Here is a 144,179-nt window from a genome sequence, read left to right on the forward strand (position 1 = left end):
CTTACCTCACCAGTGCTAGAAAGAATAAATGTCGCAAGCAGGGTTCTCCCCAGGAATTTCTGAGAGGTGGACATTACCGGGGGGGGGGGGGGGGGGGGGGGGGTTTGAAAGTAACACCCCTTTTTAGGGTGTTAGACATTAATCACACCCCTTTTTAGGGTGTTAGAGATCGCACCCATGACTAAGGGTGTTAGAAAAATCACACCTTTATTCTAGGGTGTGAGAGTATCACACCCCTTTTTTAGGGTGTCCGATGATCACACCCCTTTCTTAAGGTGCTAAGACTTACACCCATTTCCTAGGGTGTTCTGTTACACGAATAAGGGTGCTCCCCATAGGACAAGTCATTTACACCAATAAGGGTGTTAAAATTTTAAGTGTGCAGTATGAATGGCGGTACAGCATTCAAGAAGCGCCCGTGCCGAGCGCGCGCTTGGTCAAACCCCTGCCTGTCTGTCCGTGCCACTTCTTCTTCCTCACAATATATATATATATAGAAGACGAAAAAAAAACCCTTGGTGAAAACAGCAACAACGGACGATTTAATCTTCGATCGTCCGTTGTTGCTGTTTTCACCAAGGTTTTTTTTTTCGTCTTCTGTACCCACGCCTTTGGCCCCTCCGCCACCATATATATATATATATATATATATATATATATATATATGTATATAAACGAAATTGTGCAGATGAATGGACCGTACTTAATCCAATGAATTAAAGAATCGAAGTTTCCAGGAACCCGCCGAAAGCCAAAAAACGGCGGAGCCAGGATTTGAACTTTGGGCCTCCCAATGTCCGGTCGGGTGTGCTAACCAATACACCACTCCACTTTTTTTTTTTTTTTTATTTCACTACACCACTCCACCTTGGCTTCCTGGCGTTTCCTACCTGTCTTATTAATGCACAAGAAACGAAATGTATCCAATCGGAGGTGTTCTGGAACCACACGCCGCCGCGTGGAACGCGGTACGACGCTTAGTGTCACGTGGTACGTGCTCGTTTGTGCTCCAGAAATCCTCCCACTGTTTGTCTCGCCCCGTGTACATGTAGCATTCTTTGTTTATGAGCTTTAGAGACACGGTATCATCATCATCTGCGAGAATCAAGAGCCACGTTATTGAATATAGAACACGGGAACTTCACACCATCGTACGTGGTCTCCGAGGAGGATATAAACGAAATTGTGCAGATGAATGAACCGTACTTAATCCAATGAATTAAAGAATCCAAGTTTCCAGGAACCCGCCGAAAGCCAAAAAACGGCGGAGCCAGGATTTGAACTCTGGGCCTCCCAATGTCCGGTCGGGTGTGCTAACCTCTACACCACTCCACCTTGGCTTCCTGGCGTTTCCTACCTGTCTTATTAATGCACAAGAAACGAAATGTATCCAATCGGAGCTGTTCTGGAAACACACGACGCCGCGTGGAACGCGGTACGACGCTTAGTGTCACGTGGTACGTGCTCGTTTGTGCTCCAGAAATCCTCCCACTGTTTGTCTCGCCCCGTGTACATGTAGTAGTATTCTTTGTTTAATGAGCTTTTAGAGACACGGTATCATCATCATCTGCGAGAATCACACACCCGACCGGACATTGGGAGGCCCAGAGTTCAAATCCTGGCTCCGCCGTTTTTTGGCTTTCGGCGGGTTCCTGGAAACTTGGATTCTTTAATTCATTGGATTAAGTACGGTTCATTCATCTGCACAATTTCGTTTATATCCTCCTCGGAGACCACGTACGATGGTGTGAAGTGCCCGTGTTGTATATATATATATATATATATATATATATATATATATATAACGGGCATGGGCGGCGGGAGGCCGAAGGCGTGGGTATATAACTGAGAAGAAACAACCCTTGGTGAAAACAGCAACAACGGACGATTTAATCTCCGACGTTTCGGCCGGAGTCCTGCCTTCGTCAGGAAGGCCGGACTCCGGCCGAAACGTCGAAGATTAAATCGTCCGTTTTATCTTCTCAGGTATATATATATATATATAGATGTACAGGGTGTTTCAGAGAACGCAGGACAAATCACTTTTGCAAAAACTACTTCTCACAACGAAAAAAGGCTTGTGGCGTTTTGGTCCTGGGCCAGGGGCCCATTTAAGAAAATTATTAAAGTCCCAGATAATTAACTTGTTAATTTGTTTTTTTCGTAATTAAGTTTTTAATATTGTGTTTAAGAACATGGTTTAAATTAGAAAATTGCTCAGCATCATGGAAAACCACTAAATCAACAAATTGCAGAACGATAGAAGGCACGCGAAGCATTTTACAGCTTTCTGGAAACCGCACAAATTCGACGGGTGTTTAAGTTTCGGTTTGTTATCGGAGCGCATCTCGGCCCCGGCAGCACCGCGCGCCGTGGAGAGATAGTGCAACCAACCTCTGCTGCGCTTTCATCGCGCGACGCAGCTGGGTGTGGTCGCACTATCTCTCCACGGCGCGCGGTGCCGTCGGGGCCGAGATGCGCTCCGATAACAAACCGAAACTTAAACACCCGTCGAATTTGTGCGGTTTTTCAGAAAGCCGTAAAATGCTTCGCGTGCATTCTATCCTTCCGTAATTTATTGGTTTAGTAGTTTTCGATTGTACTGAGCAATTTTCTAATTTAAAACATTCCTTCAAACACAATATTAAAAAGCTAATGAGGCAAAAATAATTAACAAGCTAATTATTCCGGACTTTAAAAATTTTCTTAAATGGTCCCCTGGCCCAGGACCAAAACGACACAAGCCTTTTTTCGTTGCGATGAGTAGTTTTCGCATGAGCGATTTGGCCTCCGTTCTCTGAAACACCCTGTGGGTGTCCTGACACCCGAGCCCCCCGGCTACGCGCCGGTAGTATGAGGTACATTTCCAGCGCATGAATTTCGAATTCGATCTTCTCTCCTGCACGTTTTAGTGTAGGACCCATCTTCCCTAAAGATTACAACCTGAGACCAATAAAAAAGATAAGGTATCGCGTCGCTTCGTGACCCCCATTAACATTTAGGAAAAGGGTGGAAAGGGGGAGAGGGGTCCCCGTCACGACCACCCCCTCCTTTCCCTTCTACCCTCCCCCCACCCCCCCTTCTCAAAGTTTATAAAGTCCAGTTTTATTTTTATTTTTTTTTACGCGATGCCTTTTTTGTGCTAGATTTCCATTAGGCAAAGACCCAAAACGTTTATTGTTACAGGATATTACGCAATTTCTTGTCCAGATATTCTGGGGCGCAGATTGACTAAATCTAGCGGACTTTAGTGTCGCTTCTAGAGCTCAGAAAACTCATAAGTAAACACGCAGCCAATAGCGTACTTCTCAATATTTTCATCCGAAATTATTTCATGGGACTAAGTTTTAACCTGTAACGTTCTTTGGCTAGGTGTTTGGCATTCTGTGAAGCCTGAAGTCTCGTTCACACACTTGCAACTGATTAGGCCCGGCTGAGACAAGAGCGGTTTTTAAGCCTCTTGCGACGGCTTACGACCTGCTCCGCAGCAGTGCATCTGGTCCTACGTGGTCCTGCGCCGTTGCAAGAGGCTTCAAAATGGGTCTTATGCCATTTGGTTGTATACTCGGTTGCAAATGTGTGGACAAGCCTTAAAAGAGAAAAAAGAAGAAAAGCGTTGCGACTAAACTTGAAGCTGATTGGTTGATGGGTCGGCGAAAAGGAGTGACGTGATCGACGCTGATTGGCTAACGCGGAGATAGTGTGGCTAGGATTGGAGTGAGGAGGAGAGGTAGGCGAGGATGGAAGATGGGAGATGAGGTTTATGCTTGTAGGTACTTGAAGATCATTAGTTTTGTCATTTCAAGTGTGCACATGACACGCGTTAAATTATCCGATGAAGAGCGCCATGAACGAAGGCCTCTGGCTAAACAGGTGAGACGTGCTGCTAAACGGTTATATAAACGTTTGTGGTGCTAGAACGGTTCACGTATGCAACAGAACTGCCTAGCAATTTGCCATACTTGTTTTTCTAGTGTGGTTGTGTTTATACATATCCGGTAGCTGAACGCGGTACTGCCTCCTCTTTCAGATGGCTGCGGTCGAAACGAAGTGTTCAAGCGTTGCTACAGCAGCACCTGCAAAGAAGACACCTGCAAGTCGCTGGCTATTGAGGCCGCCGGAGGGTACATCGCATGCAGCAAGGACTGCAATGCCGGCTGCGTCTGCCGCAAAGGCCACGTCAGAGTAGGAACGGCATGCGAACCTGCAGAAAGTGTCTGCAGGTTCGGAACACCAAGAAAGACACCATGATTTCGGCGCGGCCAAAAAATAAAGTTCGAGGCCGTCGTTTTCGTGGTCACGTGGACCAGTACTTGAATGTTGTTGCCACGACGCCGCGCTTCCCAGCTGCGTATCAGGCAAGCCGGAATTCCCCTCTAATCCGTTCACCCTTAAAGGTTCCCTGAGGTGGTTTCTGAGATCCTTTCAATACGCCGATAACTCACTTTGCGGGCTCTAAGCATCCTAGTAATCCATGAATCATAACGATGCGCCGCCGATTCTTTTTTTTTCTTTCAAACACTCGAAGATCGAAATTATCTCCGGCAACCGGAGGAACATTGTTCCGGCAGCAAGGACGGCATGTGACCAATGGAAACGCGACAATTTGTTGAGACGGAAACGTTGTTATTACGAACTATGTATTTGAAGATGTTGGAAGCTAATAGAGAAGTGAAAAAATGTCGATTTTTGTTCCAGAGAGGGAACATGATACTACAGTAATCGTATCAGAAATACCCAGATATATAATTCATCTTTTTCTGCGGGAGTGATGTGACCGGTCGTCAGCTCTCACGCGCTCGAGCGCGCGCTCGCTGAGTTAAATCGTAGTCCGGGTTATCGGGGCAACGAGCAGAGCGCATTAGTGATATCACTAGGCGGTTCCACCTATTGGAGGCGCGAGGGTCTTTCGCTTGCTATTGACTGACAGTGGTCCTGGTTTCGTAACATGATCCTCCCATCTCCGAAGATGGCCTCGATGCGTTGCGATCTTTTATTGCTTCTAAGACGAAAGCCTTATATGCCCCATCGGGGCAAAAGGCGGCGTCGGGGTTGTGCCCGAAATATGGCCATACAGATACGTCACCAAGCACGCGCAGCTCAAGTTATAAACGAACGCGCCTCAGAACTAACCCACAAAGAAAAGAACAGCAGCGCAGATTCTTCGTCACGGAAGCCATGAAGCCGGCAAGGCCGCCGCGCCTGGTCGGTGGGAAAGCGTGACGCCGCTTTAATCTAACCTAGAAGAGCAACTACATCTATGTCAAGCTACCCACGACATGCAACTTCGGTCAACCTCATCGCTGTGGAGCATGAGGTTCCGAACGTTGGCGGTCTGGTGGCGAACTAATGTGCAAACACACACACCGAATACAGTAATCTCTCATAACTGAAAGACTCGTCGCCCGTTGAGGCAGACCAAGTTCTAGGTTGTATAAACATGCAAACAACCCATTTTTTTAGCGGCAGAAACAACTTTAATACGTGTAGAAGCGTTACTCGAGAATATTTCAGCCGCGTACCGCGGCTGAAATATTTTTGAGTAACGCTTTCGCGTTCCTACATACAAGCGGTGTTTTCTTTTTAATTGGGAAATCGGCCATGTGTGAGCAGAGTGATTTATCGCCCAATTTAAGCTATCTCAAGAACCTCCTCAGGGCACCTTTAAGCTGAGACTAGAACCTTCGACTTCTGCGTGACCTCGCTGGCTTCAGCAGTGCTTTGGCTGCGCGTGCCTGCGCGTCCGCACTTGTTTTAGCAAGGGCAGAAAGCTCGCGCCGACGGCGGAGCTTCCAATCTCAGCCTAAAAGTGAACGGACTATTCGCCTCGGGATCCAAATAAAGGTGACGCTACTGTCGCGCTATCATCATCAGCAATGTGTGGATAAGAAGATGGCTGCCCCAACGGCTGTTTGCGGTCACGGCCAAGAACCTGCAGAATATTGTGTTTATCGCCTGGTACATTATCACTGTGAAAGTAATTTTAACGTAAAATGGTCCGATACTGTTCACTGCTTCAGTGGAATACCTATTGCACCAGGTATGGGGTCAGTTTTCACCGGTATCCAGCTGTCGGCGCGATGAAGAAAGAGTGGCTCTCGATGTTCAGATCTTGTTCACGCGATGGTTTGCTCTAAACATTTCTCCGCCGAAGACATCAAACCAAGTATGCATGACAACCGAGGTAAGTGGAAAAAATAAAACTGTTTAGTTAAGTGTCACGAGTGGCCCAAGATAGAGTATGCGTGAAGCGTTCGCGTTGGTACTCGCTCGCTGCTGTGGAGTGTGATCGTCCTTAGTTAGGGCCCTCCCGCTGCGGTGTTTTTGGAGAGGATGCGAATGCAACGAACTTATTACTGCGAGAGAATCGGACTTTTGAAACGTTGTAGAATTCAACTCCTACGAGCCCTCCTACACTATAACACTAAAAGAGGCATCGACTGCAGCGGAAATGACTCGCTTTGTGCCTGCGTGTACGTCGGACGCACCTCATCAATTTTCTTGAAGTTCGACCGGAAGTACGCGGTAAATAGTTATGATGGCAACTGGTTGACCTGCTAAAGGAGCAACAGGGACATTCGAGCCTAGTCAAGTGCTTGTTTACACTGCTTACTTCGCTTGAAAAAGGATTTTCAACGGCAAATCACGCTACATGAAAACGGCATGCTTACATCTAAGGTTAACAACTCACTAAAGGCCACACTCTAAAAAAAAGGGTAGACATTTGTGACTACCTTTGGGGTGGTAAAAAGTTGTCCCAAATATAACGACCTCTAGGGTAAAAATGACGACTCGACATGTAGTCCAAAAGCTCGCAGTCAAATTTGACTACCCCGAAAAGCAACATGCCGGACGGTTAGCGAGGCTCGGATTCCCCGGTAAGGCCTAGCGAACAGCACCGCTTTTCGGCCGAGTTAGAGAATAGGGCGCATACGCCTATTCCACGTCTTCCAAGCGCCATCAGACACCCAAAACATCCGTCCTTAGACACCGGTGCCGTACCAATTAGCCGGGAGGACGGCAGCGTGTTTGCCGGAATCGCCGCGATTGCACGCGACGGCATCTCGCTAGATTGACTGTATTTTTACCGCCGGCGGAGAACGCTCAAAAAGAAATCGTAACGCGAGTAATGGGCACGCTGACTTTATTGAAGACAACGTATGCTTGGTGTTTGCGGCGATGAATCGCTGGGGACCTTGGTCGACACCGACGGGAGGCGTTTAACTCGCACCAGCGCCCCCCTATCTTTTTTCTTTCTTTGTTTTTTTCTTATCTAAAACTAGCCACCTATAGAAGGTGCTGTTGCCTCCAGGGGAAGGTAAAAGCAGCCCCTTGAAACATGTCGTCTTACCTCCGAGGCGGGTTGAAGTTTTTCCGTAAAGACGTAAAATCGGACCTTTAAAGAATGCACTTTTAACCCCAAAAGCGACTAAGGTTCCCTCCAACAGGAGGCCATATAGCACCCTAACCTACGGTGTAAGTTTGCACTCTCATTGCAGGGGGTATTGTAACCTCCAAAAGGGGTTGCTGTGCCTGTAAGTCCATTATTCTTCTTCCCTCAAAGGAGGGTAGAACAGTACCCTTTTTTCTTAAAGCGCAACTGGAGCTCGAATATCTGGTTGATGACAGGAACATTTTAAGTCTCCTTGTCAGGCTGTCTTGCCAGTCAGGCAAGTTAATATAGCTGTAACAGATAGGACATATCGACTTGCACAAAGTAGATATTAAACTTGTTTGATTATGTTTCAACTAACGGACGTGATCACGTGTACATCCCTGATGAAGTAGTCAACATGGTATACCAAGACTGAATGGACCTTCACACAGATCGTACTAGCAAAACTAATATGCTGTAATTAGTTTCCATACAAGGAGACTCCAATGTTAGTGGAGAATGTAGGAATCAGTAACCCTTTGACGGTCGTCGCCGTAGAGGCACAGCGGCGATTACATATTTAAAAGCGCCCACCTAAACTCAAAATTGCAGACACAGCAGGAAGTCTCGCAATTTGTCATGTCTTTGGTGAACTATAAACATTTATTCGCACGTTGTTCTGCATTGCTGGGCTATTTACAGTTTTCATATTAGACGCACTGCGCACGGGATGCTCACTTCGCCTAACGGCTGCTGAGGTTGCTATTGGTATTGGTATTGGTATTTAATGTGTGCCCAAACACCGTGAAGGCTTTGATATTGGTGCACATAAAAGTCACAATCAGTTGAACATGCGAATGTTCAACCCATGGGAGGAAACACAGGGGCTTCCGAGTGAGACTTCCCAAACTTTTCAGAATTATATTGAAAGGGTGGGACCTTATCATCCGACGGGGAAGTTGTGCAAAGTACCTCGAGCTATAAATTTGAAGCAGCAGGAATGTTGCTGAAGTGGACACGCTAAAATTGGAAGGAATGGAAGAAAGACTAAATGTAATAATCCCTGAAGAGGGGAACAAAGGACAAACACAAGTTTTTAAACAACCTAGATGGCTGGTGCACGACTGGAAAGTTCCGCCTGGTTCTGCTAATGAACCAAAGACCTCTCCATTTTCAGTAAAGCGCTGATCCGACTGAGCTAACCAGGAGTTTAATATGAGAACCAGGCCGATTTTTTTCACCCATGCACAAGTCACACAGCTGTGTTTGGAGATGTGTGTTTGTCCCTTTGTCCCCCTTTTCCTCTATCCAGGGATTATTATTTTTATTCTCGTCCAGCTCGATTTCACCTTATCATTACTTATATTATCGTCGAAGAAAGGTGAAACATTTTTGCCTTAAATAGTTTCATTCGGTGCTTCTCGAACGAAACAACCTGCAAGAGATGTAGCTAAACCGCCTGTGCATTGACCCCTTCTTTTTACTATTCTTTAGCCAACAAAATTGGTCCGTTGGGAATCGTCTTTCGCGGGAAAGGAACTCGACCATCAAATGTTTATTAGGTACTTTGCAAGAAAACAATGCTTTCGTGAACAGTTTCTGGGAGGCGCAATGCCCATATTTTGTGAATAAGGAGCATGCTTTGCGAAGCGGTGAACAGGGCTGTAGGACCGTTCATCAAACAACCATTCTTCATACGTCAACTGGTAGCAGGACTATTCTTCTCATAATAGAACGCGTTAAACAATTGACCGTTTTCCCCGTTTTTTTTTAATGTTTTTGAACATAATTCAAGTTCAAATTTTATTCGCCTCAAAGACGTTCGTTCGAACGTATTGCAGGAGGAGGGGGGGGGGTAGAAAAATACAAACAAAGCAATGATACAATGGCAATCAAAGAACTAACTAAGGTTAAAAATTAACATCAAACAAAAACTAAACACGAACTATGCAGACTTTAGAACAACGTTTACACAAACCGGGCACCACAGAATTGGGGACACAGTGCGCAATTTATACCAAACACAAGCAGACATGGCGCTGAGAACATATCATAGTACCAAAGCCGAAGATTTTTTGCGGAATGTTATTTCGTTCTGTTCAGTGACTATGTCGTTTGGAAGAGAATTCCAATTTTTAATGGACAGAACAAGAGGAGAGTGTTTGTATCTATTAGTGCGCCCGAATAAAGGTGCAATATTTAAGGGATGATTATGACGCAAAGAAATGTATGAGGCAGGCTTACAGTGAGTGAGCATGAATAATGGCATGTCGTAATAAAACTTATGAAAACGAGTAAGGCGAGCGACAGTCCGACGTGATTGAAGAGAAGTTATATTAGAAAGAACCTTTAGTTGGGAGACACTGGTTTTCGTACTGTATTTTCGGTGAATGAAGCGGACGGCCTTATTCTGGACTGATTCTAGCCTATTAATTAGGTAAAGTTGATGAGGAGACCATATGGTGCTAGCAAATTCAAGTTTTGATCTAACGAGGGTTTTATATGCAGTAAGTTTCACATCCTGTTGAGCAAGCAAGGTATAGATGCCTTCTCAGAAATCCCAGAGTTCTTAATGATGTGTTAACAATGTTTTCGATATGGGCATTCCAGGTTAGATCTTCGGTGAAAGTGATATCTAGGTACTAGTATGACTGCGTGGATAAAATAGGATCGAAAAAAATTGAGTACGAGGGAGTGTGGTGTTTTGAGGAATTAAAAGAAATGAGCTTGGTTTTAGTAACATTGATGTTCATTTGCCATGTTAAGCACCATTCAGCCAAGATGTCGATGTCGCGTTGAAGGAGCTCCGAATCGCTAGGATGAGAAATTTGGCGGTACAGTACACAGTCAGCACAGCAGCAAAAGGCCTCACTGATGACGAGATTAGTGAAGGTAAGTCGTTTATGTAGATGAGAAACAAAAGTGGACCTAAGACGCTGCCGTTTGGAACTCCGGATTTAACTGTAATGTCGGGCGAGAACGTTTATCTATACATACATACCGCTTACGATTAGTAAGAAATGATGAGATCCAACTGATGATTTGATCATTTATGTTTAATTGAGAAAATTTTAGATGTAAGCGTTGATGAGGGACAGTATCAAAGGCTTTAGCGAAATCAATGAAAATTGCGTCCGTAGTACAAAAGTCGTTAAAGTTATCGTGGGGATCTGTTACAAATTCAAATAACTGAGTATCACAAGAATGATGCTTGCGAAAGCCGTGTTGGTGAGGGTGAAGATAGCTTAAGTTGTTGAGATGGTCTATGACTTGAGAGTAGATGACATGTTCAAATATTTTACAGGGATTGCTTGTCAGAGAGATGGGTCTGTAATTTGAAGGGTCACTGCGATTTCCAGGCTTATGTACCGGGATCACTTTTGGAACTGTCCAGTCGAAAGGTAATTCTGACAAATCAAGTGAATCATGAACAAGGCGGCACCAAATAATTGAAATTTTGTCTTCGGTTATTTTGAGAAAATTGTAGGTGATGTTATCGTCCCCGCTAGCCTAATTTGCACGCAAACGTTCGGTTACGTTTACTACTCCGTATGGTGTACAGGTTATGTCATCCATGCTCGTGCTGGCACGGCACAGCGTCTGCGGTAATGGAAATGACTCCTCCGTGAACACTAAACTAAAGAACGAGTTAAATATGGTTGATCAGTCATGAGGTGACAAAATGGTTCCACTACTGTCGTGGAGAATGGGTGAGGGGTTATTCTTACTAGGCGAGACCGCTTGCCAGAACTTGCATGCATTAGTAAGTAACATGTTAGCCCGGTCGCGATTCCAAAAATTTGAATCTACTCTTCTTTATCTCTAACTTGTAAGTTTTTGCGGTTTCGTTATATTTAGACCACAAGTCAGGAGTGTCTCTTAACTTGGCCAAAGAAAAAAAAAGTTTCTTCCTATTTAAAAGTTTTTATGACACTTATGAAACCAAGGACTCTTTAAGTCCTTAATAATGAAAACCACCGGAACACACTCCTTAACAATTTCGGTTATTTTATCCTTCAGTAGCGTTAATTTCTCAGATACATAAAGGGTGTCGAAGAATTGTAGGTACTCGCTTGAGAAAGAGTCAAAAGTGCATTGCAGTTTATTGGCGTCCACCTGGGAAAAGTTTAGGAATGTATTTTCTAATGATATTTCGCTTAGCCGGAGAGAAGGTAGAGTTGAGAAGAACAGCGTTATGGTCGCTAATGGTTTCTAATTAATGGCAAGCAGAAATACATTCAGGGTGTGATAAAAAGAGCAAATCAAGAACAGAATCACATCGTGTAGGATTCAAAACAATTTGAGTAAGGTTGTACGACTGAGTGAGTGCCAAAAACTCTCGGCACTCAGGTGAATCACGGCAGGCTGCGCGAAGCGAACAGTCACTCCAGTTGATCCCTGGATAGTTAGTCTCCGGCCAACACTACTGGACATCTGGGATAACTATACTGACTACACAGTTTATGCACTCGTTAAGTTCATCACTGAACTGCCCAAAGAATGACGGTGGTCGATAACATACTCCAATGATAATGTAGGAGCATACTAGTTTCACACGAACCTAAATTATCTCAAGTTCAGATGCGATCTTAAGGATATCAGATGAGAGGACATTTTTTACTGCGATCATGACCCCGCCGCCTCTCGAATGAATTCTGTCTTCACGGAAGATATTGTATTCGCCAGAAAAAGAGAGCTCCTCATCACCTATGTCCTCTGCTAACCAAGTTTCGGTTCCGAGGATTATGTGTGGACTACACGTGTCAATGACTAAACAAACCTCATCTTGTTTAGACAAGATACAACGAAAATTGCACAGCAAAAACGAAAAGTTAGAGGAAGAATTAAGAGATATCGTTTTATTTCGATGACAGTCAGAAGGCCGAGATGGATGAGATGCAGGTTTGGTCTGTCATCGCGTACAGTCAAATTGCAGTGTTGCTGACATCATCATAAATATAGCACTTGTTCCCAACAAACATCTTATCGAAGCGCAGCATAGATTTTTTGTATACTCAATCAGCCGCTTACGAGCGTGGACTACTTTTTGGGAGTAGTTTTCGCTGATAGAAACTGTTTGTCCTTTTAGTTAAGGAGCACTTGAAGTAATCACCTCTTTTACTTTGAACTGGTTAAAGTATACTATAATCGGCCTTTGCTTCCGATTTTGGAATTTACCTAAATGGTGCGCCCTGTCGATCATGCACGGCTCTAATGGTACTTGCAGTGACTCAGAAACGAGCTTCAATACCGCAAGTTCAGACTCACGCGACGTTTCTGTTGGCTTATCAGCCAAGCCAAAAAACAGCATATTATTTCTTCGTAGTCTATTCTCAAGGTCATCTTGAGGTCTGCAAATTTGGGTCGTAAGTGCCAAATTTTCACTAGCAGCAACTTTGAGTTGCTCCACGTCAGTCTTTGGCTCATGCACCGTCACTAGTTCCTGTTGTCTTTAAGCCATCCTTGTGTCAATCGCGGCTAGCGCGTCATCAGCTTTCTTTTGTTTTAACTGAATGTCGTGAGTGACCTCCAGAAGCTTCTTTTGCCCGGCTTCTAGTCTAGTCAAAAAAGCAATGACTTCACTCTCTGCTCCGGGTACCCTACTCGAGGTAGCAACAGATGACGTTTCAACCCCGTCGGGGCCGGGATTGGCTTCAATATCTCCCGCACTCATTAAAAGTGATTGAATAACAGCAAAACACTCGAGTACAGTATGCAAGACCATGGGGCATGGCACCTCAAACAATGAAACTTGGCTAAATGGGCATTCTGAACATTGGTAACTAACCTGCAGAAAACATAAGGGTGAGCTGAACATCCTTACAGTGCCAAGCCCCGAGTGATGCGAGGGCGGTTGTTGGTCTTGTAGCCATCCTGGTGCGTCAGTCGTCCCTTGTTGCCAGATGCCGAGCTGCTGAAAGCGTAGTCGATGGAAGTCCGGGAAATTGCTTTCCCGGTCCACGGTCGAAGCTGGTGAAGACATCGGCATGGCTTCCAATGGTGAAGGCGAAAAGCACGCTTCCACGGTGAAAAGGCATATCTGCAGAAAACATAAAGGTAAGCTGAACATCCTTCCAGTACCAAGCCCCCCAAATTCTTCCAAGTGAGTAGATTTACCAGCAACACCCTTCGATGAATGAATTATTTTTTTTCAACACAAGGAATAATGCTTTCACAAATCTCCAATAAGTACTGGCTAACGTAGCAGCCACCCTTTCCCCATTAAGTGCCCATTTCCAAATTTGCGAAATTTTAGAAAATACGCAGAGCACATTTATATGTAAAATTGATGACCGCCCCTCTCCCATTTTTTGCGTTTATCTCTTAATTTTGAGTGGGCGTTTCTCGCTATTCTAGGGTACTTATGACTTGTCCGCCACAGTCTTGGTACCTTCCTCAGTCACTAATGAAAAATTGATGGCACATTGTTAGACAATTGTGGAATGTTACGTGAAACGTTTTGGTTGTGCATGCGCAGTTTGTGTCTCTCCCGCATGCGCAGTCTTTGTCTGTGTCACGCAGGTGGATGAGTTACGAGTTACATTCTTTTCTCATTGTGCAGATGTCATACATGTATCTGGCATGCTTAGTCTGTCTCATGCACGCTGACGAGCTACATTCTCTTAGTGTCGCTGCGGTTGTTTCATTCTCTCCGTGTTGCCTTGGCTTCGTGCGGATTGCGGCGTATAAAAATCCATCACAAAGTAGCATCTCTCTATTTCTGCCTGGATGACTTTCATTGCAACTTCAATGATAGATGCGCTGAACCAAACCTTTTGCTGCAATCTGATGATTTAGAAGTCGCGTTTCAAGGTACACAATACCTAAGCCGACGGTGCTGAAAAACGGAAAGGTGCAGGACTTAAAGGTGAACAAGTAGAGTACGCTTTCTAAACAAGAGCCGAATAGAAAAAGGAACCGAACGCTAAAAGAGGCAGTATGAAGGTAACAAGATCTTCAAACACTATCTCCAGTTTTTTCACAAGTTGTCCCAGTGACGAATCTCCCTTTGATAAATAGCCCTATCTGACAAATTGCCCCGCTACGAGTTGCCCTATTACGAATTGTCTTTCGATGAATGGCCTGTATCCCGGCAAACACATACTTGGAGCGTGGAAGTTGCATGCTCTTTTATAGAACTGTAAAACCGCACTGCTCGTACCTCATCCAAAAGAGAGTGTTGGTTGCAGACATAATTGTACAATTGCATGCCTCAAGCACGGTAAAAGCCATTCACATGTATGCATCGAACATGCCTGCAAACCGTTGTTGTATGTGACATCATACAATGAGGTCCTCAAACAGTGTATGCAGACTGTCTTTTGTTTGATGTATTCTCGGTGTGTCCACCACTTAAACGTTCTTATAAAGTAAGCGGTAAAGCGTGCCGACGCACTTACATCTAGGTTGCCTTCATAACTCTCTCAGGCGCTAATGCACCTCGAAGAGCAAGAGTATCGTGGTCATAACGTTTGCTCGCCTTTGAAGGATAACTTACGTGAATGAGATAATAAGGTAGGCCACCCTTCCGTGCTAGCAATTCCACAGGTTGTGCATTAGTCATACTTGCGTTTTCTGCGTTAACTGAAAGCCAGCAGACTGTCCCAAAAAGTGCCGTGTGATCGCAGGCTTGTATATACATATATTGTTTTTGTAGTTCCATTTTTTTTTTTTTTTTTTTTTAGGTAGAGACGTAGTTAGCCTCCGGTCACATTGTGTGGAGAGCGATGGCCTTCCCTTTAAGCGCTTCGCCACTTTCTTTTGGCAAAGTCGGTGCACCGGAAGCTGGAAATGCGACCAGATTGTTGCCGAGTTTCTTATTTAGATCATTGAGGCGGCTTTGACATGTGTAGTGGTGTCGCAACAACAATACGTTTCGTCCACGACTCTGCAGACGTGCTTTTGACCGCTTTCTCTCGTGCATCCGCCAAGTTCCGAATACCTAATGCGGAGGCTCGCAGCTTCAGAGCGTCCTTCGCAATAAGTTTAGCACTACATTTAACTTTTTATTTATATAGCACTCTATGTTGGCCTGCAATAATTATCGCAGAAAAAAGATCCTTTATTGTTAGAAGTTTAGCTTTAAATAGATGCGACGCGACTGTCGAGCTCGCACAATATTGGCTGCCATTGCTCCACTAAAAAGAGTAAAAACTCCTCCGGTTGCCGGAAAACGGGCTCTAGCGAAGGGAGTACGTCCCACGTAGGTTCGGTTAGGAAAGTATAGGTGCGGCAGGGGGAGAGCGTAACTCCTTTCATCTTCGCAGGTTCGCTCTTCACGCCTCTCAAAAAAGTGACAGACGCCAATCTCACCATGTCGTCACGGCGTCAAAAAGAGCGGTTCAGCAATGCGCGCCGTTGCTTAGCTACGCTTCTCCTGTCATTACGCCACTTCTGTTTTTAGTTTTTTGAAAGTCGAACATATTTATTCCGGATTCTATCTTACTCCTTGAGTTCAGTGACGACACTTGGGTCACGCCTCCAACCGGACTGTCGTGGGGAATTCGAAACGTGACAAACTTTGAAAAAGGCCAATTAGACGGCAAAAATTCTAGAAGTGAGGCAAATGACCGTACAGACGCACGAACACTTTACGCGTGACACTACGCCGTCCGCCATAACGCTTCATCGCCATCGCGATGCAGCTCGCACGTTCCGATGATCTAAATTTTGTCACTTAAGTAACAATACATGATTCATGCCTTTTAAACTTGACACCAGTAATTGCATTTAAATAGTATCGAATTCTAGATTTTGAAAGGCTAAAATGATTGCTCTTTCAAGACCGAGCATTGTGGCGTTGCGCATTTTCCTGTAGAGACATCTTCGAGTAAAATATTGACGAAGTTTAAACTTAATCGGCACTCTTCGGCGACGTCACGGTGAAGTTTCTTCATCGCTTTTTTTAGCATAGACAGACTGATCTGTCCACATTCAGTGAAATTTAGAGCTTTCTATGTGCAGGCGCCGATATTTCCAGCTCGTTTTACAGCGTCAGATCCGCTTGTGCCACCTACGTTAAGCCCCGCCCTGCGTTTGTTAAGCTGTCAGTGACCGTAGTCTATTCAATACCTGTCGATTTAAGAAATTACCAATCATTTTCATTCCCGAGTCAACCTCGATCATCCCTCTGGCAACAGAAATAACGGGAAGAGAAAAAAAACACCATTTTCATAAAATGTATTGAAATAAAAAAAAAAATGAAGGAATGTGTGGAATAAGGAACCCAAAGTGATTAACTACAGTGCTGAGCTATACTTACGATTAAAGTAATTCGTATGCGCGCAGAACAAGAAACGTCATTATAATCACGAATTATATTAAAGTACTCGGAAAATTTAAGATATCAGAGCAACTAAGATGACTCTAAAAGTTCGGAACGCGATGCTATACGGAGCGCAAGTTCGTCTGCTTCTTGCTCAGGGGTTGCGGTGACGTCAGAACACCGAGCTCCAATTGGAAGAATAGGGGGTAGACCTTTATGATCTACCGGCCATTCTTACAATCACAGCCAATCAAAGTTCAGAGTTCTGACATCAATGCAACCCCTGCCCAATAGGTAAACGCCCTTGCGCTTCGCATAGACTGAGTAATCCCGACGGCAGAGACGCAGCAATGAAAATCACGCCAAAGTGCGATAGCGAAAAGGGGAAAATAAAGTGCTCGTATTCGCACGCATTACCACATATTTGACTTTCTGGCATTTTAAATTCTGTATTCTAGAATTTCATAGAACTTCTACAGGTTAGAATGACAATAATTCAGAGCCATCTCCGTTGCTACCAATTTCCAATCGGACGCTGTCGCGATAGCCGTGATTTCACAGGCACCATTTGGCTTCACATTTGACGCCAACTGGTGTTACATAGGAAGGAGACAGTATTGAAAAGAGCAACTTAGTGCCATTCACGTTGAAAATCGAGTACTGTTGCCTTTGAATACTACCGGAGGCGGGGTCAAGTTTTAACCGAGTTTTCCTTTTTAAAACTGTAAGCAGCAGTGAATTAGCCTAATCATTATCGTAGCGTTAAATGACATGAGGGAGTTTTAGGAAACCGTGTTTGCCTATTCCGTACTGTACGATCGGATCGGATGAGCAAACACGGTTCCCTAAAACTTTCTATTAAAAGATTGCGCAGGGCTGTATGGTACGATCCAAAGTTAATGTCATTCGTAATCGGAATAACGTACGCTGGAAATAGCACTCCCCCTTCCCCCAATGACGTCTAGTGGATCCAGGCAGCGGCGCCTACCAATTGTCAGCATCGTCGACAGCTCGTCTTACACCGTTTGATAGCCAGACTACAGGGGCTATAAGGAATAGTGTAACGAACGAAACCGGAGAAGCTGCACGGCGTTGGAAGACGGCCGCGGGTGGCGCTGGCGCTTGCAGCATCGTCGTTCCGGCTATGGCTCCGGCTTGGCCGCTTCGTCAGCTTGGCTCCGGCCAGCTCCGGCCAATTCGCAGCTGTCAACTACACTGTCGTCTGCTAGTTTCACATTTTATTCATCTACGAACACAGACCATGTCTTTGAAAGTTCACTGGAAACAAATAATTGATTTTTAGGTATTTATATTAGCTATGAAGCGTGTTAGGGTGCCTCTATCTGCCGGCCGATGGAGGCACCCTAACAGAGCTGCGGATCGAACCGCCATTTACACCGTCCTCCAAGGAGCGGCCGTTTCCGATGCATGGTGAAGGTTACGCGGTGACTACACTACCCCCTTTAAGCCACTGTAGCCAGGCGTCATAAGCGTCTGTAGCTTGGCAGCGTACTTCCGTCTAGCTTCAGTGTGTTTGCCGCTTGGGGCCGCTCTATGATCCCCTATCGATGACGCAATCCGCCGGCCTTTTGTCCTTGTGCGTTTTGTATAGGACGACCGTCGACTTTAAAGGCGCCCTGAATTTCGTGCCGCAAACTAGTGTATCAGAATATTTTTTTTTTCGCGTGGATGGGAATTGTTGTTAAAAAACCGAAACCCACTTTAAGACTGCTTACGGTTTTACGAGTCTCATTCACACTATTTAAAGTATTAAGAAGTTTTCAGGACTTCTTTTTCGATACGAATTAGACTGAACCTTCCGAATCGAGCGCAATCTTCTCTCGACATGAGTAAACGCGCTGCCATTTCTGATTAAACGTCTTAGAAACGAATAACGCGTGTCTGGGAAGATTTTTTTTTTAAAAAAAGGTCGAAAAAAATTTTCAAAGGGCGAATGTGCATGCTGCGAGTGTAGTTACACGCCCTGCAGCAATTATTTTGGAAAAAAAAAGTACTTTGTGGTGTGCGCTTTTCAAACTTGTACTTTCGTTACTTAGCTCAAATCTTCTTATAGCGATAAAAGAGCTCTCTCGCAGCGTGTGTACCTGCGATCGCGATGTTCTTCTTGGCGCTTAAATAATTAGAAGACAAACGAGCAATGTCTTCAAGCGACATAAACGGAACACACCTGGCGTCTCTACGCGCTCAACCAAGTCCGGACTGAGTACAAGCGGTACCTTTAAACGTTCCACCTAACCAGACCGGGGAAGTAATCCGTTGCAAGCAACGAATATTTCTAACTCGTTACTTATTCAAGTAAATTTGTCATTACCACGTCGCTTGTTTTCCGGCAGTAATTTGTAAAATACTTTTGTTACAAAATCATAGTAACAGATTATTTTATTTGCTCGTTACTTTTTAAAAATATGAACATAATACAAATACTTGAGCAATATGAGCAAGCAATTCACCAGCATAAGAATAACGATCTCAATAAAATAAAAAGCACATCGTGAAGACGAGAAGAACCAAAAAGAAAATACGATATTTTTTTATGACCGGTCACTAGAACCATCAGAAAAACATGCAAGGCATACACAGATATGCGAAAAACAAAAATGAAGAAGACACTGCCGAGAAGCATTGTCTTCATAATCTCCTGGCAGAGGTCGACGTTTTTACTGAGCCCGCGCACCGCTAGCTTTGTTTTCAGAACTCCAGGAATAATTTTCGGTCGCCGTAAACTCGGGGGACGGAAGGTGAGATTGTAGCTTTCGCTGCCTTGTCAGCTTATAGGTGAACGGCGTGCACCGACATTCTTTCTCTTAAGTACAATATTTTATTTTTACAAAGAGTAGCATAATACTAGCATTTGAGAAATGAAAAGCAGTCTTGCAGAACATTTTTTTTTAACATTCAAATTGCACTATTGCTTTATCGTTAAGTATAAGGATGTAAGTGATTTGTGACGTTACGAGTAAAGTGATTGCTTACTTTTCACCCAAATAAATTTTTAACGGTAATTCATTACATTCCAGGCTCGCTATTGTAATTTTAATTCATTACATTGTTCAAGTAACGGCCACAACTTTGCACCTAACTCACAGGATATAAGCAGCCCACTGAAGAAAACTATCCGTAACGCTTTTGAGAGAGTCCAAGAAAGATTGGACTACCACCTGTTAACGGCCCAGAAGCGGTCGCGCGCCTTTATGCGGCTCGCTCAATGGGCCTTTCGCCGAATCACCCAAGCATCAAAAGCAATGCTAAGAATCTAGGCACACGCGCTGCGCGTACTCAACTCCGTTGACTACGCATCTCTTTAGTGTGTACTCGTCCATTGTTCCACTACGTAGTTACGCTACCCTGTCCCATACGTTGCACTTCTTCTTTCGTCTTTCATTTCACATATTTGTAAACCCATCCTATCCATTCATCTTCTCCGAGGCTGCGCCGGGTGGAATGGTAAAGGATGAAATTTGGGAGCTTCAACTGCCGCCTCTTTTCTTCCTTCCATAAAATCTTTGTGGTTCATAGCTTTCCCAGCTACAAAAACATAACTTTTCTTTCTTTTAAAGGGATACTGAAGTGAAACTTGAAATACACCTATTATGGTCAGAAACAGAGGCCAGATTCACGAAACGATCTTACGCCAAAAATGTGCGTAAGACAAAACTTAAGAACAAATCCGTATTCACGAAACGAAATTTTTTTAAGTTTTGCGCAGGTTACGACGAAATCCTACGACAGCTCCGAAGCTGTCTTACGCACTTCTTACGATCAAATCAGAATGGCCGACAGCGTCGCTAAGTTGGTCGCGACAACCAACGGATGTTTATTTTTCTACGTGCGCTTCTCACGCGTCCCGACTTCAAGCAGCAAGAAACAAGTAAAAAGTACGAACGAACAAGAACGCTGGATCCACAGACACCCGGGAAAAACTCCAAGGGCCACGAGTACGGACTCCGACCGATCGGCAGATAGGCCTAGCAGGCACTCCGACTCGGCGCAGCGATGATCTGACGGTCCTTGGCGAAGACCGTCTGCCCACAACCGGCTGGCGTGCTGAATGGAATATGCCCGCGCGACCCTTGTGAACCCTTCCCGTATTATAGTTTGATCGCTGACCTCAATTCTAGATTAAGAGGTCAATCTCTTCCTTTTGTCATCTCCTTGTTTTCCGAGGCAACGGTGATGAATGCTGTCGTCGAAAAGGGGCTCTCATCTATTCTATCTCTGTTTTGTGTTATATCAAGCTCAAATAAACGCCGTACGGATTACCTTCGCAACATGGTATGTATACTTTGTTATTAGTATTCCATTTTATTCTGACACGACTGCACCTCAATGTCGATCGCTGTAACAGTTCGTGGGTCGCAATGCCGGTCCAACCTTTCTTCGCCGGGTGTCACGTCAGCATCGAGTTGCAATTGTAAAGGATCGCTCCCGAAGCGCTTATCGATTCGCGGTCCAACAGCGCAAATCCAGCACTTTGATCAAACGCGCGCGCGTCCGCTCCGTAGTGTAAACAAGCATTTACGTGGCTCTTGCTTGCACTGTCGTAGTTCAAACGTATCTTTTTTAACGTCGGCTCGCTCCTGCATCTCCGAGGCCGCAAAAAACGCCGCGGCAATTTGTTCCCATCTACGTCGCCTTGCAAACGACTGCGGGCCGTCTTTTACCAACAATGACAGTTGTGTTGACTTGGTAGCGATCGAGTCCGTAGCAGTCAATGGGGGTGGTTACGCATCCCGGCCTCGGCATTCGGGCGAGTTTAAATCGTGTTAGCGTCGACATATCACTGCACGGATACAAACCCCAGACAAGCGGTGGCAGAAAGGCCGCCTGTGTTATGAAAAATCCACGTGCTCCGAACGGCTCCGAACGGCTCCGAACAAATGCCGAGCTCTCCGATTGGTTGTTCGTGCTGCCGAAGACGCCGTCGCCATAGCAACAGCACCGGTAAGTTTTAGTTTCTCCGTGCGACAACTTCGCTTTCCTCCTCTCACTTAAAGGGATACTGAACCAAGGAATTTCGTGTCCATAATAAGTGGCGCACGTTCTTTCCACGAGCCAGCAGCCGCCGGTGTGCGCGAGCACACGCAACAAAAATGACGTCACAGACCTCCATTCGTGGTTGGGATGACAGTGAAATGTATGGGCTTCGGACCAAAGGAGAGTAAAGACAAGTTTTTCATCTACACAGTGGTGCCTGGTGTAAAAAGTAAGCGATGAATTGGTCTAACAAGCACAGAGCTTTCACTTGTAGAGATGAAAAGCCTTTCTTCATTCTCCTTTAGTCCGGAGCCCATGCATTTCACTGTCATCTCAACCGCGAATGGAGGTCTGTGACGTCATTTTTGTTGCGTGTGCTTGCGCACACCGGCGGCTGCTGGCTCGGGGGAAGAACGTGCGCCACTTATTATGGGCACTAAATTCTTTGGTTCAGTATCCCTTTAAGAACGCGTTCGTGAATACCGATTTCTCCTCTTCTTACGATGTTCTTAACTTACGAACTTCTTAGCTAAGTTGTCGTAAACTAAGAAGCTCTTCGTGAATCTGGCCTCAGGTTTATATGATCAATGATATCCGTAAATAATAATCGCGCGTTTGAATTTTGAACGGGTGGCTATATTTTTCACCCTGAGGGGCCCGATTGGGCGCGCGCTCAAAAATCAGCCATCGGAGAGCGCGATGCGTCTTGGGATATTGGGCGCATTCGTGACGACACTTGTGCCAGACGGGAAAAGCTACACCGTGGATGTTGTGGTTACGAGCGTTGTCACTTGGTGGCGCGTCGACGATTTACGACCTGTGACAACGTGGGCGCTTGAGATGTGCAAGGGCTGTACGCAAGCTGCACCACGGCCATTCGGCAACCACGGCACCACTGACAAAACCAGCTCTGAGACCGGATTCTCAAAGCGAACTTACGACGAAAAAAGTGCGTACGACAAATCTGAGAGAAAACCCGTATTCTCGAAACGAAATTGTCGTAACTTTTGCGCAGGTTACGACAGAATTCTACGACAGCTCTTCAGCTGTCTTACGCAATTTTTACGATCAAATCAACATGGCCGACAGCGTCGCTCAGTTTTTTGGTAGCGAAGGGGACATTTATTTTTCTACGAGCTCTTCTCGTGCGTCCCGAGTTCAACCAGCAAGAAAAAAAGGAAGGAGTACTTGAAACAGACCACGACGATCAAGAACGGGGGATCCACAAACACGCGAGAAGAGCTTCAACCAAGCGAGCTCCGCAGAATATAGTAGGCCTAGCAGCAACACCGACTCGGCGCACCGTTGCTCCGGCGGTCCTTGGCCAAGACAGTCTGCCCATACCCGCGTGACCCTTGTAGACCCTTCCCGGATGAATAGTTTGATCCCTGAACTAAATTTCAGAGGTCAATTTTTTCCCCTTGTCATCTCGATCTCCTAGTTTTCCGAGACAGCGGTGACGAACGCTGTCGTCGAAAAGGGACTCTCATTGAATCTATCTCCTTGTTTTGTGTGATATAGAGCTCAAATAAACGCCATACGGATTACCTTCGCAACACGGTATGTACACTTTGTTGTATGCCATTTTTATTCTGACACGACGCTACGTCACTGTCGAGCTATAGCAGTTCGTGGGAGCTACGCGATGTCGGTCCAACCTTTCGTTGTCGAGTGTCATGTCAGTATCGAGTTGCAATCGTAAAAGATCGGTCCAGAAGCGCTTACCGAAACGCGGTCTAACAGAGCGAATCCAGCACTTCGATCAAACGCGCGTGTCCGCTCCGAGTGTGAACAGCTATTTGCGTGGCTCTTGTTGACACTCTCGTAGCTCAAACATATCTTTTTTAACGTCGGCTCGCAGTTCGCGACTCGCAGCAACTAATACCAGCCGTGCCACAAGCATGCTCGGGTCGTGTCGTGCAAAGAGCCGCAACGAGAACGAGCTCACTGTGGTCAACTACGCTTTGGCTTTCTCCGCCAAGGCTTTGCAAACGCGTTCAGGCCTAGGCTAATTCTGCCGGCATGCAGTATTGCCGCAGAACGGCGCTGCTCCTATGCCACAAGTGATGTCACGAGAACTTTCCCACCATTCACCAGATGTGAATTTGAAATCATTTAATTAGCTTTAAAATTGGTTTACAGCGCGATATTGATATTTCCGAGTGGTGCCTGTCCCTAGCCCATATTTATGCAGAAACATCGGCGCTAAAATTTCGTTTCCGTACCCCTTTAAGAAGCACAAATAGCACGGTCCAAACTGGAAACCGCAATAGTGACTTTTGTTGTCTCGAAACAAACTCGAAAGTGCAGCGTTCTAGTGTCCTGAACGCACCTTGACGAGATGAGCTGTATGATCCCTTTTGTTAATGGTCCGAGGTTTGGAAGAAAATTGGGCTGGAATCTTCTCAGGATCATTGACTTTGTGCACTGGCCGAACTGAATTGTGAAATACCGTATTTGTTTGTTTTTTCTGGAATTGGTACTTTCACATTTGGATATTCTCGAACAAATCCGAATAAACAAAAAATCTACCGGCGTTTTTTTTTAGATTTTTTTTTTCTAAAAACACGAAACCTTAGTTATGATCTGCCTTGTGAAGTTGTAAAATCACGTGGGGACCTACGCTTTGTCATTTGGGAGGACACCGCGCGCGCTAATTGTTGCCTCGTCACGCAGCTGGTTCCCGTGAGTTATACTTGATCCCCCTTTTTGGCGGATTCTTTCACCAACATCGGGGTACGGATCACGTGGTTCGGGGTTCGATTCCCACCAAGCCGCTTGGTAAATCTCGCTAGCTACAGCTAAACATCGCAAATATGAACACCTATGATCAATTGTGACTAAAAATTTCTTCTTTTGACTTGGTTATGCAATGCCTAATATGGGCTGTGCATAATTTATGTTTATGGTATTACGTGGGACAATGTTTGTTACACTCAAGCGTGACATGTTTCTAGATAATTTAGCCATAAACATAATCTGGGCTTAGAAAAAAACGCTCATAAACTGAGACAAGCAACACGGCATATTCGAGTTATAAAGAAACGAAAGGGAATTCAATTATATTCTTGGGGTTTTCAAATGCACTGCTTTTAACCGGGAATTTGACGTTCGTCGTTTTCTTTTGTTTCAATTCAACAGCATCTTGCAATAAAATAGGCACCATTAGATTAATTACAAACATTTTATACTACATAATGAACTGAACAAAACAGCCATCTTCGGAATTTGATTTATTTCATGTTTGTCACAGAACCTTCCGCGATATGCTAATATTCGCATATTCATATTTTTGAAGTAATTTGCGCTGCCGAGCATGTAGTATCATGAGCTGCCAATTTTAAAATAAATCATGTCGTACGCTGTGAATGCTTGCGCAACGTGATATTGATCTCTCTTTGAAAATAATAATAATCATTATTGTTGTTAATATTATTATATTTATTATTATTACCATTATTAAATGGGAGTTCGATAAATCAATAACGAGAACGAGTGTGAAGAGATCGATTGATGCCTCCTGTCAGAAAGCTTTTGGTAACAATACGACTAAAATAGTGAAGGTTTTTAATGAGACCTTCGTTTCAATTTCCGGAGTAGATCGGGACGATATTGCATTCACAGTAGAGTTTCTAGATTCAAATGCTTTTTTCCGCACTCTTTCGCCAAATGTCAAAGCGAAAGACAAGATTCTGCAATCAAAAGCACTCATAAAAGGGGAAGGTTTATCAGTAAATGAATATTTTTCACCTGCGATGCGACTTGCGAGATCAGAGCTGATGAATCTTGAAAAGATACTGGGATATGTGCATTTCGTGCGTTATAATGTATTACACGTTAACAACAAGGATTATGGTTACGATCCGAGGGAAGACTTGGTTCACGAGGTTATTACTTCTGGTGCTCCACGAATTATTCATGATCAGCATGCGCACGAAGAGTCTAGACATCAAGCTAGGAAGAAGTGGGGATTCGGTCATAGCGTTGCTTCGCATCACGTAATATCTCAGTTATTTTTGGTAATGTTTGTAGCGTCATGCGCTGTCGAGAGGATTTGAGTTCTGCAATTGATTTCAGCGATCGCAAAATAGTGGCTCTTACGGAAGCGTGGTCATCAAGTAAAATTGAAAAGAATGAAATATTTAACTGCCATAAACCATTCAATGTATACCGATGAAAGGCGTGGTAGATTTCGCGGTGGAGTACTAATTTCCGTTTTGAATAGCGTATGCATCTTCAGTAATCGTGTAATATAGCCAAATTCAGACTGTCTGGATAGACCTGTGTGTAAACCACAAGCTACTGATATTAGAGGCGTGTTACGGCCCTCCAAGTGCGAACAACTTTTTTTGTGAAGATTTACATGACTTACTCAAGAATACAATCACTCGCTTCCCTACTTCGTCCATTATTTTTATGGGTGATTTTAAATTTCCTTTAATTGGATTGATATGACTGCATAGAGCTATTAGTGAATATTATTAATAAACATAATTTTATTTTTTTGTTTAGAAATGGGAATGAGTTTTGCCACCTGGCGGGCAAGAGTGCAAAACGCGAAGTGTAAGTCGGCCTCTACGGCTCCGGCGTGACTTACGGCGGGAGTGCACAGGTTTACCACGTGACCAGCGGCGGCTCCCGCGGGCGCAAACTACAAATTGGTTTCGCTCCGCAAATATAGCTCAAACAACCTTTTTCTCTTGTAATTTTATTTTATTCACCCTTTTCCCAACCAAGCTTCTTAAAAAAAATGTTCTGAGGGGAACTCCACTTATCTTTTTACAGTCTTCGATTTCACTTGGAATGATCAGACCGCAGCAATAACGTTTTCTTAACTGATAGCCAAAATATTTTATACAACTAATATGTTTCCGGGAAGATGTTAATTTTCAAGTTGCACCGGCCGCGAAGGTTTCAGGAAGCGAGCCTCTCCTCTCAACAATGAAAAATCTATTTTTTCCCTGCCCGTGTATGTCACCGGCGGGCAGGCGGACGAGCGACTCGGGCAGCCGCGAAGCGACTTTCCGGAAGACCAGCGGTTGAGATTGATCTTTCCCAGCTTCAAGGTTGAAAGCCCCGTTGCAATGGGTAGAAATCTGCGCTCCACGGTAGTTTGTAGGAACTGTGCCGTTTAGGCTTCTTTTTAATCCTTTCTTTTGGGGGCGGGGGGAGCAAGAAATGCACTCCCCGGTAGCAGAGGAGGCCAGAAAGCTCGTGGTGCTTTCAAGCGAGATGTGTGCCCAGAGAACTAGTCTAACATGAAACGTTCTCACGTATGCTCGGAATAACTTACACCCGAGTTCTAAGGGTTGCGTATCTTCCCCTAGTTGGAGCAGCTTCGGAAGCAGCAAGCGCAAACTTAAGCCGGCTGTGACCACAACGACAACCGTCGAAAGAGGAGCGCTACTAATATTGAGAAATATGGTGTAGATGCTAGGCACTATAGTCCACATTTGTCCAATTACATTGGTTCTTCACAACTTCAGTGATTTTAGAGCGCAGTTCTTAAAGGGGCACTGACGCCCCAAAGGTCCTATTATTTTTTATTGTCTGAAACGATGCAAGTTATAGTCATAGACACGCAAAAAAAACAAAAAAACATCGCGTTTTCGCGTTTATATTTCCCGCGCTCGCCTTCTTGCTTCCTTTGATGGGTGATGTCAAAAATCAAGAAATTTAGAAGTTTTGTAGGCGACATTTCTATAACATTTAATAACGGCAATCGTAAATCATATCCTCCCTCGGAAAACTTGGCGGCGCTCGAGTAGTGTCTTATCGGCGAGTCGGGGAAGAAACCGTCTTTTCTCCCGTGCCGGCGCCCTTCTATCCCACCTCATCACCTCCTTTTCGCTTCGGGTCGCGGTGGTAACGGAGGTCCCAAAGAAAGTCGAGTCACAGGAGACCGCAAAAGTTGACTCACTGCACTGGCGCGGATCACGCGGGAACTTCAAATTCGGCAATTGGAAATTGCTTCCTTTTTTTTTTTTAATTCAGAAATAATAAATTCCCAAGTTTCGAATTTTGAGGGTAATGTCCCGGCATCGTTTTAAATCGTTTCGGATAATAATAAAAAACCTATGATTTTGATGTGTCAGTGCCCCTTTAAGCGCTCGTTCCCGTGTTTTCCGGCGCCACCTTCGCCGTAAGCATAACCGGAGTACGAGGGTAAGGTACGGAGGAGGGACCTCACATACAGTCCTTAATATTTCTCATAAAAAAATACTCTTGCAATATTGGTCAGAGTACATGAACCCCAGACTAGAGGGCTCTATGTTAAGTAAGAGTAAAACAAAAGAGTTGTTTATTAACAATTTAACATTCATAGGCAAACAAGAATGGTCGGGATTTAGTATTCCTATCACTCGGGATACTTATGGAATAAGATACTTTTAATGGCAACCGCTTGACATGCTCTAATTAAAAAAATACGCCCAGAGTTTTGAAGGAACTGGCTATTTAGATGGGACAGGAAATTAAACTCAGTGGTTCATTGTACACCCAGCTTGATTTTTTGACGAAAAATAACAGATTTTTTTATGCTAATGTTTATTTTTAGAGAGTTACAATCGCACTAGTATTTTATCTGGAATAGAGACAGATAAGGCAACCTAATAAATCGTCACTTGTTGCGGAAGAAAAAATATGCTTGTATCATCTGCGTAGCTAACAAATTTCGCTTTCTTATAAACGTTAACGATTTCGTTCACGTATAAGTTTCAAAGAAGTGGTAATAAATACTTCCTTGCGGGAACGCCTGAGGAGGTAGGTTTTATTTTCAAAGATTAATTGTTCATGCATACATATTTTTCGCGATATGGTAAGTAGGACTTTAAAATTAGTATTACCCGTCCCCGCATAACGTAAATCGCACTTTTTTTTTAATGTAAGACATGAAGACTAAGGCAGTCAAATGCTTTCGTGAATTTTAAATACAACCCTAGTACACGTTTTTGGGTTGGAAAATGTTTCCAGAATTATTTTTTTATTAGGTAATGCTGTTTCAGTAGCACAATCCTTTCTGAAACCAAATTGAGAAGAGGTAATAAGATCCATATTATCTTAGAAGTTTACTATACGAGGATAAAAATAATTTCTCTAAGGCTGTAGAAAAATGGCAATTTAGAAATGGGCCTATAATTTCTTAGCTGACTTTTATCGCCTTTTACGCACGAAACAATCGTTTGCTATTTTCATTCGTCTAGGAAATACACCCGCTTCAAAAGTGATATTAAATATCTCGGTTAAAGGTGGAGCGATCATATAGATGACATATTTAATTGGACGAACATGTATTTTATCAGCATCACAGCATGCGCTATTCTTTAGTTGCATTACTACATTACTGACTCCTGAGCTGATACTTTGCTGTAAAAGAATGAAATTGCAGTTTCTCTTGGAAAATATTTACAAGAGTCGTAACCGTCAACACTCCCAACTAGATTTACAACATGGTCATTAAACACATTTACCAAGTGTTTACCGGTTAAGTGAACACGTTTATGCAGCAACGTTTCAATGTCGAGATGAGTAACTATTTTGCACGCTTTAGTTCTTTATTTACTTTGTTTCGCTGTAACTTAATGTTCCAAAGAGCGTCCGGATCCCGGTTTTTAAGAAACAGTATATGTAACGCATCCTTCACGTGAATGTTTTTGAACATGGCACAGGTTATCAATGTCTTTCGAATATTTTTATGTTGTTATATAGATTTATACTAAAAGTAATATCTATATTACTTAAGGACTTCTTCTAGAAATGTGTTATAAGCATCGTCAATAGTACGTTGCAACAGCACAGTGTCCCAATGTTTAGCTGCAATGTCCCGTCTAAAGGCATTGAGGTTTTTAATTTCTATATTTTGGAAAATTATGAATCAGGGTTTTATGATCTTTCAACATAAATTATATTGCACACGCAAAAAAAAAAAATATGGTCACTGAACTCCAAACAAATTACTCCACGTTTCACTCGTTCTTCGAAAAATTCGTTTTAAATAAACCTAAAACAAGAGTGGAGTGCTCAGTTGTTTTAGTGAGATTGGTCACGTTATTTATACATCCGTTCAACCCAACGAGGATCTTCACTTCATTTTAGTGGGGCTCTCAGAATACATATTTATATTAAAGTCACCACCGGAAACAGTGACCTTCGTCTAAGAAGGATAAACACGATTAGAAAATTCGAAAAATGCTGAAATGTTACCATTTTGGTGGGCAGTAAACAGCAACAAAAACTTTCTGTGCATTTTTTTTTTTAAACAAAATACTTTATCATCTTTCGTGATAAAAGAATAGTCACTCAGAAAATCACAGTTTATGCCTCCTTTTATTAAGAGAGCCAATCCTCCTCCGCGCTATAAAGTACGATTTAAAAAGTAAGTGCCCTAGGATGATAACGAAGGACATCAGAAATATCAGTGTCCCATGCATGTCTCAGTAAACATATTAATATCAAAAAGAGCACCAAACTAATCCGAAAGAAGTTCAAGGTTGTGGTTTTTTATTTCCCGCAGACTTGGGGTACATTTAAATTAAAACAAGTCAAATAGGCACCTTTCTTTTCTCAAGATTGCCTATTAGTTCGTTAGGCAGCAGTGGGACGTTGTTCGCCGTAAAGGAGAGAAACGCTTTTTGAAACAAAGTATAAAGTACGACCGGTTTACCTACTACGATTGGACAAAGCATTCTCGCTCCTTTTTACAATCGCTCGGTTATCATCTTGCCTTCGTACTAAGATACTCACATTTCGATGCACTACGTACAGAAAACCAGCCCCTCTAACCCATTCTTTTTCCAGCCAGAAGAATGCCCTGTTTTTCGTAGTCATGTTTTCAATGGGAACCGGCCAACTCGTCACCGGAAAACTCGTCACAGGAAAATTGGTCACACTGGCCCTCTCGTTCGAGGTCCTTTTGTCACGGGAACACTCGTCAAGGGGGGCAATCCGTCACCGGAACACTGGTGGCAAGGTTGACCCCGTATCAGACACAATATATGTTTGAGAGTGTTTTACAGAAAAGGACTAGGGTCCAGTGTCCCCGTGTAACAAACGTTTCTTTTTCTTTTCCCCCTTTTTCTTGTTTACGCGAAAAGAAAAGTATGTCTCTTGTTTACACAAAGGAAAAGTATGTCCCTTGTATACACAAAGAGAAAGGGTCCATTACCTGTGTGTAACAGACGAAGGCCGATCTGCGCTTCTTTAAAACTGGTATAGCCATGCTTAGACCAGTGTTGCCATATTGGGCTATATATAGCCAAATTGGCTAAGTTTTTTTTCTAGTTGGCGTCGAAATTTCGTGTTTGGCTATGTGGCTATTTGGGCTATTTCTAACAATGCGGCGCACTTTAGTCGAACCTCAGGCTCAACGCCAAACTTGAAGGTTCGGCTAGTTAATTTTCAAACTTTTAATCAGTTTCGAAAAAAAAATGTTTCTCTTTTGGTTAGTCGAGAGTAAAGTCCCTATATTACGCTAAGGACGTTAGTCGAGAGAAGAGAGAGGAAGGAGAAAGGCTTCAAACTTCTACAAACTTCGGGGTTTTCACAATGCGCACTGAAGCAATGCTTGCGGAGTCCAAGCGGTCTCCCTACAGCGCAGTGGAGCGAACCAAACATATTGCACTATTACCACAGGCCCGGTAGCGCATCTTGAGCCCGGACGCATATGGCTCTGCCCGGACGTAGACTTAACTCTCCAAATGCTGCTTTGGGGCCCATTGTGAGAATCTTTAGGCACTCAGGTTTGTAAAAATGAGAAGTCCGCAGTTTCACCGCTAAACAATTGACTACATCTTCCAGTCGTTGCCCACCCCAAGAAAGGACAACGCAATCAGAAAAAGCGTGAACCGGGAATGGGGGACACTTATATTCTTTACAAGGAAAAAAGAGACGGGTGGGATATTGGTAAGGACCTTGGATATCGGGGGTTCTGGTTTGAAAAAGACACTGTTCTGACTGTTCTGCTTCTGTATTTTGTTCTTTTACTGTATGATCATATCTCCCGGGCTTCACAATAAAGCTGTTTTTGTGTGTTTTGTACTTCTGAAAACCTACGAACGAAGGGTCAGTGTTTTACAAGTTTTCATCCTTCCGAAGCTTTCTTTCTTTTTTTTTTTTTTTAATTCGCAAGTAACATAATGCACACAAAATGTGGTGCATCAGAGGAATGAAACAGAGATTGTAACGTGTATGGTATGAGTGTGAGAAATTGTCAATATAAGGCTTAAAAACTGTTGTTTCTAGTCTTGGCTATTTTGGGTTATATATTTTCTACCGCTTTGGTTATATTTGGGCTATACCTCCCAGTCGTTTGGCGGTTTTTTGATGGGACCATCTGGCAACACCGGCTTAGACTCATCATGATTTCTCTAACAAAAAACTCTGATCCCCGATATTAACCAGTTCCGCCCGGAGGAGAACTAGCCCGTACACGCGGGTTATAAAAAGGCTGCACCCTCTAAAAAGTCCACGCCTTTGCTAGAGGCACGAAGAGTACGGAAGTAACGAAAACTCAGCGTGGGGCTCCGTTGCAACTCTGCGAGGGGTTTTCCTATACAGGTAGAAGAATATTTGGCGCTGGTATTTACTGGGTATATCAAGAGCGTACTATCTGCAAGGCAAAGATAACTACTGATGAGACCATTAGTGTTGTAGTGGCCGTAACTGGGACTCACACTCATGCTGGGTATCTAACTAAGACCAGCAAACTAAGATTCCGTCACAGCGTGAAGAGAAAAGCAGGTAAAGTATTTGTCCTTTTGTATTTTGTGAAGTACAAGTGCAGTTTCTAAACTGTTTCCTTGTGCGCTATTTTATTGCAGAGGATGGAAGCGACCCACCAGATCGGATCCCACTTGATGCCTCCGCTACAGTCAGTGAGCAGGTGGCTTCCCAGATGCCTTCGCCAAGAACGCTGTAACGTAGCATTCGAAAGCAAAGACAAGCACGCCAAAGTCCATAATTCCCCAAAACTTTGAGAAGACATAATTTTACCACACGAGTACAACGTAACTCAAGTCTTTGTACCATGAATTCCCATTAAACTACCCAGTTCATCAATTTAAAGCAATGCGCATTATTTCTTTTTCAGGTGTCGGGGCTACACGTCGAGCCCTTTCTTGCTCATGACAGCGGTTTTGACGACAAACACCATCTTCTGGTTTTCGGCACACCGACAAATTTTGAGTGCCTTTCTACTACGAGGGCATTCTTCATGGACGGGACTGTCAAGTTGACGTCGTCGCTATTCTACGAGGTGTACACGGTGCATGGGCTGTACCATGGTACTGTGATCCCGCTGCTGTATGCTTTACTTCCTAACAAGGAGGAGGAAACCTACCGGCGGTAAGCTTCATTGCGCATATTGCATGGTTCGAGTTTTCGTATGTCGCAAACTATAGCATCGCTTTAATTTCGTTTTCAGATTTCTTTCGGTGCTTTCCGGCTTGATGCCAAGTGTGGAAGTCGAGGTAACCTATTGCGACTTTGAGATAGCCGTGATCGCAGCGTGTCGCAGGCATTCCTCTCAAGCGAGGGTTCGAGGATGTTTCCTTCATCTGTGCCAATCAGTATACCGGAAACTGTGCAAGTTGGACACGCAAACGTTCTACTGCCTGGACGAAGATTTCGCTGTTCAGGTAATTTCGTCCTATTCTCTAAGCTTGAAAGTAAACCATAATCATACTGATACTCTAATACTTTATTTGACTTGCCATGTCATGAAACCTCCCAGAAAAATGTGTTCCTCTGTAGGAATGTCATATGCTGTCGCGTATTTTCACAAATTCATAGTTTTATCGAACCCGATCACTAGAAAAATCTTTAAACGCCGAATTTTTTATTCTTTTATTAGCTCTTCTACGCGTTTTCCTTACTTATTTCTTTTAATCAGTACTGTTCGTTCATCTGCATATTTGAATTGTTATTTTGTAGCATACATGTGGCGCACAAAGAACCAGTTGTTTCGCTGCGTCTTTTCTTCACGTGCAAAAAAAAAAAAAAAGAGGTTTAATGATACGTATTATCACAGAATAAGAAAGGTGCATTTCTAGCCAATACAATATTTAATTAACGTATATGCCAGTAAGTATTGTCTCTTCTAGATGATTCCCAACCTCTGGGCCTTCCTGAGGTGTCTGAAGGATGAAGAAGCACTACAAGAACAAGATGGCCCAGCTAGACGCGGTATAACCGCCGCGGCGGCTCGCACAAAATTATGAAAATCTGAATGAGTACATATCTAGAGTTCTAGAGAAGCACTTCAGCGGATCTCCCCTCCGCGTGCTTCGAAATGTTGCTAGGAAATTCGGTTTTCAGTTCCTTGCGGTAAAGGCTTGTGTAAGCCCAATAAAATCGATTTGTTGTTTGTTCTTTCTAAACCGTGTCTTGGCATCTAGTTATATTTAGTTCAATTTTAGTGCAATGTTTTGACCACAACTGCCGACATGGTGCGTTAAATAATTCACACGAATAAACAGAAGTAAATTTGTAGCTCTACCGTCAAACTCCACGCCGTGACTCGAGTGTAACTTGTGACGATTATTTCGGCGTGACGACAATTCCTCGTACGAGATGCTCTGTGACGCGTTGCCCTCCAGCTCCTTGACGAGTTCACCTACGACCAGTTGGCCTTTGACGACCGGGCTTGTGACGAGTTCTTCTAGACCCGTTTTCAACAGTAAACGCATCTAAATTGGTACAGCGCAGTTTTCTTTTGGCAGCCACTGATGTTTTGTTTTGTTTTTGTCTCTTTTGGTGGCTTGTCTGGTGAAGCGGATGATGTGCGGCACTTTATCGGGTTTTGCGGGTAATCTATGTATAGCAACCACATTGTTCACTGTTAGGGGTGGAATTACAATCTGGACGCCACCTCGTTGACCTTAACAAGTTCTCTTATTTCAGTTTTTATAATGCCGTGAACCTCGAAGTTAAGTTTCTTCGATTGCCACTCAATATCGCTGATTTCATTATGTGGTCGCTCGATTTCTATATTATTTATTTTCTCACCTTCATCTTTATTTGCCGATTTTACAATAACTATTTTTAATTTCCCGACATAAAAACTAGCATACCAGAAAGGGTAAAGGTTGGTGAATCCCCAAAATATAGTTAGTTGGGGTAGGTAAAAAAATTCGGCAGCAGTACCCCTTTCAAAACTCACAGTGCGGTGGGGGCTACGCGCTCGCAGGATCAATCAACAGCCCGCCATTGACCCCTTGATGCCGCTCTCCCTCTCTGCGCGTGGGTACGGACTTGTACACTATTTGCTTCAAGAAGTAATAAAGTCACTTTTAATTGGTTACTTTTTGCAGTAATTTTGTAATCATTTGATTACATTTATTAGTAAGTAATCAAAACGTTCATCTGATTGCTTTTGGAAGTACTGGAATTACCTGTAACTGGTACTATTTTTCCCTTCTCTTCCTGATAGCGCCCTTTCTTTGAACGAGTTCCCTACCAAGGAGTCGTCGAGCCAAGTTTCCGACCGGAGGGTGGATTACCGAAATGGGAGGATTAAGAAGACAAGTAGTATACCATGCCGTGATTTTAATCCAAGAATATACGGTGCGCAAAACCTGTTATCAAACCGAGAGAGAAACCTGTCGTTTTGAAACATCTGAAATTGTCAGAAATGTAACCGCTACTTTTTTCAGATAATGACCAATTACTTTTCTCCTTAAGTAATCAAGTAACGTAACTGAAAGTTTCGTAACCAAGAGTAACCGTAATCGCGATCAATTAGTGCTGTCTTTTTTTTTTTTTTTTTAGTAAACCGTATACAAGACTGCTTCCACCGCACTGTGAGCTTAGGGCTGAAAGGAGTACGCGAGAGGCGGCGATCTTAGAAAGGCTGAGAGGAGAGGGAGTGAAAGGGAAGACTCTTAGACCAGAGACGAAAACGCGGAAGCGTGTCGTTGAAATGTGATTCGGCTCCAAACGTTTTGTCACGAGACTTTGCCGACCTTAACGCGGTAGCCATGGCTACCGAAGTCGCTAGCCCGGAACTAACTTCCAAACGCTGCGGACTCGAACCCGGGGCATTCTCAAGCCCGTCATTCTGTGCGCGTATTCGAGAAAGTGAGATCGAGAAGAAAACAAATTTCGCGGACACTGCTTAGTCCACGCTCTAAGCCAAGGAAAGGAGTCTTCATGGATCCGCATGCCTCTGCTATTCTGCATACACGCGTTGTTGTTTGTTTGTTTATAATTTTTTTTTCTCTTCTTTTTTTAAATATGATTAAAAAAGGGATATTTAGTTTCATGGCCTGCTTTCTGGGACATTCCGTGAAATAAAAAGTTTTCAACGAAATATTAAAATTCTAATTGATTCGCGTTCTGTGGCAACCAGGCAATTACAGTCCTAGGGAACATTGGGCTCATTTGTAGAGAAAATGCAGTGACTTATTCTATTGTAAATGTACCTCGTATGATTCGAAGAAAAAAAATTATAGAGCAGTGAAATAAAGACTCTACTCTTCCAAAAGATTAATTACTGCTTATTGATATTTTATCACTCTCATCTAAAATATTCCCGGTTAACATTGTGCGATGCTTGTTGTTCTTCAGTCAAAATGATAAATTTATTTCATTCGCCGTGGCGTTGATGTCCACTAGAGTTGGCGATGAGCTCGACAGTGCTGCGGCGCCGTAGAAAAGCAACAAATAGGCCTGCTGCGCTACTTCTAATGATGATGGGACGACACTGCACAGATGAGAAATAGAAAAATTGTGATGGTGGTGGTCCAAGTGGGGCTTGTGGAAAAAGATGAGGAATTAATTTCGCATTTCTTAGAAACTGATCGTGAAGGTAATCTGATGATTTTGGCAAGCAGTTAAATGACTCGTAACCTTTGCCATGTTTCCCTCCCTTCTCCAATGGTGCTCTTTGTTCGGATGAGTTTCCCATATTATGGAATCCTCGAACCAATTAAGCCTCCGCCTGGAGGACACGGCCTACCAAAATTGGTGGATTAAGATGACAGGTAGCTTATATGACTCGGTTATTCCAGTCCGACGAGAGACAGTACTAAAAACCCGTTTTTAAACCGGCATAAACAAGTTTCTCCATTTACAAACTTGAACTAATGGGAATAGTAACGGTTACTTTTCAACTGAAAGGTCAGTTACCTTTACTGTTAATTAATCTAATTGAATACTTTTTAACCGAGAGTAATGGCAATTATAATCGATTACATTGTTTAGTGAAGTGTAAAAGATATAATTAAAACATCTGATTTCAATCAAGCTATAGAATATTATTTACTTAAAGGACCTAATTTTTCTACAGTATTCGTCTTGTCTATATGTTTATATAGAAATTCTATTTTAATTTGAACAGATTTATTAGAAAACATTCGTAAACAATGCACTAATAAGGTTTGTGCAGGTGAGTAATACGACCAGGGGGACATCTTATATGCGGCTAACCTTTACGATAATGCAGATGATGAACTAAACTTCCTTAATTAATATTTTAATTAATAAAAATATTCATATGGTTTCAATTAAAAACGTGCTGAGCATAATCGAAAACCACTATATCAACTCTTTTATATAACGTCTTGAAGATGGTGGGAAAATCTGGGGCGCCCCAAAGTTACCACTAGTGCAGCAGGCGCAAAGCTAGCAGTGACGGAACGCGATGATAACCTAATCCTCCGCGTTCTGCCACTCGTAGCTTTGCGTTCGCTGCACGAGTGGTAACTGTGGTGCGCCCCCGAGTTTCCCACGAGCTTCAAGTAGTTTTAAAATTGATTGATGTAGTGGTTTCTGATTATACTCACCAGGTTTCTAATTGGAGCAATAAGACTATTTTTACTAATTGAAACTTAATTAAAGAAGTTAAGTTAATTATTCGATTTATCGCAAAGGTTAGCCAACCAAATAATGTCCCCCTGGCCGTATAACTCACCAAAAGAAACCGTATTACTGCATCGTTTACGAATGTTTTGTAATAAATCTGTTCGAATTAAAATAGAAAACCCGGTAGATATTGCCGCCTGCAGGGCCGAGAAACCAACGCTCGGTCACCGCCTTCTAGAAGATTCGCGTTTATTCTCGCCCCAGGCGTAACTTTCCCCCTGTTTTTTTTTTTGTTTTTTTTCTCGAAAGTGCCAGTTCATTCTCGCCCCGAACGCGCGACGCTCGAACCTTCCTTGCCGAACTTTCAAGATAGTGACGCAATGTAGATAAACAGCTGCCGGTGACCTTGTCGAGTCAGTCTCGCTCTCACTCTTTGTTACGCCGCCGAATCGCCGCCCACTTCTCTGCTGCCTCGACGCTCCTTTTTTGTTTTTTTTTATTTCGCACAAGTTCGCCTATTAAACCTTTATTTTTCAGTTCGCGCTTCATCTTCTCGTCCCCTTCATTCGTGACATTTCGAGTAGATGTGCGGGGTAACGATCCCCGTACCTCTGGTTATGCACATATCTATCTTTTTACAATATTCGTTGACCAAGGAGGTTTTTTGTTGTTGTATTGCATTTGCTTCTATTGTGTATTTAACTGCCTTTCATGTGTATATATTTTGCTCAGGCACGTAGCCAGGATTTTGTTTCGGGGGGGGGGGGGGGGGGGGGATAGTGGGGGGCCGCCCATTACAAAATGCTGTACGAGTGGAGGGGGAACAGGAGGCCGCAGCAAAATGGAAGATCGGGGCCGGCCCCCCCCCCCCCCCCCCCCCCCTCTGGCTACGTGCCTGACTTTGCTCCTCCTGCTTGGGCCAGAGCACTGGCCTGCAGTAGTGTAGAATGAATAAATAAATACACAAATAGAATAGATAAATAAATAAACTGGTGATGTGAACGTTTCCAAAGTACACTTGCCACGTGCGTGTTCTAGAAGGCTGGCAAATCCCGCACCAGTGCATTGCGTTCTTCGATATCAACACTCCAAAAGCAAAAATTTACATTTAAGAACACCCAATATGCGTAAAAGCACAAACTCCGACAAAAAAAAAGACAGCAACAAATTTGAAGAAAAATGGCCCCGAAAACACAGAACCCTACTTGTATAGGACCAGTGCGTCCTGCTTACCAACAAACCCGCATTCGTGGACAAGGCAATACGCGTGCGCAGAATCCAGATTCGCTTCAGGTGAAGCAATCGCGCATGCGCCATGACGTCAGAGTCGTGTGTTTGTCTATATGGTGCGTGCGTAAGACCATGATGCATTGCTACGTCCGGCTCGAAATATTGGCAGGAATCCATGTCAGTGACCTTCGTCTGCTTTCGTCCTAGAGTCGGGGATTTTCAAATCGGTCGAGTTCCATAGCGTACTGATCGACTGCGCCGTCCAAAGCGGTCGGGAACACGAATGACCTCTGATCAAATCAAACGCTTCGCGCAGAAAGCGATGCTCAAAACATGACCGCTGCCAGCATTGTTTCATGACCTTTACGAGAAAGGGTGCATTGAGCGCGCGGCATTCGCAGACTTCTTTGCTCCAAATTAACAGCGTGCCAACGTCTTGCGCATGGCTATGCCGCGCTAATAAGATGGTGTAGTAAAACTTCCAAGCGAAACGATCTTCCCCTATACATGATGTCTTTTCTGATAAAAATATTCTCGGTTCCACTGTAAGTGCGAGCGAAGCCGATACTGCAAATAAAGAGTATGCCATCTTGAACGACACTTCAACTTGACGAGTGCGTGTACGCACGTACTTACCAGGCAGGCAAAAAAAGTTGAGCACGCTCTTGTAGCTCTTTCCTTTGTTGGCAGTTGCGGCGAAACAAAGTTATGGTTCAGAATGAATAGCGAGAGTTGGAAGGAGTCACGAAAGTCGAGATTCAGACGATATAAAAGGGATGCAGCTGGTATCACTCTTAGTCAGATCGTGTGTTCGGGCCGTGTACATTAAGATTCTTAGCTTAGCTGTTGAAGGCCAGTAGTGCTGTCGTAGGGGCGTCATCATGATGAAGATATATCTGTTCTTTTGCCTTCTCGGTGCAATCCTTGGTTCAGTCGCTCTTTACACTCCAGAAGCGCTTCCCGGTAAGCTTTTTGTTTTCATTTTATTGATGTTTGTTATGAGGCACAGTAATGTCTCGTTATTATGGACACCTCCGTTTTGTAAAAAAATCGTCCATGATGTGAGCTTTTCGTAATAACGAGACAAAAAGGCATGAATTTTCTCAGTTTGTCCACGAAAGTGGTGTGCATATGGCAGGGTATCCATATTAACGGGGTCTATATTAAGAAGACATGACTGTATTTCATCAATTATCTGAAAAGTAAAAATAAAAAATAAAAGGTTTTAAGAGCGCTCGATGCGGCAGCGGCGTCACTGGCAAGGGTGCTTTCAAACAAGCTCAATTTTGAGCCCAATACCAGTAAATGTGCGCTTAGAAAAAAAAGAAAACATTTGGATTTGGATTTTTTTAGCTGGCATCTTGTGTTTTGTGCAGTATGAGGTATATTTCCAGCACATGAATTTCGAATTTGATCTTCTCTCCTGCACGTTTCAGTGTAGGACCCATCTTCCCAAAAGATTACAACCTGACACCAATACAAAAAGATAAGGTATCGCGTCGCTTCGTGAACCCCCATTAACATTTAGAAAAAGGGTGGAAAGGGGGGGGGGTGGCCTTCACGACCACCCCCCTCCTTTCCTTTCTCCCCTCCCCCCCCCCCCCTTCTTAAAGTTTATAACGTCCAGTTTTAATTTTTTTACGCAATGCCTTTTCAATGCTAGACTTCTGCTAAGCAAAGGCCCAAAACGTTTATTGTTACAGAGTATTACGCAATTTCTGTCCATATATTCTGGGGCGCGCATTCACTAAATTTACTAAATTTCGCGGACGTTAGTGTAGCTTCTGGAGCTCAAAAAAACTTATAAGTAAATACCCAGCGCAGCCAAGAGCGTGCTTCTCAATATGTTCCTCCCAACTTATTCCATGGGACTAAGTTTGGCATCCCGTGGAGCCTAAAGACTCGTTCATAACCTTCCAACCGGGCAAGACCGGCTGAGACAAACCCTGCTTTTAAGCATCTTGCGACGGCCTAGGACCCGCTCCGCAGCAGCGCATCTGGTCCTACGTGGTCCTACGCCGTCGCAAGAGGCTTCCAAAATAGGTCTTCTCCCATATGGTCACACTCGGTTGCAAATGTGTGGACGGGCCTTAAAAGAGAAGCCGCTAAACTTGAAGCTGATTGGCTGATGGGTCGCACAGAAGGAGGGACGTGGTCGACGCTGATTGGTTAACGCGGAGGTAATGTGGCTAGGATTGGAGTGGGGAGGAGAGGTAGGCGAGGATGGGCGATGAGTGATGAGGTTTATGCTTGTAGGTTCTGGAAGATCATCAGTTTTGTCATTTCATGTGTGCACATGACACGCGTTAAATTATTCGATGAAGAGCGCCATGAATGAAGGCGTCTGGCTAAACAGGTGAGACGTGCTGCTAAACGATTATATAGACGTTTCTGGTGCTAGAACTGTTCACGTATGCAACAGAACTGCCTAGCAATTTGCCATACTTGTTTTTCTAGTGTGGTTCTGTTTATACATATCCGTAGCTGAACGCGGTACTGCCTCCTCTTTCAGATGGCTGCGGTCGAAACGAAGTGTTCACGCGTTGCTACCACACCTCTTGCAAAGACAACACCTGCAAGTCGCTGGCTATTGAGGCCGCCGGAGGGAGTATCGCATGCACCAGGGACTGCAAACAAGGCTGCGTCTGCCGCAAAGGCCACGTCAGAGTAGGAACGGCATGCGAACCTGCAGAAAGTGTCTGCAGGTTCGGAACACCAAGACGCCATGATTTCGGCGCGGCCAAAAAATAAAGTTCGAGGCCATCGTATTCGTGGTCACGTGGACCAGTACTTGAATGTTGTTGCCACGACGCCGCGCTTCCCAGCTGCGTATCAGGCAAGCCGGAGTTCCCCTCTAATCCGTTCACCCTTAAAGGTTCCCTGAGGAGGTTTCTGAGATCCCCTCAAAACGCCGATAACTCACTTTGCGGGCTCTAAGCATCTTAGTAGTCCATGAATCATAACGATGCGCCGCCGATTCTTTTTTTTTTTAAACACTCGAAGATCGAATTTACCTCCGGCAACCGGAGGAACATTGTGCCGGCAGCAAGGACGGCCTGTGACCAATGGAAACGCAACAATTTGTTGAGACTGAAACGCTCTTATTACAATATATGTATTTGAAGACGCTGGAAGCAAATTGGAGAGGTGAAAAAATTTCGATTTTTTTCTAGAGAGGGAACATGATACTACAGGGGGTAATCGTAACAGAAACAACAAGATATATATTTCACCTTTATCTGCGGGAGTGATGTGACCGGTAGTCACCTCTCAAACACTCGAGCGCGCGCTCGCTGGGTAGAATCGTAGTCCAGGTTATCGGGGCAACGAGCAGAGCGCATTGGTGATATCACTCCGCGGTTCCACCGATCGGACGCGCGAGCGTCTTTCGCTTGCTATTGACTGACAGTGGCCGTGGTTTCGTTACATGATCCTCCCATCTCCGAAGAGGACCTCGGTGTGTTGCGAGCTTTGATTGCTTCTAAGACTAAAGCCTTATATGCCCCATTAGGGGAAAAGGAGGCGTAGGGGTTGTGCCCGAAAGGTGGCCATACAAATGCGTCACCAAGCACTCGCCGCTCACGTTATAAGCTGACGCGCCTTAGAAGTAAAACACAAAGAAAAGAACCGCAACGCAGATTCTTCGTCACGGAAGCCGTGAAGCCTGCGGGGGCGCCGCGCCTGGGCAGTGGGAAAGCGTGACGTCGGTTTAATTTCACTTTGAAGAGCAACTGCGTCTACGTCATGCTACCCATGACATGCAACTTCGGTCAACCTCATCGCTGTGGAGCATGAGGTTCCGAACGTTGGCGGTCTGGTGGCGAACTAATGTGCAAACACAGACACCGAATACAGTAGCGGCAGACATAACTTTAATTTGTGCAGAAACATTACTCGAGAATATTTCAGCCGCGTACCTCGGTTGAAATATTTTCGAGTGAAGCTTTCGCGTTCGTACACACAAGCGGTGTTGTCTTTTTAATCGGGAAATCGGCCACGTTTCAGCAGAGTGAGTTATCGCCCTATTTAAGCTATCTCAAGAACCTCCTCAGGGCACTGAGACTAGAACCTAGGCCTACTGCGCGAGCTCGCTGGCTTCAGCAGTGCTTTGGCTCCGCGTGCCTGCGAGTTCGCACTTGTTTTAGCAAGGGCAGAAAGCTCGCGCCGACGGTGGAGCTTCCAATCTCAGCCTAAAAGTGAACGCACTATTCGCCTCGGGATCGAAATAAAGGTGACGCTACTGTCACGCTATCATCGTCAGCAATGTGTGGATAAGAAGATGGCTGCCCCAACGGCTGTTTGCGGTCACGGCCAAGAACCTGCAGAATATTGTGTTTATCGCCTGGTACATTATCATTGTGAAAGTAATTTTAACGTAAAATGGTCCGATACTGTTCACTGCTTCAGTCGAATACCTATTGCACCAGGGTCAGTTTTCACCGATATCCAGCTGTCGGTGCGATGAAGAGAGAGTGGCTCTCGATGTTCAGATCTTGTTCACGCGATGGTTTGCTCTAAACATTTCTCCGCCGAAGACATCAAACCAAGTATGCATGACAACCGAAGTAAGTGGAAAAAATAAAACTGTTTAGTTAAGTGTCACGAGTGGCCCAAGATAGAGTATGCGTGAAGCGTTCGTGTTGGTACTCGCTCGCTGCTGCGGAGTGTGATCGTCCTTAGTTAGGGCCCTCCCGCTGCGGTGTTTTTGGAGAGGATACGAATGCAACGAGCTTATTACTGCGTGAGAATCCGACTTCTGAAGCACTGTAGAATTCAACTCCTACGAGCCCTCCTACACTATAGCACACTAAAAGAGGCATCGACTGCAGCGGAAATGACTCGCTTTGTGCCTGCGTGTGCGTTGGACGCACCTCATCAATTTTCTTGAAGTTCGACCGGAAGTACGCGGTAAATAGTTATGATGGCAACTGGTTGACCTGCTGAAGGAGCAACAGAGACATTCCAGCCTAATCAAGTGCTTGTTTACACTGCTTACTTCGCTTGAAAAAGGATTTTCAACGGCAAATCACGCTACATGAAAACGGCATGCTTACATCTAAGGTTAACAACTCACTAAAGGCCACAGTCTAAAGAAAAGGGTAGTCATTTGTGACTACCTTTGGGGTGGTAAAAAGTTGTCCCAAATTTAGCGACCCCTAAGGTAAAAATGACGACTCGACATGTATTCAAAAAGCTCGTAGTCAAATTTGACTACCCCCAAAAGCAACAAGCCGGACGGTTAGCGAGGCTCGGATTCCCCGGTAAGGCCTAGCGAACAGCACGGCTTTCCGGCCGAGTTAGAGAATAGGGCGCATACGCCTATTCGACGTCTTCCAAGCGCCATCAGACACTCTAAACATCCGTCCTTAGACACCGGTACCGTACCAATTAGCCGGGAGAACGGCAGCGTGTTTGCCGGAATTGCCGGGATTGCAGCCGACGGCATCTCGCTAGATTGACTGTATTTTTACCGCCAGCGGAGAACGCTCAAGAAAGAAATCGTAACGCGAGTAATGGGCACGCTGACTTTATTGAAGACAACGTATACTTGTCGTTTGGACCTTTGTTCACACCGACGGGAGGCGTTTAACTCGCACCAGCACCCCGCTATCTTTTTTCTTTCTTTGTTATTTTCCTATCTAAAACTAGCCACCTATAGAAGGTGCTGTTGCCTCCAGTAGAAGGTAAAAGCAGCCCCTTGAAAGATGTCGTCTTACCTCCGAAGAGGGTTGAAGTTTTTCCGTAAAGACGTAAAATCGGATCTTTAAAGAATGCACTTTTAACCCCAAAAGCGACTAAGGTTCCCTCCAAGAGGAGGCCATATAGCACCCTAACCTTCGGTGTAAGTTTGCACTCTCATTGCAGGGGGTATTGTAACCTCCAAAAAGGGTTGCTGTGCCTGTAAGTCCGTTATTCTTATTCCCTCAAAGGTGGGTAGAACAGTACCATTTTTGTTTTTAAAGCGCAACTGGAGCTCGAATATCTGGTTGATGACAGGAACATTTTAAGTCTCCTTGTCAGGCTGTCTTGCCAGTCAGGCAAGTTAATATAGCTGTAACAGATAGGACATATTGACTTGCACAAAGTAGATATTAAACTTGCTTGATTATGTTTCAACTAACGGACGTGATCACGTGTACATCCCTGATGGAGTAGTCAACATGGTATACCAAGACTGAATGGACCTTCACACAGATCGTACTAGCAAAACTAATATGCTGTAATTAGTTTCCATACGAGGAGACTCCAATGTTAGTGGAGAATGTAGGAATCACTAAGCCTTTGACGGTCGTCGCCGTAGAGGCAAAGCGGTGATTACATATTTAAAAGGGCCCACCTAAACTCAAAATTGCAGACACAGCAGGAGGTCTTGCAATATGTCATGTCTTTGGTGAACTATAAACATTTTATTCGCACGTTGTTCTGCATTGCTAGGCTATTTACAGTTTTCATATTAGACGCACCGCGCACGGGATGCTCACTTCGCCTGACGGCTGCTGAGGTTGGTATTGGTATTGGTATTGGTATTTAATGTGTGCCCAAACACCGTGAAGGCTTTGATATTGGTGCACATAAAAGTCACAATGAGTTGAACATGCAAATGTTCAACCCATGGGAGGAAACACAGGGGCTTCCGCGTGAGACTTCCCAAACATTTCAGAATTATATTGAAAGGGTGGGACCTTATCATCCGACGGGTAAGTTGTGCAAAGTACCTCGAGCTAGAAATTTGAAGCAGCAGGAATGTTGCTGAAGTGGACGCGCTAAAATTGAAAGGAATGGAAGAAAGTCTAAATGTAATAATCCCTGAAGAGGGTAACAAAGGACAAACACAAGTTTTTAAACACAACTAGATGGCTGGTGCACGACTGGAAAGTTCCGCCTGGTTCTGCTAATGAACCAGGGACCTCTCCATTTTCAATAAAGCGCTCATCCGACTGAGCTAACCAGGAGTTCAATATGAGAACCAGGCCGATTTTTTTCACCCATGCACAAGTCACCCAGCTGTGTTTGGAGATGTGTGTTTGTCCCTTTGTCCCCCTTTTCCTCTATCCAGGGATTATTATTTTTATTCTCGTCCAGCTCGATTTCACCTTATCATTACTTATATTATCGTCGAAGAAAGGTGAAACATTTTTGCCTTAAATAGATTCATTCGGTGCTTCTCGAACGAAACAACCTGCAAGAGATGTAGCTAAACCGCCTGTGCATTGACCCTTTCTTTTTACTATTCTTTAGCCAACAAAATTGGTCCGTTGGGAATCGTCTTTCGCGGGAAAGGAACTCGACCATCAAATGTTTATTAGATACTTTGCAAGAAAACAATGCTTTCGTGAACAGTTTCTGGGAGGCGCAATGCCCATATTTTGTGAACAAGGAGCATGCTTTGCGAAGCGGTGAACAGGGCTGTAGGACCGTTCATCAAACGACCATTCTTCATACGTCAACTGGTAGCAGGGCTATTCTTCTCATAATGGAACTCGTTAAACAATTGACCGTTTTCCCCCGTTTTTTTTTTAATGTTTTTTGAACATAGTTCAAGTTTAAGTTTTATTCGCCTCAAAGACGTTCGTTCGAGCGTATTTCATGAGGAGGGGGGGGGGGGGGTAGAAAAATACAAACAAAGCAATGATACAATGGCAATCAAAGAACTAACTACGGTCAAAAATTAACATCAAACAAAAACTAAACACGAACTATGCAGAATTTAGAACAACGTTTACACAAACCGGGCACCACAGAACTGGGGACACAGTGCGCAATTTATACCAAACACAAGCAGACATGGCGCTGAGAACATATCACAGTACCAAAGCCGAAGATTTTTCGCGGAATATTATTTCGTTCTGTTCAGTGACTATGTCGTTTGGAAGAGAATTCCAATTTTTAATGGACAGAACAAGAGGAGAGTATTTGTATCTATTAGTGCGCTCGAATAAAGGTGCAATATTTAAGGATTGATTATGACGCAAAGAAATGTAGGAGGCAGGCTTACAGTGAGTGAGCATGAACAATGGCATGTCATAATAAAACTTATGAAAACGAGTAAGGCGAGCGACAGTCCGACGTGATTTAAGAGAAATTAGATTAGAAAGAACCTTTAGTTGGGAGACACTGGTTTTCGTACTGTATTTTCGGTGAATGAAGCGGACGGCCTTATTCTGGACTGATTCTAGCCTATTAATTAGGTAAAGTTGATGAGGAGACCATATGGTGCTAGAAAATTCAAGTTTCAATCTAACGAGGGTTTTATATGCAGTAAGTTTCACATCCTGTTGAGCAAGCAAGGTATAAATGCCTTCTCAGAAATCCCAGAGTTCTTAATGATGTGTTAACAATGTTTTCGATATGGGCATTCCAGGTTAGATCTTCGGTGAAAGTGATACCTAGGTACTAGTGTGACTGAGTGGATAAAATAGGATCGCAAAAAATTGAGTACGAGGGAGTGAGGTGTTTTGAGGAATTAAAAGAAATGAGCTTGGTTTTAGTAACATTGATGTTCATTTGCCATGTTAAGCACCATTCACCCAAGATGCCGATGTCGCGTTGAAGGAGCTCCGAATCGCTAGGATGAGGAATTCGGCGGTACAGTACACAGTCAGCAGCAAAAGTCCTCACTGATGACGAGATTAGTGAAGGTAAGTCGTTTATGTAGATGAGAAACAAAAGTGGACCTAAGACGCTGCCCTGTGGAACTCCGGACTTATCTGTAATGTCGGGCGAGAACGTGTCATCTATACATACATACTGCTTACGATTGGTAAGAAATGATGCGATCCAACTGATGATTTGATCATTTATGTATAATTGAGAAAACTTTAGAAGTAAGCGTTGATGAGGGACAGTATCAAAGGCTTTAGCGAAATCAATGAAAATTGCGTCCGTAGTACAAAAGTCGCTAAAGTTATCGTGGAGATCTGTTACGAATTCAAATAACTGAGTATCACAAGAATGATGCTTGCGAAAGCCGTGTTGGTGAGGGTGAAGATAGCTAAAGTTGTTAAGATGGTCTATGACTTGAGAGTAGATGACATGTTCAAATATTTTACACGGATTGCTTGTCAGAGAGATGGGTCTGTAATTTGAAGGGTCACTTCGATTTCCAGGCTTATGTACCGGGATGACATTTGGAACTGTCCAGTCGAACGGTAATTCTGACAAATCAAGTGAAGCATGAACAGGGCGGCACCAAATAATTGAAATTTTGTCTTTGGTTATTTTGAGAAAATTGGAGGTGATGTTATCGTCCCCGCTAGCCTAATTTGCACGCAAACTTTCGATTACGTTTACTACTCCGTATGGTGTACATGTTATGTCATCCATGCTCGTGCTGGCACGGCACAACGTCTGCGGTAATGGAAATGACTCATCCGTGAACACTAAACTAAAGACCGAGTTAAATATGGTTGATGAGTCATGAGGTGACAAAATGGTTCCACTACTGTCGTGGAGAATGGGTGAGGGGTTATTCTTACTAGGCAAGACCGCTTGCCAGAACTTGCTTGCATTAGTAAGTAACATGTTAGCCCGGTCGCGATTCAACAATTTGAATCTACTCTTCTTTATCTCTACTCTGTAAGTTTTTGCGCTTTCGTTATATTTAGACCGCAAGTCAGGAGTGTCTCTTAACTTGGCCAAAGAAAAAAAAAGTTTCTTCCTATTTAAAAGTTTTTATGACACTTATGAAACCAAGGACTCTTTAAGTCCTTATTAATGAAAACCACCGGAACACACTCCTTAACAATTTCGGTTATTTTATCCTTCAGTAGCGTTCAGTTCTGAGATACATAAAGGGTGTCGAAGAATTGTAGGTACTCGCTTGAGAAAGAGTCAAAAGTGCATTGCAGTTTATTGGCGTCCACCTGGGAAAAGTTTAGGAATGTATTTTCTAATGATATTTCGCTTAGCCGGAGAGAAGGTAGAGTTGAGAAGAACAGCGTTATGGTCGCTAATGGTTTCTAATTAATGGCAAGCAGAAATACATTCAGGGTGTGATGAAAAGAGCAAATCAAGAACAGAATCACATCGTGTAGGATTCAAAACAATTTGAGTAAGGTTGTACGACTGAGTGAGTGCCAAAAACTTTCGGCACTCAGGTGAATCACGGCAGCCTGCGCGAAGCGAACAGTCACTCCAGTTGATCCCTGGATAGTTAGTCTCCGGCCAACACTACTGGGCATCTGGGATAACTATACTGACTACACAGTTTATGCACTCCTTAAGTTCATCACTGAACTGCCCAAAGAATGACGGTGGTCGATAACATACTCCAATGATAATGTAGGAGCATACTAGTTTCACACGAACCTAAATTATCTCAAGTTCAGATGCGATCTTAAGGATGTCAGATGAGAGGACATTTTTTACTGCGATCATGACCCCGCCGCCTCTCGAATGAATTCTGTCTTCACGGAAGATATTGTATTCGCCAGAAAAAGAGAGCTCCTCATCACCTATGTCCTCTGATAACCAAGTTTCGGTTCCGAGGATTATGTGTGGACTACACGTGTCAATGACTAAACAAACCTCATCTTGTTTAGACAAGATACTACGAAAATTACACAGCAAAAACGAAAAGTTAGAGGAAGAATTAAGAGATATCGTTTTATTTCGATGACAGTCAGAAGGCCGAGATGGTTGAGATGCAGGTTTGGTCTGTCATCGCGTACAGTCTAATTGCAGTGTTGCTGACATCATAATAAATAAAGCACTTGTTCCCAACAAACATCTTATCGAAGCGCAGCATAGAATTTTTGTATACTCAATCAGCCGCTTGCGAGCGTGGACTACTTTTTGGGAGTAGTTTTCGCTGATAGAAACTGTTTGTCCTTTTCGTTAAGGAGCACTTGAAATAATCACCTCTTTTACTTTGAACTGGTTGAAGCATACTATAATCGGCCTTTGCTTCCCATTTTGGAATTTACCTAAATGGTGCGCCCTGTCGATCAAGCACGGCTTTAATGGTACTTGCAGTGACTCAGAAACGAGCTTCAATACCGCAAGTTCAGACTCACGCGACGTTTCTGTTGGCTTATCAGCCAAGCCAAAAAACAGCATATTATTTCTTCGTAGTCTATTCTCAAGGTCATCTTGAGGTCTGCAAATTTGGGTCGTAAGTGCCGAATTTTCACTCGCAGCAACTTTGAGTTGCTCCGCGTCAGTCTTTAGCTCATGCACCGTCACTAGTTCCTGTTGTCTTTAAGCCATTCTTGTGTCAATCACGGCTAGCGCGTCATCAGCTTTCTTTTGTTTTAACTGAATGTCGTGAGTGACCTCCAGAAGCTTCTTTTGCCCGGCATCTAGTCTAGTCAAAAAAGCAATGACTTCACTGTCTGCTCCGGGTACCCTACTCGAGGTAGCAACAGATGACGTATCAACCCCGTCGGGGCCGGGATTGGCTTCAATATCTCCCGCACTCATTAAAAGTGATTGAATAACAGCAAAACACTCGAGTACAGTATGCAAGACCATGGGGCATGGCACCTCAAACAATGAAACTTGGCTAAATGGGCATTCTGAACATTAGTAACTAACCTGCAGAAAACATAAGGGTGAGCTGAACGTCCTTACAGTGCCAAGCCCCGAGTGATGCGAGGGCGGTTGTTGGTCTTGTAGCCATCCTGGTGCGTCAGTCGTCCCTTGTTGCCAGATGCCGAGCTGCTGAAAGCGTATTCGATGGAAGTCCGGGAAATTGCTTTCCCGGTCCACGGTCGAAGCTGGTGAAGACATCGGCATGGCTTCCGATGGTGAAGGTGAAAAGCACGCTTCCACGGTGAAAAGGCATATCTGCAGAAAACATAGAGGTGAGCTGAACATCCTTCCAGTGCCAAGCCCCCCAAATTCTTCCAAGTGAGTAGATTTACCATCAACACCCTTCGATGAATGAATTATTTTTTTTTTCAACACAAGGAATAATGCTTTCACAAATCTCCAATAAGTACTGGCTAACGTAGCAGCCACCCTTTCCCCATTAAGTGCCCATTTCCAAATTTGCGAAATTTTAGAAAATACGCAGAGCACATTTATATGTAAAATTGATGACCGCCCCTCTCCCATTTTTTGCGTTTATCTCTTAATTTTGAGTGGGCGTTTCTCGCTATTCTAGGGTACTTATGTCTTGTCCGCCACAGTCTTGGTACCTTCCTCAGCCACTAATGAAAAATTGATGGCACATTGTTAGACAATTGTGGAATGTTACGTGAAACGTTTTGGTTGTGCATGCGCAGTTTGTGTCTGTCCCGCATGCGCAGTCTTTTTCTATGTCACGCAGGTGGATGAGTTACGAGTTACATTCTTTTCTCATTGTGCAGATGTCATACATGTATCTGGCATGCTTAGTCTGTATTATGCACGCTGACGAGCTACATTCTCTTAGGGTCGCTGCGGTTCTTTCATTCTCTCCGTGTTGCCTTGGCTTCGTGCGGATTGCGGCGTATAAAAGTCCATCACAAAGTAGCATCTCTCCACCTCTTTCTCCCTTGATGACTTTCATGGCGACTTCAGAGATAGACGCGCGAAACCAAACCTTTTGCTGAAATCTGATGATTCAGAAGTCGCGTTTCAAGGTACACAATACCTAAGTCGACAGTGCTGAAAAACGGAAAGGTGCAGGACTTAAAAGTGAACAAGTAGAGTAAGCTTTCTATACAAGAGCTGAATAGAAAAAGGAACCGAACGCTAAAAGAGGTAGTATAAAGGACACAAGAACTTCAAACACTATCTCCGTTTTTTTTGTTTTTTTTTTCACAAGTTGTCTTAGTGACGAATCTCCCTTTGATAAATAGCCCTATATGACGAATGGCCCCGCTATGAGTTTCTCTATTACGAATTGCCTTTCGATGAAAGGCCTGTATCCCGGCAAACATATACTTGAACCATGGAAGTTGAATGCTCTGTTATAAAACTGTAAAGCCGCACTGCTCGTACCTCATACAAAAGGCAGTGTTGGCTGCAGACATAAATGTACAAAAACACGCCTCAAGCACGGTAAAAGTCATTCACATGTATGCATCGAACACGCCTCCAAACAGTTGTTGTATGTGACGTCATGCAATGAGGCCCTCAAACAGTGTATGCAGACTGTCTTTTGTCCGATGTATTCTTGGTGTGTCCACCACTTAAACGTTCTTATAAAACAAACTGTAAAGCGTGCCTACGCACTATTATCTAGGTTGCCTTCATAACTCTCTCAGGCGCTAATGCACCTCGAAGAGCAAGAGTATCATGGTCATAACGTTTGCTCGCCTTTGAAGGAGAGCTTGGGTGAATGAAATGATAAGGTAGGCCACCCTCCCGTGCTAGGGATTTCACAGATTGTGCATTAGTCATTCTCTCGTTTTCTGCGTTAACTGAAAGCCAGCAGACTGTCCCACCAGGTGCCGGGCGATCGCAGGCTTCTATATATATATATTTTTTTTTTGTAGTTCCATTTTCCTTTAAGTAGAGACGTAGTTATACTCCGGACACATTTTGTGGAGAGCTATGGCCTTACCTTTAACCGCTTCGCCACTTTCTTTTAGCAAATTCGGTGCACCGGAAGCTGGAAATGCGGCGAAATTGTAGCCGAGTTTCTTATTTAGATCATTAAAGTGGCTTTGACAGGTGCAGTGGTGTCGCAACAACAATACATTACGTCCACGACTCTGCAGACGTGCTTTTGACCGCTTTCTCTCGTGCATCCGCCAAGTTCCGAATACCTAATGCGGACACTCGCAACTTCAGAGCGTCCTTCGCAATACATTTAGCCCTACATTTAACTTTTTATTTATATAGCACTCTATGTTGACCTGTAATAATTATCGCTGAAAAAAGAACCTTTATTGTTAGAAGTTTAGCTTTAAATAGATGCGACGCGACTGTCGAGCTCGCAAAAGATTGGCTGCCATTGCTCCGCTAAAAAGCGGAAATGCTCCTCCGGTTGCCGGAGAAACGGACCCTAGCGAAGGTAGTACGTTTCACGTAGGTTAGGTTGGGAAATTTTAGGTACGGCAGGGAGAGAGCGTAATTCCTTCCTATCTTCGCAGGCTGACTCTTCACGCCTCTCAAAAAAGTGACAGACGCCAATCTCACCATGTCGTCACGGCGTCAAAAAGAGCGGTTCAGCAATGCGCGCCGTTGCTTAGCTACGCTTCTCCTATCACTATACGCCACTTCTGTTTTTAGTTTTTTTGAAAGTCGAACATATTTATTCCGGATTCTATCTTACTCCTTGAATTCAGTGACGACACTTGGGTCAAGCCTCCCACCGGACTGTCGTGGGGAATTCGAAACGTGACAAACTTTGAAAAAGGCCAATTAGAGGGCAAAAATTCTAGAAGTGAGGCAAATCTCCGTACAGACGCACGAACACTCTACGCGTGACATAACGCCGTCGGCCATAACGATTCATCGCGATCGCGATGCAGGTCACACGTCGTGATTATCTAATTTCTGTCACTTATCTAAAAATACATGATTCATGCCTCTTAAACTTGACACCAGTAATCGCATTTAAATAGTACCGAATTCTAGATTTTGAAAGGCTAAAATGGTTGCTTTTTCAAGACCGACCATCGTGGCGTTGCGCATTTTCCTCCAGGGACATTTTCGGGTACAAATCTTGACGAAGTTTAAACTACATCGGCACTCTTCGGCGACGTCATCAACGTGCCGCGATGGAATTCCCTGACTGTTGAGTTCGCCGGCGATTCAGATTAAGCTCCTCCCATCGGCGACGTCACGGTGAAGTTTCTGCATCGCTATTTTCAGCATACACCGACTGATCCGTCCACATTCGGTGAGAGTTGGAGCTTTCTATGTGCAGGCGCCGATATTGCCGGCTCGTTTTACAGGGTCAGATCCGCTTGTGCCACCTACGTTAAGCACCGCCCTGCGTTTGTTAAGCTGGCAGTGACCGTAGTCAATTCGTTACCTGTCGATCTAAGAAATTACCAATCATTTCCATTCCCGAGTCAACCTCGATCAGCCCTTTGGCAACAGAGATAACGGGAAGGAAACAAAAAACACCATTTTCATAAAATTTATTAAAAGTAAAAAAAAATGAAGGAAAGTGTGGAATAAGGAACCTAAAGTTATTAACTACAGTGCTGAGCTATACTTACGATTAAAGTAATTTGTATGCGCGCAGAACGAGAAACGTATTATAATCACGAATTATATTAAAGTACTCTAAAAATCGGAGATTTCACCGCAACTAAGATGAATTTAAAGAGTTCGTAACGCGATGCTATGCGGAGCGCAAGTTCGTCTGTTTCTTGCTCAGGGGTTACGGTGACATCAGAACACCGAGCTCCAATTGGAAGATTAGGGGGTAGACCTTTATGATCTACCGACCATTCTTACAATCACAGCCAATCAAAGTTCAGCGTCTGACGTCGATGCAACCCCTGCCCAATAAGCAAACGCACTTGCGCTTCGCATAAGACTGAGTAATCCTGACCGCAGAGACACAGTAAAGAACATCAGGCAAAAGTGCGATAACGAAAAGGGGAAAATGAAGTGCTGGTGTTGGCACACATTGCCAGATATTTGACTTTCTGGTATTTTAAGTTTTGCATCCTAGAATTTCATAGACCTTCTGCAGGTTAGAATGAGAATAATTAAGGGCCATCTCGGTTGCTGCTAGTTTCCAATCGGACGCTATGACGAGAGCCGTGATTTCACAGGCACCATTTGGCTTCACATTTGAGGCCAACTGGCGTTAAATAAGGAGACGGTATAAAGAAGAGCAACTTAGTGCCATCCACACTGAAAATCGAGTACTGTTTTCTTTGACTACTATCGGAGGTGGGGTCAAGTTTTAACTTCGTTTTCCTTTTTGAAAACGGTACCCAGCAGTGAATTAGCCTAGTCATTATCTTAGCGTTGAATGACGCTTGGGAGTTTTAGGAAACCGTGTGCGCACATCCGGTATTGTACGATGGGCCCTCCCGTTCGCACTGCGCATGCGCTAAAACACAAGACTCTCACATGCGCATTTCGCACCGGAGGGCCCATCGTACCGTATCGGATGTGCAAAAACGGTTCATTAACGCTCGCTATTAAGATATTGCGCAGGGTTGTATAGCACGGTGTGATGATGTGACTCAATGGGGAAAAGAAGAAGTGCAAGTCAACCCATGGATCGGTCCAGAGGGAGAAAGGAAGATGACGAAGAAGGGAAGTTTTGAGAGTGCGTGCAGAGAGCTCGCGTGAAAGGACTGGCCGAAGAGAACGTGCAGAGAGCGAAACGACACCATCGGCGAGGGCAATCGGTGGCCTCCTACTGTCTGACCAGCAGCCTGTTCCAGCGAAGGCAGCGAATAGAAACCTACGCTGACCCCGGCTTCCTACAGCGCGAGCGCTTGGTGCGGTAACTCTGGGGCCGCCGACAGAAGCCAACCGCTCCCGCTCCTGACTTCCAGCCACAACCGTGGGCCGACAACGACAGCACAAGGCACACTGCTGCACAGGGATTCAAAGGCATGGTGACTGATGCGTTTTCCTTTCTTTCATTTCTTTAACCAAGTTTCCTTTTTTTGTATAAGCATATGAACTCTTTGATTTTTTTGTAAATACAAGCTTTTATGAAAAACGAAGGACATTGTATCTTGTCGATTATTAACCACAAAGAACCTCGCAACACACGGTCTAAGGTTAATGTCATTCGTAATCGGAAAAACGTACGCTGGAAATGGCATTCCCTCGTTCCCCCAACGACATCTAGTGGAGCCAGGCAGCGGCGCCTACCTTTTGTCAGCATCGTCGACAGCTCACAGCGTTTCCTACCCAGACGTCGCCTGTCGCTTTGCAGCGTACTACAGTGGCTTAAAAGGGGTAGTGTAACGAACGAAACCGGAGAAGCGGCACAGCGTTGGAAGACGGCCGCGGGTGGCGCTGGCGCTTGCAGCACCGTCGCTCCGGCTATGGCTTCGGCTTGGCCGCTTGGCCAGCTTGACTCCGCCCAGCTCCGGCCGATTCGCACCTGCCGACTACACTGTCGTCTGCTAGTTTCACATTTTTATTCACCTTCAAACACAAATCATCTCGTTGGAAGTTCCCTGGAAACAAATAATTGTCATTGAGGTACCTATATTAGTCATGAAGCGTGTTAGGGTGCCTCGATCTGCCGGCCGATGGAGGCACCCTAACGGAGCTGCGGATCGAAGCGCCACCTACACCGTCTTCCAAGGAACGGCCGTTCCCGATGCATGGTGGAGGCTACGCGGTAACTACACTACCCCTTTTAAGCCACTGTAAGCGTACTTTTGTCTAGCTTCAGTGTCTTTGCCGCTTGGGGCCGGTCTATGATCTCCTATCGATGACGTAATCCGCCGGCCTTTTGTCTTTGTGCGTTTGGTATAGGACGATCATCGACTTTAAAGTCGTCCTGAATTTCGTGCCGCGAGCTAATGTATCATATTATTTTTTTCGCGGATGGGAATTGTTGAAAAACTGACACCCAGTTTAAAGCTCCTTACAGTTCTACGAGTCTCATTCACACTATTTAAAATATTTAGGAGTTTTCATGACTTTCCCTAGATCCGAGTTAGACTGAACCTTCCGAGTCAAGCGCGATCTTCTCTCGACACAAGTTAACGCGCTGCCATTTCTGATTAAACTTGTTAGGAACGAATAACGCCTGTGTGAAAAGATTATTTAAAAAAAACAAGCCGAAAAAAAAATTTAAGCGCGAACGTGCATGCTCCGAGTGTAGTTACACGCCCTACAGCGATTATTTCAATTCACTCAGCAATTCACTCGGGACATCGCGGAATTGTGGCGATGAAAGCTTGCGCTCGCAGCTACGTTTGGTGGCCCGGGATCGACGCCGATATTGAAGCATGGGTCGCTGCATGTAGCACCTGCCAGATACACCGGAAGTCACCAGCGAAGGAACCGATCCCAGTGTGGAATAGGCCAACCGAGCCGTGGGACACTGTTCACCTGGACTTTGCAGGTCCCGTCGAGGGTCATGTTTTTCTGGTTGTGGTGGACGCGTTCACGAAGTGGCTGGAAGTGCGCGTGGTCCGCAACATGACGTCGGCCGCCATCATTAAAGAGTTACGGACCATTTTTGCAACGTTTGGACTACCAAGGAAGATTGTGTCGGACAATGGCGCGGCGCTAGTTTCCGAGGAGATGAAAACATTTTACCGAAACAACGGGATCATCGCTGTAACTAGTGCGCCGTACCATCCCGCCACTAATGGCCAGGCGGAGCGCATGGTACAGGAGCTGAAACTTGCACTCGGGAAGAAGGGAAAGGAAGAGCTGAATTGTGCGTTGGCCAGGTTTTTATTCAAACAGCACACTACCATTCACGTTGCAACGGGAAAAACGCCAGCATGGTTGCTTTATGGCAGGGAACTTCCATCAGCTCTTGAACGATTAAAAACTGTACTTTGTGAAGAGCCGGTCCGCACAGAAAGCTTCACAAACGCACGGGAACTGAGCGTGGGACAGTCTGTCTGGACTAAAAAGTTTCCACACGGGAAAGGCTGGGTTCCTGGCGTAATCGAACGTCAGATGGGCCTCCGTTCATGGATGGTGAACACAGATGAAGGTTCGGTACGCCGGCATACTAAACATATACGTCAGCGATGTTCAGTAGCCAGCACCCAACAAGAAGCGAAGACTCCGTCTCCTGTGTGGGACCTCAAGATTGACCAGAGTCCAACTCCACCACGGGCACCACCTCCCGGCGAAGATACTCCAGCTCGAGTAGACGCATCCCCCCAGCGAGACAGTAGCAGGCCGGCGGCGTTTCCTCGCGAACCAGCGTCAGCTCCTTCGACGGCAGACGCTGGCCCTTTCACTGGTACCCGGAGGGGCACTCGAGCGCGGCGACAACCGCAACGCTACGGGAGCAACGACTAGTTGGAGGGGGTGTTATGTAGCGGCTGGCAAGCTGGCGCCCATCGGCTCGTGACCATCGGCTGCACTCGCACCGAGCGCTCGAGAGCCGCGGGGCACGGGCAGACAACGCCAGGCTAGGAACGTTGCGCCAGGCTCAATCGGAGGCTCCATCAGAATAAATCGATTAGACAACCTTCGAAGGTCTACATCTCGTATTTAACACTTTGCGTGTGTACTTTCCAAACTTCTGCTTTCGTTACTTAGCTCAGATCTTCTTATAGCGATAAAAAAAACTCTCGCAGCGTGTGTACCTGCGATCGCGATATTGTCCTTGGCGCTTAGATAATTAGAAGAGAAACGAGCAATGTCTTCAAACGACATAAACGGAACGCTCCTGGCGTCTCTACGTGCTTAACCAAGTCCGGTCTGAGTACAAGCGGTACTTTTCAACGCTTCACCTAACCAGACTTGGGAAGTAATCCGTTGCAAGCCACAATTTACTTCTAACTCGTTACTTTTTCAAGTAAATTTGTAATAACAACGTCACTTGTTTTGCGGCAGTAATTTCTAACATAATTTCGTTACAAAATCGTAGTAACGGATTATTTTATTTGCTCGTTACTTAAAAAAATCAACATAATACAAATACTGGAGCAATATGAGCAGGCAATTCAACAGCATAAAAATAACCATCTCAACAAAATCAAAACCACATAGCGAAGACGGCAAAAACCGAAAAGAAAACACGATCTTTTATATGACCGGTCACTAGAATCACTAGAAAAAACATGCAATGGCATGCACAAATATGCGAAAAACAAAGATGAAGAAGACACTGCCAAGCAGCATTGTCTTCATAATCTCCTGGCGGAGGTCGACGCTTTTACTGAGCCCGCGCACCGCTAGCTTTGTTTTCAGAATTCCAGGAATAATTTTCGGCCGCCGTAAACTCGGGGGATGAAAGGTGAGATTGAATCCCCGCTTCTTCCAAGCTTGGAAGAAGCGGGGATTTTGTCGTAGCGTTTCTTCACAACACGTAACATCTCAGTTATTTTTGGTAATGTTCGTAGCGTCATGCGTTGTCGAGAGGATCTGACTGAGCTCTGCAATTGATTTCAGCGATTACGAAATAGCGGTTCTTACGGAAACGTGGTCATCTAGTAAAATTGAAAAGAATGAAATATTTAACTGCCATAAACCATTCAATGTATACCGACATGATAGGCGTGGTAGATTTGGCGGTGGAGTACTAATTTCCGTTTTGAATAGCAATGCATCTTCAGTCGTCGTTGTATATAGCCGAATTGAGACTGTCTGGATAGACCTGTGTGTAAACCGCAAGCTACTGATATGGGGGGCGTGTTACGGCCCTCCAAGTGCGAATAACTTTTTTCGTGAAGATTTACATGACTTACTCAATAATATAATCACTCGATTCACTGCTTCGTCCATTATTTTAATGGGTGATTTTAAATTTTCTTTAATCGGTTTGATATGACTGCATAGAGCTATTAGTGAATATTAGTAATAAACATAAGGCTATTTCTATTGTTTAGAAATGAAAAGGAGTGTTGCCATCTGGCGGGCAAGAGTGGGAATCGCGAAGTGTACGTCGGCCTCTACGGCTACGGCGTAACTTACGGCGGCGGTGCACAGGTCTACCACGTGACTAGCGGCGGCTGCCGCGGGCGCAAACTACAAATTCGTTTCGCGCCGTAAATATAGATCAAACAACCTTTTTCTCTTGTAATTTTATTTTATTCACCCTTTTCCCAACCAAGCTGCTTAAAGAAATGTTCTGAGGGGAACTCCACTTATCTTTTTACAGTCTTCGATTTCACCGGGAATGAGCAGACCGCAGCAATACCGTTTTCTTAACTGATAGCCAAAATATTTTATACAACTAATATTTTTCCGGGAAGATGTTAATTTTTCAAAATGCACCGGCCGCGAATGTTCCAGGAAGCGACTCTCTCCTCTCAACAATGAAAAATCTATTTTTTCCCTGTCCGTGTATGTCACCGGCGGGCAGGCGGACGAGCGACTCGGGCAGCCGCGAAGCGACTTTCCGGAAGACCAGTGATTGAGATTGGTCTTTTCCAGCTTCAAGGTTGAAAGCTCCGTTAGCGATGGTTCGTAATCTCCGCTCCGCTGTAGTTTGTAGGAACAGTAACGTGAAGACTTCTTCTTTAATCCTCTTTTTGTTGGAAAAAAAATTGCACTCCCCGGCAGCAGTGGAGGCCAGCAAGGTCATGGTGCTTTCAAGCGAGATGTGTGCCCAGAGAACTAGTGTTACATGAAACGTTCTCACGTATGCTCGGAATGCTTTACATCCGAGTTCTAAGAGTTGCGTATCTTTCCCTAGTTGGAGCAGCTTCAGGAGCAGCTTCAGGAGCAGCAAGCGCAATCTCAAGCCGGCTGGGACCACTACGACGACCGTCAAAAGAGGAGCGCTACTAATATTGAGAAATAAAGTGTACATGCTAGCACTACAGTGCACATTTGTCCTGTTACGTCGGTTCTTCACAGTTGCTTCAGTGATCTTAGACCTCAGCTCTTAAAGGGGCACTGACACCCCAAAGGTCGTATTATTTTTATTGTCTAAAACGATGTGAGTTATAGTCATAGACACGCAAAAAAAAAAAAAAAAGAACGCATCGCGAAAAAAAATTTCCTTGCGCGCGCGCGCCCCTTTTTTATTTTTGGTGTTTATATATCCCGCAATCACCTCCTTGCTTCTTTTGATCGGTGACGTCAAAAATCAGGAAATTTAGAAGCTTTTTAGGCGACATTTCTATAACATTCAATAACGGCAATCGTAAAACATGTTTTTTAATGCAATTGCAAAACGCACTACGGCCCCTCTTTTTAAAATATCAAAAATCAGATTTCGGTGTGATGTTGCTTCCTCCCTCGGAAAACTTGGCGGCGCTCGAGCAGAGGCTTATCGGCTAGCCGGGGAAGAAACCGTCTTTTTTCCCGTGCCGGCGCCCTTCTATCCCGCCTCATCACCTCCTCCTCGCTTCGGGTCGCGGTGGCAGTGGAGGCCCCAAAGAAAGTCGAGTCGCAGGAGACCGCAAAATTTGACTCACTGCACTGGCGCGGATCACGCGGGAATTTCAAATTCCGCATTTGGAAATTTTTTTGTTTGTTTTTTTAATTCAGAAATACTGAATTCCCAAGTTTCGAATTTTGACGGTAATGTTCCGGCATCGTTTTCAATCGTTTCGGATTATAAAAAAAATTAAAAAAAAACTATGATTTTGATGTGTCAGTGCCCCTTTAAGCGCTCGTTCCCGTGTTTTTCGGTGCCACCTTCGCCGTCAGCGTAACCGGAGTAGGAGGTGAAGGTACGGAGGAGGAGGAGGGACCTTACATACACTGCTTAATATTTCTTATAAAAAAACACTCTTGCAATATTGGCCAGAGTACATGAACCTCAGACTAAAGGGCTGTATGTTAAGTAAGAGTAAAATAAGGAGTTGTTTATTGACAATTTAACATTCACAGGCAAACAAGAATGGTAGGGATTTAGTGTCCCTATCACTCGGGATAGTTAGGGAATAAGATACTTTTAATGGCAATCCCTTGACATGTTCTAATAAAAAAATACGCCTAGAGTTTTGAAGGAACTGGCTATTTAGATGGGGCAGGAATTTAAACTCAGTGGTTAAGATAGTACAGCCGGCTTGATTTTTTGACGAAAAATGACAAATTTTGTTATGCTAATGTTTATTTTTAAAAAGTTACAATCGCACCAGTATTTTATCTGGAATAAAGACAGATAAGGCAACCTATAATAGATCATCACTTGTTGCGGAAGAAACAATATGCTTGTATCATCTGCGTAGCTAACAAATTTCGCTTTCTTATAAATGTTAACTATTTCGTTCACGTATAAGTTAAAAAGAAGTGGTAATAAATACTTTCTTGCGGGAAGGCCTGAGGAGATAGGTTTTATTTTCAAAGATTAATTGTTCATGCATACATATTTTTCGCGATATGGTAAGTAGGACTTTAAAATTAGTTTTACCCGTCCCCGCATAACGTAAATCCCACTTTTTTTTAATGTAACACATGGAGACTAAGGCAGTCAAATGCTTTCGTGAATTTTAAATACAACCCTAGTACACGTTTTTGGGTTGGAAAATGTTTCCAGAATTTGTTGTTGATTGAGTAATGCTGTGTTAGTAGAACAATTCTTTCTGAAACCAAATTGAGAAGAGGTAATAAGATCATTATTATCTGAAAAGTTTACTATACGGGGATAAAAACAATTTTTCTATGGCTGTAAAAGAATGGCAATTTAGAAATGGGCCTATAATTTCTTAGCTAACTTTTATCGCCTTTTACACGTGAAACAACCTCTTGCTATTTTAATTCGTCTAGGAAATACACCCGCTTCAAAAGAGAGATCAAATATGTGCGTTAAAACTGAAGCGATCATAGAGATGACATATTTAATTGGACGAACCTGTATTTTATCAGCATCCCAGCATGTGCTATTTTTTAGTTGCATTACCACATTACTGACTTCTGAGCTGATACTTTGCTCTAAAAGAATGAAATTGCAGTTTCTTATTTGGAAAGTATTTAAAAGAGTCGTAACCATCAACACTCCCAACTAGATTTACAACATGGTCATTAAACACATTTACCAAGTGTTTACCGGCTAAGTGAACACGTTTATGCAGCAACGTTTCAATGGTGTTTGGTACAGAAGCTCCCTTAATTTGCTGCCGAGAAAAGTAGAGGAATAACTTTTTTGCACTCTTTAGTTCTCTATTTACGTTTTTCCGATGTAACCTAATGCTTCAAAGGGCGTCCGGATCACGGTTTTTAAGAAATAGTTTATGTAACGCATACTTCACGTGAAGTTTTTTTTAACAAGGCACTTGTTATCAATGTCTTTCAAATATTGTTTAGATTGTTATATATATTTATACGAAAAGTAATAGCTATACAATTTAAGAACTTCTAGAAATGTGTTATAAGCATCGTCAGTAGTGCTTTGAAACAGCACAGTGCCCCGATGTTTGGCTCCAAAGTCCCCTCTAAAGGCATCGAGGTTATTGATTTCTATATTCGGGAAAATTATGGATTGGTATTGTTTATCTTTCTCTGTGAAATATACTGCACAAGTAAAAAAAAAATAGTCACTGAAGTCCCAACAAATTACTCCACGTTTCACTCGTTCTTCGAAAACTTCTTTGTAATTAAACCTAAAACAACAGTTGAGTGCACAGTAGTTTTAGTGAGATTGGTTACGTTATTTATACATTCGTTCAACCCAACAAGGATCTTCACTTCATTTTAGTGGGGCTGTCAGATAACATATTTTTATTAAAGTCACCACCGGAAATAGTGACATTCGTCTAGGAAGAACAAACACAATTAAAAGATTCGAAAAATGCTGAAATGTTACCATTTGGTGGGCAGTAAACGACAACGAAAATTTTATGTTTTTTTTTTTTCTTCAAACAAAACACTTTATCATCTTTCGTGATAAAAGGATAGTCACCCAGAAAATCACAGTTTATGCCTCCTTTTACCAAGAGAGCCAGTAATCCTCCGCGCTATAAAGTACGATTTAAACAGTAAGTGTCAAAGGATGGTAAACGGAAGACATGAGGATTATCAGTCTCCAATGCATGTCTCGGTAAACATAAAAATATCGAAAAGAGCAACTAACTAATCCGAAAAAAGTTCAAGGTTGTTGTTTTTTATTTCCCGCAGACTGAGAGCACATTTAAATCAAAACAAGTGAAATAGGAACCTTTCTCTTTCTCAAGATTGCATAGTAGTTCGTTAGGCAGCAATGGGACGTTGTTCGCCGTAGCGGAGAGAAACACTTTTGGAAACAAAGTAGTAAAGTACGACCGGTCTACCTATTAAGATGGGACCAAATTATTCTCGCTCCTTACTACAATCCCACGGTTATCATCTTGACTTTGTTCTAAGATACTCACATTTCGGTGCACTACGTGCAAAAAACCAGCCCCTCTAACCTATTCTTTTTCCAGCCAGAAGAATGCCCTGTTCTTCTTAGTCATGTTTTCAACAGTAAACGCATCTGACTTGTTACCGCGCAGCTTCTTTTTTTTTTTTTTGACAGCCACTGTTGTTTTGTTATTTTTTTTTCCTTTTGTCGCTTGGCTGGTGAAGCGGATGATGTGCGGCACTTTGTCGCGTTTTGCGGGTAATCTGTGTATAGCAACCACCTCGTTGACTGTTAGGGGTGGAAGTTTCAATCTGGACGCCACCTCGTTGACCTTATCAACCAAGTTCTCTTATTTCAGTTTTCATAATGCCGTGAACCTGAAAGTTAAGTTTCCTCGATTGCCACTCAAGATCGCTGATTTTGTCTTGTGGTCTCTTGATTTCTCTTTTATTTATTTTTCTCACCTTCATGTTTATTTGCCGATTTTACAATAACTGTTGTTAATAAAAACTAGCATACCAGAAAGGATAAAGATTGGTGAATCCCTAAAATAGAGTTAGATGGGGTAGCTGAAAAAAAAAAATCGCCGGAGTACCCCTTTTAGGCGACAGCGCTGTGGGAGCTACGCGCTCGCAGGACCAATCAACAACCCGCATTTCGTCACCTGACCCTGCTCTCTCTTTCTCTCAGACTGGTACGGTACTCGCTTCAAGTAGCGATGAATTTACTTGTAATATATTACTTTTTTTTTTCAATTATTGTGTAATCACTTTATTACATTTCTTAGTAAGTAATCAAAACGGTCATCGGATTACTTTTGGAAGTACTCGAATTACTTGTAACCGCTACTATTTTCCCCTCGCCTTCCTAATGGCACCTTTAATTGAACGAGTTCCCTACCAAGGAATCGTCAAGCCGATTCTCCGACGGGAGAGTGGTTTACCAAAATTATGGGATTAAGAAGACACGTTTTATATAATCCGTCAATTTTAGTTCAAGAATGGACTGTCCGAAAGACCTGTTATCACACCGACAGAAAAACCTGTCGTTTTGAAAAATCTGAAGTTATCGGAAAAGTAATCTCTACTTTCTTCAATCTGACCTTTTTCAGAGATCGCTGGGCGCATGCGCCGACTCTGAGAGAGAGGGAGGAAAGGGAAAGGCGCCATTTTTGGTGGCTCTCTCGTCCGCTCGGTCGCACAGACAGTGCTGGTTCGGCTTGACTCCTGCGCTATTCTCGCGGCTTGGCTTCATAGTCGTCGCGCCTCACCACCGCGCAGCTGTAGGTTTCACAAATAAAAGCAAAAATGGTTCAAGTGGAAGCCTTCATGAAGTTTCAGCAGCCTTTGTGGGTGGTGCACAAAAAGACTCGATGTCAAACACGGCGCCCTTTTTGCCCTGCTTTCAAAAGCCTATAGGATGCGAATCCCCCGTGTCAGCTGGGGGAATTCGTCACCTGACTGTGTCATCAATGTGACGGCGGGACATTGATTTTAACTAAAATACAGTAAATCTGAACATGATGGTAAACCGGAAACTGGGGTAGGAAAACAAAAACGCAAAAGGAGACAGGCAACGTCTCGTGAGACGATGCCTGTTCTTTGTTTGCGTTTTTCCTTTTCCTACACCAGTCTCAGGTTTAATGCTTGAAAACGAGCGTGTTGGTGAATAGATACGAACACATGAAAGGATAAAAGATCAAGGACACAGGACTTCTTAAAAGAAGTCCAGTTTCCGTCCCTGTCCTCGATGTTCTATCATGTATTCGTACATCAAATTTACCACCATGTTCAACTTACACCAGCTCGCCTACACTCTGACTCTTTGTCCGTTGATAGTAAATGTGCACGCGAGGCTGTGTGGCGTAATCATGCCGTACATGGTATTCAGGTAAAGAATAACATGATCAATTTTTTCGACCTTCAAGCGTGCGCTATAGACATTCACATCTTGCCATGTTAAAAGAAGCAAAATCACACAAAATATCAGTCGCTGGCCAAACATTTAAAGCTTGCGAAACGAATTTAAGCCTCACGGAAACGGAACCCTGATGGAATGCCTTGGTAACCAACCGTGAACTCTTTCGTTTCCCGGGCTGACTTTGTCGAAGGTTCGTAAACGTACTGAATTTAAAGAGAGGTTGTTTCTAACATACCGTTCATTTATTTTTGTTGGTGCAGGCGAGCCTTTGCGATATCAGGACCGCCCGGATTTCACACCGCCCGAGTTTGTTTACACATTCCCGAATACGGTGATGCTCGTACGTTCGCGCGGTACACAGGACGGCGAAGTGACGGACGCAATAAGCTCGAATAACTTAAGCGATCGAGGGGAGAAAAATTAGCTGCTTGGAGTGGCCGGGCCTTATAAATGGAGCTCACAAGCTCCGCACAGGGTAGATGGTTGGGTCGGTATTGAAACTGGTCACCATTATTTTCCTTACATAACACTCTGCGACTCTGCCTTGAAAGCAGACCCCTCTTTCAGTAGCCAATTGCAAGCCGCGATACCGAAGTGACGATTACGTGGCTCCGAGTCGATGGTACGAACTGATGCAGCGTCGAATGTCTATGCACCCTTGAAGGTATAAAAACGAACGAGGTCGTCTGTATCGTAGACAGTAGCTTTTGTTAATCCTCCGGGTCGCACTCAGCCATTTCGAAGAAAATATGCACGCCAAATGAAGACAGAAAGACATGTTCAGAATGGGGAAAGACGGAACAACGCCACCAGAGAAGACACGTAAGCACATAGACCGGGAGGCACGCCAGGCCTGCAGCGGACGACGAAGAGACGGTGCCAGAGCCACCAAAAGTGTTTCGAGCGATTCCCGCGAGGGCGCGCCACGATCGTGGTCGAACTATGAAAAAGGTCCATTACTTTGCTCCTCGAGTAATCAAGTAATGTAGTTGAAAGCTTCGTAACCAAGAGTAAATGTAGTGGCAATCGATTAGTGTTGTTTTTTTTTTAAGTAAGGCGTATACATGAACTCATCTCTGTTGCGTCATGGCGCGATGGTGGCGCGTAGGGCGCAGCTCCGGTCTGGGACTGTGGGCGGAAGCCGCCATAGGGCACGTGCATTCCTGTGTTACTTCCAAAGAAATCAGACAAAAGCCTGCCTTCTCGTTAAAACGCCGCGACTGGGGCTTTACCAAAAGAGTCGGGAAAGGTTTTGAGGTCAGTTTTCATGCGTTTTCTGCCTGCTCGGTTCATGCGAGAACGTAATCAGGGGCCGTGAAAAAGTAAAAACACGCCGCCGGACCACGATTGCTTGGACGGAAAGCACTTTGGATTGAATTCACGGATCTTGTGGTCTGTAAAATAGTTTGTTGTCGGGGATACTTGTAGTCGTCAGATCTATTTGTTTTGTTCCAACATGCACGCGAGAAAACCGTCAAGTTGCACGGACCACCTGCGGACTAGGTTCAGTGCGTCATCACGTTCAAGCGGCCGCCTCATCGGTCCAGCTGTTGTCTGCTCTCTCAAACGTTTCAGCTTGTCGTCTGCTTGTTCAAACAACGAAGCCCGTAGACCAAACGTTGACCCGTTAATTGCGATAAGAAGTGCAGACCTCAAAAGACGTTTAAGTTTGAAGGTTGCTTCGGGTAAGTAGGCACGGTGTAAACAATAGATATAAGGAGATGTTGATAATTTTTACCAGTGGCCATCACCGACTTGTTATGCTTGATTCACTCGGCCCGATTCTGCTTGCGATTTTCAGTATCGACGTCGACATCTCAGCTACGGTTCAGGCTTTTGCAGCCTGAGCAACGTTTTGACTGAAAACAGCGAGCAGAACCTCACCATGCAAATCAAACTTTAGCTTCCATTCTGCGGCGTCCACGCGGAATGAATCGCCGCATATTACATTATTCACGCGAAGTTTTGCGGTGTAACGAGCCCCGTTAATTTTGCTGAGGCCGCTCAAGTAAAGAGACATTGCCAGGAAGGCCTAGAATCAACAATTCCAACACGAAAAAGTAGGCGGGGACTCACACCGACGCCGACAACGTCCCATTCCAACGGTTTGTACGTAGGCGACGGCTACCTTCTTGCCCACACCCCCATCGCGCATGCGCGGCGTCGGTGGCGTCCGCTAGGGGCGCTCCGGTTTGTTTGTAAACATGAGTTGGTGTACACAAGACTGCTTCTACCGCACTGTGAGCTTAGGGATGAACGGAGTGCGCGAGAGGCGGCGATCTTAGAAAGGCTGAGAGGAAGAGGAAGTGAAAGGAAAGTCCCTTAGACCAGGGACGAAAACGCGGAAGCGTGTCGTTGAATTGTGATTCGGCGCCGCCAAGCGTTTCGTCACGAGACTCCGCGGAGCTTGGCTTGGTTGCCATGGCTACCAAAGTCGCTAGCTCGGAACTAACTTCCGAACCCCTACGACTCGAACCCCGGACATTCTCCGCCCGCCATTCTGTGCGCGTATTCGAGGAAGTGAGAGGGAGAATAAAACAAATGTCGCGGACACCGTTTAATCCACGTTCTAATTCAAGAAAGGGAGTCTCCATAAATCCGCGTGCCTCTGTTACTCAGCACGCTTTGTTGTTTCTTTGTCTTCCTTTCTTTTTTTTTTTTTTTTAATATGATAATGATAGAGATATTTAGTTTCATGGCCAGCTTCCTGGGACACTCCGTGGGATAAACAGTTTTCGATGAAATGCAAAATTCTAATTCATCTGCGTTCTATAGCAACCAGGCAATTACAATCCTAGGAAACATTGGGCACATTTGTGAAGAAAATGCAGAAACTTTTTATGTTGCAAAAGTACCCGATATGATTGGACGGAAGAAAATTATGGAGCAGTGGAATAAAATAAAAACTTTTAGACTTTCCACCTTGGTGATGAAGGAAGACCAGCCAAGCTGTACTGATGAAAATGAAGTAATGGCCGGCCCCAAGTCGGGCAACCTGGGTGGAAAGGCTCGAAAGGTTGTGCCATCTATGAGCAACGGCGGCAAGCGGACAACCGGCAAACAGAACACTCTGGACAGCTACCGCCATCTATGAGTGACGGCGGCAACCAGAATTTTGTGTCGACATTTCTTTGCGGGGGACACGATTCTGGAAAAGCTAGCCCTTAACAGCTCCGCTCTAAAACTATATGCTTCCGAAAGATTAATTACTACTTATTGATATTTTATGAATCATTTAAAATATTCCCTGTTAACATTGTGCGATGGTTGTTGTTGTTCCGTCAAAATTATAAATTTATTTCATTCGCCGTGGCGTTGATATCCACTAGAGTTGGATATGAGCTCGGGAGAGCTGCGACGCCGCAGAAGGGCTAATCGCCCTGCTGCGCTACTTCTCATGATGGTGGGATGACACTGCACACATGAGAAATAGAAAAATTGTCATGGTGGTGGGCCTAAGTGGAGCTTGTGGGTAAGGACGAGGAATTAATGTCCCATTTTTTAGAAAGTAATCGCGAAAGTAATCTCACGACTTTGGCAAGTAGATAAATGACTCGTAATCTTTGCCATGTTTCCCTCCCTTCTCCAATGGCGCACTTTGTTCGGATGAGTTTTCCATACCATGGAATCCTCGAACCAAGCCTCCGCCTGGAGGACACGGTTTACCGAAATTGGTGGATTAAGACGACAAGTAGCTTATACGATTCGGTAATTCCAGCCCAACAAGAGACAATACTAAAAGCCCGTCTTTAAACCGGCATTAAAAAAAATTTGTCGATTTACAAGCTTGAACAAATGAGAAAAGTAACGGTTACTTTTTCAACTGAAAGGCCAGTTACTTTACTGTCAGTTAATCTAATTATTGAATACTTTTTAACCGAAAGTTATGGTAATTATAATCGATAGACATAATCGATAGTAAAGTGTAAAATATCTAATTCAAACGTCTCATTTCAATAAAGCTTTAGAATATCATTAACTTAATTAACCTAATTTTTCTACACCATTGGTCTTGTCTATATGTTTGTATAGAAATTTCATTTTAATTTGAACATATTTATCAGAAACATTCGTAAACAACGCACTAATAAGGTTTGTGCAAGTGAATAATACGACCAGGGGGACATCATATATGCGGCTAACCTTTACGATAATGCAGATAATGAACTAAACTTCCTCAATTAATATTTTAATTAATAAAAATATTCATATGGTTTCAATTAAAAACGTGCTGAGCATAATCGAAAACCACTATATCAACTCTTTTATATAACGTCTTGAAAATCGTGGGAAACTCAGGGGCGCCCCAAAGTTACCACTAGTGCAGCAGGCGCAAAGCTAGCAGTGAAAGAACGCGGTGATAACCCATTCATCCCCGTTCTGCCACTCGTAACTTTGCGTTCGCTGCACGAGTGTTAACTGTGGCGCGCCCCCGAGTTTCCCAAAGCTTCAAGTAGTTTTAAAATTGATTGATGTAGTGGTTTCCGATTATGCTCAGCAGGTTTCTAATTGGAGCAATAAGACTATTTTACTAATTAAAGCTTAATTAATGAAGTTTAGTAATTATTCGACTTATCGCAAAGGTGAGCCACCCGAATAATGTCCCCCTGGCCGTATAACTCACCAAAAGAAACCGTATTACTGCACCTTTTACGAATGTTTTGTAATAAATCTGTTCGAATTAAAATGGAGAACCCGGTATATATTGCCGCCCGCAGGGCCGAGAAGCCAACGCTCGGTCACGGTCTTCGAGAAGATTCGCGTTCATTTTCGCACCAGGCGTAACTTTCCCCCTGTTTTTTTTTTCTTTCCTTCTTTTCTTGAAAGTGCCACTTCATTTTTGCCCGAACGCGCGACGCTCGAACCTTCCTTGCCGAACTTTCAAAATAGTGACGCACTGTAGATAAGCAGCTGCCGGCGACCTTGTCGAGTCAGTCTCGCTCTCACTCTTTGTTACGCCGCCGAATCGCCACCCGCTTCTCTGCTGCCTCGACGCTCGTTTTTTGTTTTTTTATTTCGCACAAGTTCGCCTATTGAACCTTTATTTTTCAGTTCGCTCTTCGTCTTCTCGTCACCTTCATTCGTGACATTTCTGGTAGAGGTGTGGGGTAACGATCCCCGTACTTTTCCATTGTTATGCACATATCTATATTATTGCAATATTTGCTGACCAAGGTGGTTTTCTGGTGTTGTATTGCATTTGCTTCTATTGTGTATTTAACTGCCTTTCATGTTTATATATTTTACTCAGGCACGTAGCCAGGATTTTGTTTCGGGGGGGGGGGGGGGAGAGTGTTGGGGCCGCCCATTACAAAATGCTGTATGAGGGGAGGGCGAACAGGAGGCCACAACAAAATGGAAGATGGGGGCGGCCCCCCCCCCCCCCCTGGCTACGTGCCTGACTTTGCTCCTCCTGCTTGGGCCAGAGCACTGGCCTGCAGTATTGTAGAATAAATAAATAAATGCATAAATAGAATAGATAATAAATAAACTGGTAATGGGACGTTTCCAAAGTACACTTGCCACGTGCGTGTTCCAGAAGGTTGGCAAATCCCGCACCTGTGCATTGTGTTCTTCGATATCAAGACTCCGAAAGCAAAAATTTACATTTAAGAACACCCAATACGCGTAAAAGCACAAACTCCGACAAAACAAAAAAGACAGCAACAAATTTGAAGAAAAATGGACCCCGAAAACACTGAACTCTACTTGTATAGGACCAGTGCGTCCTGCTTACAACCAGACCCGCATTCGTGGACAAGGCAATACGCGTGCGCAGAATCCAGATTCGCTTCAGGTGAAGCAATCGCGCATGCGCCATGACGTCAGAGTTGTGTGTTTGTCTATATGGTACGTGCGTAAGACCATGATGCATTGCTACGTCCGGCTCGAAATATTGGCCGGAATCCATGTCAGTGACCTTCGTCTGCTTTCGTCCTAGAGTCGGGGATTTCAAATCGGTCGAGTTTCATTGCGTACTGATCGACTGCGCCGTCCAAAGCGGTCGGGAACTCAAATGACCTCTGGTCAAATCAAACACCCCGCGCTGAAAGCGATGCTCAAAACATGGCCGCTGCCAGCATTGTTTCATGACCTTTACGACAAAGGGTACATTGAGCGCGCGGCATTCGCAGACTTCTTTGCTCCGAATTAACAGCGTGCCAACGTCTTGCGCATGGCTATTCCGCGCTAATAAGATGGTGTAATAAAACTTCCAAGCGAAACGATCTTCCCCTATACATGATGTCCTTTCTGATAAAAATATTCTCGGTTCCACTGTAAGTGCGAGCGAAGCCGATACTGCAAATAAAGAGTATGCCATCTTGAACGGCACATCAACTTGACGAGTGCCTGTACGCACGTACTTACCCGGCAGGCAAAAGGTGTTGAGCACGCCCTTGTAGCTCTTTCCTTTGTTCGCAGTTGCGGCGAAACAAAGTTATGGTTCAGAATGAATAGCGAGAGTTGGAAGGAGTCACGAAAGTCGAGATTCAGACGATATAAAAGGGATGCAGCTGGTGTCTCTCTTAGTCAGCTCGTGTGTTCGGGCCGTGTACATTAAGATTCTTAGCTTTGCTGTTGAAGGCCAGTAGTGCTGTCATAGGGGCGTCATCATGATGAAGATATATCTGTTCTTTTGCCTTCTCGGTGCAATCCTTGGTTCAGTCGCTCTTTACACTCCAGAAGCGCTTCCCGGTAAGCTTTTTGTTTTCTTTTTATTGATGTTTGTTATGAGGCACAGTAATGTCTCTTTATTATGGACAGCTCCGTTTTGTAAAAAAATCGTCCATGATGTGAGCTTTTCGTAATAACGAGACAAAAAGGCATGCATTTTCTCAGTTTGTCCACGAAAGTGGTGTCCATATGGCAGGGTATCCGTATTAACGGGGTTTATATTAAGAAGACATGACTGTATTTCATCAATTATCTGAAAAGTAAAAAGAAAAAAAAAAGGTTTTAAGAGCGCTCGATGCGGCAGTGGCGTCATTGGCAAGGGTGCTTTCAAACAAGCTCAATTTTGAGCCCCATACCAGCAAATGTGCGCTTAGAAAAAAAAAAAAAATTTGGATTTGGATTTTTTTAGCTGGCATCTTGTGTTTTGTACAGTATGAGGTATATTTCCAGCACATGAATTTCGACTTTGATCTTCTCTCCTGCACGTTTCAGTGCAGGACTCATCTTCCCAAAAGATTACAACCTGACACCAATACAAAAAGATAAGGTATCGCGTCGTTTCGTGAACCCCCATTAACATTTAGAAGAAGGGTGGAAAGGAAGGGGTGGCCGTCACGACCACCCCCCTCCTTTCCTTTCTCCCCTCCCCCCCCCCCTTTTTAAAGTTTATAACGTCCAGTTTTAATTTTTTTACGCAATGCCTTTTCAATGCTAGACTTCTGTTAAGCAAAGGCCCAAAACGTTTATTGTTACAGAGTATTACGCAATTTCTGTCCATATATTCTGGGGCGCGCATTCACTAAATTCACTAAATTTCGCGGACTTTAGTGTTGCTTCTGGAGCTCAAAAAAAACTTATAAGTAAATACCCAGCGCAGCCAAGAGCGTGCTTCTCAATAAGTTCCTCCCCACTTATTCCATGGGACTAAGTTTGGCATCCCGTGGAGCCCAAAGTCTCGTTCATAACCTTCCAACCGAGCAAGACCGGCTGAGACAAACCCTGCTTTTCAGCCTCTTGCGACGGCCTAGGACCCGCCCCGCAGCAGCGCATCTGGTCCTACGTGGTCCTACGCCGTCGCAAGAGGCTTCCAAAATCGGTCTTCTCCCATATGGTCACACTCGGTTGCAAATGTGTGGACGGGCCTTAAAAGAGAAGCCGCTAAACTTGAAGCTGATTGGTTGATGGGTCGGAGAGAAGGAGGGACGTGGTCGACGCTGATTGGTTAACGCGGAGGTAATGTGGCTAGGATTGGAGTGGGGAGGAGAGGTAGGCGAGGATGGGCGATGAGTGATGAGGTTTATGCTTGTAGGTTCTGGAAGATCATCAGTTTTGTCATTTCAAGTGTGCACATGACACGCGTTAAATTATTCGAAGAAGAGCGCCATGAATGAAGGCGTCTGGCTAAACAGGTGAAACGTGCTGCTAAACGATTATATAAACGTTTCTGGTGCTAGAACGGTTCACGTATGCAACAGAACTGCCTAGCAATTTGCCATACTTGTTTTTCTAGTGTGGTTCTGTTTATACATATCCGGTAGCTCAACGCGGTACTGCCTCCTCTTTCAGATGGCTGCGGTCGAAACGAAGTGTTCACGCGTTGCTACCACACCTCTTGCAAAGACAACACCTGCAGGTCGCTGGCTATTGAGGCCGCCGGAGGGTACATCGCATGCAGCAAGGACTGCCGTTCCGGCTGCGTCTGCCGCAAAGGCCACGTCAGAGTAGGAACGGCATGCGAACCTGCAGAAAGTGTCTGCAAGTTCGGAACACCAAGAAAGACACCATGATTTCGGCGCGGCCAAAAAATAAAGCTCGAGGCCATCGTTTTCGTGGTCACGTGGATCAGTACTTGAATGTTGTTGAAACGACGCCGCGCTTCCCAGCTGCGTATCAGGCAAGCCGGAGTTCCCCTCTAATCCGTTCACCCTTAAAGGTTCCCTGAGGTGGTTTCTGAGATCCTTTCAATACGCCGATAACTCACTTTGCGGGCTCTAAGCATCCTAGTAATCCATAAATCATAGCGATGCGCCGCCGATTCTTTTTTTTTTAACACTCGAAGATCAAAATTACCTCCGGCAACCGGAGGAACATTGTGCCGGCAGCAAGGACGGCGTGTGACCAATGGAAACGCAACAATTTGTTGAGACTGAAACGCTCCTATTACAAAATATTATATGAAGACGCTGGAAGCAAATTAGAGAAGTGAAAAAATGTCGATTTTTTTCTAGAGAGGGAACATGATACTACAGGTAATTGTATCAGAAACAGCAAGATATGTATTTCCCCTTTATCTGCGGGAGTGATGTGACCGATCGTCAGCTGTCAAGCGCTCCAGCGCGCGCTCGCTGGGTAGAATCGTAGTCCGGGTTATCGGGACAACGAGCAGAGCGCATTGGTGATATCACTCCGCGGTTCCACCGGCAGGAGGCGCGAGGGTCTTTCGCTTGCTATCGAGTGACAGTGGTCCTGGTTTCGTAACATGATCCTCCCATCTCCGAAAATGACCTTGGTGTGTTGCGATCTTTGATTGCTTCTAAGACGAAAGCCTTATATGCCCCATTAGGGGAAAAGGAGGCGTAGGGGTTGTGCCCGAAAGATAGCCATACAAATATGTCACCAAGCGCTCGCCGCTTAAGTTATAAGCTGACGCGCCTTAGAAGTAAAACACAAAGAAAAGAACCGCAACGCAGATTCTTCGTCACGGAAGCCGTGAAGCCGGCGGTGCCGCCGCGCCTGCGCAGTGGGGGAGCGTGACGTCGCTTTAATCTCACTTTGAAGAGCAACTACGTCTACGTCATGCTACCCATGACATGAAACTTCGGTCGACCTCATCGCTGTGGAGCATGAGGTTCCGAACGTTGGCGTTTTGGTGGCCAACGAGCACGCAAACACAAACACCGAATACAGTAGCGGCGGACACAACTTTCATTTGTGTAGAAACATTACTCGAGAATATTTCAGCCGCGGTAACGCTTTCGAGTAACGCTTTCGCGTTCGTACACACAAGCGGTGTTGTCTTTTTAATCGGGAAATCGGCCACGTTTCAGCAGAGTGAGTTATCGCCCTATTTAAGCTATCTCAAGAACCTCCTCAGAGCACTGAGACTAGAACCTTCGCCTTCTGCGCGAGCTCGCTGGCTTCTGCAGTGCTTTGGCTGCGCGTGCCTGCGCGTTCGCACTTGTTTTAGCAAGGGCAGAAAGCTCGCGCCGACGGCGGAGCTTCCAATCTCAGCCTAAGAGTGAACGCACTATTCGCCTCGAGATCGAAATAAAGGCGACGCTACTGTCGCGCTATTATCATCACCAATGTGTGGATAGGAAGATGGCTGCCCCAACGGCTATTTGCGGTCACGGCCAAAAACCTGCAGAATATCGTGTTTATTGCCTGGTACATTATCATTGTGAAAGCAATTTTAACGGAAAATGGTCCGATACTGTTCACTGCTTCAGTGGAATACCTATTGCACCAGGTAGGTTGTCAGTTTTCACCGACATCCAGCTGTCGGCGCAATGAAGAAAGAGTGGCTCTCGCTGTTCAGATCTTGTTCACGCGATGGTTTGCTCTAAACATTTCACCGCCGAAGACATCAATCCAAGGATGCATGACAACTGAGCAAAGTGGAAAAAATAAAAATGTTTAGATAAGTGTCACGAGTGGCCCAAGATAGAGTATACGTAAAGCGTTCGCGTTGATACTCGCTCGCTGCTGTGCAGTGTCAGCGTCCTTAGTGTGGGCTCTCCCGCTGAGGTGTTTTTGGAGGGGATGCGATTGCAACGAACTTATTACTGCGTGAGAATCCGACTTTTGAAACGTTGTAGAATTCAACTACGAGCCCTCCTACACTATATCACTAAAAGAGGCACCGACTGCAGCGGAAATGACTCGCTTTGTGCCTGCGTGTGCGTCGGACGCACCTCATCAATTCTCTTGAAGTTCGATTGAAAGTACGCGGTAAATAGTGCTGATGGCGACTTGTCGATCTACTGAAGGAGCAACAGGGACAATCAAGCCTAATCAAGTGCTTGTTTACACTCCTTGAATTTTGCGTAGGTTTCGTGCCACTTTGCTTGAAAAACGAATTTTCAACGGCAAATCACGCTACATGAAAACGGCATGCTTACATCTAAGGTTAACAACTCACTAAAGACCATGGGTGCCGCGTATGAAAATCGAGCCATTCTTTTTCCGAAGTGACTCCACCACTTACTGAAAAACACTTTGCAAGTCCCATATTTTCGAAAATTACAAAATTAGCGAAAAATGAAGGCACCAGAATGCCTTTCTTGTTTTGAGGACAGAATTCCAGTCTCTGGAATTCGCGTAAGTTGCCGGCCGCGAATAGGTTCCTACGCCTAATTTGCGAATAATTGGGATCGCCAAAATGAAGGGTTTTAGATATGCAGCATTTAAAACTATCGGGAGGACAAGTCGCGCGATTCTCTGAAAGATGTTTCCGGCAGTCGGAGTTGCAAACGATAGTTATTCGGCAGGACAAGGGCACGAAAGTTCATCAATTGTGGCACCATTAGCGAGTTTCAAGTCACAGTAAGGGGTTTCGTGCTGAAAGCCGACGACTGCAGCACGTAACTCCGCACGAGCACGCTCGTTGACGTGGTCGTTGGGGCCACATCGCTACATTCAATGATGCGCCCGGCATTCACAAGTCGTACGCCTCCGACTAGGTACCGCTTTCCGTCGGCAATGTACTACTCCATGATAGTATGCAATGCCACTGAAACTAAAACAACGAACCGCATCACTACACTATCCAGAGTGGCAACATCATGTAAGTATCCGGCTTGGCACTCCTTGCCTTCGCGTGTTTCCACTCGCGTGGAACGTTACAATCTTTTCGAAGAAACAAGCATTCGCAACGTTAATAGAGCTGCTTGTCCTAAAACAAGCATTGGTCGTCGCGAGGATCCATGTCTCAACGTTCTCCGAGAGCAGGCGACGTGCGGGGGTGTCCACACTCGTAGTGCTTCCAACATCGGCCGCACAGTGACGACTCTGTTCGATCTCGAGGCGTATAGCACCGGTCCTGTCTGCGAATTTCAAGCTGCACCCGTTATGTTCCACTTCACACGAAGTTCGACCGCAGGCAGCGCTACAATCCGCCGTAGCCAATGAAGCACCGCCAAGTGATGCCGGCACTGCGCATGCGCAGCGCCGACAGCAGCGCCACCGCAGTGCCCTCACGTCAGAGAGTTGAGTTGGTGTATCTTGCGAGCCAGTGTTTCAAAACATGTCTTTGACGCATCAGAACGCAAGGGGAGGCACACCAATCAAATTGCAAGATAGGAAATGCACGGGGAACGTGCGGTAACGTGCAAGCTAAGTGAGCACAGTCACTGGTTGAGGTTTGGGGAGTGACAAAAGCATGGGGGTGGGTTTGGGGGAAAAATGAAAGCCGTTTACAACTCCCTGTAACGCCGAATTAGAGCGCAGCTCTTGAGGAGGAGGAGGGGAAGGTACGGAGAGGAGGCTATGCCCCTCCTCCTCTCCTGCTCGCCTCCCATTCAGGGGAAACATTTCCCCTCTAGATTCAGCGGGTAACTTTATCAAATTTCCCGCTAGGTTTAGCGGGGACAATATTCCGCTAAATTTGGCGGGGAAAATTTTCCGCTAAATTTAGCGGGGAACATTTTGCGCTAGATTTAGCATGGAAAATTCCCCGCTAATTTCAGCAGGGTCACTATTCCGCTACATTTAGCGGGGAAAATTTTCCGCTAAATTCAGCGGGAAAAATTTTCCGCTAAATTTAGCGGGAAAGATTTTGCGCTAGATTTAGCATGGAAAATTCCCCGCTAATTTCAGCGGGGTCACTATTCAGCTACATTTAGCGGGGAAAATTTTCCGCTAAATTTAGCGGGGAAAAAGTTTCCGCAAGATTTAGCGGTGAAGATTTCCCGCAAGATTTAGCGGGGAAAATTTTCCGCTAAAATTAGTGGGGAAAATTTCCCGCTAGATTTAGCGGGGAAAATGTTTGGCGAAATCTAGCAAGAAAATTTTTGCGGTAAATTTAGCGGAAAAATTTACCCATCATGCACCGCGAGGTTACGCCGACGCCGCACAAACCGATAACGGGCGTCTAAGAGCTGCGCTCTCAAAAATTCCGAGGTCAGCTAAGCACTTTTTATGAGTTGTGAATGCGAAATCATAAATGAGCAATTGAACGCCGATGAGCACTCCTCGGGGTCCTCGGCGACGAGAGGAGTAGAAGCGGCCGCAGCGCTGGCTGGAGTGTGGGGGGCGCGACATGGCTGAAAGCGGAGCGTAGAACACGTGATACGGTGTCCCCCCTCCCTCCGGGCCTCCGGGACGGCCGCGATGGCGTCACCCTCTCCCTCTTACCGCTGCTGAGAGGGCGTCGTTGTGGGGTGGCGTTCCTTGGAACTACGCGTTGCGCCGTTTTAAAAGCCATTCCGCGGAGGGAATTTTTTTGCCGTTTTTTCGCGGTTACGGCGCGCAGGGAATTTCTAGGCCGTTCTTCGCGGTTATGGACTACACGCCGGCTCCACTTCATGGGAGAGTTAATGCTTTCATTTTAAAACGTACGAGGTGCGCAGGTAGAGGACGGAGTTGTACGCCGCAAGAAATGTTAACGCGGCATCGCCGATTAGCTTCGTGGCGAAGATGGTTACTCTGCTGGAGGAGAAACGGCAACGAAGAATCAACGAGGGATGAACTCCCCGAATTCGCGTAGCCCACTGCGGTGGCGAAAATAAAACGGGTACGCCGAAAGGCATTCTGAGGTATGTTACACTGCAGAGTTGCGTCGAACAAACACGTAAACCAAAATACGATATGTTAGATTAAAAACAACGCGACGTACTACATGCCAAAGCGCGGAGTAAAAACGCGGTCTACCATCGTCTTGTGTTTTTTTTTTTTTTGTCTACCAGATTGACTTATAGTTTACGGGTTTGGTTCAGCGCAACTTCGCAGCGCAACATAGCTCATAATGTCAAATCAAGTAGTTCAAATCCAAGCATTGTTACACCGAGCTGAATGCGGAGCATATATAGACCTTTTTCCCATAACCTCATCAGCGCACCACTGATCTGCCCTCGACCCTGTGCACTTTAGAATCTCCCGCTGGCACAGGGTGTGCAACTGCTCAGGCTGTGAGCATACCTCGGCATTCTCACTCATGAGTGCGATCACTCACGATCACTCACGCTCACCGTCAGATTTGAGGTGATCGTGAGTGAGGCCGCGAGTCTCGAAAAATTGTGAGCGTGAGTGTGAGTGGGATCGTGAGCTATGTGAATTCATGAGTGTGAGTGTGAGTGTGATCGTAAGTTATGTGAACTCATGAGTGTGAATGTGAGTGTGAGTCCTGAGAGCTCATGAGCGTGAGTCTGATTGTGAGTGTGATCGTGAGTACTGAGAACTCATGAGTGTGAGTGTGAGTGCGAGTCCTGCGAACACATGAGCGTGAGTTTGATCGTGAGTGTGATCGTGAGTTCTGAAAACCATTGAATGTGAGTTTGAGTCCACAGAACTCATGAGTTTGAGTGTGAGTTCTGAAAACTGATGAGCGTGAGTTCGGAGGACTCATGAGTGTGAGTGTGAGCTTGAGTTCTAAGTGAAGTACTCATGAGCGGGAGTTTTGCGATCTCTTGAGTGTGATTGTAAGTTTCAAGGCTCATGAGCATGAGCCTGGATCAAGACGTGAGTCTTACCGCTCATTCACACTGGAAGCGGATCCGCGTTCGCAAAGCGGTTGCGAACGCGGTTGTAGTATAAAGATCCAGTACAATTGCACGCGCACTTGATGCCATCGAGTGCGCGTGCAGTTGTACTGGATCTTTATACAACCGCGTTCGCAACCGCTTTGCGAACGGATATCCGCTTCCAGTGTGAATGAGCGGTTAGGGCAGATATGACTCCGGTGGTTGCATTAGTCTGCCTGATGACGTGAGAGCTGCCGGGCCATCTTAGTGTGCGAGGAGACTCCCGCTTCGCAACTACTGTGTGGGGCTCAGGGTTGGTTTGGGTGTCGCTCGCCTGCTCCTCCACCATGTAAGCGCGCTGGGTCCTGTAGAGGGTGGAGGAAAGGAGGGGGGCGCTTGCTCTTGCAGGCTCCTCCTTGCCAGCGCCCTCTGCAATATCTCAACCAGCTGTGGAGGGTAGAGGGAGTATGGGGAGGGGGGGGGTCGCTTTCGTCTCTCCTCGGCGTTCGCTCTCCGCTTCTCGGCAGACGGCGAGACGCCAACGAACTGACGGCGCCTCGCGGCGGTGCGGTAACGTCGGAGTTGGGGAAGCGCTCCAAACGGTTAGCGCTCCTCTCTCTGTGGCATGGAAAGGTTCGTGTGGATTTCGGCTCCTGTTGCCAAGTTGGTGCCGGTGCGCATAGAATTTTATGATTGCGTCAACTATACCGTTCGCACGGCTGCGACAAAATTAAGTGACTCGCATGATCCTCATCATCACCCAATCGAACAAACAATTTTATCTTTCCGCACACCTCACCGCACTTTTCGCATATGAGTTAACACTCAAAAAGTGCAACGAAGGCGGTGTCATGATAGATCAAAGCTTCGAGTGAGATGTTTTACATTGTGCGATATCGTGCTTTTATGTGTCGTTCGGGGCAAGGTAGCACAAGTGCATGATATCCAGCCAGCAATGGCCAGGCGGCTACACCGAGAGTGCTGCATTCAGCTCCACAAGCGGAGGTGCCTCTGTTAATGGGGCGGCCAGTCTGCCCGTCAGGCCGTGGCGAGCGGCGGCGACCCCAATTTCAGCAGTTCCTGTGTGCACGTGCGCGCCATGTCCCTGTTTATTTTATGTTTGGAGCATATTCTAGAGTTGTCATTTGAACAAAAGTTTGAGTTGTCTTCACCGCTTGTGGGGTCGCTCTATAATAATCGCCGCCCGATCGGTCTGAGAAGGCAGCGAATGGGTTTACTGCACTTCCCGGTTGCCCGTCTTCGAGAGCCGGCAGTCGGACCCGCCGACCATAGTTGTTGCCCGTCGTTTATAGCTCGCAGTCGGAGTCCGTGTCCAGGCCTGCGGATCGTCCTTCCCAAGCCAGCGCTGCGTTGGCTAGCTGTTCCGGGCTATCACAGTCAGAGTCTCGCTGCAGAACCACTCCTGGACCGTCATGGCCTATAGGATGAAGGGCTCGCCATTTCCGACAGTCCTGATCCGAACCTCGCTGCTGGAATTCTCCGGGGATCGACATGGCCCGGACCAGACTGAACGGCCCTATCGTTCCTGCTCGGCCCCAGCCTCGTGCAGCACGCTCTTCCTCTTTCCTCGCCGGCTGGCCCCCGCTCGTGCCTCGCTCGGCCGTCCTCTTCTTCTCCCGACGCCCCCATGACACTAAAATAAAATGTGGATAATTAGAACCGAACTTTGCATGCTAGAGAACAGTACACAGGCCTGGTGTAAAAAGGCGACAGGCAACAAAGTGCACGTGAGAAGGATATTTACGCTTTGCATGAGCTTTTTCAAAAGAAAACCTTTTGCGTTCTATTTTTTGCACGCCGTCACATTTTTTACCAGACTCAGGATTAAATTTTGTAACTGAAACAAACAAAACATTTTTTCTACGAAAATCCACTATTTGAAAACTTGCAGATTTGGAAGGTTTTGGTTGCGACCGCGCGTGCCGAACGGCTCGCGCGGTCGCAACCAAATGCACGCTTAGAACTACGAGTACCGGAACGGGGCAACGGGCATCTCGCCTGAAGACCGGATCGCCTGATACTCGATGACACAGCGAACAATCGGCCCGATTTTTCCCACCGTATTTCTCTATGTGGCTGTCTCAGAGACTCGTAAAACAACTTGTTTAATATGTTATTTTGCCGAGTAGTCTGCAAAACGAGTTTCCCAGACCACTTTCCAAACCTGCACATGTATTTTCGTTCAATTCAACAATTAATGTAAAATTCACTTACTTGATGCGTCGCACTGCAGTAATCCACTACTGTCGCCGAGTCGCTTCCCAATGATCTTGAAGGGAAGTGGTAAAGTTTGACGCTTGAGTCACCTTCGCGACTGTGGCAGTCTTTCACGCAGCAATAACGACGTTTATTTTTTGAAGAAACTCTACGAGTAGGCGAAATGTCACAGGAACCCGGTGAGGTCATGGAGACGTGAAGTTGAGACTTACTTTTACGAAAAACGGTTCCAAAAAGGCTCACGCCGATCCGAAATGCCACGTTCACACGCGGTTCCTAAACGCGCCCGCCCTCAGTCCCCGTGCGACCCGGGTCGCCCACCCGTCTTACCTCAATGAATTTAATGGCTCCACGGGATGCGTAGAATTCGCCGTGTGCCGTGCTTACACTAAGAAGTAGAGGAAGGCGGCGCGCGGCGCCGCAACGTCGCGGCGCCTGCCCCACGGCAACGGCCGGGTTGCCGGCGCTCCGGCTGGGCGCGACTGCGAGGCGCCAATTGCCCGGGCTTCTCGGGCTTCTCGGGCTTCGTGCATGACGCTGTGCTCCCCTTGCTCGTTGTTTACTCATGCTGCGTTTTTACGTGATTATGGTTGAATGTATGGGTTCTCAGAGGAGGGTAAGAACTTCTTGTAAAACAAAAATAAAATATTTGAGAATCAACCTTTTACTATTAAATTGATTAAATTCTAAAACACTTCTTATCGCTTGAAGGCCTATGACACATATCGCGATGATTCAAGCCCGTAATGAAATTTTAAAATTGTGTAGCACAGGGCAAGATTGATCAGCGGGCCGTTGAAGACTTGAAGTACGCTACTGCGTTGAATGAATACTTGTCAACCGAGCGACAGAAAACCTGTCTTGAACCGATGGCTACAGAAACGACGCAAGTTTGACTGTTATGTAACATAAATTATAATATTTCTTGTGAATGTGCAACCAAATGACTAGAAAAACCGTTTGTCATAATTTCTGCCAGTTATGAAAAAAAGAATGCCACTCAACTTCAACTTCCCGAATGTGCTGCTAATTTCCGGGAACTAAATGCGCGAAATAATGTTAAATATTGTGTTTAAGAACACCGACCAGTTCAATTTTGATTGTGCCCGCGTAAGCTGTTGTGGTCGCAAAGCTGTGACACTTTTAAAAGGACCATGAAGACACGTGCACCTTCGATATTTTATTTTACAATTGAGATAGGCTTCAGGCAATCTTGACAAAGTCATAACTAGGGATGCCGCGAACCACCCTAGGTTCAAATTCGAAAGGTTTCGATATTTTCGAACCGAGTTGAGGTTCGAAATCGAAATATTTCGATATTTTCAACAGTACCGAGGTTCGAATTTGAAAAGTCCGCAACTTTCAAACACCGTGGGGTTTCGCAATCAAAAAGTCGAAGCTTTTACGGTTTCTTAAAATTCGGATTCGATTGTTTTGAATATTTCTTTACTTGTTATTTGAGAAATTCGAAGATTTCCAACTTTCCTAACTTGAAATTCGAGAGATTCGAAAATTTAAAACTTCTTAGGATCTAAAGTTAGAAAACTGAGAACATTTCAAACTTCTTTGAATCTGAATTTCAAAAATTCGAAGATTTCGAATTTCTTTGGATCTCAATTTTGAAAAATTCGAACGTTTCAAATTTTTATAGACATAAAGTTCGATAAATTTGAAGGTTTCGAATTTATTTCTGTACAAAGTTCTAAAGTTCGAAGGTTTCAATTTTCTTTTAAGGCTAAACTCGAAAAGAACTTAAAAGGTTTCGAATTTCTTTAAAGTCCAAGTGCGCAAAGTTCCAAGTCGGGTTTTCATGTTCCTCCACTGTTTCAGTTTCAAATATTGTTTTCACGCCTCAGTGGTTTTCATGAAATCAGGTTTAGAAAAGTTCGGGTGTGATATTTAGACTGCGCGAAGTTGGTCAGGCAATTAAATGAGACGTCGAGTGTCCCGGATGTACTGGAATATTTGCCAGTGCAGAGCGACGTGTGACCATAGAACAGTGATTTTGACCGCCAGCCCGGGGGGAAGGGGGGGGGGGGGGGTAATTAACGTGCATCACGCAGTAGTGATCCAATGAACGCAATGCTTAACGATACAGTCGATACTCATCCAGTATGAAACGGCCAGGGGAAGGCAAAAGATTGAGGCTCAGAAAAGCTTGAAGCGATCTGGCAAACTGCCTCCCTACCCCCTTGCACTCTGATAGTAATCCGATCGAACGCCGCCCGAGTGACGCTGGCATATAGTAAGTTTAGTTTGTACATGATGCAAAACCATGATGGAATAAACTTTGATAGAAAAATTGTACGAAGAAAGAAAAACGAGAGGAGAACGTCTCAAACTCAGCTAGCTCAGGACAACGTCTAGTTGGAGACGTTGTCCTGTCCCCTTTTTTCTGTCTTACACTTTTTCTTTCAAATTTCATATCCAGTCTCAGGATTTTGCATCACGATCAACATACACCAGCTCGCCTGCACCTTGGCAATTTTTCAGTTTGTGATTGCTCTAGATGCTTATTTTCCGGGACGGAAGAAACGCCGAGCAAAACGCACAGAAGCCGACACAACTCGAGGTCGAGGAGCGTTTCACCATACCAGTGACGTCAGAAAAGTAAAAACTGGGGACAAAGAAAAAAAAAAAAAAAAAGAGGGGGGATTTTGGATTGTTAAAGAAAACAATACGGGGAAAGACGGTGTGGTCGAGCCTATTTTAATCTGAAATTATTTATGCATATGTATAGCTACTGTCGTCCTACACAGCATAAAAGATCGCGTAGATGGTCGTTGTTAGAAACTCGTTACTACTCGTCACATGCTCAGTGGTTCGGAAGTTCAAAGCTATGTCTTTGCAACCTATATAACTATGCCAATAATAATAATAATAAAAAAATGAAACATAACAATAAAAGCGGGAATAAAAAGCTGGCGAGAAAAAAGAAACTATCAAGAATCCGCCGGAAGTGTATTCTTGCAGATTCAGAGGCCCAGAACTACGAAACAAGTTTCTCCTACCAAAATGTGTACAGGCTAAAAGAAACACCTTCCAAAAACGTAAAACGACAAAAAAAATTTTTTTTTTTTTTTAATGACGTGCTGAACTTGAACAGTATTACAAACCTTCCCCCATGAGTTAATTTATTCCTCAACGTGAAAAAACAATAAATACATCATTTTGTATTCTGCAGATGGCAATAATATATACTGTCTGTGGTGTTAATTTAAATGCGAGACGAAAACAATTACCGAGTTTAGGGCATAATCGCCCGTAGATACATGTTTGGACATTTCTTCGAAACTCATCTTGAGCAGCAATATTCTTACCTGAAGACGACACTTACCTAGGCTATACATAGATAAGTCTTAAAAAGTTTAACATCTGTACCATACAGAGCTTCGGCTATAACGTGCTTCAAATATGGAACGAACGACACTTGTCAAAAACCCGTCGTCCTTGCTTGCTCCTTCGGGAATTTATTTCTTTAAAACCAAGCATGCCAGATGATTGAAATAAACGGCATTGTCTTTTGCAAGGAATGCGGCACCGCATGTCGAAATTTGAGAAGAGAAGTTACGAATGTACATCGTACGGCTTGAATCCAAATGAAACCGCCCGCCCGTCTTTCGAAGTTCGACGAACTTGAAACTTTTACCCTAAAAGTTCAAAGTTCTTCGAACTTTTGACTTTTCAGGAATCGAAAGTTCGAAAATTTTCGAATTCTTTAGATAAATAAATTCGAAAGTTCTTTGATAGGATGGATGCTTGGGCGAGTTGGTGAACCATACTTGACGGTGACAGCGCAGGGAAAACCAACCTCACACCAGACACTCAGGAAGACAAGCGCGTATGCTTGTCTTCCTGAGTGTCTGGTTTGAGATTGGTTTTCCCTGCGCTCTCACCGTCAAGTTCGAAAGTTCGAAAATGATCGGATTTCTTAGCGTAGGGAGTTCAAAAGTTCGAAACGCTTCAACCATTTTAGTGGAAGAAATTCGAAAGTTCAAAAATCATCGATTTTTTAGTCTATCAAGTTCGAAAGTTTGACAAGCATCCAATTTCACAGCGTAATAAGTTCTAGAAGGATAGAACTTTTTAGCGAAAAAAATTCGAAGGTTCGAAAAACATTGCGTTTCTGAACGTGTAAAGTTTGAAATTTCTAAAAGCGTCGAACTTCTTAGTTTAACAAGTTCGAAAATTCGATTTCTGTCGAATTTATCGATATGTAAAGTTCAAAAGTTTGAAATATTTTGAACCGCTTGAATCGATCATCGAACCTTCGGTTCGAAAGAAGTTGGCGGCATCCCTAGTCATAACTCATAACCTGTACTGACGCTTGTGTGCAGAAGAAATCGCTTAAATAGACCCCGCTAGTATTCGTACCCGTGGCGACGCCTCGAAAAGGCGGGAAGACCTATTTTCCGTGACGTTCAAGCGTAACATCAGAGTAGGCTCGTAAAGGCCGGTTCACACATCTGCGTTCCGATCTAGAGGAACGACAGAAACGACACGAACGACATGACACCGGGACCACCGTGACACATGATCGCTTGATAAAGCTGCTCTTTGCCATCTCTGTCACGTTCTGTTATACGAACAGAATCGTCCCGGTGTGATGTCGTTCGTGTTGTTTCTGTCGCTCGGAACGCAGATGTGTGAACCGGGCTTGAGGTAATAGACCGACCCACCGCCAGTTTCACTACGCCTCCTCCGGCGCAATGCATTGCGGGAAGAGTAGCCTTTCCGCAGGAGCGTCAACGCCGCTGTAGGCTTGCGAGTGTAGATCACGAGCCGTCTCGTGCACTACCACTGCCTCCTGTGAAGTACAACTATATATATGGCTGCGTCACGCACGCTCCAGACGGTTGGTGAGGGGGGAGGGGGTTGTATAAAACGGGAAAAGGGATTTAATGCCTATGGAGATTGTTATCCTCCAGGAAGGGGAAAGAAAGATGAGAGAGGGGTTTGGTAAAAATAGTTGGCCGCAAATATGCGGAAAGGTACCAATTAATCAACGTATGCGAGGAAAAAGTTGGAGAGGAAATGTAGAGCGTTGGGCAGATCATAGCTCATGGGAAACAGCGACGCGCGCGATCTAGCTGGTAGCTGTGTCTCTCTCAGGACTCTTATAAGTCACACAGGTCTGTCGCGTCGCCGCGAAGCGGCGACGCGATTAAGTTCGCGTTTCACGGCTACCACAATTGTCATGTGGTAGCCGTGAGAGTGTGTGAGATCGGTCTATTGGTCAAAGCGAACGGCGAGCTCTGGTTTTCATTTTTTGTCGGGAGGTGTTTACAGATATTCCGTTTTCCTCGTTGCTAACAAGAAACTATTGATATGTCGACCTGAAATGTTCACTACAGTACACACGGATGAGCACTGTTGAGCACTATATAAATAGGATTACGCTTCCAGCGAGAGCCCGAGCATGTAGAATCGGTCAGCTGCCCAATGGCAAAGAAGACGACGTAGGCGATAGATCTCCGCCAGCTTCAACTCTACACACTACAACAATGTAAATACCTTGTTCATCGACTCTTAAAGACTACCGAAACCGACAGGTTAACCTCTACGTCACTACCTTTTTCGGAAAACTTGCAAGACGAGAATGCAAAACATCAGTTTTGGTATTTTGCGTGTATTGCTGGGCACAAAATAAGCCTTACATTATTCTACAAAAAAAAAAAAAAAGAGCGGTATACGAGGTTACCACCGCGTCGAGAAACACTCCTTTAGAAAAAGTTTGGAACGATTATACATCTCGCGAGCTTCGAGTGTGCACGCAGCCAAGAGCACGACAGCAGAAAGCAACAATTACGTCCGGCCGTCTGGCTCTCGAGTGCCGAGCTTCAACTTCATAGGGCACGCTCCTTACGTAAACAAATAGCCGCTAGACAGGCCGAGCACACGCCCGTACAGCCAAACGTATCCAAAAGAACGCCTCGCCGCACGCAGCACTCCAGCAACGTAAGCGCACAGCGCACTGCGTACAAAGAGTGAGGAGCATTTGCGCTTGCGCCTCCTGCGCACTGCCCGTAGCGGACACCACCGTAGTGCGCTGCGAACATGCGAAGAACGCGAGACGCCAAGAAGCCGCGTCGATGAAAGAGAGAGAAAGAGAAATGTCGTCTAGACGTCCGAGTAAAAAAAAAAAAAAAGAAGCGTCGACGAAATGTAGCAAACTCTGTCAAGCATCGAATGTCGAAGAAACGGTCTGCCGATGAAACATCGCAGTGTCAATGAAACAATCTGTCTATAAAAACTTGTTCGATGAACGGCGCGCCAAGAATGGCGCGGCTTGCCACATAAAAAGTGGCGCACCCTACGTGATCGAGAGCGCGACAAAGAGACACACGGAGACGACCCCAAACTCCCGATCCACTCTAAACCAAATTAAGCAAAGCCATGCCAAACCAATCCAAATGAAACCAATCTAAGGACGGCGGCACGTATCAAGATAATAAATGCTGCCAGTATTTTATAAAGGTCGAGATGACTGAAAAACAATGTCGGCTGATGATTCCTTAAATCGCAGCCTAGTGCGGCAAGCACGGTCGATCAACAAAAGCAGAAGTAGCTCGAGTGAGAAGAAAAACTCGGCCTCCAACGGTGTCTGCTCATAGAACGGCATACGACTGACGGACACCACAGAACTGCGGAACCCCTCACCCAACACATCCAACAGGGATTATGGTGAGATTTCAAACCAGACGGACGTCACCCTACCTAACAATACCGCCCCCCCCCCCCCCCCCAAAGAAAAAAAAAAGAGAGAAAAAAAATTTGGTCAGTGCATATGTTTATTATATATATGCTGCATAAACTTCCGTAGAATTACGTGTGGGTGGCACACGAAAGAAGAAACGGGGATGATATATGTATTAACCGTTCATTTGTGTACAAATGAGCGAGGTATGCACAGCGAGGCAATGCTCCAATCACTGCGACGTTGTCTGTGTAACCTGTCGGAAGGCGCGTTTGTGTTTTTTTGCTGCCCCTTGTCAGCAGGAGAAAGTTCAACACACCCGATTTCGTCAGCTTGCATTTAGTTATTTTCGTAACTAATCAGGGTGGACGAGATTTGGTAGAAATGTGCGGAGCATAAACATAAACATAGTACATTTCTTTCAAATTGGATAAGCGGTTCAGAAGTTCACTGTTTTAGGGTAGTTTCCCCGTCGCACGACTCACGCGGAGACAGACCAACGGCTTGCGAGGAACAAAAGAAAAACAAAGAAAGCAACCTGTAAGCGTGATGAGCTGTGAGTGTGAGGACCTGTGGGTAAGATGAGTGTGAAGATCTCTGTGAGTGTGAGGACTGTTACGTTTCTCCGGGAGAATCGACGAATCCGGAGACCGACGTTTATTTGGCAGCGTTTATTGTTCGGCAGCCGGAACCAAAAGAGCGCAAAGCTTGCCGGCGATGCCGCTTATATCGGCAGCAAGCACCAGAGGTACGCCCCCCTGACTCAGCAGTTCTGCTGCGGCCGCGACAGCGATAAGCGATAACATCGCATCGTAACAACTCCTCCCCCTTTTAGGGCGAAACCGCATAAAACAATTTTCCCGCCACTCTCCAGGTTTCAAGCACGTCTTTGGGAATGTCCGACAGACAAACGAACGGCGTAATCCTAGTGCTGCTTGCGCAGAACTTCACAGTCGTTGCTCGAAGAAACCTTCGCAGCGAATACAGGTTCAGCTTGCGCTGATCCGAAGGGCGGGAAGTCCTGGAGTCGCAGGGCCCAACACCGTCTGCGAAACTGGCCGGAAGCGTCGACGCGCGGCCCAACAGCGTCACTGCAGTTTTCAGTGTCCTTGACTGGTCGGAAGCGTCGACTGTGCGGTCCGAGAGGAGCAGGAAGGAGCGGTGATGGCGTTCCTTGCGACCATGAGCCAAAGTCGCCAGCGGCCCAGGAGTAGCAGCGGCTGTCACGTGCCGTCGGTGCCAGGACGTCGGGATGACAACAGAGGTCCGTCGTGCTTCTGAGGGGAATGAGAAGGGCCAACAACAACCAAGCACCACAGAAACTGCGGAGGCACCCGAAACGCCCTTTCCACTCACCGAGAGCACGAATTGTTCAAAAGAAATAGCTTACAAAATATGCCCCAAACGCAGCCAGAATTTTTTGAAAATATCGTTCCCGATCTTTCGGAATAGACAGCTAATGAATGAAATTGAATGTAACTATTTACAAATGTGCAGACGAGACAAAAGAAACAGAAAATCGCACTGTGTGCCGGTTAGAGCGCTCGGCTCAGACAATCTGCGTTCGCATGAAGCTTTCCTTTTTTATGTCGAACCAAGAAAGAATATTCCTGGAGGGTCAAGCTCCAGCGTAACAAGCGACCGTTTTTGGGGGACAGCTGCTGAAGCCATGTGAGCGGTCTATGATCTGTAATTAAAATAAACTCCGAACCATAGAGATAGCAGCGAAGCTTTTCTACAGCCCATACGAGACAAGCACATTCTTTTTCGATGGTACTGTAGGCTTGCTCCCTTGAAGTTAGCTTCCTGCTGGCAAACAAAACGGGGTGCTCTTCCCCTTCATTTTCTTGGCTTAGAACGACGCCGAGTCCTTTTTCGCTGGCGTCGCACTGCACTAAGAAGGGTCTTGTGTAGTCAGGGCTGACTAACACGGGCTGAGTCGCCAAGGCTAACTTAAGAGCCTCAAACGCATGTATCTTGCGATCGTCCCATTTGATCTTAGTGGGCTCAGTTTTCTTGAGCGCATCCGTCAGGGGACTTGCCTTTTCAGAGAACTGGGGAATGTACTGGTGGTAGTAATTCACCAGTCCAATAAAGGACATCACATCTTTTTTTGTTTGTGGCAAGGGAAACTCTTTAATGGCCTGAACCTTGAGTTCTTGTGGACGTCTCATTCCTTGACCGACTACGTGTCCGAGATACGATACTTCGCCTCGGCCAAACTTGCACTTTTTCGCCTTGACTGTAAGTCCTGCGTCTTGCAGGCGCGAGAACACCTGTTCTAGGTGCTGAACGTGCTCTCTCCACGTGTCCGAAAATATAGCGACGTCGTCTAGGTACGGCAACGCAAAAGACTCGGTTCCGACCAGTACCAGATTCATCAGTCTCGAAAACGCATAGGGTGCGTTTTTCAGTCCAAAGCTCAGGACAAGCGGCTTAAAAACACCAAACGGGGTCATGAAGGCGGCAAGGTTACTGGCGTTCGCGGTAAGTGGCACTTGCCAGTAACCTCTAACGAGGTCGATGGTTGAGATGAACTTGGCTTTGCTTACTTTCTCAAGGCAAGTTTCGATATTAGGGATTGGGTAGACTTTTGTTACCGTTACCGCGTTTAACTTTCGGTAGTCCACACAGGGACGAGGTTCTTTTCCTGGAGTCTCTACCAGAATCATAGGAGACACGAAGTCGCTCTCGCACCGCTCAATCAACCCTAGCTCTAGCATTTGATCTACGGACTCCTTTAATAGCTTTTCTTGGCGGGGGGAAAAGCGATAGGCCTTACACTGAATATTTGACCGAGTCCTCACTTCGATGTCATGTTCGACTAGACTCGTTCTTCCGGGAATAGTTGAAAACAATTTTTGGTATTTGCCAATTAATGCCGTAAGATCCGAAAACTGGTTTTGGGTGAGCGTCTTATCGACTGCGGCCTCTACGACTTCGGCGATTGTCAGGATCCCGTCGGTTTTTCCAGCTCAGGAATTCGTGTAGGAACTTCCTCTGGTTGGTTTAGTGCAATGCTGACTACTTGCACCCTTTCCACGTACGGCTTCATGAGGTTGCAATGGTATATGCGGACCTCTTTTCTGCGACCTGGCAGTTTTACCACGTAATTTGTCTCCGATAGCCTCTGCTGGACCGTTGCTGGTCCTTACCATTGCAATTCCAACTTATGAGCCTTAGAAGACCTCAAAAGCAGGACTTGGTCACCCACCTTAAACGTTCGGAGGCGGCTGTTTTTGTCATAGTAGGTTTTACCTCGCGACTGCGCTTTTCCCAGGTTAGCCTCAACTAGCTCACGCGTTTTGTGGAGACGGCTTAGTAAGGAAAGCACATACTCCACCACTGTTGGGTTCTCGGCTTCACCCTCCCAGCCCTCGCGCAGCAACCGCAAAGGTGAACGCAAATTGCGTCCATAGACCAGTTCCGCTGGCGTGAAACCAGTTGACTCGTGAGCAACGGTTCGCAGCGGGAAAAGCATAGCGGGCAATGCCAAGTCCCACTCTTTTTTCTGTTCGTGACAAAGGGCCCTGAGAATGCGCTTCATTACCGAGTGCGCTCTCTCTACGCTGTTACTTTGCGGGTGGCTTACAGAACTGTGAACAATCTTAATGCCACACCTCTCGAAAAAGCTGGTTGTTAGAGCACTGGTAAAAACGCTACCCAGATCACATTGAATTTCACTAGGAAACCCGATCCGAGAAAAGACCGAGAGCAAGTTATCTACTACTTCGACCGATGTCTGCTCTTTCATTGGAACGGCTTCTGGGAACTTGCTGGCTGGGCATAATATCGTTAGAAGGTACCTAAAACACGTCTTAGTTGTAGGTAGGGGTCCTACGACGTCTATCACTAGCCTTTTGAAAGGTTCCGTGATTATGGGCACTAGTGTGAGAGGCGCCTTTCGGCGCTCGTTTGGTCGTCCTGTTCTTTGGCAGGTGTCGCAAGAACGGACGAATTGCTCAGCCTCCTTAAAGCAGCCCGGCCAATAATATTCTGCCAAAAGCCTGCACTTGGTCTTTGTGATTCCTAGGTGTCCCGACCACCCTTCTCCGTGTGCAAGCTCGAGTAATGCAATTCTATACTTGGATGGAACGACAATCTGATCTACCTCGTTCCCCGATTTGTCCTTGAAACTACGGTAAAGAATGCCGTTGTTCATAAAGAAGGAGATGTTCGGCTTGATTTCTTTTCCCACGCTATCACGACACTTTGAAAGACTCGGGTTGGATGACTGTTCGGCGATAAGCGTAAGCTTATCTACACCGGCTAGCGCACGAAAATTGCTGCTCTCCGGCGAAACCAGCGTGGTCATGTCAGCTCCTTCGTTCGGCTCTTCATCGGGCCCGCTGCTGGTTTTACCAGTCGTCGCGCTCGCTTCCGTCTGAAGTGTTTCCGGCACTGCACTAGTTGTCATTGAGCGCGTGACGACTAGAACAGGATTCATGTCAAGCGGTATACCCGACTCGCTCAATTGCCTTGCAGTTCTGTTTGACAGTATGTACGGACAGTTTGGATGCACTCCGTCAGAAACAGCTGCTTCCGTTTCCACTACTCCGAAAGGTCCGTTTAGTTTTACCTTAGCTACGGGCAGACTAACTGCCCGATTTTCCAAGGCCTGACGGATCCACACACAGTCGCCTGTAAAATGTTCTTGCTCCACTAGCGAAGAGTGTACCAGATCATACGTGGCGCCGGTATCTCGTAAACCTTTGCAGAATTTACCATTTACTTTCATGTCATACAGATACGGCCTGAGTAGGTCCTCCGCTTCTCCCAGACACAAGTTAACGGGAGCAACTTTAGGGACGCGGCAACCAGAAGCGACATGACCAGGCTGTTTACACCTGTAGCACACTATTGGTTTACGCTCCTCGAACGCCTTCATTTTACGTTTCTTTTCGTCTGAATCAGACACTCCCTTTGTCGGTACTTCACTCTCTTTGCCCTTTTCGGCGCCTTTCTTCACGAACGTGCGAGGTCCTCATCGTTCGTAGAAACGGTTTGAGCTACGGTTTTCTTCAACAACTTTCTTCCCGTGCCTAGAGCAGTACTCATCCGCGTAATCTGCAGCTTTTTGCACCGTTTCTACTTCCGGTCTATCCTGAATCCACTCCTTTAGACCTGTCGGAATACAGGAGAGAAACTGCTCTAGTGCTATCTGCTCCAGCACCTTTTCACGATCCTCGTAAGAGTTGACACCACGGAGCCAACTTTCCAGAAAGCCTTTAAGCTTATAAGCGAACTCCGCGTAACTTTCGTCCGGTCCTTTCCTTGTCTCTCGAAATTTCTGTCGAAAAGCTTCAGGCGACAACCTGAACTTCCTAAGCAGGCAAGACTTTACGGACGCGTAGTCATCGGCTGCTGTAGGATCTAGTCGGGCCAAAACGTCGGCCACCTCCGCTGGCAGTAAACTCAAGAGCCTTTGAGGCCAGCTCGACTCTACAAGACCCATCTTAACGCAAACCCGTTCGAAATTTACTAAATAGAGACCCATGTCTCCGCCGACGCGAAAAGGTTGCAAAAGGGCTCGCATGTCAAACTTTTTCGAGCTGTTATCCAGCACAATGGCCTCACCAGCGTCAAAGTTATGTTGAAGCATTTCTAGCTCAAGTTTTTCTCGAGCAACGCGAAGCCCCTCTGCTCCTCTTGAGCGGCACGTTGGGCGGCGCGAAGTTCCGCTTCCCTTCGTCTCTTCTGCACCTCGCTCCAACACTCGGAAATTTCGTCGGCGCCCGCGCCACAATCTTCAATGGCCTTGATAATCTCGGGCTTTCTCATGGCCTTGACCACTTTAACACCCAGCTCTTCCGCTAAGAGCATTAAATCGGGCTTCACAATCGCCGCGAGATTTATCGGATCCATGTTCAGAAATTTCCAAAAAAGTTTGGCTACTTTTGCCCAGCGCCCGTATCAACCGTTTGGCGACACCACAGAACTAACTGCCTTAAACACTTAAGCTGCTCGGTGAACGGAAAGGAAGCCTCAGGCACTCACCGACAGCACCCATGGAACCCGGCGTCGTCGATCCATCCCACCGCTGCCACCAGCTGTTACGTTTCTCCGGGAGAATCGACGAATCCGGAGACCGACGTTTATTTGGCAGCGTTTATTGTTCGGCAGCCGGAACCAAAAGAGCGCAAAGCTTGCCGGCGATGCCGCTTATATCGCCAGCAAGCACCAGAGGTACGCCCCCATGACTCAGCAGTTCTGCTGCGGCCGCGACAGCGATAAGCGATAACACCGCATCGTAACAGGACCGTGAGGACCTGTGTGAGTGCGAGGACCGTGAGGAGCTGTGAGTGTGAGGACCTGTGAGTGCGAGGACCGTGATGGCCTGTGAGTGTGAGGGCCGTGAGGGCCTGTGTGAGTGTGAGAACCGTGAGGACCTGTGAGTGTGAGGACCGTGTAGAGCTGTGAGTCTGAGGACCTGTGAGTGCGAGGACCGTGATGACCTGCGAGTGTGAAGACCGTGAGGACCTGTCAGTGTGATGACCTCTGAGTCTGATGGCCTGTGAGTCTGATGATTTGTGATGACCTGTTAGCCTGATGACCGTGATGATTTGTGAGCGTGACGACCGCGATGATGACGGCGAGTGAGTTTTGGTTTTGTGTTGAACCGTGAGGGTGAGTCCGGGTGATGACCCTATTTTGAATAAATCGTGATCGTGAGTGGGCGTGAGTCCTGATTGAGAAAAAAATAGTGATCGTGAGTTTGAGTGAGGACAGCTTAAAATGCCGACCTATGGCTGTGAGGCAAGAAAGGCTTAGAAACTGACGTCGTGCGTGAGTAAAGCTCCGACCACTTCTTTTTACCAAGTTGCAATTTCCGAAATTCTTCGGTCGTCTGGCTATCATTCTATCGTTGTCGGGTAAGCGAATAATGTTAGTAATCGTAAGAACAATCGTACATCAACCCAGTTCAACTACACTATATTCAACTCGTCTATTGAAAATGCTCGAACATACAAATATCTTGGGGTTTAGTTCACTTGCAATCTTTCATGGGAGCCTCACATAAATTATGTTACTGCAAAGGCTAACAAAACCCTCGGTTTCCTGAAGCGACACCTCTACCTTGCAAGACGGGACACTAAACTGATCGCATATTCGTCTCTCATTCGACCCAAGGTTCAATATGCATCTGCCATCTGGAATCCGCATCAGTCATATTTAATCGATAAGTTAGAAGCCATACAAAACCGAGCTGCTCGCTTCATACTTCCTAACTTCACCCGCACAAGCATTACAGCATTAAAGCAGCAACTTAAGGTTCCAAAAAAGATAAGTATATTAGAGCCGCCATCCACCTCCTCACGCACAGACAACACGCGGAAACTTCTCGTCACCACTCCTAGGACTAACATCTCTAAGATTTCCCCTTTACAGCTGTCTATTACCGACTGGAATTCACTCCCCGATAACATTGTAACAATAGAAGAGCCCAGCACGTTCCGAGCCGCACTTGCCGCTCTTTACACGTAATTCACCTAAATCTGTTTCTGTGTGTGTGTGTTTTCTTTGTGAGGTTTAATATCTATTCCTGTTTTTCCCCCCTTATGTAAAGCCCCCTGAGGGCGATATAAGGGTACAATAAATGAAATGAAATGAAATCACGGAAACTGAAAGATGAGCGCAAGACGCTATAGCGCGAATGTGGCTCCAGTGTGTTTGAGCTTCACATGTTCCCCGACGATACTTATTTATGAAGTCGCTAGATTGTGAGCAAGAATCGCGAGGGAGGCGAATTTCTGACAAGCGACAACAGTCTGCTTTTTTTTTTTTTTTTTTCATCCCCATCTCTCCTGGAGAGAAACAATAAAGTTGAAGTTGAAGACTCATCATCAAGGTTTTGAGCACGACAGTTGAGTATACGGGAAGGGGATTGATCCCAACCCGGTGCATGTGTTTCAATTAGGTTATAACTGCAAGATATGCTATTGATCCATGGCCTGTGCAGAGTTCGAAAACGTCTAATACCCTTGTTACACGGGCGCACTTAACTGCACCTAAGCCATGCCACAGTTAGCGCAAAATACTTGCGGACAACATTCTGCGGCTGTGCAGTCAAAGCTAAGGGCGAACGTGCGCTTGAGCATCTTGACCACCCATCGAAGCAATGCCCGGCGCGCTCTTCACTTCTTCCGAAATAGCTGTCCCAGAGTATAGTGCGGTAACTGTGGTGCCACGTAACATCAGTTAAAGCTGAGTTAACCACGGTTAAAGGTGCCCGTGTAACAGGGGTATTAGTGCAACAAATCAAGCTGTTTCTATCAAATGCCGGGAGCTCACCTGGACAGACTACGATCGCGACCCTAGCAGCCCCCATACTCGGTTTCACCTCCGGAACCGCTCTAAAAAAGGTTCGGCTAACTTCTCCCCCCTTATGTGGAGAATTAAGATATATGGAGGCGAATTTTAATTTACATACATGTTATTTTATCGAGACGTAGATACTTCAAACGCCAAAGACATCGCTAATTTCTCAGACAACTAAATATAGTAAAAACTACTTGGCGCGGCGTATGAGCAGTGCGCAAAACTTAGTTTTTTCATGAGGTAAAAACGAGCATAACTCTTTCCGAACTGGCTGTCATCTGTATGGTCGTCGTAGCTCAGCTGAACAATGTTCGTTCTGTGGCGCGTAAGTAATTCCAATTTTGTGAAATACAAAAGACATCAGAGGCTTACGTCATACTTGCGGGGAGTTGTACCCGAGCACGTTTATTTTAAAGCCGATTATATAGGAGTTAGGGAGCACGATTCTCACACGGGTGTAACGTCATCGCTGAAAGTGGGCATATAAACTGCTCATGTATACCTTCGTGTCGAAACTTAATCAAAATACCTTACCGCCTTCGTTATCGTTCTTTCAATGAGGTAAGATGATGCCTGGCAGCGCCTAAAGGCTTTCAGCGGTAGCAGGGGGTCCCTGATATGTTCACTGAGGTGTGTGTGTGTCGGGGGGGGGGGGGGAGGAGGGGTTTGTAGTGGGACATTTTGACAAACACCTTGCCCCTAAGCTGATAACTTACACACGCGTCTGAACGCTGTCAGAAACACGCCCAAATAATTCCTGCTGTAGACATAGGTTTAGTTCTGAAATTCTTTGCTAGTGGCCCGACGGCTGGATGTACTCCCCAAAGAAGTCTCCAACCCCCCCCCTCCCCCCCCCCCCCCCCCCCCCCCCCACGTCGAAACCTCTGAAGGGTCTGAGATTCCCCGGGACCCCCCCTGACTTTAAGCACTCCTCAGTTTAAACCGGCCAAATTCCAGTCAAATTATTGTAGCCCACCCGATCCAAGACTAGCCGAGTTCCCCGCCCCCCCCCTTCCATACCCACACCGTCCTACACATATAACTGTGCTGCCAGACCAAGCCGGTATTTGAAGTTTTAACCCGCTAGACGGCGTCGTCGACGCCGCAATTCTTAAAGGAGCTGTGCTACGAATTTAACTTTAAAAGAATTGGCATTATCTACTTTTGACATTGTTTATCTTGTCACAAAGGATAGAAGATACATCTCCTCCTTTCGAAATGTCGCGGTTCCGCCCCTTAATCGCGTGACAAAGATTAGAATATTTGCCGACCTGCAGCCGCGAGCGGCGGCCATGACAAGCACGCGGCGACGTCAAAGGGGACTTCTAAAAAGATATCAGTTTGCGCTAATACCTGCTCGATGAAAAGTAATTTTTCTATAAATCTTGCCGTTCCAACATGAGCATAAATGCATCAAAAGCTTGGTTTCACCGACAAAACTTTTATTATACGGAGTTTTAGTGGCGCCATCTATCCTAGGGCAACAAAACCGTCAGCTCTCTGCTACCGCGAACAGCCGCCAGAAGCCGGAGGGAAACAGGGGCAGAGCCGGGCGGGGATATGCGGCCGGACCCGGACGAGCACGTCGACATTTTCCTCCTTTCGCCATGTTGATCGCGCCGCGCAAGCACGTGGTCACGCGGTCGCGAGCGGGTGACTTCTCGCTGCTCACTGATGGCTCTAGAGAGAGAGCTTCACGGGAACCCCGGGCGTCTTCCTTTCACGTCACTGCGCACGAGACTCGGAAGATGGTGAGGTAGTGCAGAGGTGCCGAAAACCTCAATCTTCGCCAATTTTTAAACTGAAAACTAGGACATGCAGGCAAAGGTGGTTTTTAGAGCGCAGCTCTTAGGCGCTCGTTTCCGGCTCGAGCGGCGTCGCCGTCGGCGTAGCCGCGGCGACGTTTCGGCATGGTAACGCTTCGGCACCGTGCCGAAACGTCCTCGCGGGGTCACGTGACGTTATGGGGCTCACGTGACCTCAGGGGGCTCACGTGACCCCCTGAGGCCGTGAGGTCACGATGTTCACGCGAGGTCACGACACCTCACGGTTACGGCGACGGCGACGCGGACGCCGCTCCGAGGGAGGAGTAGCAGGCAGGGTGAGGATGTGAGGAGGAGGGAGGAGGGGTATACCCCCTTCAGTTCCCTTCCCTCCTCCTCCTCAAGAGCTGCGCTCCAATTCGGCGTTACAGGGAGTTGTAAACGGCTTTCATTTTTTTATCTTTACTTCAGAAAGGTCGAGACACCAACTTCCAATTTACTTACGCAAAGTACCGAAAATGTTGCCCTGCAGCTCCTTTAAAGGGATTGTGAACCGAAATTTGGATTTCAAAAAAACAATGCTGCAGATGTAGGCGGGACGCTACAATCCAATCCCTACTACACTACTCGTAAGGCTATATCTCGAATGGACGGCCGTATTTTTGGAAAAAGAGGTCGAGATTGAACCAGGCCGTCGAAGCGCGTGACGTAGAAATATCTCGTTTCCTCCTCCCTTCGCTTCGCTCCCTCTTGGAGGCGAGGCAGAGAAGACGCGAGGCCGTTCCTTCTCCTTCTCGGAGAAGCATGCCCTAAACATTTCTGTGAAATACGGCTCACTTTTTTTTTTTTTTTTTTTTTTTAAATACGGTGATCCGTTGGAGATATCGCTGTATGAGTGATGTTTTGGTGTTCGTAGTATCCCGCTGCGCGCTTTTGCCGCGTGTTTTGTGCAACAGATTTCGGTTCAGCATCCCTTTAAAAGGATGCTGAACCGAAATCTGGATTTCCCAAAACACGCGGCAAAAGCGTGCAACGGGATGCTACAAACACCAAAACATCAATCATACAGCGATATCTCCAAAGGATCACCGTATTTAAAAAAAGAGGCGCATTTGGCAGGAATGTTGACGTCATGTTTCTCCGAGAAGGAGACGGAACGGCCTCGCGTCTTCTCCGCCTCAAGGCCTTGAGGGAGCGAAGCGAAGGAAGGAGGAAACTAGGTATCTTGACGGTCACGCGCCTCGTCGGCCTGGTTCAATCTCGACCTCTTTTTCCAAAAAATACAGCCGTCCATTCGAGATATCGCCTTACGAGTAGTGTAGTAGGGATTGTAGCGTCCAGCCTACATCTCCAACATTGTTTTTTAAATCCAAATTTCGGTTCACCAACCCTTTAAGATGGCTGCGTCCTGAAAAAAAAAAAAAAAAAAAAAGATTGCGCGACGATCAGGCGACGTGTTGTGTTTAGACGCGTCACATTATATGGTGTCTCATGCCTAGCAAGAACAACTATTAAAAATCAAGCTATTAACTCGGGTTTCTAGCTGTCCAAAGGTACCACTGAAACACAAAACATATTGTATAGTGCTAGTCTAAAAAGTATCAGGCAATCTAAAACTGTCGAATGAAGGTATGTTTAGTAGAATAAGTCGTAAATTGGCTAGTTGGTGAAAGTTAAGAAGCATGGTGTGAGGCATAAAAAACAACAGACACAACGAAGGAGACACACTAGCAGGTGCTTTAGACATGTTGAACTTTATAAGTTTTCAAGAAACTTAAGCAACATGGCCACGGCAGTGTACGTCCTCTCCTTAAATAGAAACATTTTAGTACCTTAGTTGAGCGTTGTTATTTTTAATCTTGATATCACATCAGGGATTGGCGTGAAGGTGTCATGTGAAGATATGGAAGGTACATATTTAACTACAGAAACGGCGAGTTTACAAAACGAAGAAAGCTCGATGTTCCTTATAGGAAATCTAAAATGTGTTTCTGAGAAACTCGTCTACGTTGAGGGGCGTGGAAACCGCTGGCTTTATATTTTCTTAGGGGAATCTTGGAACCTTATATGCCCCTCTCCCCCCCCCTCCCTCCCCCCGCCCCTCGAAACCTGCGTCGGCCCTCCACCGTTTGAGGGTAGGCTATGAGGCCCCAACACCCGAATGAGTTGACACCTGACATGGATAGATATATATTATAGGGTAGCGTAAATAGCGGCAGGTTCTTGAAATCGACCGCAAAAATCGGTTGCTTAACCTATCGCGCTACTATTTTGTTAAGCGTTGCCCACAGGTGGTGCATTTTAATATAAGACTTAAAAAAGAGCGAACTAAGTAAAAAAAGAACAAGTCTTAACTCCCATTTAAACGCAGCGAAGCCACTGGTTTCGAGAAACAAGAGATGGCGCAAGCGGTTGCCACGCCCAGAGCCGTATATGAGAAGAGTTTGGCCAGTCTATGATCTCGCCGCCGAAACACCCCCCTCTCGGATGAGCCAATCAGCCCGCGGCGCAAAGCGAGAGGTGTGAACGCATGCGCGTTAACTCTGGGCTGCTCCCAGCTGAGCAAGCTGAGCGGGGAGGGCCGCCATTTTCATTTATTCGCCCGGTGGAATGCGAGGGATCCACATCCAAATTTCGGTTCTTTCATTTTATTTGGCAGGCTCTGGCAAGAAAATGATATAGTGTTATTCCTCGGTGGTTTAGAAAGCTACCTAATGAAGATTCTTCATGTTTGAACGCAAACTTGTATTGAGACGAAAAAGAAATAAGCTCGTAGCAGACGACGCGGAGCCTCAACAGTGCTCTGCACCTACAAGTGTTGCGTCAAAATGGCGGTTGTCTCCTCTTTGCTCCCTTCTTTCTCTCTCACTCCTTCGGTGGTCTCCTCCCTTTCCTTCCCTTTTCTCCTCTCCGGCGCCTTCGTGGCCACACCCACTGGCCAAACTCTCCCAATGTACGTCTCTGGCCACGCCAACTGCCGCCAGCGAACGAGTATACGGCGCCGACGGCGCCGAGAGCCGGCGTCAAAGAGCAGACGATCTTTTGAACTCAAAAGTGGCGCGCGTTCCGCAGGCGGCGACAGTGGCAGAGCCCAAAACAGGCGCGGTAACAACACAGAACTGCAAAACAGACGACATAAGTACCCCGAAAAAAAAAAGTCAAAATAACCCGACAAACCATTTTTTTAATCGATTATGTGTCCATTCAAAGTGTTTTATTGGTAAGGATGATAAAATCATGCATGGGCTACTGACATCGGAAAAGTTCGTGCCGCTTTTGAGTCGAAAATATCGTCTGCTATTTGACGCTGGCTTTCGGTGCCTGATGCTCGTTCGTTGGCGGCAGTTGGCGTCGCGACCGCATTCGCCATCTCTTGTTTTCCGTGCCAAAAGGCGCACTACTGTTTGAAGACCGGTAGCTTCGCTGCCTTTTCATAGCAGTTAAGACTTTTTGTTTTATCACTTTTTTCTTGGGTAAGTTCGCTTTTTGCAAATTTATAAAAGAAAAAATGTGCCACTTGTGGGCAACGCTGCACAAGATCGCAGCGCGATAGCGGTCGATTTAAAGAGCCTGGACGCTATTTTGAACACCCAGTAAATAGAGAGAGATAGAAAGAGTTAGAGATAGGAAAGAAGAAGGAGAGAGAGAAAGAGAGAGAGAGGAAGTCCTTTAGTTGAACATCCACTTGCCGCTCAGGTACTTTAACGAGACTCTTTCCAACAAACTCACTTTAGTTCACCTTTGTGGAAGGCTCAACGTGCGGGTTTCGGTTCGTTTAAACCAGTGGCGAGTCGACACTTGTTTTTCATTGCCGAGGTGGCGGGGTTAATTACACCGGCGTCATTCCTCAGACACGGCTTAAGATACCATCCGCACCGACGAAAACGAGTTAAACACTTCGCTAACCAAAAGAACGGGCAACATTTTTTCTTTGTAGGTCCACTAATGTCAGGCAGCGCAAAATAGCCAAACAAAAAAGCAAGTTAATTAAGCAACTGACGTACTTCTCGGCCTATTCCTTAAGACACACGTGTCAGCGGAACCTTCAAGACCTAATTAAGGTGCTTTGATTTTTTTTTTTTTTCTCCTGGGTGTGGCGGTAGGCTCCGCGCCCCTCAAAAAAACGTAAAACAAGGTAACCTTTCTGGGCGCATGCTGTGTCCTCAACGATAGCGTGCTGTAGCTTTATTTTCTGTCTGGAGCACGGTGCTGTCATGTCGAAAATGCCTGTGGCGACACGTGGGAAATGAGGTCGAGTGCGTTAAAGGGACCAGGAAATGATTTTTCAACTTCTTCCTCCTGAGCTTTCCTCCTAAGCCCAAAAACGAAATAAGAAATCCCGTAGTCATGACGTAGCATTCCAACGGACGCGATCACTTCGAGCTTCCACCGTGCTGTTTGAGCGCATCATGAAACTTGTCATTTGCACCAAGTGACCGTAAGTACTGTCACGGGTTCACACTGGCCACGAAGGCGAATCAAATATTCGTCGACCTATTGATCGTTGACTAGAGCATGCACGTCGGACTGACGGAGTGCTCCTATCCAGTGCTTGGGCTGGGTTCGACTTACATGCTTGGGCATCGCGGATGCATCACAGTGAAAAGGTGCACAGCTTTCGAAAGAAAGGAGATGAGAAATTTTCCACTATATACGGTTTTTTTACTTTCCCTACCTCGTGTACTGGTTTTGTTTTGGCCGACTAAAGGATCTGAAAATAGTAAAATCTTAAATTATCGTCATATATCCTAGCCCGAAAATTTATTTCATGGTCTCTATAACGCGCTGCAGTTTGGAGCACGTGTAGCGAAAGCTCGCGCTGCAGAACACGGGGGTCCTCTTCTCAACTCCACCCTTGCCCGTTTCGATTTGGATTTGAATTTTGCGGAAAGCACCGCGGAAAATGACGAAATGGAAAATGAAAATTGTTTAAAATAAAAAGAAAGAAAAATAAAGTCAGCATTTTGATGGGACGTAAATATGGGAACCTTTATGTGCTCCTTCAGTATATAGTTTCATGCCTCGTTTAATAATCACCTCGTTTAATAAGGACAACCCGCCGTAAATAGACAACGTTCTCGGGGATGAGCTAAAGGTAAAAACGCGAAGGTTTGTCTCGTTAATAAAAAGAACTCACACTACGAACGCTTTTGGGGGGAAGCGGAAGCGTCCATATTAAAGAGACATCAGTGTGTCTGAATTCAATGTTCCGATATGAAACTTTTTAATGCGATAGCATTGGAGCTGGGCAATTGATCTATTAACCTACGGATTAATCGATTAACGCTTTAATCTCGCTGAATTTTTTAACCGGTTAATCAGTAAAACGTTAGGCGAACCAAAAGGAAGTAAAAATAAATGGTTTCACCACGCAGACGTGAAGAACACCTGTATGAAGGGCAAACTTTAGTGAAACTTTAGCCTAAACTGTAGGGAGAAGATTTGTAGCTCCAGACAAATGGAGAAGGTTAAACTATCCCGGTTACTTCAACGCCGTGCGAGTGTCCGTTTACCGCAGCAAAGAGTATTGTGAACAATCAGAGGAGGTCGCTCTTGCTGGAGGATATCAGCGAACCTTTCTGCCTCATCCAACTCAAGTAATAATCTGTGCGTGAGTATCTTTGAACGTGTCTCAACTACACATCGAGGTTGATTCATAATCGAAATAGTACACTCCATCATTTTTCACACTATAAAAAAGCATTATGCAGGAATTGAACGACACCGATTAATTAATCGAATAAAGGGGGCGGGGGGGGGGGGGGATTAATCCGGTTAAAATTTTTAACCGACGCCCAGCCATAGATAGCATTATTAACCTACTACCCAAGATTTGCACCAATGTATATTCGGCCTCGAATACTTTTACAGTTAAATTTGTCGGAAAATTGGTATCACGCGAACAATGCACCAATTCAGTTTCCCCGCTAAATTTAGAAGAAAATTGACGTCACGCGACTTATGCACGAATTCAGTTTCTCCGCTAAATTCATCGGAAAATCGACGTCACGTTACCTGCGCCCCAAGTCAGTCTGCCCGTTATATTTAGCGGAAAATTCTGGGGACCAACGGGCAAATTCAAGTTTTCCACTTAATTTATCGTTTTTGTTGCGTCAGCGACTCATATTGAAAAGCTGATGCGTAGACAATCATATACGCAGTTTGAGGCCTAAAAATGAAAGCAATTACCGGAACGCATCCATGAAATATCCCGCGAGTCGAAGAAACTCCGTGTCACACGAGTGCAGATTTACATTTTGAGTAACAGAAACAAACAAACAAAACAAAGCAAAACATGACAGAAGGATTTTGACTTTTAGAATATTCAGATTCCTGCTCAAGACCGTATTTTTTCTCGCGCATCTTTTATTCTAGATGTTAGTACAGAAAAAACGATCCCAGTCCTTGATTGTTATGAAGAAAGCCTTGTGATCTGAGAAGAGACAGGATATGGTGTTCCAGGCGCTGGACCAATGGCTGATTTTGAAAGACGAGCTCTATGCATGTGTTTTGAGAGGTCGTCACCACAGTGGGAGCTGTTACAAGGAAAAGAAATGGGAGGTTTTCCTGCATAAGTGGTATGAAGTTCTTATTCGTCTTTAAGTCTGCATTAAAGTCCCCCACTACTAGCATTGGTGTGGACCCCCGTGTGCTTAACGCAATTCGCAGAAAATGCACGACATCTTAGGTGAGTGCTGTAGGCGAGAGATACAGAGCCACCATTAGCAAACCATTGTTGAACTTGGCGGCGCAAAGTTCTCCAACTTCGTCTGACGTGCCAAATATCTCGATGGGTACGGCAGACAGACCCTTACTCACGTAGATGGCCACTCCCGCCGCTCTGTGGTGCTCTCTAATGACGCCGCAGCAGTACTAGTAGTCCATTATTTCTACCGCCTGTTTTGGATCCATCCACGATTCCGAGAGGCAAAGTACAGATGCATGGCGTAGGATGTGGTCGTGGTGTATACGTCCTTGGAATGCGCCGGCAGAGAGCGAACATTAAGCGCGGCGACCGAGAAGAAGTGCGGTTGCTCAATCATTGCGTAGCACTTAGCAGTGACCGTTTGGAATTTGTATGATTGCAACTGACGAAACTCATCAAGTAGCGCCCTTCCCGGATTGGACTTGCCGTGGTAGAACGTAAAGTCATTGTCCACATTGGTGAGGTAGAGCCAGTTGATGTCTGCAGCACGACTCAGTGCCACGTATACCAATTTCTGTGGATGATCCTTGGCATTAGAGTACACCACGTTTTCATACGTGCCTCCCAGTGATTTGTGAATGGTGATAGCACTTGACTGCATAATTGACTGCATAAAATGCGCAAAGCACGTCCCCAGATAAATAGCGATCTGATTCGGAGCTCACTCAAAACGGTGCATCGGTGTGTGTTGTTGTTGCACGTGAAGCGGTACGTGTGAACGAGCACATTTCGCCAAACTTGAGTGTTGCGAAACTGTTGCGCGCCTAAAAGATGCATCGTGTGAACAGACCTTTAGTTTCTTTTTGTTCCCTTATTTTCCTGCTGCAGGGTTTTTAAATTATTTAATTTTGGCGCAGATGTACCGCGTGGGGCTACAGAGCGAAAGGGCTCCGGTTCGAAGCCGGCCAAGGGACTAGAGATAAAAGTCTTTTAAAATAGTTTTTCGGAGTAATGAAAATTCGGATTCGTTCCCCCTGCTCATCCTCCCTGCTCCCCTCCTTTCTCCTCCTCCCCTCACGGGGGTCACGTGATCTTGAGGGGGAGGGGACGGGGTCACGTGACCCCCGGACCTGGGGGGTCCCGCTAGATGGCCCCAGTTGTGGTGATGTCGAACTACGCCACCCGAACCTCACTCCGCAGGGTCCGGTAGTGGGCTTTTTTGGGCTGAAACAAATGAGTCTGTGACTCTCGGAGCCGACATTTTCCGAGTTACGCTTCGACTGGACGAAAAGCTGCAGCAGAAAGCACTAAAATCCCATCTGCCAAAAAAAAAAAAAAAGGTAGCTTTATCTTATTTGGCTTCTTGGGGCTAACCAAGAGACGAAAAAAAAATAAACGTTTTAGGTTATCTCCGGGCTCCTTTCGGGAGACGGACCCGCGGAAGTGGAAAGAACGAATCTGCTTCGTTTCAGTTTAGGATGGATCGAAACGGACGCTACCAGCCATCCCATGCCAATCCGGCGCTGCTAATGGGTCACGTGACGGCGCGCACAACAGGTCCCTGCGCTGCCCTCGGAGGTTCACGTGAAAATCATGGAGTGATTAGATTGCCCTCGATGACTCGCAGCGCCCTCTACGTCCCTCGTAAGACAAAACGGAGTATAGGGAAGCGATTTCCTCCTCAGGAGACACGTGAGAGTTGCCAAGTTTGTTTTTTCTTTGCTTCGTTTATACGCGCCTGGTTAAGCGCCGGACCGAAGAAAAAATAGACGGGAGAGGATTGAAGTAGTTAAATAACAAAACTCTTGCCGTTTGTCTCGCCCGGTTAAGTCTCGAAGAAACCGTTCTTTTTTTTACCATTTTCTTTTTATTTTGCTGTCGAATTTCTGCTTCGTTTCCGGTCGTCTCTCCTTTTCTCAACCTATCACAGGCTTGCCGTCTTTTTACGTTACTTATTATTATTTTTTTTTGTATTGCGGTCTGTCGCGTTCACTTTGATCTTCCGGAATCAGTCATTCCCCTTCCCGCTTTAACTTGTAGGTTCGATGCTTAGGCATAGACGTTTTACCAGCGAAGCCATTACGGGGGATGCGGGCTTCTCTTTTAACAGCTTCAACTCGTGGCGTTCCGCCCGATCAAGCAGCACTTGTACTTTCCCAATGTGTGTCTCGGTAGAATTGATAACGATGAAAAACTCCGATCTGACTCCGCCCATCGAGAGGTGCGAATGCGTCACGGATTCTGTCAATGAGGCCCGGAAACACGTAGGGTACCAGGTCACGTGGTGCACTTTGGTTGGTTCGGGACACCCGTTGTGTCCGCCCAGAACTTTTGGTGTCGCGATCCAGTCGGAAAGCAGCCGGCAGCTCTAACCGACTAAACTAGGCTTAGCTTTTGCTGGCAGTTTTAACTTTTAGCTTTGGTTTCGGATCCACAAGAAAGAAGGGAACTGCAGTCGGACGAAAAGTGCTTGATCATGTTCGTTCACGAAACTAAACCCTTTCTTTCCTCTGAGTTGACGGTCTTCGATGTTGGATTACTTTCATAAACGAAGTTTTTTTGTTTGTCTGTTTCTTGTTTTCCCTTGATATGGGTGAATGGATGGACGAATGGATGGTAATTCCGATGCCCTTTGAATCTGGCGAGTTCAGGTTGATACAGTAAATAACCGAATCTATCGTTAGGAACACACTTGGAAATAAATACACAAAACAATTAAGAAAAGAGACAAAAGGAAAAAATAAACATTGAGGTACTGACTGTTTTTTAATGTCTGAATGTTTTTTTTTTTTTTTTGCTTTTTTTTAGTGTGGTATAAATAGACGAGCCGAAAATTGTCTGCTTTTCTACGTGTACAATCGGCACGGAATGAAACCCGAACGCCGGAACGCGTGGCCATCGAGACAGGCTGCTCCACCTGGTGGGCCTCTGAGAACTAATGAAAATGCGCCTGGGGTTCGAGGGTGCGGGTCCTGCTAAAATGTGCTCGACCTTCGCGCGGCGCGTCTGTGACTTCCGCGTTTCGCCGATGGCGCGCTGTGAGCGCCGTCACTCAGGGTGTTTTCGTGTCGCCGCACTGCTGCCCCATGTCGCCCGTTCGACACTGGGCGGCCGCTTAACCTGGCTATAGCTCTTTGCGATAGGTCCTGCCCAAACAGGGTGGTGAATTTATTTCGCTCCGGAATGGATACGCCCGGCATATCGGTGGTTACCGAAGAGAGCGTCAACAAGCAATTCCTCGCTTTTTAAGAATCGACCCTACCAAAAAAAACGGTTTAAAAATAAACCGGAATGAATCCGGAATTTTAATCCGTCATATGGGCCCCTAAGCAAACCGGATTTCTAGAAACCGTAAATGAACCGGAAATACCCAGTCCGGAAACCCAACCGTAATTGGTCGAAGCGGAAGCTGAACCGTATCTGGCCAATCCGTAAAGCTTCACCGGAGTGGGTCTAACCGTATATTAAACCGTAACAGGCAACACCTAAATATAATAGAAATAGTTTAATAGAGTGACACACCTACTGTTTCACCTTCCGATGTACTGCAGCTGATGCTACAAGCCATCCCTTAGAAAATTGTCATATCTAGACTTATAATAAAAATACAGATATTGATATATAAGGAATTGGGCAGATATGACCACATATGCATAATCAGGCCGTATATGGATAGATATAGCCATATCTGCCCAATCCCTTATATACCATATATAGACTGCTTTATATGATCCCGTGTTTGGGCCTGGCAAATAGGTTACCCACCTCATATAAAGCAATTTTCATGTGATGCTCCTTCTAGCATCACATTAAAATTATTGCGATGGGGCAGGTACCATACTTTCAGGTCCAGACATGGGACATAGAATGCATTTCTATGAATATCCACAAAAGATACCTTTTACTGCTATCCAACACTGCCAAACGTGTTTACGTAGATACATCGGCAGAATAGGCCACTGACCAATTTTTATTGGCCTGGTTTGAAATTTGTAATTCCGACAAATATGTATGCTACAAAAATAAAATGTAGGCGATCGCTAGTTAGCAAACATTGTAACTTATCATTCGACGTCTGAAAGTCACAGCCCTTTGGTGGGATTGGTTGTCGAGGGAGCAGACAGATATGGTTTGCAAAAAAAGTTTTATGCATAAAAGTGCCAAAATTCCAAACAAGCACCTCCGCCGTTCAAGAAAAAATAATAGTAATATCACACGAACAACCATTAAAATAAACTAAAAATGTAATAGCACACAGACTCCTATTAAAATAAAACAAAAGGAAGGCGACAATTAAGCTGTAAACTATACGAAAGTTCAAAAGTCGTTGATCCTTACTCACAGGGTAAAGTTCTGATTCAACTCTCCGGTCGAGCACAGCAGTTTTGACATGGGCTTGCTTGCTAGCCTCGTCGTTGAAGTCCTTCCTTGCACCGTGCGATGTTCACAGTCCCCCAGTCGTTCCTCGCTGGCCTTGTTTTTCCGTTCAGTCCCGAAATCATCCCTTGTGACCAACACACACGCACAGACACCATTGTTCGCCGGAAGCAAAAAGTTCATTACTGCTCCTTGAACACGACGAGGTCACCACTGTTTCCCGGACTGGAAAATGACGAGGGCATCATATTTTTAACTAAAACTTAATAAAAGAAAAAATAAATAAATAATGAACACATAAGTAACAAAAACCCGGACTAAATCATAAGAAAAAAATGAAATAACGAACACACAAATAAAAAAGAGTAAAAACACAAAGGACTTACACAGAAAGCCACATTTGTTCAATTAACGATGACGTTTAAGTCTGATAAAAAAATATTCCTGCTGCGCTAACCACAACCAATATGGTGTGTAAACTATGCGACTTTGAGCAAAGCAGGAATATTTGTAATCATAATCAAATGTCATTGCGAACTCAAAACGTGTGGCTGCCTGCCTAGGTGCTTCATATTACTATTTTTCTGAATTCTGGGTTCATTATTGTGGCTGCTCAGGACCAGGCGGAACTTGGCGGTGCTTTTTCCATTCCGACTTTATTTCGGACAGCTTTGTACCCATAGAGAGAAGCACTAGCTTCTCCACATAGTATCACCCATTCTCCTTGGAGATACCCTCCGTGTATGCTGTAATTGGAAGAAAAAAAAAATAATAATCAGCAGATATACACATTATTAGCTACATTGTTTTTTAATAATTTTTCTAGATAGGCCCTGGCCTAGGACAACACAAGACCTTTTTTTGGGCGATGTAAAGTTTTGACACAAACAATTTGGCCCGCATTTTGCAGAACATGCCCTGTAAAACCTTAAAGTGCACCATTACGATTTCGGCATACTTTACATCACCATTGTGCTTCCTATGTGCATGACATTTAAAAGCCAAATCCGCAAACACTTCACAATAATTGATGCGTATTAAGCAGTGTGCTTTATGTGGGGCCTTTAAGTGCAAAGCATCCAAAGTGCGCGTCCGTCTGCATTTGCACAGTATTACAGAAGAGGGGAGAATGCGGACGGACTGCGGTTTTCACTCCTTGCAGCATATAGCTCAAGGATTTTCTAATTTTGCTTATACAGGGCATTTCACCGCACAGAACGTACAAACACAAGCTTGGAGGTCGCACACGCAGTCTCAAAAAACGATTACATCGCGTTTTTTTTTGCAACATTAAAACGTTGTGTAATCATAATCATAACATAAATGGGAGTACAAAATATTGCATTAAAGTTCCCAATTGGGTCTGTTTTATATCGCACAGCCACTGTCTGTACACAAGTCAACTAGCTCTACACATTCCGCACAGCACACCACTGCTAGGCTGAATCAGATAGGTGTCACACTTGCCGAGCTTGAAGTACAGTCGTGATCTATACAAAGGTGAACAAGCAATCGTCGACTGCTCAGTACTCGGAGCATCATCCAGCAGCTGACTTGCTCTCCTTTTCAAATGCCTTGCGAACCAAGTGTGGTAAGTCGTCTGATAAGGAGAGAACGTCACCACACACGGAACTGAGCCGTTGATACTCGCCTGTTTACCTTCATACGGATCAAGTCTCTGTCTGGCCGAAGTAGCCAGTGTGCGTGCAGCAGAAACGGCTGTATTGAAATCTCAAGAGGATGAAAGTCAGCTGTATATATAAGGCAGCTTACCCATCAACAACTTTTGCACACTGCCATGGACTGAACCTCGGCCTGGTCGATGCTAGCTTCTGTTCGGCGAGGGCTGCACTGAGTAGAAAGGTGAAAAATGTGCCGTAGATTATGTGAAACAAACAAACAAAAGCAATCCTAGCATGCACAATTCGCTAGAGGCACTGACAAATAAAAGTGAGAGGTTGGGTCAATTATGTTAACGCAATATACTTCAAACGCGTACCATGATTGCTGGCAAAATATTTGCTGCCTTCAATCTAGATAAGCTTGTAAATTTACATGCCAAATAACAAATAACTTAAAAGCTGAAATATATTTCGATGGAACTACAAAAACCGAAGACTAGCTCTGCAAATATGGTGCTGTCTAGTACACCATAGACGTGTAGAATCGGACTACAGCGTCCCCCTTACAAAGGCTGAAGCAAAACAAGTATAGAGTCTGCAGTGTCAATACAACAGAAACGATGGTATTGTGATCTCGTGGAGATCAAAGTTCGGAACCAGTGTGACAGGCTTTGGCATGACAAATATGCCAATGGCATTATTCATTTTTGTATATTCTACAGTGACAGGTGCAGGGAAACAATCACAGAACAGATACTCAGAAAGACAAGCACACGCGCTAAACTTATAGCTCTTGTGTATTCGACTACTTCATTCTTCTCGTCAACGTCTGGATTGACTTTCCAGAACGTGATAAGCAGAAGAAATAGCACAAAATACAAGGAAAAAAGCGAAAGACAAAACAAAAGAAGAAAGAAAACCCTTACAAATCATCATTCTCTCTCACCGCTATTGTTTAGATAGAAATGGAAGCTCTTTGGTCGACAACGCTATAGAAGGACTACTTACACACTTGTCCTTCAGATGCTCTATTCTTTGCACTTTCGTTATTTCTCTTGTCAATTGGTCTCAAATCATATCTATTATGGAACAATTTTCAAAATGTGCTATGCAACCACAATCTTGACAGCAGACTCCCAAATGCTCAGCAATGACTCGGTGGTTATTATAAAAATGTTCCCTTAAACGATCATTCAAACACCTGCCAGTCTGGCCTACATACGTCTTACCACACTACTTATGTAGACCAGACTGGCAGGTGTTTAAATGATCGTTTAAAGGAGCATTTTTATAACACCCACTGAGTCGCCGCTGGACATTTGGGAACCCACTGTTCGGAGTGTGGTTGTTTAGCACATTTTGAAAATTGCTCCGTAATAGTTAAGAGTCGAGACCCAATGCCAACAGAAATAATGGAAGCGCAAAGAATATAGCATCTGAAGAACAAGTGTGTAAGTAGTCCTTCTACTGTGTTGTCGACCAAAAAGCTCCAATTTCTATCTTAAGGATAGTAGTGAGGGAGAGGGATGACTTGTAAGGGCTTCCTATTTTTGTTTTTCCTCCGTTTCTTTTTTTTTTATTTTTGTTCTTTGCTTCTTTCCTTGTATTTTGTGCCATTCTCCTTATCACGATCTGTAAAGTCAATCTAGACGTTGAAGAGAAGAACGAAGCAGTCGAATACACGAGAGTTATAAGCTTAGCGCGTGTGCTTGTCTTCCTGAGTATCTGGTGTGCGAATGTTTCTCTGCGCTGTCACTATAGAATATAGTTCATCAACTCGCCCACGCATCCATTCTATCATTTCTGCAACATTAAAATGACTCTGAAAGTGCGAGCACCTACAGGGTGTATTCACGCAAGTCTTGCAAGAGCTGAGTTGTAGGTACAGTGCCCTGGTTGTGTCCATATGCGATATATGACCAAATACCACAAGGACTAACACTGCAAACTTCTCCGAAAACCAATGGGCGCGGCGGCGAGCGGTAAAAGTGGTGGTGTTCACCACTCTCGCCGTTTGTTTGTGTTTGTGTGTTGCTAATAACAAGCGCACCAATGGGAAGGCTTCAGCCATTATTGGGAACACTAAATAAACAAATACAAAATACAGATACAACACACAGCAATACTGGATGCAATTAGTGACGCACTTCTGTTGGGGTTCTGTGGATATTTTTACAGCGTGTAGTTCGTGAGCCATTTCAAAGTTGCGATGAGTTGCTCGCTGTAGGTGAGCAATTTAGCCAGTGCGGTATGGCTGCTAGCCTGGAATCTACAACCTGCACCACGCAGTAGTGATACGCATTACAGTACGATGCTTTCTAGATCGAAATGGGCAGGGGTTTGGACTGAACCCAGGATCCCAGGGTTCTGCAGCGCAAGCTTTCGTTCCTCGTGCTCCAGATGGTGTGCGCTTGCCCAGTCGGCCACCGACACCCAACGCAAGGCAACACAATGCACTTCTGTTGTAAACTCAGCATTCCGCTTACGAATGAAATGCACAGTTTCCCTAAAGGCTTTCATTCTACGGGAGTGGCAACAGAATTGCTAAAGGCCAGCCCATAAATACAGTCTGTGTCAAAAACAATCCTAGCAGCAATAAGTTGCTATTATATTGCAAAATATATAGAGCACCTTACCATGAACAGCCTTGGCAGTCTTCCATGAAGCCAGGACATCAGCAGGGGAGACTTATTTTGTGTCGTCTCAGGTCACTCACATCAGGATGGCGAAAGTGAATGCCGACATCTAATTGGGAAAGGCTGCAGTAAGTACAAAGATGAAAACACTGATTAGAATATATGATAAAAATATCATGGACGAACTTGAAAAAAGTGCACAAAAAGACAAGGACAAAAAGACAGGAACACGTAGGACGCAGACTGGTGTACATTCGCAACTCGATTGATTGTACACAAAAGAAAATAAGAGGATGAGAGAAATCAGAAAGGCTGTACTCGGAGAATGTGAGCTTCAGGAACCGGAATGTGAGGCAAAGATGTCAGGTAGATTGTTTTACAGACACTCTAGAACTAGCAACAGCCTTTCCATGTAGTAAAGTGGTGAGTTCATTCTGATTGAACATCTTGAAATATAGTACCCAAGAAACAAGGAATAAAGGCTAGGAATACATACACTACATACGAGTGCAGACTCCCAACAAACATACATTAGAGAAGAAAAAAAGGAATGCGTTAGGAGCTTTAACAAAAGTTCGAACAGGTCCAAGTGGGCCGTGCTAATTCACCCATATGCATAATACTGTAAAAACAATTTCCTCGGCAGCTCAGGTAACCGACGAATGTGCGGACACCATTCGTTGCCCCATACTACGAATAAGAAAGGCCTAAAATAATTATCTTCTATGTTTTTATAGTATCTGCTAATTATTGACGTTTTTCCTAAGGATGACATACACGAGTAGTGTAAACAGTGCATAGGTATGTGACAATCCATCGTAGATTTTAGAGAGAGATTGAGCTCTCTTTATGTACTAGCCATCTATCTGTTACCTTCACTGACATAAAAACTATGTGTTTTTTTTTTAATCGGGTTTTGCTAACAGGTAAATCAGCGCGTTCCACTTGGACCTGTGCTCGAGCCCTTCCGCATTTATATATCTCCCTTCTCTGATTTATGCGAGTTCAGTTTGCGTTTGCATGAGGTCTATGTGTTACTTTCCCTGTTTCCTTGATTTTTTGCGAACTATTTTTCAAGATGTTCCATTAGTACCAGCTCACCACCTTACTACAATAATGCAACAACTAAAAACAATTACAACTTGCACCATTCGCTAAAGGCAATACCAAACGAAAAAACAGGGATTTGGTGAGGTATGTCTAACACTATATACTTGCACTGAAAAAAATATAGATACCAAAAACTGGCGAGACACTACCTTAATTCAGGACATGCTTGTAAATTTCCCTAGAAGCTTGTAATTAATACTTGATAGCCTCTAAAAAACAGCAGTAGGAAAAGAATAAATGCTTCACCATTTAAAGCAGCCTGAGTGTTTCTGGAGCTGTGAAATTCGTTGCACGTGCGTTGGATCATACAAAACACGTGTACAGCAAATGATATTTAGAGCTCGACATTTCGCGAGGAATAAGTGCCTGCGTCAAAAATTATTTCGCGGGCACAAATTTTTGCGATCGGAAGTGGTATGCTATGCATTAATAACCATGGGGTGAATTCATTGCGGGACCAATTTTTGGCAATTCTTTTCTGATTACGAATCGCGAAAATGAAATCGTTTGGAGATGACTGGGCGGTGGAAGCTACGGGCTTGCTCGATCAATCAATCGCTGCTTTTTGTCGGGTCCAGCTCTCAGCATGCAATTGTGTCGGCGATGGAGGGGCACCGCACCGCGCGCTTCCAGACATTCTAGTTTACCAGTAAACAAGACGGCAGAGGGAGGCCTTTGGGGAGGCAATCCTCCCCCATCCGCTTTGACCCCCACCCCTGCACCCCCCGTCTCCTGAAGAGTTCCGCCGCTACTGATGAACCTTCAGCGAGTACAGTCTCTGCATCGGGGAAAAAAGCAGAAAAACAGCCTCACATAACACCATTCGCGCACAATTAATAATACTGGTATAAGCAAGCGATCGACAGACAATAACAAGCTTTCTGAACGCAGGAAATAAGCTAGCCCTAACGAACAGAGAAACAAACTTACTTCGGTTCCCGTGCCATGATCTTCGCTGTTGAGCCGATTTGACGCAGTTCCACGCCTCACAGTCGCTTCCGTCTTTTTCGGACATGTTTGAAACTAAGGCAAACTCCACGCATCACGACTAATCGGGAAATTTAACCGTTAGCAGGTCGTGAACGCAGACATTCAAACTGTTCAAACGCACATGGCCAACACAGCCAACACGCCCGGCAAACCGTGAGAAACATAGGCTGTTGATCAGTGTTGCCAAATGGTCCCAATAAAAAACCGCCAAACGACTGGGAGATATAGCCCAAATATAGCCAAGGCCGTAAAAAAACTATAGCCCAAAATAGCCAAGATTAAAAACAATGATTTTTAAGCCTTATATCACAATTTCTCACACTCATACAATACACGTTACAAACTGTTTCAACCCTCAAATGCACCACCTTTTGTGTACATTATGTTACTCGTGAATTAAAAAAAAAAAGCTTCGGAAAGATGAAAATCCGTACAAAACTTGCCCTTCCTTCGGTTTTTAGAAGTACAAAACACACGAAGACAGCTTTATTGTGAAGCTCGGGAGATATGATCATACAGAAAAGAACAAAATACAGAAGCAGAACAATCAGAACACTGGGTGTTTCAAAACAGAACCCCAATATCTCAGGTCCTTAGCAATATCCTACCCGTCTCTTTTTCTTGAAGAATATTAGTATCTGATTGTGTTGTCTTTTCTTGGGTGGGCAACGACTGGAAGTCAGTCATGTGTTTAGCGGTGAAACTGCGGACTTTTCATTTTTACAAACTTGTGGGCCTAAGGATTCTCACAATGGGCACCAACGCAGCACTTGGAGAGTTCACTCTACGCCCGGGCAGAGCTATATGCGTCCGGGTTGAAGGAGCGCTACCGGGCCTGTGGTAATAGTGCAATCTGTTTGTTTTGCTCCACTGCGCCGTAGGGAGACCGCTTGAACTCTGCAAGCACTGCTTCACTGCGCATTGTGAAAACTCCGAAGTTTGTAGAAGTTTGAAGCCTTTCTCCTTCCTCTTTCTCCTTTCAACTAGCCAAAAGAGAAGCAATTTTTTTCAAAACTGATTAAAAGTTCGAAAATTAACTAGCCGAACCTGGGGTTCGACAAAAGTTACGCCGCAATCTTAGAAATAGCCCAAAATAGCCACATAGCCAACCACGAAATTTTGACGCCAACTAGAAAAAAGTGTAGCCCAATTTGGCTATATATAGCCCAATCTGGCAACACTGCTGTTAATTCGATGAGATTGTTTTCGTATCTTCAAAACGTTTCAAATAAAAGGATAAGCAAACAGCATTATAAAACTCATAAAAAACACAGTAATAAGAAATTAATGCAGAGGTCATTATTGCCATAATATTATGACTAAGTACTGAACACATAGAAAAATATTAAATAAGAAACTAAGTGTACAACGGTTCGAAACGAATTCAGCAGACATATATGCTTCCAGAAAACACACTGCGTGTTCACCGGGCGACATTAGCCTAGTTTGCTAACGCGCTGTCTTCCTGAGCGTGCGGTCGTTGGTTCGATTCCCGGAAACACTGTTTTCTTTTATGTTTTTTTTTTGTATTAGTTTTTATTATTTTAAATATTTTCTTTTTACCTTTTGTATTAGTTTTTATTACTGTAAATATTTTTTTTTTCGCCTAATTGTGTTAGTTTTTATTATTTCTAATATTTTTTTTTCTCGCCTTTTTGTATTAGTTTTTATTATTTAAAATATTTTTTCTCACCTTCTTGTATAAGTTTTTATATTTTTAAATATTTTTTTTCTCACCTTTCTGTATTAAATTTTATTATTTTAAATATTTTCTATGTTTTTGCAGTCGTCGGCACCGTTCTTTAGGGTAATAATCACGGAGAAGGTGAAAACAAAAAGTGCGAGCCTAAGTTCTAATCGTTGCAAAGCACAAACCGTGGCCCTCTTGTTTTGCCGGGATAATTCATAACCGTAGGCAAACAGTACAAGTTCTTCAAACAAGAAAGAAATATAATAATAATGAGCATATTGCGAGCGAAATGGGAAAATGTGTAAGTGGTAAAACTGCCACAGTAATGCAGCCGAAGTTGGTCTGAAAGCGGCCATCTTCACCCACTGTCGAATCAAAAATACCGTCATTTTAAGGCAGTAATTTAGCTGAGCTCATAGCGCGCTACGTATTAAGCACATCTCTTAATATTCTGACTTCCGGAAAGTGGTATTTTACCTGTTCTGGTAGATCAGTGCTATCCCCCGCGTGCCGCCAGGTTTTATTTATACAGGTTGCGCTCCGCAGTTTTACTTTTTTATTAGGCCTAGACACGTTTTTATTCCTGAGATTCAAGTGCAGCACGGATAATTAAACTAGCTTTCAGAAATGGCATCGTTCAACGTTGTAACAATTATTTTTCGTAGCGTCAAGGGGTCACATTCACAAACCCGGCAGTGTGAACATCCACAACGCAGTGGTGTTTCTCGCTTTTTTGCGTTAAAAAAAGAAGTTTTTATATTCGCGTTCCTCTGTAACGGTATGTCGTATAACATAAGTTATCAAAGCGAAAGATATCATTTGGCTATGGGAACATTCGAAATATTTCTGTTAGATAATCGTAACTACCACAGAAAGCAGTTGATTCCTGCCTGAAATAGCATATTTTCGCACTCAATTTCTTAGTGTCATAAGCAATAAACACATCTCTTACTTTTCTAGTCTCTGGAAAGTAATGTTTATTATTGTTTTTGTAACTCAAAGCGCGTGCGCAATCATGCCACTTTTTTTTTTTCATGTTTAGGCTTCGTTATACCGTTTTTATTTTTATCAGGGCCAAACACCTGCGTCTACCACCGGACCTTAAGTATAGTACATCAAATTAAACTAGCTTCCTGAAAAAAGTAATGTTCGGCGTTGTAAAATTTATTTTTCGTGGCGTAGGCGGTCATATTCTCAAATCCTCTGCAGCTAATTTTCTTCACCGTATTGTTTTTTCTTGCGTTTTCGCGATAAAACACGTCAGCCTTGCCATGCTGCGATGAAATGCCCTAGCGTCGGCAGTCATTTAGGAAGGATTGATCAACGCAAACATTTCCACTCGCTATCCATGAACTGCCACAGTTTGTCTGAATCTCAATGACTTGACTTCATAGTGAAAAAGGCGAAAAAAATAAAACGATGCCGGTCAGTAAACGGATTTTCCATGACGGGGCTCGCCAGCTTGAACAGCAAAGCGCCGATGCCGGCCAGTCACTGAACTTCCATGTAAATACTGGCCATCAAAGGACATATTAGCTTTCACTTCACAAAATAATTTTAATTTTTGTGATTGTTTTCTGTTCAGATAAATTCTGGATCACGGTTAATATGAAACATACACTTAACGCCAATGTCAAACCTGTCACATTGTTTTTTCTTTCTGTGTTGTCTCAAAATCGTCACTAGTGACGTTTCAGACTAAATAAATACCAGGTTTTCTTTTCCGCCAGCTCTGCATGACAGTGAATTTACCTCGTTTCTTCATATTGGCTACTGCATGTCAGGAACATTGGTGGTTTTGATAGAACCGAATTGGATGGACATCTGAGAATTCTGACTTATTAGTTATTACACTGAAGGCGGCACGTACTGACACATGTAGCGATGCAGGAGTGTGATAGATTTAGAAATAGACTTTGTTATTATAAGCACGACCACTGATTCCAACCAAGCATCCTTAATCCTAAAGTTAGATGGAACGGAAATTGTATTACCAGATGCACCACTCGCTGAAAGTAACTCTGTAAAATTGCCACAATATTTCAAGATCCGTCCTCCAAGTCATACCTAAGAAAAAAAAAAATTTTTTTTCGGTTAATATTGGTTAAAAACCAGTTACCGGTAAATACTTTACGGTTACACCTACAATTATGTTTTTTTTTGTTTTTTTTGTTTTTTTTTAAATTTCAAATAACAATTTCGTTAATGTTACGGTTACTGAAAATTTTCGTTCCTAAATGGTTTTCGGTTTCGGTTACGGTTTAAATCTCTGCTTTGCGTACCTATATTGATAAAATCCCCTGAAATTGCCTGCATGTGCACCATAATAGAATGTTCAGCATGCAGGCGTAAACAAGGAGATTGCAGGAAAGCTGTCAAAGATACTGAAATGACACTTTCCGATTGTGTGTACATCTAGCTGTGGCATCGAATTAGTTATTGTTTTTGTTTGTTTTTATGTGGAGAAAATTATATAAAAAAGGTTATTTGACAGTTATCAAGCAATTATTTAAAAAATAATTAAAAAATAACAAAACGTAGTTTAAGCATAATAATGAACAAGTATTGCAGAATGCGTAAAAATGCTAGATGGAATCACATGGCGATGACTTGCACAAAAATCGCCGTGATGTCGCCTTTTTGGCGCCGCATATCAGCTGGCTGTCTTCTGCGGTCTGAGCTTTGATCGACGCAGCAGCCCGTACATATGGTATCGGGATGGATTGTTTGCAACTTCATATTTGAACCATACGCTTGAAAGTCTTCGGCATCAGGCCGCTGATCCGATTTTCTTTCGAACAAGATATGGCAATGTATGGTTTGTGCAAAGCGGATATTTTCAGTCTAGACTTTGTCCCATTTGCCTTTTAACCGAATTTAACAAGGAATGGTTTGTTCGAACCGCATATTGTGTGTCTGGAATTCCTTCAATTGTACTTTGAACCGGACTCCATAAATCACGGTTTCTTCGAACCAATTAGGAAAATCACGGTTTGTGTGAACCGGAATTTGACTGTCTGGAATTCCTCCAATTTGACTTTGAAGCGGATTGGGAAAATCACGGTTTGTGCGAACTGGAATCTGTCTGTCCGGAATTCCTACAATTTGACTTTGAACCGGATTAGGAAATTCACGGTTAGAGCGAACCGGAATTTGCCTGTCCGGAATTCCTCCACTTTGACTTTGAACCGGATAAGGAAAATCACGGTATGAGCGAACCGGAATTCGCCTCTCCGGAATTCCTCCAATTTGACTTTGAACCGGATTTGAAAATTCACGGTTTGTGCGAACCGGAAGCCGCCTCTCCGGTGTGACTCCGGTTTGATCTTAGTCCGGATTTCACTTTCCGGACTGATTTCAAACCGTTATTTTTGCTAGGGGACTGATAACCTCGCACGAAAACATGAGCATTGCTCATAAGAACCGAGGCATCCGCGTCAGTCTGTTGTAGTATTTTTTTAAATTTTTTTTTCATAAAGAGTATGGTCATGCGAACAAACGAATTTTCTTTCGCGTTTATGACGTTTCACTATTTCTCAGAAACCGCGCGTGGCACGATGTTCCGGTGACACGTCATCAAGCACTACGGGTCTTCCGTGCACGAAATGTTTCACCTTTCATTTCGCCCTTGTGATACACAAAGCGACAATGAGTGGCAGCTCTGAAGAGATATCGCTGGGAATTCAATACACAAAGCGAGTGACAGTGCTTTTTGTATCGGATGTGACGGCGCTTACAGCGCGCCACCGGCGAAACGCGGAACTCCCAGACGCGCCGCGCGAGGGTCGAGCTCATCTTCGTAGTACCCGCACCCTCGCACCCCGGTGCATTTTCATTAGTTCTCAGGGGCCCACCAGGTGGAGCAGCCTGTCTCGATGGCCACGCGTTCCGGCGTTCGGGTTTCATTCCGTGCCGATTGTACGTATATAGCTCATGTCAGTTTCAGTTTGGCTGGCAAGGTTTTATTTTAAACCTTCCGCGACTACCAGGGGACACACTTTGTTGGCGAGCTTGCGTCTCCTTGGAAGCAGACGACGGCACATGCAGCAAGCAGCGCCATTTAGCACTCCCAGGACTAAAAAGAGGGTGCAAAGGACAACGAGCGGATTGAAAATTTCACTACAACCTGTCGAGGCATTGGTCGGCCATACATGGAAACACGACACCGTTTATTTGGCTATAATATTTGCCTGCTTTGTTTAATTTAGCACGGAAATGTCAGAAAAATTAACCGGTCCTTTTTTCTTTGGCGCTGCTGCAAGCTATAGACCTTTGTCCGGAAGTGCTCTTTTTAGCCTCGACCGGAAGGAGCAAAAGCGAACAATAATCTCGAACCCAGACGCTCACGGGGAGGGGGGGCCGCTTCGGCCTGCGCCGCCGCTTCCCGTTGAGGGCTTCTTCGCTGGTGTGCCGACTGCCGTTTCGCCGACATCGGTCCTGTTTACCGCGGTATGTGAGTATAGTGCCCGTAATGGTGAGAGCCGTGTGTCCATACGCCACTTTGCCGCCGTTGGTTTCCATCTAGCCGAGCCAGAAAACATCTCGCGACGAGTTGACCGCGCCTCGAGTGACGAAGAAGAAGCAAACATGGCGACGGTTTGTGCGATTGCTTTGGTGGCTCCGGTGTTGAGTGTCTTCAACGTCCTCGTGAGAAGGTTCCCCTGCCCTTCGAAGTTATTGCAAGCACCACGAAAGATGTGGAATCATCGTCTCAACTACAAATAAGCGGGCTTTCACGAGCAACAACGGTGCCGAGCAGGCGCTCGGCACAGTTGTGTCAGGCTCACGCAGCCAGCGGCACAGTTGTGTTGGTTGTGTCGTCAGATGTTCAACAACGCCGAGGTATTTTCATTTATCATTTGGAATGGCTTCAAGAGTGGGAAATCAATCTATTTCGCGGATTGTTAACGCCGAGACGAGTGCCCTCCGTTGCAGTGCCGTCGTCGCGCAAAGTGCAGAGAAAACCGGGTGGCGATGGCGGCGGTGCTCTTTGATCTTGCGCCGTCGGGTTCATGAAGTCCGGAGTAAACGTACGTACGTGCGTCTGCTGGATCGGTGTTTTGGACTTCCTCAAAACTCTCTCACGCGCATTTTCCTTGTGAAGCTTAGTAGCTCATTACACCTCATCATCGACTGCGCTCATTTGACTACGACGGACGAGCCTGCGTGATGTGAATTTCACTGCCTAAGATCCTTGGTGTGTTGTAACCAGGGCTAATAAAATATCACCGCGAACTTTTGAACAAACGAGTCGAAGTTTCGTCTGCTATCATAACTGATCGCCTGTCACAATATTAATCAGTAGCGTTCCTAGACTTCGCCCCCACAGGCACCGTGCTTCGTTGCCCGATAGTAAGTGTCTCCTGGTACCTCGTGGAATTCCAGCTCCCACTTCAAGTAAGTACCATCCTTTAGAACTGGCAATTAATAGTTTCGAACCCAGACGCTCGCAGTGTGTGTGTGTGGGGGAGGGGGGGGGGGGACGCGTGCTAACACACTCGGAGCCCTCGTTTACGCCGCTTCGCAGCGGCAGACAAGGTGCCACATTACAAAAGAAAGCTAATCCGAGCTGTCTATGTAACTAGACCCATTCGCTAGTCATTCGATGAAACGTCGTGGTTGTGTTGTTGTCTGTTATCGCTTGCCTATGTTGTTATCGCTGGCCCGTCCGCCCAGCGTCATGATCACGTGATGTTCCCGGCAGTGTATATTATCGGCCCGATCAATAAACGGGGGCTTTGTGGTTCCTTCATGGCCGAGAGCGCAGTTCGTCGTCTGACTTCTTTCCGGCACGCATACGCCTAGTATGCGGTATCGCTACAGTGGTCTCGTTTTCATTCGCTAAAACGGCGTTCGATCAAGTGAACGCCTCCCACTTATTTCGGCTCGGCAGAGCCGCGCTGCCGCAGAAAGGCAAGCAGATCACGAAAATCGGTCTCAAACGTGCCACGAATGTAATGTCGTATACAAGAAGCCAACAATCAAGCATTTGAAAGTTATAAGAAAGCGGTAGCGAAATATTTACTACGCAATGAACCCGGACTGAATGTCAAGGGTCAGCAGACACCGAGGACATTTAAGACAAGAAAGGTTTTCTCTTGTTTTCTTGATCGAGATGGGTTCTCGAATGTTCACCACATCTTATCTGTTGAAGAACGGGTCGCGGAGGCTTCTGGTGAAGACATCGTTCACGATGTGCCGGTGCATTCGGACAGCCTGCCGCATCCAGCTCCCCAAAGCAACGCCGCCAACGCAGCCCCCCCCCCCCCCCCCCCTCCTGCCTGCCAGTTCTCTCCGCCTGGTGGCGCGAGCTTAGATAAACATGGCGGCACCCTGGAATTGGCGCGGACACTGGTCGATAGAAGTGACATTATGGTGATAGTGACACACCGGGAATGAATCCTGGAATCCTTTCGTACGCTAGGAGAAGCCCCATCCAACCTTGTAGCGTCGCCATCAATGAGCGGTCGTTTACTACAGCATTTTTTGGCATTTACTCCCATCCTCGTCGCCAAATTGTTGTATCTAGGAGACCTGGGCTGGTCGTGGCGGCCTTGTCTGATGATGAGGACGTACGTGCTTCGGCTACCTTGCGTGGGCCATGGCGTAGTCCGAAGCCGGGACCCGCCGTTGAAGGAGACGACGTCTTTCTCAGTCGAGCTCAGAACAAGACTGCCTCGTCTTTCTCTTTATCTCGTATCCCAAGCAAAAGATGGGCTGCTCATATCACGAGCTCGCCGCCCACATACGCGTTAAGGTAAATTTTAATCACCACACAATGCTGTTGGCCGTAACGCGTTAACGGGAAAAGAGAACGTACTTACGTTGCTTATATCGAGGAATGGATAAAGTAGTTACATTACTTGATATATCTTCTCAAGACTTCAAAAAAATTCACTTCATTTTTTTGTGTTTTTAGGCGCCAAGTAATGTGCACATACCAACAAAATGTTTGCCTCTTTTCCCTACGCAACCCGAACGCTCACGCCCTTCGTCCCTGTGTCGGAAAAACGGTGGAGCCGTCAGTCGCAAGAAGGGTGGATAGATTCTGCCCCGAGTTTAACCGCAACGATCCGTACTTCTCTATCTTGTGAATAAAATTAATTCAAACTCAGATGGTGTTTGTGTGCAAAGGCGGGAGGCCGGATCTCCCGTCAAATTCTTAGCGAACAAGTAAATCACCTTCCTTTATACGTTCCCGTTAATCCTTGTGGATATTCATATGGGACCGTGAAAAAAAAAACGCAAAGGATAATTATGTTGATAAAACTGTGGCTCTGCTGCAAGCTACATATGGCAGCGTTGCTTTTATTTGCAAGTAACGAGTAACGCAATTCGTTAAATTTTCTGTAACGCCTAAGACATATCAGCCGCTGTACCTTGGCAGCAAATGGCGGCGAAGCAATCGCTCCTGGCAAGTGCCTCACCCACTCGCGCAACAATGGTAATCGGTACTTCCAAGCAGCGCAAAGCGCACATTCGATCAACTTCGTGTTCACACGTGCGTCAGCATTCTGGTGAAAAAAATGTGCGTAACCATAGCCTCCACTATACTGAAAAAGTCTGGCAGATCACCACGAGAAGCGGCCGCCGAAATCGAAAGGTAGAGTGGCAGACAACGGGTGAGAAGAGAGCCACGTGACGGGCGCCTCGCTGCGGTGAGACACCGAAACATACTTTTCCCGAGCGATTGAATGTCCTGCTCGTGCTCCTCGTGTTCCTCGTGGTACCGCTTCTTCTCTTGTCGCGTTTGAAAACCATTTTTCGGGTCCTCGCCGCTCCAAAAGCTGTGCGCTGTCGTCCTGATTCCCCGAGAAATGCCCTGTGCTACCAGATCCTCGCGCTTCAAATCTGCGACGGGCAGTCTATGACTCCGTTGTCGAACTGCCAGGCTTTGTGAGTACAGAAGAGGCTAGGGCGTAACCCTCAAACCCCGCATCATTTCAAGGGCCTTTTAATGCGTCCTTTTACACGTTCTTTTTTGTTTTAGCAGGGTCATCACGCCAAACGATCCAAACCCTAAACCGACCATCACGGATTTGGTTTTAAAAAAAATTGTAAGCACTTAAATCGAGGTAAAAGTGGCCTTCCCAATATATTTTTGCAATAGAACATTTTTTTGCTCCTTTGGCGACCCCTTCATTACCACGAACAACCGGCTTCAAGGGCTATATACGGCATTTTTTCCCTGGCACTTTTGAAAGTAGGCTGTAAAATAACATTATTTTAGTAACTAAATAGGTCCCTCTAAATGCCCAAATAGTTACTTGCACGTAAGTGCAAACTTCTCTTGCAAATCTGTGGCTCTAAAAATCGCCTAAAATGCCGATATTCACCTTTCTTTTGCTCGAAAAACGGCAAATTATCAAGCATAAAGTTTGTTTGTATCAATAGCACTTGAATGGAAGTTCATTATAAAAATATCTTTCGTATAATATTCGTTGCGGTGTTTCTTGGAAAGAATCGCCAATCTTGAAAATAGCGCAAAAAGAGTAACTTTCACTTCAAAATAACGGTGTGAGGTGATCGGTCTAAAAATATATTGTCAACGGCAATACGTCCCTTAGAACCCAGACATCATATAGGCAATGTTAGAAAAAAAGTGTTATTTGTTAATTGCGAAAAAATAATCTTTCAATTTCGGTCGCCGCACCCTCGCGTATTTGGCTAGAGACGTCGAGCATTGATTGGCGTACTGCAGCGGCGACGCCGCGGGGCAACAGAGCAGACGGCTTCGCTACGCGAGCGCGCGAAGCAGACGGGTTCGCTACGCAAGCGCGCAAAGCAGACGGGTTCGCTAAATAGGCGTACAAAGCAGACGGCAGAATCTAAAAAGGGGTTGTGACATCGTCTGCTATTCGCACAGCGGCGTGAGTTCACATGTAATGGGTGGAAAGTGAACAAACTTATTCCCATGGAACCGAATAACGCAGGTAATCTGGCTTCAACGGATCATGCCAAGGAATCTCAAGCTGGGTTTTAGGCAATATATTTTACTAGTTATTGCTTTTAAACGCTCTAAAAGCGAGGTTTTAGCCTCGCACTTGTTACGGTGGTTCCAGAACGGCAAGTGAAATTTGGTTCTTTGAGTGCACTGAGCAAACAATACATCTTTTTTGAGAAGACCATATTGTGCCGTGTTCATCGAGGCCAAAAGGGTGCCATAAGACGACGCAAGTCAACATAAAGTTTCTCGTTAATATTTCAACTGTGGCACAAAGAGAACAACGCCTTTTGGCTCTGCGTGCAAAGAAAGACGAAGACGCGCTCAACACAATATGCGCTCATCATTATGATACTTACGTAAAAAACTATACCACACTTGTTGCTTCAAAGTTTTGTGTGCATGGACGCGAGGTTCAAGCAGACCGCTGACACTCTTACTGAAGAGATGACCTCCTCTAAAATTAGCGACCAGGAAGAAGCATTTCCCTCATCGTTGAGTCTAAAATTTTCAGCAGTTGGGAAAATTCCTCTGCCCATGGGGCAGAAGTACGGACAAACAAATTCGGATATGCAAACGACGCTGTACAGCCAAAGCCGGAATGTCAGTAACCTGACCATCACTGCGGACGTCAATGTCTCGTCGACATCTAGACCAACACCTAGTTATGAGTTACGGACAGACGACTACAGACGGCTCATGGAAGACGTCAAGAAGTGCTTTGGCGAAGAAAAAGACCGATCAAAAAAGATTTTACTTTTGACCCTGAAAAAAAGAGAAGGGCATCTTGAGTTGCTCAACGGAAAGGTTGAACAGACCACTAGACGAATTAACTAAAAGCTCTGTCTGAAACTTTGATGAAGACGAAGTAGTTTCCATCTGCCTTCCAGGCAAAAAGGACGTCGTTCGTGGGAGCCAAAAACGATTGTTTTTAGTGAACCTGAAGGAAGCATATGAATAATGGAAGAAGAGCAACAACGGAGTGAAATGCGAATTCTCAAAGTTCTCTGCTTTACGGCACAAGCACTGCCTGCTTGCTAGAGCTTCAGGAACGCACTCAGTTTGCGTTGGCCTTTATCACCAGAACCTGAAATTACTTCTTCACTCATCGGGTCTGGAACACACAGTTGATTCCTTGGTTGGAATGACAGTGCGTAACTTAAACAATGAAGACTGCATGCTTGGCAGGTGTAAGCAATGCCCAGGCATTACGCACGTCGCACCTTTGCTTATGAACTCCGCAGCCCTTGACCCCGACTTAGTGAGCAACGTTACAGTCTGTCAATGGGTCCGTGGAGCACGGTGGAAACTTGAGACAATGGTTCTTACACCAGAAGAATAGTCCGAGCGGTTGCTAGAGATGCTGAAAGATCTAAAGACGCATCACTGTGAGCAAGGTTCAGGCGCTTCATCTACGCGACTTAAAAATGCGTCTTACGCCAACAGAAGCAATAGTGCTGCTAGATTTTGCTGAAAACTACAGCTTTCTTGTTCAGGACGCTCCACAATCATATCATTGGGACAATACCAAAGCTACAGTTCATCCCGTCGTCGTCGATTTTCGTCCAACAGATCGTCGTGACGAGCTTCACGTCATATCATACGCAATGATATCTGACACTTTGGACCATACCACTGCAACGGTGTCGACTTTCCAGAAAATCTTCTTGGATGACCCGAAAGCCCAACTGCCTCACGTAGAACACATTCATTACTTCTCGGACTCTGCGGCGTCTCAATACAAAAGCAAAATAAACTTTGTAAACCTCTCTCATCACGTGGTAGACTACAACCTGAGTGCAACATGGAACGTTTTTGCCACATCGATCGGAAACAGTGCCTGCGATGGAATGGGCGGAACTGTGAAGAGACTGGTTGCGAAGTCAAGCCTACAAAGACCATTCAGCGGACAAATTTTAGCAGCACTAAATCTCTTCAACTGGGCACGCTGGGGTGCCTATACATGTTTCCGCTGCGGAAACATGTAGGCACCCTAAGGGACGCGACAACCTGACACAAATTTGAGCGATCTGGGTGCCGGGAAGTGATGTTCAGGTGCGGCGAGAGATGTTATTATCCCGGTTCAATGTCGCCCTAACTATCCGCGGGACTAGAGGACTCCATTACTTCGAGCCAACCTCATTGACCGAAATGAACGTCGGCTTTACTTCTCTTTCAAGAACAGTAAACGTCACGACGGCGTCACGTCCTCAAATCGACTGTGTTTAAGAAGATTAGATAAAGCAAGCATTCCGAAGACTTCCTACCCATCATCAGCTTGAGTGCCCGCCTTGGGGCTGACGAGCTGCGTTGGCTCGACCTTCAAAAATTATTTTTCGCGTTTAAGAAATAACACTTTTTTCCAACACTGCCTATTTAATGTTTGGGTTCTAAATTACTTATTGCCTTTGTCAATATATTTTAGATTGACCACCTCATACCATTATTCTCAAGTGGATGTTGCTCTTTTTACGCTACTTTCAAGATTGGCGATTTTTTCCTAGAAGCACCGCAACAAATAATATACAAAATATTTTTATAATAAACTTCAATCTAAGTGCTATCAATACAAGTGAAATTTCTGCCGGATAATTTTGCCCCTTTACGACGAAAAAAAAAGGAGAATATCGGCATTTTAGGCGCTTTTTAGTACCACAGATTTGCAAAAAAAGTTTGAAATTGCATGCAAGTATCTATTTGGGCATTTAAAGGGACCTATTTAGTTACTAAAAACACTGTTATTTTGCAGCCTAGTTTCAAAGCTGCCAGGAAAAAAAATGTCGTCAAAGATGGCCTTTGAAACCAGGTATTCGCGGTAATCAAGGGGTCGCCGAAAGAGAAAAACAAAATTTTACTGCAAAAATATATTCGAAAGGGAACTTTTACGTCGCCCTAAGAGCCTCCAATTTTTTAACACCAAATCCGTGATGGTCGATTTAGGGGCTGGATCGTTTGGCGTGGAATGACCCATCTCATTGAAAGTTTAATTCTTTGAAGTAATCAGAACGGTCACACTTTTCCACGAAGACGCAACTTCTCGAACTGGCGAACTTAAATGAGCTAAAAGGCTGTATGCCGCTGCAGACGCCCTCCCGTCGTCTGAAAAATGTTACGATCCCCGATACCGAGTCAGCACGCACACTTTTTTTTTTTGTCTATTTTTCTTTAATTTTGCGCAATCTGGCAGCCGAACCGTTCAGGGCCGATTTAGAGTTAGGGGGTTTTGTTTTCTGCCAACCGAAGCGCAGAAGACCTTGGGAACCATCGCAGCCAGTCCAATGCGGTGTGAGCGTCAGATGACTCTCGGTAGAGACACGAGGACACGCTCGCGGCGCGTGGTCACGTGACCCCATTCACAGCCTTGGATTGGCCCGGTTTCCTGGTGTACCACCCGCAGCGGTCTATCGCGAGGTCGAAATGGAGCGTGGTTTTACGAGTTTTGTCGACTGCGACAAGACTCGAGACTACGTTGCAGGGAGGAGTTGGCGCGCGCCCGTTTCGACGCCCCCGCCACCTCCGCGTTCTCGTGAAGTTGCCCTCGCCTTTCGTTTGATAAAGTCGTTTCCATCGAGACACGAGGCTGCCTGGAGATAGTTTTAACGGTGCGCTTGTTTTCGGCGAGTCGTAAAAGGAAGCCCGCCGACGGGTCCCCCGGTAACGATGGATCCACTTGTCGCCGTCGCTGTGTGCATGACTTCCATATCGAACGAGCGCCCGAAGTGAACTTCAGCTGCGTTCGTTTCGCGCCTTCCAATTGGCGTAATTTGACGACCCCAAGCTCATCTTTCACACAGCTCGTGCTTTTTAACACGCATTCAGTTTTGAACATGTTACTGATAAAAAATGAAAACCGTTTACAACTCTCTGTAATGCCGAATTAGAGCGCAGCTCTTGAAGAGGAGAAGAAGGGAAGGGTACTGAGGGGAAAGTGTACCCCTCCTCCTCACCTCCTCACCCTGTCTGCTACTCCACCCACCGAGCGGCGTCGCCGTCGCCTGACGAGGGTCTAACCGGGGTCACGTGACCTCACGGGGGCCACATTACCCCTGTGAGGTCACGTGACGATGACGTCATCAGTGACGTCTCCAGTGATGTCACGTGTGACGTTATCGGCATCGTCATCGATGACGTCACTGGTGACCAACGTTATCAGATTAGCTCGGTTACGGAACTGCTCCTAGACGCTGCATGCACGAACAGTACCCCCCCCCCCCCTCACTCACCACGACTCGCCTGGCGTCGCTCAACGCACCGCCGGACGGCTGCTTTAAGAGGGGGCGCACCTCAGAGCCCCATAGAGAATACATGAGGTTTTTCACCAAATTAAAAAAATTCTCACATAATAACGGCTGCGCGGATCTTCTTGAAAATTTCGGCTTTAAAGACATTGAGTCATTATCGAGACACTAAGCGCAACAATTGTTTCATCATAAATTTAATTATATTCTTTGAAAAATCATGAAAATGGTCAAAATCGGCTAATTCGGCACTCTTGCGTTCGGAGCGAATTTACAAAATTATCTAAATTCAAACATAAGAAGTATTGCGCTTAATGTCGTCTAAATTTATTACGGAATCGAATAATATTCAAATTATTCATGTAAGTCGATTTGTCCCGTAACTACAGCAAATATAAAGAACCAAGGTGTCGGTGCTTGTTTTCGTCGTTTTTAAGGTACCTCTCCCTCCCGTGCGGTGGCGCTCGCTGTCCACGAAATGCGAAATCGTCCGTTCGGAGATCGGCCGGATCGGCACTGTGCAAGGTGTTCTTCCGCGGCCGTATTCCGCGCCCGTATCCTGTTTCATTCTGCACGCCGAGGCGTCAGTATGCGTGTCTTGCTTTCCTGGTTCTCGCTGGGTAGGTCTCCGTGTTTTCGCAAGTGGCAAATTCACCTTGGAGCTATGGGTCGAAGACAACCGTCCTGTGGCAAGCAGACCGCGAGGTGTTCTACAACCTCGCGGTCCGTCAACGCGTTGTGCTTGTTTCTACTTTTTTTTTTTTTTTTAAACGGGCTTTTTTTTTTTTTTTGACGCAAAGTTTTATTTTATCGTTATCCTTCACACAAACGTCCTTCGGCCTTGGGGTCGTGGAAATTGGGGATGAAGCGTGCACAGAGTAGATCGTTGTTTTCCTCCTTTTTATTTTTCACGGACGTCCTGTGACCTCCGTACGGTTCGTGGTCACCGCAATCTAACGCGGGGAAAAACGGGTCGCCTGCTCTGTAGTCAGGGTATTCCTAGGGGAGGGTGATAACTTGCTGTTCTTCTGGAAATTCACATATCACCCAAAAAGTTGACATGGGTAATGATTACGGTATGTTTTTTCCGGTGTTTATTTTTGAGCGAAAATCGGTGCATGTTTTTCGGTGCTTATTTTTTAATCACCAGTGTATTATGGGTTGAGCGTCTTGTGATGACGCTAAAAAGCGTTGATAACCAAAGAAAAATGCGATTGGACTAGAACATTTCAAATTTCCATTACGCTCTTCTCGTGAGAGCATCTATCCTGACGAAAAATGCCTAAGTCATTGAGCTGTGAGCGCATACTCAGTGAACAATCTTTCGGCCTAGAGAGGTATTGCGCACGCTCGAACGCGCTTCACAGCCCAGTAGACGAAGTTGGTGGCACCCAGAAGGCGAGTTTTTTAATGGTCTGTAGTAGGCAAAAGAAACAAATAACAATCAACGCATATCAGCTCTTCAAGCGAAGAGGCGCGTTTCTAAAGTCAATGGTTCCGGACGGCACTAATGTTGTTGGCGTTGTCGTAAGATGACGTCGGTTCATACGAACTGACGTCATCTTACGTGATCACGTGACACAAACACGTCATCTTACATGATCTCGTTACACGAAATGACGTCATCTTATGTGATCACGCTGCACGAAATGACGCCATCTTACGTGACCACGTAACACGTCATCTTGTAAGTCAACCTCTCCCCACAGCAGCGCGCTCCGCGCTTTCCGGGCCCGTGCAGTGCTGTAGTCGAAAGCAAGCTCCCTATGGCAAGCGAAAGCTTCTGAAGTCTCACATTGAGAATACTCGCAAGCGACCGTCTGTGGAAGCTTCGCACGTTGAGGTTTTTGTTGAGATCGAGCCATCGTGTTCCATTAACTATGGTTGAAGTTATCGTTCAATAAAGCCCTAAAAAATATGAATGTAGTTGGTGTAGACATCAAGATCTAATCAAAAATGCGGTTTGACGTCGTTTAATTAACGTGTATATACAAGTGTAGAAAAAAATGAGTTATTTGTGCATAGATGTTTAAAAAAGTGTTTAGTATTCGACACAGGACTTTGGGAGAAGGATGTGTTCAGATTTTTCTTCACGAGCGCAAATATACCTGACGCAATAAATAGTGACGATTTCATCGTCCCAGTGGTGAGCAGGTGATTTCTTGCTCGAAACAATGATGCCATTTCATAAACCAAGTTCTGTGACATATGCTTTTCCAATGTCTGGTCACTATTTTGTAAACCTTTCAGTCCAAACGAGTATACTTCTGTTTTTGTTTTTTTTTTGTTAGCTTAGGAGGGGGGTCACAGAGCCTATCTTTTTGTCTTCCTCTAGGACAGACGTACAGAGTTATACCGCAACACGCATCTGTGGAGCACACAGAGCTATCGCTCTCCTGTTGGCGGTACAGTAGCAGACGACACAACGCAGCTCCGTAGTCTATCGAGGGCACGGCTAGCCGCGGCCCGTAGCGCGACCGTTCAGACTAGGGAAATGGTTTTGAAGAACCGAGAAATGGTATCTTGTGTACAATAATCACATGTCGTTAGTATACTAGTATTCTACTTGCTAAGCCAAATAAATATTTGTAGCTTGTGAGAATATGTTTGCGTGACGATTTACCGTTCACACTCCTGAAAATGTTAGCGAATCCTTCATGTTCGTGGCTCGCAGTTATCGGTACCCCCTCGGAGTGACTTCACCATATATATTTTTTTCTTGCTTGCAGGACATCATAAAAATCACAAACACGCGAGAAAAAAAAATCTTATGAGTACGCGTGATTTTGAGCTTCGCAGCTCTAAAGATGCCCGGTAAATGTCGTCCAGCTTGGGAAGAAACTAATCCTTTTTGTTGGAGTTTGACTATCGTATGCTGGCAGCTCGTTTCCGGTCCTCAGTCAGAGCTGCTGTGAGGGAATCACAGTCGCGGAGCAAAGCACGTGAGAGCTACTTTTAGGAGCAGTACTATGGCACCTGCAGCGCGTCTCCGACTGGTGCGTTTAGCGTCTTATGCTGGCCATGCATCAAAAGTGGTCCCGAAGTGCAACAAATGACGTCACAGAAGACGGAGTGTCACGCTGTTGCATCTCACGATCCTGGCAATTCATCGTAGAAATGCTGGCGAAAACCACGAGGGAACACGAGTGTCGCTGTCGTCATGGCGTCCCAACGAAAAGCAATTATACAATTTCGACGTTTTTGTAATTCGGTAATTTAAATCACTGTATACAATTTTTAAGAAAATAAAGACATCATAACCAAATAGGAACTTCCGTGCTAAAACATGCAGTGCGAAGTGAAGACAACTACTATCTTTTTTTTTTCTTGATGTCCACAAAAAAAAGGCTATGCAGCATCGATCCTACCGTTTTTTTGTTGTTTTTTTTTCGCACATTATGTGATGTCCTCTAACACGAAAGTACCGACGTAAAAGCGCTGTAGAGACGATATAAAAACAAAAATTTAAGTGAATCGAGCTTTGTAGTGGAACGGAAAAAAATAAATAATTAACGACTTTTTACGGTAAACACTTCACCTCTAAGTACAACTTCAAAAAAGTGACGGTTACGCGCTTTCATGCCCATTTCAACAAAGTTGGGAGAACGATGTATTGCATCTTGTGAATAGACATGTGGAGCAGCATGTTTATGTTAGAGGCATTGTGTGTAATCGCTGCGCAGTACCTGCCAAAAGAAGATATTATTTGGGCACAGTCTCAACCGTTTCCGTCTGTGTGTGCTACGAATACAGCAACTCTTTTCGTAGAAGAAGTGATGAGGAAATGGCGTGCCCTTGATGGTACGATTGTGATTATGAAATAAAATTTTTAATCAGCCAATAATTGCGACCTGTCCGGTCGCCTGGAACCCTGACAACAACTATCGTTCTCTGGAAAGTTCATTCTAATATTTACACGTTTTGTGGAGTTCATCGAGCGAATAAGAATGTTCCAACAATGAGCTAAACCTACACGAGTTCCCGAATCCAACACGGCGCTTTTGAATTTTAGCGCCGTAGTTAGTTCTGCAAATATTCGTCTAACAGTTTTGCAACGTTGGAAAGCATCGGAATGATTCAGAATCACTGCGGAGTTGATACTCGGGAAGATAAGACGGGCACTTGGGAGAAACGGACCGTGGCATTTGAGACAGGGGCACAACCGGGGGACAAACGTGCTACAATCGCATACCCTTCCAAGGTCATCGCTTGGGCGACCGCGCGCGCGCCCAAGAAACCTTTCTTTTCTTCTTTTTAGGGGTGGTGGGAGGGGAGGGGGGGGGGGGGGGAGGGGAGGGGAGTGGTGTAGGCGCTGATTGTCTTCCTCCTTTGTGGCTTTTGACAGACGCACAACGAGACTGGCAGAACAAGGGCATGATTCATTTCTTTCGATGGAGGCGTTCTGTCTGTGTATGCGAACATGATTTTTTTCCCCTTTTAGTAGTTAGTTGTTCTTGCCTTGACTCGGGTCCCAGTGGGTGCGTTGTCGTTGTATGCCCACTATTTTTGTTGTTTTTTTTTAGTTTATGGTAGGTTTTGCGCTGATGGGGTATCAAGATAGACAAAAAAAAAAAAGAAATAGCGCCTCGACAAAAAAAAGAAAAGTTGTTGCGATCAGGAACGTTTTCAACGCGATTTTAGGAGCCTGCAGTGTTACCACAGGTGCAGGATTGAGAGCGTAACCCACGCACTTGAAGATAAGGGGAAGCTCTCGTCTTATTGGAACTTTCTTTTATGGGTTTCCACGTCGCGATTGTCCTTCAAAATCAACTGTCATTTATTTCTCGCTCGTGGCTTCCAAGTACTGGAAGCCACGACTCGAGCCACAATAGTTTTGCGAAATCAAGGTTTCGCTGAAATGGATAACTCTCACGTACAGTTCGACGCGCAATACCTTTGCCGTATTGACTCGCGAGAGATGCCCCCAACACGGCTGAGTATGGCGGTGCTCCAGACCTAACATCTAAATTTTGTTGCCTTACCTGTTACTATTTCGCGCCCATTTTGAGCCATATCAAAATGAAAGCGCATGATGAAATAAAAATGACACTCGTTTTCCGCTCGATGGAAATTTCACGCCAGCTCGCTGTCTTTGCTGGTAGCTTGAGCGTTTCCCAGCGATGCGGAGAGTTAAAAAAAAAAAAAAAAAAAAAGCACGTACGATGGCATCTTTTGCACACTCATTACTTCTATAACACCGAGCCACCTCGTATCCTTTTGTTTTTCTTTCATGGTACTAATTTCTTTCTGCGCATTACGGCTGTTACGACGCTAAGTCTGTCTGCCCTTCGAATTTGAACTTAGGCTCAGATCAGGGACGAACCAGTTTAAATCAGGAAAATATAATTAACACTGTAGCAAAGTAAATCTATCATATCGATCGGAAATACGATTTGGCACATTCCATCTGAACACATATTGTGCACAGCGAATGCAATAGCGAGTCAGCGTGCAAAACGCCGCCACACTGAGCTACCATAACATCTCAGCGATTTTTGCATAGCACCGAGCACGGAAAAGAGAAATTCATTCACATAAACGAAGCAAATTTATTTAAAGCCCGGACACTCCGTACGTCCAATCTAGCTAAGGTTATCAATAGACTCGACCATGTCATTTGTCGAAACAGATAAAAGACGTTGGCAAAAATGATTAGACTGAATAAGTGAATCTAACGCACGTATTTTACCAACCGACGGTCGCGCGCCTTCAATACCCTTTCCAATTGTCATTGCGCACCTTGGGCACACTTTGGGGAGCAATGCATATTTACATCGCCGCCCGAGGTCTCCATTGAACGTGTAGTGCTGACCCAAATAAAATGCTAACCTGACTCTCAATCGCTCACCGCAAAGGACGATTTCGAACAGGCGGTACTGTAGGTCACTTGAGATAAAAAAAAAGAAGAAAACAAGCTATAGAAACGAGCGTCGTTAAAAAGGGGACCGGCATTTTTATTCCTACCTCCGAACAGAAACGAGCGCCACCCACTGCATCACACAGCGCAGGGGCCGGACTCGGCCACCGCGCGTACATACCAAGCGCGCGCGAGGGAGGGAGAAACTTCCTCCGCCGGGAGAACACGGCACATTTCGGGATCTATTTCACGCAGCGGATAACGCGGGCCTTTTCACACCTCGATACTGGCGCCATCTAGAAGTTGCGCGTTCAACCACGTTTCGAGCCGCGCGCCATCTGGTGGCTGAAACGGACGAATAAATAGAGGTACCGCGCCCTCTTAATTGGTAACTGCAGTGTATTATATGCACTTGATTCTATAGGAATCATGATACGTACAGATCGCGACACTGTTAGCGCGAACAGTCGACAGGAGTCAGATTCGTACCGGTGGCACCACCTAGCGGCCTCTGATGGCGAACCTCGCGCATGCGCAGAAACGTCATAGGGTTCGAGAGTACAACGACCTGCTCCAAAACAATGTTCAGACCGGCTCATTTGAGGAGCTCGGGATTGTATTTCTCGCGATTTCGTATTTTTATATCGGGGTGCCGTCTGCATTCTAATAGAGTGTCTCGTCTGCTTTCACGTTCTTCGTTCCCCGCGCCCACCACGTCTGCGTGGTTGGTCTGTCCGTTATGTGCGTCCTTACAGACGTCTGCTTCGGGTTCCGCCGCCTTACTCCAAGGTGAATTTCGTCGAAGTGCCCGCGTCGGCTAGTGGTGGTTCGGAACATTTTGGTGTCCACTTTGGCGTTTTCGGGTTGTCGGCGCTGTTTCTTGACGTCACGTCTCTCCGAAGAAAATATCGTTGAAGTGCTCGCGACAGCTAGCGGTCGTAGGGGACATTTTGGCGTCCTCTTCGGTGTTTTCGGCTTGTCGGTGTTCTGTCTTGAAGTCGCGTCTCTCCGAAGGAAATATCGTTGAATTGCTCGGGTCGGCTAGCGGTCGTAGGGGACATTTTGGCGTCCGCTTCGGCGTTTTCGGCATCGAGGCGCTGTTTCTGGGCGTCGCGTCTCTTCGAAGGGAATATCGTTGAAGTGCTCGCGTCGGCTAACGGTCGTAGGGGACATTTTGGAGTTCGCTTCGGCGTTTTCGGCTTGTCGGCGCTGTTTTTTGACGTCGCGTCCCTCCGAAGGGAATATCGTTGAATTGCTCGCGTCGGTTAGCGTTCGCAGCGGCTCTTTGGCGTCCGCTTCAGCGTTTTTGGCATGGAGGCGTTGTTTCTTGACGTCGCGTTTTTCGGACGGAAACGTCATCGAAGCAATCGCGTCGGTTAGCGGTCGCACCGGACTTTTTGCTGTCCGCTTCGGCGTTTTCAGCCAATCGGCGCTGTTTCTTGATGTCGCGTCTCTCCGAGGGGAATGTCATCGGTGCTCGCGTCGGCTAGTGGTCGTATGGGACTTTTCGGCGTCCACTTCGGCGTCTTCGGCTCGTCGGAGCTGTGTTTCTTTACGTCATGTCTCACCAAGTGGAATTCCGTTGAAGTGCCACCGACAGTAACCCTTTAATTCAACCCTTTATAATCACCGACAGGCTGCGCCTGCTGGTGATTATTAAAAGGTTAAATTTGACACCCACTCGAACGACGCAAGACATAAAAGATTGTTCAAAGAGGTCACTTGTTTCACTGGACTGAGAGCGTCTGTAAAAATTTTAACGGGGAACAGCTGACCTGAAAATCGTTTCATTCTGTCGTAGAGCGTGAGCTGTTAGTGGCCCGTTGCTTGATTTTGTGACTGCGCGAGCGTAAACGCCCTCAGTTTCCGCGCAGAATGTATCGAAAAAATTGACGTCACGTAACCTATGCATCAAGTCAATTTACTCGCTAAATTTGGCGGGAAAATTGATGTCACGTGGCCTGACGTCGAGTGACCTACAAACAAATTCAGCTTTCCCGCTTAGTTTTGCGGGAAAATCTTTCGAAAACCCTCTGCTTGTCCGAGTACCGACTGACTCTCTCCCTCGCTCCCCGCTGCTTTTATGCAGTGACAATGAGCGCCCCCTGCCGCCACTCTTATTGGCCAGGTTGGGGAAAGAGCGTGTGAGAGCCGTGAAGGGGGTTGGCAGGGCTGAGCAGGGGGAAGACCCATCGGGCCCAGAGGCACTGATTTGCGAAACACAAGCTTAGTACAGCCGCCAACTTCCTACTCAGTGACCGTACGTGCCCGGTGATCACAGCGTGGACTGCCGCCAGATGGTCACATAGGATTATCCTACGGATGGGAAACAAGAGGGCAGCCAGTTACATGACTGTGGCTTGTTTGTTGTAGATGATTTGACCTGGTTCTGTGATGATAGCTACATTGCCATTCTGGTAGATACTGACAACCCCCCCCCCCCCCCCCCCCGTATTCAAAATCCTGGCTACGTCCCTGATTAGTCCCATTGCCGTAGACTGGACAGTCGTGCGCATAAACTTGATGACGAGTCTTCAACTTCAACTTTATTGTTCCTCTCCTGGGGAGTCGGGGAGGGAGACCAAAAAAAAAAAGCAGACTGCTGTAGTTTGACAGAGTTTCTCCCCCCTCGGGATTCTCGCGCACAATCGACCGACTTCATAAATAAGTATCCTCGCGGAACATGTGAAGCTCATTAACATTGCGGCCACACTCGCGCAGTAGCTTCTTGTGCTCATCCCACACCCTCCGCGATTTTCCTCACGATTATCATCATTATTTGTGAACCCGATGACGATGCAATGATAAACAAACAAGCCGTTGATTTTCGGAAAGTGCAACACGGTGAAAAGGAGCACTCGGAACCTAACTGACGCACGACGTCGGTTTCTAAGCCTTTTCGCCCAAACCCTCGGCGGTTCCGTACCCTGTGTCACCGGTCAATCCTGAATTGCACCGGGTTTAGGGTACGTCAGTTCCGCGGTGATGAGGTTATGTGAAAAAGCTCTAAATGTCCCGCCTCCAGCAAGCGCTCTTTGCTTTCTGTTGTAATGTTCAATGCTTGGATTTGGACTATAGTTAGTTTGACATTATGAGGTATGCTGCGCCGCGAAGTTACGCTAAAACAAACCCGTGAACTATAAGATCATATGGTAGACATACAAGTCTATAAAATGATGGTAAACCGCGTTGTTAGTCGGCACTTTGCTCGTATGTGTCGCGCTCTTTTCAGTCTATCACATGCTCTTAGGGTTTCCGTGTTTGTTCAGCGAAACTTCGCAACGCAGCGTACCTCATAATGCCCTTCCGCGTCTCCATTTGATTTGCACCTTCGCAGGTGTTTAGGCGAATTCGGGGAGTTCACCCCTCGTTGTCTCTTCCTCGCGGTTTCTCCTCCTGAAAAGTGACCATCCTCGCCACGAAGCTAATCGTCGATGCCGCGTTAACCTTTTATACGGCGTGCAAGTCCGTCCGCTACCTGCGCCCCCTGGTGCTTTTCTTTTCCGTCTAAATGCACGCACATGCTTTTGTCACTCCCCCAAACCTCAACCGATGACTGTGCACACTTAGCTTGCTCCTTACTGTACGTTCCCCGCGCATTCCGTATGTTGCAACTTGACTGGTGCGCCCCTTCTTGCGTTCTGATGCGCCAAAGACGCGTTTTGAAACACGTGCTCGCCGTATACACCGACTCGACCCTCTGACGTCATGCCACTGCCAGTAGCGCTGCTGTCGGTACTGCGCATGCGCAGTGCCGGCAACATTTTTGGCTCTGCCTACTGGTCCCGTCGGATTGTAGTGTTGACTGCGGTCGGACTTCGTGTGAAACAATACATAAGGAGTGTAGCTCGGAATTCGCGGACAGGATGGGTGATGTTCAGCCTTAAGCTGATGTTAGAAACTCCGCCTCCAGCGCGCGCTTTCTGCCTTTGCTCAAACAAGTGTGAACACTCCGGTACGCGCAACCAATGCACGGCTGAGGCCAGCGAGCTCGCGCTGAAGGCGGCGCCTCCAGTTTCAGCTTAAAGGTATCCGAAGGAGGCTTCTGAGGTGGCCTAAATATAGCGATAACTCACTCTGCTGGATCTAAGCATCCTAGAGATCCCTAAATAAAAAAAAAATAAGAAAAAATCAAAGATCGCAACACACCGATTTTATCTCCGGCGATAGGAAGGAACATGCTCCGAAACAAAGACCTCTGTCAGTCAATAGCGAGCGAAGGATCCTCGCACCTCCGACCGGTGGAACCGCGGAGTGATATCTCCACTGCGCGCGGATCGTTGTCCCGACATCCCGGACTGCGATTCCACCCAGCGAGCGCGCGCTCGAGCGCTCGAGAGCTGACGACCGGTCACATAACTCCCGCAAAAGCAAAAAAAAAAAAGCATAATTGTTTTGTTTTTGAGACACTGATCTCTACTATAGGGTGCTGGATGGCGTATTGAGGGGGCAGATATGAAGCCACCGGAAGTAAGCTGGTTTGTCCCAGAAGTAAGCGCTTGACAGGCTTTTTAACTCTTCCGAGTGCTGGATGGAACAGCGTTCAGAACGTTGGATTTTTCTTGTCATCTTAAAGGGATACTACAACGAAATTTCGGAGCTTATTTTATGGTCTATATGTGTTCAAAGGAGCAGTATCACATCGAACACACCAATATCTTGTTAAAAAAAGTCACGAAACGGAATTTTAAAACAAATTAAACGATTAGCAGAGAGCACCTGGTGGATGTCTAACGCCTCGTTTGTAATGCCCGTCTAGGAACCTTGACAGCTAGTGACGGTGAGTGTCTCGCCTCCGGCCATGACGAGAGAAGAGGGGAAGGAGGAACTCCCGTCTTCCCGAGAATTCCTTTTGAGTGTTCCAGAAATAGCTATTGTCCCCCTACAAGAATGTAAAAGATTAACCCGTCACTCAAAATTCGTACAAGAGCAGCCGCTTCGGTGGCTGGAACGACTAGGCCATCCTCTCAACGTCAGCCTCGCCGTAGCTTTCCTCGTCCCGAGACGAACTACGTCATGATTGCGTCGGATGTCACGTGCTCTAAGCTGGGCCTTCTCTGAGCGCTTGCTAGAGTGGGCCGTTTATAACAAAAAATACAGCCACCAGGCTCAAAATACAAACGTGCGATTGTCAATTACGGATATTGGGGATCATATTCAGCCTATTTTTGAACACGACGTATATATTTCAAATTTCGTTGAAGTATCCCTTTAATAGAGCCTGCTTTTTGCGGAGTAACAACTTTTGCGGAGTAACCCTTTAAAAAAACTGTGATGCTTCTCTGTAGAAAGTCTGTTGAAAAAAGTCATCACAGGATATAAAATGTCAATAGCATTTCATTGACTTTCTCGAGCTGTTCTGTTTACCTTTCTTTAATGTTGGCCCACTTTGGTAATAAGAAAGTCAACGAACTTCTTGTAGCCTCCAAGATGCTTTTTCTGTAGCTTTTCAATTGAAATGCTACAGCTTTTCAACTGAAAAGCTACAGAAGCTTAAAAAACGGCTTACATCTTAGCTATTCATTCAACAAAGTTTCGGAAGCTTACTGTGGCTTTCCACTCTCCTCCAAATGAACTGCAGCAAAACAAAAATAAAATAAAAAACACGATTTTTTATATTTTGTTAGTATGTTAGTAAATCAGTAAATGTTTATAAATTCTGTGGCATTGGATGGCACTATTACATACATCCCAGAACTGCACATTAGAAACGAACACAAACACAAACACCATGAAGCACTGAACACCTGAATCACACTCCCATTGACTGCTCCAGAGCCGTATAAAGCCTACATAATGAAGGTAATCATTTGGCCGGTGACCATCTCAGCACTTATTAAGGTTCCAAGTATTTGATATTCTCATCGGGAGCCTGTCAAAGGGAAACAGAGTTACGAAGTTCGTGGACGGTATCTCTTAGTAAAACGTATTGGTACAACTAAAAATAATTCGGCGCAGTCGCTAAAGCAACATCCACAAAAACGGCTCCTAGAAGAAATATTATCGGCTCTCTGCATAGCAGGACTTAGGACGAAGCGAGTTCAAGGCAATTTCTCCACTTTCAAATAGTTATTTTGATTTTCGTTACTAGTTGACTATTTAATGTGGTCATTAAAGTCACTATGGTCACTCACAACGTCAGAACTGCAGGGCATGCCTTTCGAACGCCTGGCCTTCAGGACGCGCCCCATGCCTTCCGTCGTGCTTTGATTGCACGCGCGCTCTCGAGGTGTATGAACGCCGAAGCATTGTCAAGGGTAGTAGGCTCGCGCTGGAGGCGGGACGACTGAAGCTGCTTCCCGTTCTCACCTTGTCACAGACTGGGTCGGGTGTTCAGTGTTCAATAAAACGTCAACAGAAAGTCCGTAGCTCTTCTATTGATACTGGCTACCGAGAGTCAACTGAAAATTTTCAACACGAAGTAAACAGAACGTCTGCTGTCATTCTGATGACACTGTCAACAGAAAGTCAGCAGAAAATAATTAACATAGAGGTAATATAAAGTCAACAGTTTTCCTTTTGACTCAGGCTAAAGAAAATCGCCAGAAACGTTTTAAAAGAAAGTCAACAAACTTTTAGGTGACCATGTCAACACACACATCAGCAGAAAAAAGTCAACATAAAGTTAATACAAAGTCGACAACTTTTCTTTTGACTCAGGCTGAAGAAAATCATCAGAAAAGTTTCAGCACAAAGTCAGCAAACTTTCTGTTGACCATGTCAACAGAAAGTCAAAGTCAAAAGAAAGTAATCAGAGTCAACAAGAAGTCAACACGTTTTCAATAAAAAATAAAAAAAAAATCATTTTTGTAGGGGAAGGACCCGAGAAATCTCCTAGAAGTTGAGATTCTAGTTGACCAAGTGCCCGTACGTCCAACGTTCAAATACCTTAATCTCAGGATTTGATTCAGAACGGGAGTACTAAAACCCAGTCAAAGACAAAATTAACATGGAGCAAAATATCGACTGAATGCACTAGGAAGCCCAGCTCACGCCCGAGTTTCCAGACAATCACCGAACTTCCGGTGGCTTCACTTGCGCCAGGCTCGGAAAGCAGCTATGCGGTGTCCAGCACCCTAGAGTGGAGATCAGTGTTTCGAGACGATTATTGCAGTATTAGGTACCCTCTTCGCAAAAAACTAATTGACCTTTTTTGACTACATTTACTTTCCTTCTATCATCTACAAAAGCATACTCACTTTGGAGCAACAGCGTTCGAAATCTCAACGAAATGCCGCGTTTTCATAGGTCACATGCCGGCCTGGCTGCCCGCGCAATGATCCTCCCATTACCCGAGAGAGTTTTAATCTTTGAGTGTGTTTTTTTAATAGCAAACT

The sequence above is a fragment of the Ixodes scapularis genome, unplaced genomic scaffold (genome assembly GCF_016920785.2).
Source record: "Ixodes scapularis isolate PalLabHiFi unplaced genomic scaffold, ASM1692078v2 PGA_scaffold6__148_contigs__length_123643588, whole genome shotgun sequence".
Classification (NCBI taxonomy): domain Eukaryota; kingdom Metazoa; phylum Arthropoda; class Arachnida; order Ixodida; family Ixodidae; genus Ixodes; species Ixodes scapularis.